Source organism: Pezoporus flaviventris, unplaced genomic scaffold (assembly GCF_033815535.1).
Source record: "Pezoporus flaviventris isolate CSIRO_AGI_PZ_B2104156 unplaced genomic scaffold, CSIRO_AGI_Pfla_v1 ptg000057l, whole genome shotgun sequence".
In the NCBI taxonomy this organism is placed as follows: domain Eukaryota; kingdom Metazoa; phylum Chordata; class Aves; order Psittaciformes; family Psittacidae; genus Pezoporus; species Pezoporus flaviventris.
Genome location: NW_026892605.1, coordinates 72,025 through 216,203, shown reverse-complemented (window position 1 = coordinate 216,203; position 144,179 = coordinate 72,025). Strand labels below are relative to the sequence as shown.

At 38.3% G+C, this 144,179-nt stretch overlaps 1 protein-coding gene across 2 annotated transcripts; it reads right to left on the bottom strand.

The window, feature by feature from the left end:
- Positions 1-26,289: 26,289 nt before the first annotated feature.
- On the bottom strand, positions 26,290-122,536 carry LOC133277506 (cAMP-specific 3',5'-cyclic phosphodiesterase 4D-like). Of its 2 annotated transcripts, none has more exons than XM_061469375.1 (4): positions 121,341-122,536; positions 109,479-109,602; positions 46,603-46,838; positions 26,290-26,759 (listed from the first exon to the last, which is right to left on the bottom strand). In XM_061469375.1, exons 2-4 carry the CDS (start codon positions 109,518-109,520, stop codon positions 26,744-26,746), a joined length of 294 nt encoding a protein of 97 aa, XP_061325359.1. In that variant the 5' UTR covers positions 109,521-109,602; positions 121,341-122,536; the 3' UTR covers positions 26,290-26,743. The 2 variants fall into 2 exon arrangements, with proteins under 2 accessions (XP_061325359.1, XP_061325360.1); XM_061469376.1 differs by lacking the exon at positions 121,341-122,536 and adding an exon at positions 121,158-121,317.
- Positions 122,537-144,179: the final 21,643 nt, after the last annotated feature.

The window sequence follows — 144,179 nt, the reverse complement described above, 5'->3', positions numbered from 1 at the left end:
ACTGGATCAAAACCCCCACTGCTTATATCTATAAATAATTGAACATATTGGATGCAGGGAAGACTTCTGAGTGTAATATGTGACACATGCCGACAAAGCAACAGTGTCAACAATGACACCAAAACTATAAACAGAAGCCTGTGGGTCGAAACCTGGACGCATCGGGCATTGATGGGCAGTGCTTTCTGCACTGAGGATAGGTTAAAAACTTTCATTATCCATATACTTGGGATAAAAATTAATACACTGGTTTAGTCAGTTGAAATGTAAAACTTATTTTAGTTCTGCTGATTTGTAGTTTCAGCCTAGCCACAATGTTTGTTTGAATAGTGATGTAAATGCCCTGGTTTGACAGACAGGATGCAGTCTGATACTGCCTTAAACTGTTCTGTGAAACTCTGATCTCTATAGGAAAGTGGCATATAGGTGTGCAGACACATTAAAAAAGCTATGGTAAATAAGCTGAAGTGATTAAAACATCCTCTCTATTCAGCACAGCTATCCAAGTGTTGAAGAGCTAAACATGAAATAGATTCATCCTCGATAAAATTTCCTGTAAAGGCAATAAAATTTCCTGTGATGGCACAGTGTATAGGGATACAATTAGCACAAAACAGCTGAAATTCAGCCTGCTTGTACCCATTACTTCCACGTAACTTTCTTTAGGGTTTATACTCCTCACTAAACAGGGCAATCAACAGCAGCAGCTGTGAGTTAAGTAGCAGATGGGGTCAGTACCTCTGAAAACACTATATAGACCTATATTTATACTTACACTTCATATATTTAGATAAATACTTAGGTATTTCTGGAGAAACTAAGTTTCATTCTTAATCATCTATCTTGCTTATTGCTGCTCTTTAACTAAACTCTCTGTGCTAAAGTAACATACATTTCCATTGTAACCTATTTGGCCTGTTTTGAAACCTGTTTGGTTTCAAAAGCTTGCTGTTGCTTAGTTTTCACTAGCTTCCTAGAAAAATCACAGCCCTAACAGTAAGTGAACATACACACTTGGGCATACAAATAAGACATTTCTGTTTACCCACCCATGACTAGCTGATTCCTTTTTATCAACTTTCTACCACATAATTTTATCATATTTCCATCTTCCTATTAGAACAGACTTCTAGCAAGTAGTACAAAATTTTATTAGACTACATGTAAATCATATTTACTTCTCAGTTATGTTTTGCCTCCTTTGATTTTTTTATATATATATACTTATTTTCATATCTGACTGCCTGAAGTGGATTTTGAATTATAAGTACCTACAGTTTCAGACAGAACCTACTTCCTTTTAATGTATACAACTTATTTCTTAATCTCTTATTAAATGTTTTTATTATAGCAGATGTGCCTAGAAAATTTCTGGGATTGAGTAACTTTTAAAAAAAGCATGCAAATATATTTTTTTTTATAAAATAGAAAATTGAAAATAGTGTGTGTAGAGAGCAAAATCCATCCTTGCAATCTTGTCAGAAAATATTTGAAAATGGATACATTGCAATTTGCATTCAATTTGTTATGTTATCATAATCCAAAATACTTTAGATATTCTGTAGGATCAAATTACATCCATGTGAATAGTTACTTAATTGTCTTATTTCAAGTATGGTGATTTACGCTTTTCAGTCATCTTTATATATATGCTCTGTTAAGAAAGAATGGGAAAATATCACTGAGAGCAGGAAACAGTGCAAAGCAAAAAAAATAAAAGGAAGCACAGAAATAAAACTTTTTATCACAGTTCACAAATTACTCTCAAGGTATCCCTTTGATAAGTCCAGTTTATTAATTTCCTCTGAGTATTAGGACATCAATTTTAGCAAAGAAGGCATGGCCTAGAAGACATAGTTTTGATGAAATAATAAGAGGATTGGCCATAATGCAATAAAATGTATTAACGTAGGAGGCTCATTCTCAACCAGTTGTGTGAGATAGTGGAGCACAACTATCACCCACATGCTGCTGAAAGAACAGACCTTCCTGGCAAAATGAACACAGAGTTTCACTGAGCTACTGCACATGCTATGATAAAATCTGGAGCTACGTTTTTCTGTTACCAATAGGCACAATCCAGACATGCTGGAAGACATCCCTTAAGACTTGTTTTCATCTTTCATTTACAAATGGATAACAGGTAAATTACCATTTCATATTTATGTAAAATCATGTTATAACATTCCCACTGAAATACATCAGAAAACTCAAATATTTAGACAAATATATGCGAAATTAAAGGCATCAGGTATGAGAGTAACACACGTACATCCTTGTACCTATAGAATTCCCAAAATAAAGTCAGATGACGCACAACTCCTTGTTGAGGAGTTACCTCAACAACATGTTGAGGTTAGGTGGAGCAAGGAACTGAACAGATATTACTAGCTGCCTATGAGTACCCGTAACTGATACTTGTTCAGGAGTGTCCTATGCAATTTTAGATGCTCACTGAAAAGCAAAACCCATTTTCCAGATTTTAGACACAATTTTCCCTATCCATCTGCAAATACAGCGCTAACATCCAGGGTCTTATTATTTTATAACTCAACTATTAATCTAGAATGCTGCTGCAAAGAAAATTATCTAATCAATTTCTTCAACATCTCTGTTTCCCTTGGTGCATTCTGTTGCTGTCTTTTTCCCCTTTCTATAGCATCCTTTCACCTTCAAGTTTGTTCAGTAGTTATCCCCACTTTATTTATATTTTATTTCCTGTATGACAATTCCCACTTCCAAATCAGCTCTCATACCAATCCTCAATTAACACTTGTCAAATGTTCAAACAAGTTGAAAATGTTCTTTTCTTACTGCAAGAGAGAAATCCACTAGAAAGTAATTTGCAAGATTAAGCCGTAAGTCTCTTAAATTCCACTGGAGTGACTGCTGTCTTGTGATATTGCAAAAATATTAATAATATTCTACATGAACATGAAAAAGTTATTAAGCCTGACCAATCACAAATTTCATTCTGGGATCAAGTACTGTAGATATAATTGCAAACCATACATCCTGTCATACATTAGGCCTATTCAGATGACAGGTAATATCCGGTGTCAGCATCTCACATAAAATAATCATTCCACATCAAAAGTAAGGGCTGACATCTCCTGATGAAAAAAAAATGGAAGCAGAAAAAATATTAGTCTTTTACAATAAAAAACACTTAAAATTAGCATCTGCACCACTTGTGTAGCACACAGAGGTTTCACTGGTGTTAAGTGTTAATATTTTTCCAAAGGTCCATTAAGTTCCTTCTAAGTAATGGAAAAAAAAGGTGATTTTATCTGACTTCCTGCCACTTAGATGCCCTTCTGCTCATTCTCAAGAGAGCAAAATGCTGACAGACCACACAAAAATAAATAAAATTCAGAAACATTTACAAAATCTGTGAAAGTAGAAATGGAAGTTTGTATAATTTAAAAGCTGTACAGTACATGTACAGTGTTTATGGAGTGACTTGGAAATACGCTTCACTTCTGAGAATGAACGTAGTCAGAAGGTGCTGCTTTTTCATCAACATCACTTGGAATTTTACAACTGCACTGCCTTATGTAAATACTAAATCAATGTATTTTTTTGTGATGATCCAATATTCCAAGGTACTCCAGCGGAGATGCTTGTATCCACAGTTTTAAATGAGCAAGAAGCTTCATATATGGAAGGAAGTCTTTTTAGGGCACTTTGGAATTCCACTCTAGGTTAAGCTGCCTTAAGCTCTGTCTTTTTTATTTGCCCCTGCAACCTCCTTTCACATAAAATTTAGGATCTTTTGAATTATTACTGCATGGCTTGAGCTTTGGAATGAATCATCATTATGTCTGAGGTTTCGACACTTCCAAAACCAAGGCAATGATAACATGATAACAATGACAGATATACACAACAGATAAAAATAATCACTTTGTGTCTGAGTCAGTTCGAAAGTAATAGATATTTCCTGGCTTTTATAACTTAATATTGTACCTCAATAAAAGAATGCTTTATATCACCTTGAATAAACAGGTATATACTATTAATGTAAAATGAATTTTATTTAATATCCACAAGGCGCCATGCATATGAGAAATCAGGATTTTTTCCCAGGAAAAGGGAGAAAAGTTTGTGCTAGTTTCAAAACTTAATAATTAATAATATAAAAGGTAAAAATAATGTTGTTAAGTGTTTTTAATTCCCATCTATGTCGCATTTTTATTGAGCGACATTCATTATGTCATTCACAAAAAACATTACATGGTTTTCATCAGCCATGTATTCATTATACTAGATGTTCTATATAGTAAATAAGTTACACGATTCGAATACATAAACATAATTAAATCATGAATTATGTAGGATAAGCATAGTTTCTCCTAGTTCCTCTGGCTGGAAGTCAAGAAAACAAAGGCGAGTTTATGATCTTTGGAAGAAAAGGCAGCTCAGGGCCACTGCAAGGATTGTTGTGAGATCATGCAAAGAGAAAATTAAAAGGGCCAAAGCTCAGCTAGAATTTAATATGGTTACTGTCAAAAAAGACAATAAAAAATGTTTCTATAGATACATTAACAACAAAAGAAGGGCTGAGGAGAATCTCCATCCTTTATTGGATGCAGAGGATAAACATAGTTACAGTGGATGAGGACATGGCTGAAAATGCCTTCTTTGCTTCAGTCTTTAATAGCAAGACCAGTTGCTCTCCAGCCACCTGAGATGGAAGACAGAGACAGGGAACAGAAAGAAGCTCCCATAATCCAAGGGGAAGTAGTCAGCAGCCTGCTGCACGTAGACACTTAGACATACATGTCTATGGCCATGGACAGGATCCATACAAAGAGGACTAAGGGAGCTGGCAGAAGTGCTCATCAAGCCACTTTCCACCATATATCAGCAGTCCCGGCTAAACAGGGAGGTCACAGTTGAATGGAGGTTATGAAATGTGATGTCCACCTACAAAAAGAGCTGGAAGGAGGATCCAGGGAACTATGAGCCCTTCAGCCTGACTTTGGTTATGGAGCAGGCAACCTTGAGTCATATGCCATCATGCAGAACATATAGGACAGCCCAGTCAGAATGGGTTTAGGTCCTGCTTGAATAACTCAATCTCTCTCCATGACAAGGTGACCTGTTTAGTGGATGAGGGAAAGGCTGTGGATGTTGTCTATCTAAATTTTAGTAAAGCTTTTAACACCATTTCCTGGAGAAACTGGCTGCTCATGTCTTGGACTTGTATACTCTTTGCTGGGAAAAAAAGAACTGGCTGGATGGCCAGACCCAAAGAGTGATGGCGACTGTTAGCAGCTGGTCACAAGTTGTTTTCCCCAGGGCTCAGAATTGGCATTAGCTCTGTTTAGTATCTATCAATGATCTGGACAACAGGATTGAGTGAATACCTCAGTAAGTTTGCAGATGATACCAAGTAGGGTGTGAGTGTTGATCTGCTTGAGGGTTGAAAGGCTCTGCAGAGGGATCTGGACAAGCTGGATCAGTGGTACGAGTTTCAACAAGGATGCATACCAAGTCCTGCACCTGGGCCACAACAACCCCATGCAATGCTACTGGGTTGGGGAAGAGTGGGTGGAAAGCTGCCTGGAGGAAAAGGACCTGAGGGTGCTGGTCAAGAGCCAGCTGAACATTAGCCAGGTGCTCATATTCACACACACCTGGGCACACTCACATTAAAATGCGCCCAGGCACCCAAGAAAGCCAAAAGCATCCTGGCCTGTATCAGGATTAGTGTAGGCAGCAGGACCAGGGAAATCTAGGGAAATGATCATCCCCTTGTACTTGGCACTGGTGAAGCCAGACATCAAATATTGTGTTTAGTTTTGGGCACTGCACTATAAGACAGACATTGAGGTGCTGGAGCCGGTCCAGAAAAAGGTAACACAGGTGGCCTAGAGCACAAGTCTCATGAGAAATGGCTTAGAAAACTGAGATTGTTTAGTCTGCAGAAAATGAGACTCATGAGAGACCTTATCACTCTCTATAACAACCTAAAATTGAAAAAAGGTTCTGTCGAGGTGGGTGTCGATCTCTTCTCCCAAGGCATAATTCATAGTAAAAGAGGAAATGGCCTCACATTGTGTCAGGGGAGGTTTAGATTAGATATTAAGAAGTTTTTTTTCACCAAAATTGTTGTCAAGCACTGGGCCAGGCTGCCCAGGGAAGTGGTTGAGTCACCATCCCTGGAGGTATCTAAAAGATATGTAGATGTAGCACCCAGGGACACAGTTTAGTGGTGGATTTGGCAGTGTTAACAGTTGGACTTGATGATCTTAACATCTTTTTCCAACCTAAACAATGATTCTATGACAAAAAAAACCACTAAATTCTCTGATTTTGATCAAGCTCCTTCAAATCCACCCAAAGAACTTTATCACTTCAATTTTATTAATGTGGACTTCAGCAGTTACTCAGAAAGCAGTTATTTTACCTACAGTTTTCAGAAAACCTTTTTTTCTAAGTTTAGAACAGTGTTATAATTATGGAATTAACTTCTTTAAAACAAATAACAAAATAAAATTTAGGAAACAATGTTGAAGAATAAGTTAATTTAATAATATATAAATGAGAATAAGATACACCAAGTATGATGATACAATCACAAGTGAAATTAAAGCTCAAAGATCCAGCTGGGAAATTAAGTATTGTGAAAGTTACATATTCTTTTCTCTGCTAACATCCCTAATGTTAATATGATCCATGTCATAAACTAAAATAGCTAAGTCCCAGAATAAAGTCATTTCTCAGAAATGAAGCAAGGAAACTGGTGTATGTTTAATACACAACCGGTTAATCATCATTATTACCTAGAATAGTAGATTGGAAGGCAGAATTGAACACTTGCAAACTATTCAAGATCATTCAGCTGTGTTTTGTTTGTTTTAAAGTCTGCTCAAATGGTGTATTTTTACATGTATATCTGATAAGAACTTTTAAATTGGAACAGTAACACTACCTTATCTGCCTTTGAACATCTTTTTTCATGCTGGGGAATACATATTCACATACATATTTGATAGTCTGATTGGATTTTCACATACAGGGTAAGTATGTTCACATACAGCTGGACATATCCCCCCTTATTGTTAAGAGACCATGACAGTGGAGATCAAACACTGAGGAATTTAGCTCCATTCTACTGAAAACTTTGTACTTAGGAAATCAACACAAAACACAGGATGCCATGGCATCTTTGGGTTTTTTTCTGCTGAAAATGGAATTGCAGGAAGGTAGTCGACCCTTATCGATGCTGTGCACTTTAAGCTTATTTTGACAAATGACAGAATCCAGGGTTTATGACACAAGCACTTGCCAAGCTGTGTGATACTTCTAACTCTCAGGAACATGAGGAAGTTCATCTTCAGATATTGTGGGTGGGTTTTTCCATGTAAAATAATAATAATGGTTTTGGGGTGGGTTTTTTGTGGTTTTTTTTTTTTCTTTTTTAATACTGCATGTTAGAATAAAACTGGAGCATCAAAAATTAGAAACTCAGATTTGAGTACATTTGAGATCTACCAAGAATTGAGGTAAATTGGTATTAGAATTTTATATCCTACATATAAAGCATGTGCTCAGTCCATCATACCACCTTGCTAATGACTGTAATCACTGCTGTCACAAAGTAGCACGTAAAAACATTCACCTTCTTATTTTACACAGTTGAAAAATGTTAAGACCATTTGAATTGTATATTGCATACCTCTGTGTTGTTTCTTTTGATGAGAAGGGCCGACAAGTAATGAAGTTGAATTTGAGCAATGTAAAGCCTCGTATTAAGCCAACGATCTTTTTAGTAGCAACAAAAGTTTTTCTCCTAATAATAATCTTTTAAAGACAGCAATGCTCTGGGATCTCTCAGCCTCATCACTTTCCTGTTGCGAACTCTAAGACAAAGTTCAATGAAGTTCAGACTTCCATTAGATAATTCATACTGCTCCTGGAAGGGGAGGCAGAAGCTGAAGCAGAAGCATTCCTCTTTCACTATCTGGTGCACAGTAATGGGACATAAACAAAAGGTGCATGTAGCTAAAACAAGAATCAAAGTCATTAAGCTCTGTGAACTGAAACTGACTGAAATTTACTTACATGTATCTCCTCAGCTAATTTCCTACTTATGCACCAGTGAAAAATATTATATGGTTGGAAGGGCAGAAAGTGTACCTGTGAGTATCAATCTGCTGATTTCTCTACATTTCTGTACAGCTTTAATTTCCTTATTTTGTTAGTTAGCAGTTTTGTTACTGCCAACTCAAATCATTTTTTTTTCTCTGACCTGTGTTCCAAATTAGATTTTAAGATTCCTTGACCCTACTAAATGCAGACATACTTCAGTAAAAGGGGAGGTCTTTTAAGTAGGGGCAGAATCAAATACTAGAATTCAGTTATTAATTTTTCAACCACACTTATAGCTATTAAAAGTTAAATAGGTCAGTAAAGATTTAATATACATTCTGGACAAATGTATAGAAAAGGTTTACAATAGACTTTGCTGATATAGTTTTGCTCTGAGTGGGATCCAAGTAAGGATTAGTCAGTTGTTTCCAGTCATGTGGATTTTGCTGTACTCCTGCATCATTTAATAAGACATAAGAATTTCACAATGAATAATTTAATTATTTGCTGCATACTTCATCCCAAGAAAAGAGGCACTTTAAGTTACTTCCTTACCTTGTTTTCTTCGAGTATGCCTCTGTCACTGAAAAAAAAATCTACCCTGTATTTTATATTACACTAGTGCTTTTATTACTAAACTACCAGTGTTTGCCTGTTATTTTAATGGGACTATCAAGTCAAAAGCTTTTTTTTCTAGCTTTTATAGAATACTGAATGTTGCATCAAAAATTTTAGCAGGGTTTCCCTATACCCTATACTGCAAGTCACATTATAAAAATGGTTTGGTTATAGTAATTTCTCTTGCTTCATGAGCTCAAGGAAGTACTTGATCTCTATTTATTAACATGGGATTTGCAGAAACCTACTACTGCGGGAAATTGCACAACTGCAAGATAAAAATTACATAGCAGTTCTGTTTAAAAAGCATGTGGGGTTACTGAGCATTAGAAGCCTATTATGTTACAACACTGCCATGCTGTTGGAAAAATGACAATCATCATCAAACGAGGATAAATAAACAGATGCACACCTCTCAGAACACTTAAATATGCTTCTGCACTCTCTACTCTTGGGATTTCCTTAGCTGAAGGTTTGACCAGTTTTGGACTTCCTATATAATAAAATGTATGGATAAAAACTGGAAAGAGTGTAGAAGAAAGGAGAAACTAGATTAGAACTCTAAAATATGGACTAAAAAGGAAAGAAAATAAAAGGTATGACACAGATGTAGCTGATTCTGCTAAGAGATTTCTCCCACGTTTATGATTCTAATACAATAAATAAAACAAGACATCTTTAGTCTTAAAATGTGCATGTTGAAGGTCCACTGCGACTTTCACAGAAAGTAACTTGTAGGTTTTGAAATATTGTAAAATTCTTCCGGAAGAAAAATACACTGTGAGTATGAGATCCTCCTTAATCTTAGGAACTCTGCTCGTCTTCAAAAGATCAATACGGGAAACTAGCTTATTTGTATTTTCATGATGACACATGAAGTTTCTGGCAGTATGAGGTGGGAGGAAAACTACTGCCGTACACCTAAGCTACTCTGTTGGCTACCCTATTCAAATATACATTTTCCAGGTAACCATCTTTTCTGTTACCAGTTTATAGTCAGTACACATGAGTGTAAATTTGTTTAGTTCCTAAAGAAAGTTAATGAATCACTGTGGAGATGGAAGCTAAAAGTCAAAAGATGGTGAGACTTGTCAGACAATTTTAGTGAAGCCTCAATGGTAAGCTTTGTCTGCTCAAATCAATTTCTATCTTTCTTATCCAATATCTTTCTTTGTGTCCTCACATTGTTATTATTTGTTAAAATTATCTTTTGTATTTTTCTAAGTCACACCAATGAAAAAGAGAAATTCAGGTGACCACTTCAAATTTTTTTATGGTATCCAGTATCTACTCCTTGTTAATTGATAAAAATAAGATGGATGTCTACTGAAATTTCTGTAATATTAAATATCACAGAAGCATTCTTCTGTCCATTTATGGGAAACCCTGTAAATAATATAAACATTTAAAAACAACTATCTTAAGTGCAAACTGGTTTTATTCTCACAGCCAAGCACATTATGCCTAAAAATCCCTAGAATATTTATGCATAGAGATACATGAGTTGGTGATAATCTAAGATTATAAGTGGACAGAGGGAAATGAAATTAACATTGGTTCCTGAAGCATGCTTATACATATAACAGTCCTTCATATCACTATCCTATCATTAGATGGGAAGTTACAATTGTTTCATTTAATGTTGTCCCAAGCATCTGAGAGAGAGCACCAACACAAGTGCATCTGCAAAAAGGCATCTCAGTCTTAAATTTGAGGGGTTTTTAAATTTGATATAAAAGTGAGTACAGTTCAGTAGAATATTTATCCTCTTTCCATTTACTGCCATACTTTCTAACTAGTAGCACTTCTATTCACTTCTATAGAAAGTCATTCCACTGTTTCTTGAGAACCAAACTGTTGCCTTGAAAATTTGGTGCTCCTTCACTTTCAAAGTGGAGAAAAGAAAAAGTAAATAAATTATGGAAGTTGATGAGTTTAACCTAAAATTAATAGTTTAAAACTAATAATTGAAAATGATGATGAACATGTCCAAAATAGGAAGCAATTTTAATACCGACTGCTCTCAATCTCATTTTTTTGTGTGTGTGTCAGCTGCTGCAAACATGTGAACATGACCACATCCCAAAACGTAGGTGTGATAAACTATGGTGATAACTGAGTGGTGTGCATCCAGTGATTTCTCAGTTTCAAAAACTGACAAAACCTGAAAAATTTCATCCCTCTACTATAACATATTGTAGGGGGTGGAAAATGCTCTTTTTCTCGTGAACTTGCACAGATTTTCAGCACTTTCTAGTCTCCTGAATCTTGTCTCTTTAATATAAACTTACATTGTTAATTGACCTGCCTAACTCTAAGCTCAACAGCTGGACTTACTTTCCTATGACTGAATGTGTTTTGGCTTTCTTTGTGTATGTGTGTTTAAGTACACATCCAAATGTTACTATTACCTATAAATATGCAATCTACACAAGTACCACTAAATGTAGTTTCTTTAGATCACCAGAATAGCTTTGATCCATTATATTACCAAAAAATGAACCCTCGTTCTCAGAAAAAAGCAGCATTTTTGTTTACAAGCATAAACTCTACTAGAAATGCTCTTATTTTTTTCAAGCTGTAATATACCTCATACTAATTAAACTGGCAAAGGAAAGTTGACATTCCTCATGTCAGCATGTACCAACCTATTCTGAACCCATTCTATCAAGTTATATGGAATGGGATTTGTCCAACACCCTTTCTTCAGGAAACTCTTATTATCCACTAGCAAAAAATCCAGTCTTGCAACTTGTCCATCAAGACAACCTGTTAGCAAATGGTTCTGCCTTGCTTTTGGACCTATACATTCCCAGCTTCCTCTCACAGTTCTAACACATCAACATAATCTCACAGGTTTTCCAATCACCTGCTAGGTCCAAAGTCTTTTCTAACAGAAGGAGCACAATGTAGTTAAAATTATTTAGCTCAAGATAACTTTTTAAGAATTGCACTAAGGTTCTTTCAGTGTTTTACATAAAATTCCCATCTAAATTACGCCTCAGCCGTGCATCTGGTGTCCCTGTGTTAGAACTTCAGCTACATGCCACAGAGCTGACACCATGAATCTAGGAGTTACTTTACGTATGACTTCTTAGATAGACATCTCTACTAATACTTAAATATTGTTATCTTAAAACCTACTTTAAAAATACTAAAAGAAAAACTGCATTACATGGCTCCCCATTGGGAAATACATTAAACTGTTATGTCAACAATTTTAAGGTAGAACTTTACGTGGCTATGTCTTCAACAAAAAGTATTTAAGTACTGTTTAATCTGTATTTGATTATGATGGACTTTTTCTGATAAATTACCAGGCTTCTACACTCACTAGTTAACGAAATTGGCAACAGTAATTTGCAGCAACAATTCATATCAAACGTATTTGAATATATGAGTTTTGAAAGCTAGTAGTTTTACAAATTCTAACAGCATGAAAATTAATGCTATTTCTATTGTTAATGTCACACAACCCTAACAATTCAAAATGTATGCCTTTTGAAACAAACATGAAAATAATGCCCTTACAGTGACTTATTTAAAACATTTGACAAGATGTGTTTTTAATTTATCTTTATGGACAATTCATAAAGAATATTAATCCAACAGTGTTTACTAAGTTGCAAAAATTATTTGTATCTTTGAGAGAGAGCTAGCATATGCCAATTATTGTAACATCTTGGAAGCCAGTATCACTTAGTAGTAAACAAAGCAATAAAACACTCCCAGACAAGTAAACAACAAAATTCTCAATTAGAGACTGCTACTAAATTCTGAAAGCATTTTCTATTGCCCTGTAAGCTGGAAAACACTCATCTTCCTTTTCCTTAGCTTGTGTGGAAGCAGCTAGGACACAACAGATCAAGAGCAGCTTTTCAAACCAAGCAAAAGAACACAAAAGGGTAGATTTTACTGTAGTACAAGGCAGATATTTGGCAAGATTTGCGAAAGCACCATTATTTTTCCAGGTGCTCTATCTGTAGCTACAGAAACCAAAGGCTCATCTAGCTAAATATTACAGTGTCATTTAGGGTCCTAGGCTTCAGAAAGTCAAGAAACTAACACAAAAAATTCTGTTCTTCTGCTAACAGAGAACAAAGCCCCTGGGCCACTGAAAAATTATACTGCACTCAATCTTGGATGTAATTTTGGTATCTTAACCATTTATTAAGTGGTATAATGACAAGATTGATACTTCAAGAAAAAAAAATGATACTTGGAGCAATCTCCATATGTACGCAACTCATTAGTAGATGCTACCTGGTTAGACCTAGTCACATACAAAGAACGGAAAAGGAGAGGAAGTATATTTTTTTGACAGCGACTAATTTTAATAGCCACTTATCAAGTGCAGTTTCAAGTAGACAGCATTAGGGAACAAACACCAGGATTACTGGACAGCAAAAAGCTTGAAGTTGCCTCACCTTTGTGCAGTTGCTTATGTATGACTATAGATGAAACGCTGGTTTCATGAAGAAGCCTAGACATGTAAGTCACTTGAGATAAAATTTAAAGGAGATCTATTGCAAAAAAAAAAAAAAAATCATCTGGGAAACCTGATTAAAGAAAGCCTAAGGACAAAGAGATTATGATCTATCTTAAGGACACAGCATTTTAGGAAATTACATGGCTAGTGGAATTAGGATCAATAGTATTTCTTCTTTATTTTTTTCCAATCTGAAATATCTGAATTTCTGAATTAGTGAAAAATAGAACATAGAAAGATGATATGACAAGATGATGTAGCTGACATATGTCTAATGGCCTTCAAAAATACTTATTTTTTTAAAAACAACCAAACTGAGTACAGACCATGCAATAAGGATAGCTATGTGAGAAGCAAATACAGGTACCTTAAATTTTTGAAGATGACCAGATCAGCTCCACTTATTGCACTAAATGTTTTTGCACTATTGACTGGAAAACTATTTGAGTTGAAGTATTTATTTCCCAATTCCACTAATACTATTCATTATAACATAGTAGTACCTTTTATTCTGTAATGACCTACTTCTGGATTTATTTTACACAAGAAAATAGTGCCAGGGAGAGATTAATTGATTTGCTCAAGACTACACAGTAATCAAGAGGCATACAGAAAAAACACAGCTAATCCCAGCCACCTTCTTGACTCCTCTGGCTTTTGTGTAGCTCTTGCAAATATTAATTCAAGGCACTCACCTTCTTGCTTGTAAACATAGAAATAATCTTGGCTTTTAAGAAACAGACATCAGTCAATGATTCTGATACATTGTTCTATGCAATCGAATGCTATTGTATTTTTTGAAGAAAATATAGTCCTGTAGTAAATAAATTGTGTATGAAGTTACTGATGATCAAATGGGGCCAGAGTAAGCATTACAAAGGTTACAAACAATATTTCATTTTCCAAACTGCAAGCACATCCTGGTTTTCAGCTAACTCAGTTTAGATTTTTTTCTGGTTGATTTTGCCTTTTAAATGCTCAGTCTCTTTAGTCTGGATCATAATGATGTACTAGACTGTTCTAACTCAAATTTTAAGATATGTAATCCCTTCTCCTTGTTTCTTTTGAAAAATATAACTGTTACTATTTTTAAGTTTTCTACCAAACTTCAAATAGAAGAAACAACAAAGTTTTATATTTAGCTTCTTAAGTGTTTCTTTCTGGTTTTCGTTGAGGTTTGGGGGGATATCTTCAAAGCAAAAAAAAAACAAATTCTGGAAAAACAAACGCTACAGATATAATTTTTGTACATTTGAGCCATTCACATAATTCTATCTCCAACACATGATGTGTACTCTGTACAGTTGTAGACACAATTTTTCCCACCCTCTCATAATCAGAGTAATTTGGGGTTTTCTGAAAGACAAGCTTATCACTCTAAACCATAATAAATCCATGGAATATATTAAGAAATGTTCTTCTGATGAGCAGGTTAAATGAGGGAGAAATACAAAAAAGTCTTAATATGAATAGGGAAAAAAATACTTCAAAAGGGACTGGTGTCTTTTTTGAAGGTAATGCGTTCTTTTTGCAGGTTGTTGGGTTTACTAGAATCCTAAGTAGACATTTTGTTTTGGTTTCAAGGAAAAAAATAAAAGCATTTGACCCAGAATTTGAAATGAAAGTCCTTGAAAGACCAGCCTTTTCTGATATTTCTTGAACATACTTGTAAAGCAATTATTTGTTACAATGCATTTTGTGTTTCCACACAATAGCTGTTTGTTTCATTCAGAATGACTAACTGTGAGAATTTACTTTTCCTAAGAAAGTTATGGAATGATCAATTTTATTGAGCTGCTTTACTCCACTTTGCTTTAGCACTTCTAAAAAGGAGGCAGATCTGAACCATTTTTACAAATCTCAGAAAATGAAAATAAAATGCACTGACACCACCTGCCCAATTTTAAAGCAGCATGTCTTCTCAAAACAATATTATTGCACTTATAAAAAGAATGCAACATAAAAAAAAACACAAAAATAAAACACAAAATACTATTCATAGATAATTTTAAATTCCTATTTAAACTCGCAACATAAGAATTGCAATATAAAACTTCAAAATGGCCCAAAAATCCTAACAAAAAAAAAATAGTAAGTGTACTTTCCCTTCCCGCCTTGACTTGTTATCCCCTCAATAACTGATCACTTATGACATAAGGCTGAATATACTCAAATCAACCATTACAATGTACAAAAATTAAACTTCTTTGCATTCAGAAAACAGAAATGCATTCAGTCTTAAAGATAAAAACCCCCAGACGCCTAGAGTTTTTTTCTATAAAAGATACAGGAATGTATTGAAAAGAGCATTAAATTGAGCATTTGTTCATTTTGAAGCATATGATTTGTTCTTTCAAGTCTTACATAGTGAAAAATTTAACATCATTAAGTTCAGACAAGCATAAGTTCACACAAGTGATACAAAGGTGTAGCTGTGTGAAAACCAAAGATATTAAAAGCCAGATTTAAAAGATTACAGATCTGAAAGTGTAGTTCTAATTTAGAATTGCTGGACATCTCTCTATTTCTCAGTTATATACAAAGTGGAAATGAAGCCAACATTAGGTAGGAATAGAGCAAACACTGCTATAGAGTACAAGTATGCCTTGCTCAGATTTATGGCCAAGGCTCCATAATAAGGAATACAGTGTGTACCACAGAAACACACAAAGCAATCTTCCTTCAGAAAGGAATCTATTATTTATTCATTGTGCATATCATGCTATAAAAATCTGATTATCCTGCAAATCAAAAATCTACAGAGTGCCTGAGTATTTAGTATTGTCCTTCTGCCCACCATTCTCTCCATAAATCCTTTATTCACAATGTCCGCTTAGTATTCAGATACGAGTGTGTGGCTTTCCACTAAGAGGAAGTGGTTCCAGCTACTAAAAATGAAGACTGAATAATAAATTGATCAATCAAATACAATATCCTGCTGATCTTGACAGAGAATTTTATTTTACAACAGATGCCTGTGATAGCCATCAAGGGCAAAATAGGCATTAGTGAGCTATACACTGCAAAATAAATCTACAGCTCATTTAACAGGGAACAATAGACTACTTGATGACGGACTCCTCCCTCTGGCTAAGAAACCATTAGCCTATTTCCCCATATAGGGCCATTCAAGCTAGCAGGACCCTAACCCTGGATTTGCCAGACTGTCTCCCACCTCCCAGAGCTCTCATTATTTTAACTTTGTGCAAACACCACACGAATTGCGTCCTTCCCATTCGGCACCAGCGCTGGAGGTTCCTGGGGAGCGCAGGCACCAAGGGCAGCTCCGGCGAGCAGAGGCGGCCGGGGTACGGAGCAGGGCGGCGGAGGGAAGCGGAGCCGGGCTGGAAGCGGGTCCCGGCCGCCCCGCACTATCCGCCCCACTCACGGCTCCGTGCTGGCACAGACGTGGTCCCGCTCCCACCCACGTGTTTTGCGATCGCTTTTCCACCTACAGAACGGCGTGCACGGGACGACGCGCCGCCGCCCGAGCCCCAGTCACGCCTGCTCCCGGCGAGCACTGCCCGGGGGCCGCGGGGAGGCGAGCTGCCCCTCTCCCCGCACCCTCCCACCCCGGGCTCCCCAGCACGAAAGCCCAGCCCAGCCCCACCTCTCCTCCGGAGACTCTGCAGCCGCAAGGAGTCCCTCCCTTTCTTCTCCTGCCCGCCGCGGGAAGCAGAGTCGGTGCGACATGGGGGAGGGGGGGGGGCCCGCTGTGCCCTCACCTCAGCGACCCCACCGACTCCCCTCCCCGCGGCCAGGAGCAACCACATGGCGGGAGGGAGAGCGGCACCCCGCACGCACACGGCCGGAGCGGTGGGCCAAGCCGTCTCCTACCGTCTGAGGCCCTGGAAAGAGGAGGGCCAGGACATCCGCGATTTCTTCAAGCCGGGCCGGTGGCTGGTCTCTACGGCATAAGAGGCGCGGTCCATGGCTCGGCAATAGAGGTACCGCTCCGTGTCGGAGTAGCCGCGGTGCCTGACGCGAGCGCTGGCCAGGCAGCGGCCACGCGAGGCGGGCGGCGGCGGCGGTCCGGGGGTCTGCTGGTGCTGGAGAAACTGGTGCTGCCGCAGCTGCGAAGGGTAGTGCTGCTCATGCCGCCAAAGATGTTTAGGGGCTTTCAGACCCCCGTCGCCGTCGCTACTGCCGCCGCCGTCGCTGCTGCCGGGCTGCACGGACACGCCGCTGCCGCCGCTCTGTTCTGCCTCCATGGTGCCGCTGGGCCAGGCCGGGCCGGGCCGGGCAGCCGCTGCCTTTCTCTGAGCAGCGGCAGGGAAACTGTGCTGAAAAGTTGGACAGCTCCTTCCGCACCGCCCCTCCGCCGGCTGTGGGAGCGGCTGTAGCCGGCGCGCCGCCGGGTCCTTGAGGCCACTCGGGAGGGGAGGCGGGGACAGGGGCGGGGGCCGCGGAGAGGGGCCGGCACCCGCTCGAAGCTATTTAAAGCCTCGCTGGAGCCATCGCGGGGGAGCGCAGAGGCTGTGGTGGGCTGCAGTTGGTGAGCCGGGGGTGCGGGGGTATGCGGGAAACAGGGGAGGGCACAGACCAGGGAGGAGCAGGATGAGAAGTGAGAGCCGAAAGGCTCTCCCTTCCGCGGCTCCGGCCCGCTGAGGGGCTCTGCCCTATCCCCAATCCCTGCCGCGGCTCCGGTCCTCTTGCTCCCCGGACGCGCCACTGCCGTCCTGGAGCCGCACGGGCGCGGCGTGTGGCCACTGGCCGGACGTGACTCCCTCCCAGGGCATTCGCCGAGCAAAGCCACTACAGGTGGCAAAGTTTCACATGCCCCAGTTAACTCAGAACTTCGCGGTCAGCTAAAAATGGGTTCTTAGTCCCTAAACTCCTCCTTCAGCCACCCCTTATTCCCTACATCATACTTTCAGTCTTTGCTACATCAGGTTTAGAAATCGTCTGTTTCCCAACTTGAAACCTTCCTCTGGTCTGTCATCTTCACCGATGAGTAAGCTCTTTCCCCCCAGGGAGTAAAACTGGCTGTAAATCAATGTGAGGAAGGTTTAATTATAGCGATGCTGAGCCTACTGCTACAGGGAAGCCTTTATACTATAAATCACTAGTTTCAGGAGTTTGTAACTGTCACAGGAAAAAAAAAAAATCATTTTAAGTTAGAATGTACAGAACGGGAACTTCATCCTAAAAAGATTTTTTTTTTTAAATCAGTTTCATATTTCAGTTTCTTCTGTGCTCATATGCAATAAGAAATCCAGAACAGAAGCAAATTGAATGTTTGTTGTTTTTTCCTTTAAGTTGCCTTTTTTTTTTTGGGGGGGGGGGTGCCTTTTTCCCCCCCCTTTTTTTTTTTTTTTTGTTGTTGATGCCGGTTTTGGTTTTCCTGGTTCATGACAATTGCTACCTTCTGACAAAACATGAAAAGAAGACATGTAGGTGTTCATTTGAAAACTTTTAGTACATATTTCTCTAGTCCTTCTGTTTGCCAGGGTATCAGTACTAACCACGAATGCATTGCAAAAATGTCTCGCCTACAGTACCTTCAAAAAAACATGCACTCTTTTCCAATCAGTGTTCACTTACTCATTAGACTGTTCTGATTAGCTTCATGCACAACTTTTACTTCCTCAATCACAAAATTGGTCTTGCCATCTTTCTTTCCTTTCCATCATAGATCTGCAATCATTTTAAAATCCATAAATTTCTTTCTGAATGTTTGAGTTTCTTATTGATGAAAATGTGCACCTATTTCAGTTCTTTAACATATTGATGCATTTTTTTTCCATTCATCATCCTGATAGTCGGCCTTCCTTCCCAGACATACAGCTCTCCTAAAATCAAGATTCACCCTCTAATAATATGCATCCAAGGTCTTTGTTTTTCAAAGTTAACAGCACTTTCCTAGATAATTTTGATAATCACCCCTCATCCCTTCATTTCTTTTTTTCCCGTCCTAATAAGTTTCTTTTTCACCAACCAATTTCAGACAAGACACTGAGTTGTGATGCATAATGTAAACACTGGGAAAGAGCTGAAGTAGTACTTCCATTGAAGGAAACTTAAGCTTGAACTGGTATGTTTATCAAGTTTTGATTCTCCTGCTGTTTATGCAGACATACAAGACATTTTTCCAAACCAGACTTCTTAGATGCTACCACTTGCCCAGCTGTGGCAGACTGTGACAGTTTTGGCAGCATGTGTGGGACGCAGGGGAAAGACCGAAGTGAGACAAGAGGAGAGAGTAATATCCAAAATAAAATACATAATGGGATAATTCCAGTGTGGGATATAGGCATATGGAATGCACCTGCAGTACTGCACTCAGCTCTTGAGCCCCCAAAACAAGAGGAACATGGACATGTTGGAATGAGTCCAGAATGAGAGCCATGAAGATGATCAGAGAGTTGGAGCACCTCTCCTATGAAGACAGGCTGAGAGAGCTGAGGCTGTGCAACCTGGAGAAGAGAAGACTCTGGGGAGACCTTAGAGCAGCTTCCAGTGCCTATAGGGGAGGCCTACAAGGGACTTTTTACAAGGGCATGTAGCGATAGGACAAGGAGGAGTGTCTTTAAACTCAAAGAGGATAGATTTAGATTAGATATTAGGAAGAAGTTTCTTACTGTGAGGGTGGTAAGGCACTGGCACAGGTTTGCCCAGAGGAGCTGTGGCTGCCCCACCCCAGGCAGTGATCAAGGCCAGGTTGGACAGGACTTTGAGCAATCTGGTCTCGTGGAAGGTGTCCCTGCCATGGCAGGAACAAGATGATTTTTAACGGCCCTTTCAACCCAAACCATTCTATGATTCTATGAAATTTAGTGTCCTTTGCAATTACCCTCCAAGAAGCTGCAGGCTGCCTTTGAATCACCTTTCACCTCCTCCACAGCAGACCAAGTAAGCTCAGCCCTGAGGGCTCATCACTGATCCTGTGCTCTAGGCCCAGGACACCCTGGTAGCCCCTTTCCAGCCTCCCAGCATTCCCCTCAAACCAGTAGCTATGGTCACTTTGGCACAAGGTTTATTTTCTTTATGATAAAGAGTGCTTGGCTGCTGCCCGCCATGAAGTCCTTTGAAGCCCCCAGGCCCTTCACAGCAGGGTTGTGACCCTGTCAGTCACTTGCTGACCTGTGCAGGTGCTTCAGGTTAATCTTGTCTGGACTTCAACATGAGCTCTGGTAGTGATGTGCTCATTACCAGATGACAGCTAGATGCTGAGACACCATTCTCTGCACTTTTGATCCCACCTAACAGTCTGTTCATCCAGTCCAGACTTCCGGAGTTTCCAAATAAGAATGTTTCGTGGGGTTGTTTCAAAAGCCTTACTAAACTGAAAGTATGTTACAACCACTGTTACCTCTTCTGCACAGTCTTTTAATCATAGAAGATAGTCAGGTCAATTAAACATGAGGTGCTCTTGGTAAATCCTTCAGGAACAGACTGCTCCAGCATGGGTCCCCCTGGGGTCACAAGTCCTGCAGCAAACTTGCTCCAGCGTCTGGAGATAGATTCAGAGATGGGCTTGGAACTTTCCATCAACTGTGATTAGTCTGTAATACTTTTATCCTCCCTATGGCCTTTCTTAAGGATGAGTGTAACGTTAACCTTTTCCAATCTGTCAGAGATTTCCCTTAACTATCATGGCTTTTCAGAAATGAAAAATAGCAGCCTCACAGTCACACCGGTACTGCCCTTTGCATATTAGATAAACTTTCACTATGCTATCTTGTCTGAATTCAGGTCAGTAGTGTAAACTTCATTAGAGTATACACTAATGTAAGCTAAAATAGATTTGCTTGATTTTTGAAATTTATTTTGTTTGTATCCTCTTTAGGATAGGAATATTTATTGCCTAACATAAAAGATCTTTGAATTTATGGTACAATACAAGCAATAAAAATAAAACTACACCTGCGTCCTATGGCTCCAAACCCTTTCTTTTACATGAACTATCCTACCAAAACCTAGATGAGAACAGAAGTTATTTTAGATTTGTATTGGAGTGAGACTATATAGAAGGCAACTATGTTGTTGGCATTTTCTCCAGTTTTTGAAGGTTAAAATAAAATTCAATATTTTGAGCAAGTAGTACTGGTTACTGCAGTGGCTTTTGGAGGATGGGGAATAAATTCTAGCATATGTAAGATGGCAAAACCAGACAGATACTTGTCTGGTTTTGGAGCCTTAGCCCTATGCTGGAAATTGGCTCATAGTTTGACACCTACTTTCTCTGGAGACCATGGGCTTAAATTGTTTGGTTTTTTTTTAAATTTTACTGGAGTGTCAGTTCAGAATGAACCTAATAATACATGAACATGTTTGTTCCTGCTTTGTAAGCTCTTTGTGGCAAAATTGTTAGGTTTTCAGTTTGGTTTGGGGTTTTGGTTGGTTGTTTTTTTAAAGCTAACATACAGGAAGCATTACTACAAGTAAAACCATAATAAAAATATTAATGTCTTTTGCAAACATTTTTAGGTTTGAAGGTCAGCATAAATTGAAATTTTTGCAGTGAAAGGGTGAAAGAATAGTGTCTGAAATTCACTGTCCTTTGCAAAACCTCTCAAATACCAGCCTATGCAAAAAGATGCTTACAAGCACATGTTTTGCTTTCTAATCAGCTGTTAAGAAACACAGTTTCTGCATAACTATATTTGGGAGATTCATGTTGGCTCCCAGAGGCTGAAAGGAGAACATTATGGAGAAAGCAGGTTAGATCTGGTTAAAAGGTGCGTAAGCTTAGCTCAGGAACTCTGGAGGAGCAATTTTTTTCTTTTTAGAATTCTTAGCTGCTTCTCTCCTTGGAAGCTTCAAAAACTTCTCTGAGCCTCCAGCTACCATAACAGGGTTCCTATAGAGTAAGGAGATTAATTTTTCTGGATGCAGTACATCCACATTAACTGACCTAGACCATTCTTCTCTCCTCACAAACTGCAGATCATCTCTTCGTTGCTTTTGCTGGTTAAATGGTTCTTCTGACCACACATTCTATTTTGTGAAATGATACACCCTAAAAAATTCCATACCAAGTTACAGACCAGTCAAGCCTGTAGTTAAGCAGACTATAGAGATCATAACCATCAAATAAAAGGTAAGACTTGGATCTCACAAAGCCATATCAGTCTCTGTGACCATGCCCCTATTAAGTAGATGTGATGGTGGGTTGCCCTGGCTGGCTGGCAGGTACCCACCAAAGCTGCTGCACCACTCCTCAAGTGGTGGAGAGGAAGAGAAAATACAATGGAAGGCTTGTGGGTTGAGATAAGGATGGGGAGAGATCACTCACCAACTGCTACTAGCAAAATGGACTTGACTTGGGTGAAATTAATTTGATTTATTACCAATCAAGTCATAGAATCATAGAATAGTTAGGGTTGGAAAGGACCTTAAGATCATCTAGCTCCAACCCCCCTGCCATGGGCAGGGACACCTCACACTAAACCATCTCACCCAAGGCTCTGTCCAACCTGGCCTTGAACACCGCCAGGGATGGAGCATTCACAACTTCCCTGGGTGACCCATTCCAGTGCCTCACCACCCTTACATTAAAGGACGTCTTCCTTATATCCAATCTAAACATCCCCTGTTTAAGTTTTAACCCGTTACCCCTTGTCCTGACACTACAATCCCTAATGAATAGTTCCTCGCCAGTATCCCTGTAGGTCCCCTCGAGATACTGGAAGGCTGCTATGGGGTCTCCACGCAGCCTTCTCCAGGCTGAACAACCCCAACTTTCTCAGCCTGTCTTCATAAGGGAAGTGCTCCAGTCCCTGATCATCCTCGTGGCCCTTCTCTGGACTTGTTCCAACAGTTCCATGTCCTGTACACAATACTCCAAGTGAGGTCTCACGAGAGAAAGAGTAGAGGGGCAGGATCACCTCCTTCGACCTGCTGATCGCGCTCCTTTTGATGCAGCCTAGGATACGGTTGGCTTTCTGGGCTGCGAGTGCACACTGAAGCCAGTTAATGTTTATTTTCTCATCAACCAACACCCCCAAGTCCTTCTCCACAGGGCTGCTCTCAATCTCTTCTCTGCCCAACCTGTAGCTGTGCCTGGGATTGCTCTGACCCAGGTGTAGGACCTAGCACTTGGCATGGTTAAACTTCATGAGGTTGGCATCAGCCCATCTCACAAGCGTGTCAAGGTCCCTCTGGATGGCATTCCTTCCCTCCAGCATATCAACCGAACCACACAGCTTGGTGTCATGGGCAAACTTGCTGAGGGCACACTCAATCCCGCTGTCCATGTCAGCAACAAAGACATTGAACAAGACCGGTCCCAACACCAATCCCTGAGGGACACTACTCATTACTGGTCTCCAGCTGGACATTGAGCCATTGACCATAACTCTTTGCATGTGGCCATCCAGCCAGTTCTTTATCCACCGAGTGGTCCACCTATCAAATTGAAGTCTCCCCAATTTAGAGACAAGGATGTCATGTGGGACAGTGTTGAACGCTTTACGTAAGTCCAGGTAGATGACATCAACTGCTCTACCTCTGTCCATCGGTTCCACAGCCCCATCATAGAAGGCCATCAAATTGGTCAGGCAGGATTACCCCTTAGTGAAGCCATGCTGGCTGTCACCAAGCACCTTGTTGTTTTTCATGTGCCTTAGCATGCCTTCCAGGTGAATCTGTTCCAAGATTTTGCCAGGCACAGAGGTGAGACTGACTGGTCTGTAATTCCCTGGGCCATACATTTTCCCCTTCTTGAAATTGGGGGTTATATTTTCCTTTTTTTAGTGATTGGGAACTTAGAGGAGGGTGGCAAGAAATAAAACCTAAATCTTTAAATACCTTTCTTACAACCCTCCCTTCTTTCTGGGCTCAAATTTGCTCCTGAATTCTCTACCTCCTCTCCTTAGTTGCTCAGAGAGATGGGGCATGTGGGCTGTTCATCACATGCTGTTTCTGCTGGTTGCTTTTTCCTCCTCAGGGGAGGACTCCACACTCTTCCCCTGCTCCAGCATAGAGTCCCTCCCACAGCAGACTGTTCTCCATGAACTTCTCCAATATGAGTCTCTCCCACAGACTGCAGTTCTTCAAACTCTGCTCCAGTGTGGGTCTCTTCTAGGAGTGCAGCCCTTCCGGAACAGACTGCTCCAGTGTGGGTCCCTTCCATGGGTGCAGCCCTGCAGGAGCAGACTGCTCCAGTGTGGGGCCCTTCCATGGGGTCACAATTCCTGCAGCAAACCTGCTCCAGTGTGGGCTCCTCTCTCCATGGGGCCACAGCTCCTGCCAGGAGCCTGCTCCAGCACAGGCTTCCCACAGGGTCACAGCCTCCTTCTGGCATCCACCTGCTCCAGCATGAGGTTCTTCATAGGCTGCAAGTGGAGATCTGCTCCTCCATGTATCTCCATGGGCTGCAGATGGAGATCTGCTCTTCCATAGACCTCCATGGGCTGCAGGTGGAGATCTGCTCCTGCATGGACCTCCTTGGGCTGTAGGGGCCCAGCTGCCTTACCATGGGCTACACCATAGGTTACAGGGAATCCCTGCTCTGGCACTGGAGCACCTCCTCCCCTCCTCCTGCACTGGCCTTGGTGGCTGCAGAGCTCTTTCTCACACATATTGTCACTCCCCTCACGGGCTGCAGTTGCTCCTGCACTGGAACTTTTTCCACTTCTTATCTATGTTATCCCAGAGGTGCTACCATGGTCACTGATGGGTTCAGGCTCTGGCCAGGGTGAGTCCATCCTGGTGCCATCTGGTATTGCTTCTTGCAGCTTCTCACAGAAGCCACCCTTGTAGCCTCCCAACTACCAAAACCTTGCCATGGAAACCCCATACACAGGCTTACCCATGTTTCATTTTAAAATGTATTATAGTAAGAAACAGTAATGCACGTATATTGTAATAGCTATATGTTAATTTTTGCATTGGTGTGTTCCATATCTGTACCAATTTTTTATTAGTAGTAACAATATTATGTTATTAAGTGTTTTGCATTTACTTAGTGGTTTGTGTGCATTTCACCCAAAAAAATACGTATGGCATGTTACTACCTATATTTTACGCAAGTGGAAACTGAAGCACAGGGCACAGTGTTAAGGCAGATGTTCAATTACAGTTAAATATCTGACTCTTCACTTACAGTTAAATATCTGACTTTCATGTCAGTCACCTTCAAATCTTTAAATTTAAACTCCCACGTATTTGATTAAGTGTTTATTACACCAGTGTGTTAAGATAGTGACAGAACATATTGTTCCCAAAGAACAGGATATTTACACTTTATTGAAAAATATGCTATAAATAGAACCTAGAAGCTTTACCTAGAAACAAACAAACAAATAGCATATGATAATTTTTCATCAATATTTTTTATATGAAATCAAGGTTATTTTTTTTTTTTTCTTCCTAGTTTGGCTTATTTCACCACAGAATCCTCAAAAGTACCAGGTCTGCTGAAGGCTCAATAGCAACAGAACATTCTATGTTTGAGAGTTGTAACTGAAATTATTTAGAAAAATATATTTCATTTTCTTGGATCTTGCCTGAGCCTCCTCACACAAGACTGGAATCTCCCTAGTGAGTTGAGGCTTGAATATGAGAACTATTGCTCCAGGCATACCCATCTATTAGCCTTGTATTAACATCTTGGAGCTCCCTGTGTATATCACACCAAAATGCACAGAGATCCATAAAATAAAATGTAACATTTTACCTTATAAAAAAATACCATTTTAAGTAAGGTAGGTTTCTTAACCTTTCATATCTGTCTTTAAAAACACGTGCTTGTGTTTCGTAAGAAATACTTAGCGAAGGAGAAAGAATAGTGTTCAAACCTAATAAATTTGTTTGCTTTTGTATCTTTCCTGACAAAGGTTTTCACAGTATTTTCAAGGCTCTGTTTAGCTGATGGCAGTAGCATTAACAGTGTACCATTATATCTCTTAGTCCTTCAGAATGGCAGTTCTTAACAGATACCTGTGATACTGCAGTGAAGATAATTCTGACATACAAAAAATAACGTGGAGCATCTTATATTGTCACTTCATTTTTTTTTACTAACCATTGACAAGCAGTCATTAGAAACCACTGCATTTATTTTTTGGCCTCAATATAAGGGAATTGTAATGTTGAGGTGCAATACAAACCATAAATAATGTAACACCGAAGGTCAATGTATTAAGATAACAAATATAACTGGATTAGAAAACACACAGCAGTTTAATTAGGAAACTAATAATGTCCACCTACTTCATGTGAGAGAACATCCTTCTGTAATAGTTTACATACCTTGTAAACAACAGTAGAGTGAGAGAAAATCATTTACATTGTCTATACACAAAATGAACAAATGCTAAAACACACGTTAGGTAATGATAAATTTTGCTCAGTAGTATTCACCACTGACTACAGTGCTGATAGTAATCATGTTATAATTCAGCAGAATAGCAATTAAAAAACTGTACTGTATTTTAAATATAACCATGAATTTTCACTGACTTATTTTAAGTCCACTAAGATTGAATTTCTGATACAGCGGACAGTCACTAGCTCTTCATATGATTTTTTTTATCACATCTGACTCATGAAGCAGAAGCATATTCCTAATGCTGGCAATGGAAAAGTAATTCAGCAGATCATCATTCTATAAATCAATTGAAAATATGATTAAAGAGGAAAAAATTGAGTGCTTTAAAAAGTAAAGGTCTGATTAAATGTAGAATATGTGGTTAGATGTAGAACTACAAAGTGTAGAAAAAGAAAATATAACAAGACCGTACCCATATAAGTCTCACATAATCTACTTGTAGAATGTATTCTCATTAATCATTAACTTCTTTACCACTGCAAACAAAGGACAGTTATGGTAAGAGCATCGTATCTGTTTCAACATATATTCTGAAATCCTATTGCAGAGACAAGTTAACAGTCAGTAGCCCCCTTTTCTTTTCTCCACATGCCTTTTTGAAATTATGGAATTTGTCCATAATTTAATTCTACTAAAATTACTATTAACATGGTAAATGCTTATTGCCTATTTCGAAGGCTCCTTTTCCAGTTTGCAGAAAGATATTCCTGTAGACAGCTCCATGGGGACCTATTTTTGATACATTTTTTTAGTGAGGAATAACACTTCCAAGTTGGGGGGGGGGGGGGGGGGGGAACACACACGAGACAAAAAAAAAAACAAAGAAAAACAAAGAAAAACAAGCAAAAAAACAAAACAAAGAAATCCAACAAAAACCAAAACCAACAAAACAAATAAAACCCCCAACAGTCCAACAAAAACAAAAAAAAAACCACACAAAACCCCCAAACAAAAAAAAAACTCTGTAAACTTATTAGCTATCTAATCTACTGCCTTCTATATATAAGCATAATCAAATTACTTAATTTGTTACCTGACAGATGATATTTTTGAGTGTTCTTTAACTTTCCCTGCGTCCCATCACAACTGATTCAAAGATCTACTTTTCTTAGAATAGGTGTGGCATAAATGCCAAATTAATTTATAGTATAAAGTGAAATAGAAATCATATTCATTTAAGTATTTACTATAATACAGACTACTACATGGCTTTCAAAATCTGAATACAAGCACAAAGCTAACAGTTCCTTGTGCTCACAGTTTCTGCTTCTTACAGAGAGTATTTATGCTCGAAGGATGTTTCTTTGAATCAAAATTCCGATTGCAAGAGCATAGTCCCTCTGTATAAATTGTGTTCTTGTTCTGTATATTAAAGCACTGAGTTCAGTCCTGTGGAATACATTCATCACAACTCCGCCAAAAAGAAGAGAAATACCCTGACACACAAAAACCAACCCTCTCCTTTTACCCATGTAATTTAAAATCTGTCAAGTGTGTAGGAACCATGTGTTTGATACTGCAGGTACATGGAAAGACACAGCTAAGGCCTGGGCTTTGACACCCCTAGGGCTGATGCAGAGCTGTATTTATGAAAAGCTGAGCTGATTGAGATGAAAGGCATTTTGCCCCCATTAAGATCACAATTTCATGTATCCTCCCACTTGGAACACTGAGCAAAGGCTCAGTCTATTTCAGAAGCACACTAAAAATCACAAGTTATATTCCTGCTAGTTCTATGTAATTACTGAATGTAGAAGGGGGCAGATCTTAAAAACAGTTCCTTGACTGCCTTGATTTGCAGCTGGAGAAGGAAACAACAGCAACACTTATTACTTTCCCAGTTGGATAGTACAGGAGCAAGAGAGGAGAGATTTAGCACAGTCAGTGTTCTTCCCACTACCTCCTCTTCCCCACTGTACCACAGCAGCAGATTTAATGAAGCATAAGCCCCAGGAGAGCCTCTGTGGAGTTTCTTCCTTTTGTAGCAATAGGGGACAGTGATACCTTGATTGAAACTTGGTTTCCAAAGTAGTTCCTGAATAATAAAACTGCATATCACCCATTGATCTGGAAAAATCACAGAGTGAGAATCTAGCTCATTTTGGACAAGGTCTGAAGGATAAAGGTACTTCTCCAGTTTCCTTTCCACTTTATCAGTTAAATTATTGATCTACTCACTTCAAGCAGAGGAACGTGGATGGCATCCAAGGTATTTTATTAAGGGTACACTTGTATGAAGTATAATGACTTCAGTTTGCAGGGGTTTAGGAGAATTTAATTCCTTAAGACTTGTGCAGCATTAAAGCCTCTTAATTTTACTCTGATTTCCACAAACAAGAAAGCTTACAAGTTAAAGGCAAACCTCATTCAAACCTAGTTTCACTCAGTTCTCAGTGAAAAATCATAAACCCTCACTGAACTAACAAACACTAAGAAAAAAATCCAAAACAAATGAACAGAAAGAGCTGGAGTGCCTAATCAAACTCCAAGTCAGGTGAGTTTTGCATAAAGCTGGTAAGGTGTTTACTCAGAACTAGGCAGTATAATTCTTTGGCTCCTTTATATTACTCAAACCATATCTGAAGCTCGCTACTCATTGTCTTAATTAGTTTCATAATTTTTAATGATGGTTTGGATTCATCACACACACACACACACTGAAATACTCTGCTATTTAAGTTCATTTAAAGAACAAAAGGAAGGCTACTAGGTATTCCATGAATGAAACTGAACCAGTATCTTTTGTAGGGCCAACCTTTAAATAACTCTTTTTTTAGGTAGGGTTTTCTTTTTTTGCTTCTACATCCCCCTCATTCCTTCAAGGTCTCATATAAGCTTTAATAATTTTCTCCAACTTTATAAAGCAAGATGCAGAGAATAAAAATAAAAATGCTTTAAAAATAAACTTTAAAATAGTTACTTTTCTGGAAGAGCAACACAGGTATTTCAGTTGACTCTTGCCAAGTATTAAGAAGGCAAAAGAATATAAAAGGCTCGTGTTAACAGATTTCAGATAATTGCTCCCCAAAATGTTTCTGGATTTATTTATTTATTTAATGAAGCAGTAGATCTATCCACTACCATTAGAATGAATAATAGAATTTATTTCCTTTTTGGAAAGAGCATTCAAAAGAAAATTACATTCTCCTGTAGAATATATTTCAACTACTGGACAGCTTAATTAACACATAGCTAACCTTAACTTTGACAGATACAGACCAAAATTCAAAAATATAGTGCATTGAAGCTAATTAAAGTGTCAAAATTTCTAACATGTATGAAACTACTTTTTTTTTATTAGAAAGCTAGGAATTGGTATCAGTCAGTTTTTCAATAAATTATTTTTAAACAAATAAAGGATAAACAAATTGTATTTAATATTTTTTAATATTAAACATTTTTTAATATTTAAAATAATAAAGGATATATATGTAAATTATCTTATATTTCTGGTAAAAGGTTTGTTAATTACTTGCTTTTGGGGAACTAGAAATATTAACAGTTTGAATAGTAAAATGTAATTTTGCAAGTCAGTGGATTACTTATTATTTAAATGAAGGATAGAGGGGAAAGTAGCATTCATTAGTGTGGGTAAGTGAGTGTGAATATTGCCAATTTAATTTCTCATCTGTAACTCTCCAAAGTAAAGGCCTTTATAGAAAGATATTAACTTGAGATTTAAAAAAAGTTTTAAAGTGTTATTTATCAAAATTGTAATGTTACTCGTGCATCTCATACTCGCTGAAAATATTAATGGCTTTATTTCCTAAACTTGGCTCATTTTGGTTTGATGGCCCTCCAGCTAGAACCACTAGGAGGGTTTTCGGCTGTCTTCATTGAAAGTTGGATTGTTCAGCTCATATTTGAGCTACAAGTGAACATTATTTGAATTGCAACATTTGCCTGAAGCCAGTATAATATATCAGTTTCAGTTATGCTCCAAAAATATGAAATTTGTTGGCTGAAAATTCTTTCACATTTGTCAAATGAATCACTTGCATAAGAGCACTGCCCTCCAGAGACAAATGTGAAAGATCTCATAGACAATGGTTTGCACAATAAAATGCCATGTTTTTCAAGTTAATTGTTTTACAAAAATGGTGGAATGCTTTGATCCTATCTTATCACTCTAGCTAGCACCCACATAGTTCCCTTCAACCCTCTCTGTTCTCTCACCACTTTTTTCAAGCAGAGAGAAATAGAGAAAGATTAAATAATTAAAAACTGTTTTTCAGTTCTTAAAAAACCCAAGCAAACCAAAAAAAAAAAAAAAGTGAAAAAAAAAGCCAAACTAAACCACCAAAAACCAAATCAACAACAAAAAAACAGATCGACAAAAAAGCAAACCACAACAAACAAAACAAAACAAAACAAACAAACAAAAAAAAACCAGAAACCAAGCTTCTCCCTGATGTTTGCAGGGTTTATAAATCCTATCGGAATGCTAGCCAGATCGTGACTATTCAAGGCAGCAGTCACAAACAGCAGAAGCTCTGAAACTGTTCCCAGCTCTGTCTCTCTTGGGTCAGCATTCACTGAGTGCTTTAGTGAAGGCTGACCCTCTAACCCATCAACAGACCTTTACAGGGGCAGAATAGTAGACTTAGACATTATTACTCTTTTAGAGCAGTGTGACTACATGCTTGAGTGAACATGGTCAAGTACAATCGGGGCATGTTAAATTTGTACTCAAAAACGGATTAAGATAGGGTCAGAGATGCTGAAATCTACCAGTGCCTAGAAGCTATTGTTAGCATGTGATTAACATTTCAGGATTAATGGGGAATGCTTGTAAGATTTTAAGTTTGCATCTTTGTTACTGCTGGATTGAAGGTATGGGTCTTGACTTTTGTGTTTTGTTTTTTTTTTAAACAGTGAATCCTTCAAACAAAGAATTGTTTGTATTTTCAGTATCATGAGGGTGTTCATGATCAAGATAGCAGCTTTCCATACACATATGTTTGCAAATATTTTACCAAAAACTTGTGTAATCTGACATCCTTGCAAGAAGCAACAAATCTTGAAATGTCTACCTACAGAATAAGTACAGGTTTATTTTCTTACTATCTGTTAGGTATCATAAAATACGGAGCACTAAATTTTGTCCTCAGGTTCTGCAAACAGCTCATGCTTCAGGGAATCAGGACTTTGAGTGCCACTGATCACTCAGACAGTGAAATCATCTGGCTTGGATCTAATTCATGATGGAAAGCTAATATTCATTTAATGCTGAAGAAAAAAATCTAAACACCAGTAGCTCAATACTTATGATTTCTCTGAGTGAGATATAACAGTGGGTAAGAAATCATAATCCACTTACTGCTTTAATTACTGAAATAATTGCTGACAGTAAATGCTGTCATAAATAGAAACTGTTAGGTTGTTTCAGGTGAAATCATTGAGAGAAAAACCCCACAACTATATTCTTAAAGTGAAGCTTATGTTCTTAGTTCATACTCTTACACCACTCTGTTGGTAACAACAATATTCCAGCTTTGTTTTCCTTTATCCATACTACCTTTTCCAAAGCTTTTTGCATTCTTCAATAGGTTGTCCCCTTAATTCTCTAGTTAAGTGCATTATATATTGATGTTTACGTTTAAGTAACTATGTAGCTATTAAGCATCTTACAGATCTTGATCTTCCCTGTGGAAAATGCTATACAGGAGAGGAATGAGGGTAATTTAAACAGCTTCAACAGCATTATTTAATTATTCTCATCACAGTTCCTTAGCACTCTGTGTTAGTTCAGTAATACTTTATTCACATTTTATAAGCCTTGACATAATGTGGAAAACTGGTGCCATAGTTGTCCATGAGATTTCTTTGCTTGTCTTCACCGTGCTTCTTGGCAAAACCCTTACCACAATTAATCTTGGCTTATAAATTTAATTTTCTTTGTTTTGCAGAGTGACAACATTTCTCAAAATATCTTCAAATTACTTCTAATCTATCTGTATTTTTAAAAGTATTTTAATTTATTATTAAACAAGCCAGATAAGACTTACTTAATTCCCTTGTATTAAAGGTTCCAGTCCTACATCCTGGAATCACACTGATGCTCAGCAAAAACTTTATTTTATTTGATTTCTAAATAGGATTTAAAGCCAAAAGAGATCACCTAAAGCAATTCCTCTCATTGTAATGCTAATAGCATCTCATTAATTGGTGCAAAAGAGAGTAGCAATTGCTACTGCTGTATTACAGGACTAGCATGAATATGACTTGTGTTATCTCACACTGTCATCAGGCTTCATTAGAAAGCAAACTTGAAAGGCATTGCAAAACTTTTACTGACTATGCCAACACTCTGAGACTGAAAAAAATTGTTGTATTGCCAATGGCACCATTTTTTAAAGGTCTAAATTCAAATGAAAAAGTTTTATGCTTGGATTTATCTGACTTAAATCGCGCTTAGCTACCTAGCTGCCAGTGGAACATGTTCAAGCAAACAAACAAAACCTGAAATATTCTTAGAAAACTGCAACATCAACAAGTGTATTTCAATTATCTTTGAATTATGTGTTCTCTGACTTTACTATCGAGATTATCAAGGGATACTCTTACTCAGTCCTCTTAAAAGTCTTTACTTTTCTGGATTTTTTAATCACATGTCTGTTGCTCATCTCTACTTGTTCTTTGGTAGATTGCTCTCACTAATATTTTTAGCAGTTGTTTGGTTTTTTTTCCAAATTCAAGGTGTATCAAAGATAGACAAAATAACACAATACAGAAGTTACTGTCCTCAAATATAGGGAAAACTCCTACATCTAGCAACTGCTATCAATTCTCGCCTTTCTCAGAAATTACAGATTGACATCAGCAAGTTTTGTGCAAGGGCAAGCACGTATTTGCAGGAGCATCAAAGAAATAATGGATCTTCAACTCAGTCCACAATTAAAATGCCATTTACAATTTAACTGGAATTCAGGATGCTTTGGTTCTATAGAGATCACAGAAAGTACAATGGCTATGATTCTATTACTCACTAAGGCATTTGGCAAGAAAAATCTTAAGAGGTGAGGACGTTAGAACCACAGGATAGCTTCTAATACAAAGTCAGTACTAACCAGTGTTGAAAGAAATCTTAACTGTAGAGTATATTCATCCACATTGATGCAGCTGCTTCTTAGGGTAGCAACTTCTACTTTATTTTGTGCAATTCTTCTCTAAAAAACTATGACAGAATACATCTAGCCTCTGCTTTACCAAGGAAATCAATGATAATCATCTGAAATACAAGCATGTTAATGAAGAGCTTAAAGATTTTTAAGCTACCAGAGAAGTCAGCGCTGCTTATTTTATTATCTTATTGCTGGGATTTTAAAGGCTTTTCCTATCCCTCCTTCATTTTTTGTTTCCTCCCCTACTACAATAAAAATATCATATTTTATATGTTTTTAAATAATTGTTATTTATGTTAAGCAAGCATGCCATTTATACTTAACAGAGAAAATCTTATGATTTTTTTTCTCTGTTTTCAATTGAGGCTAAATTTACAGAACAGTCTCCAGAGGAAACCCCAGACTACTGGTGACTTTACATTAATCTCCCACACAGCTTTTAGTACCTCTGTGTAGGCCGCATCCTGTCACCATTTAATTAAACAGGATTTTGTCACCATGTCTACATGAAGAGCAATCAGGGTTTGAAAATATCACGATATTTTAGCATCATAAAGATGCATCATATTTTATCATTAACATAAAGATGACAAAAGCATAGTTATTGTCCAGATTTATACCAATTAATCTGTGAATTAAAAAAAGTAAAATTATATATTTACATTTGATGAAGAAGAGCAATTGTTATTAATTCATGCATATATAAGAAATGAAGAATCTCAAAAGGAATATTTAGGGCTAAGGATTATTTCATACATTTTACTTTTGTGATTATAAAATCAAATTAGATTTTTGAGGAAAATTACTAGGATGACATCAAGTTTTACCACTGATTATTAAATATCTTGATGCAGATCTCTCTGTATGTACAAAAAAAAAAAAAAAAGTGCTATTCACGTCTGTATTTACATTACCCAAAAAGTAGATGACAATTCTTTTTTCAAGAATTGCATAGAAGTTTTTAGAATTTCATTGCCATAAAACAGTTTGGAAACCGTGGTGCTGAATATCATGTAAGTTACTTGGTACACTGTGTAAGATACTCCAGATACAGACTACTCCATGTTCTCCATCGATCATGCACTTTTCCAGTGGTGATAATTTCAAAAAAAATTGAATGCAGGGCTTCTGCCCAAGTTGAAGAACAGTTACAAAAATTATGCAGAACATGAAAGAGAGCTATCTTGCATTTTTGCAGACCAAGAATGCAGAATATGTGTGATTAATATATGCTTTAGACACTGATAGAGATTATAATATACACCTATAAGCATCAAAAGATTTAAATCTGGAGGAGAAAGGAGATATGAGCCAAAACAAGGCAACAGAAGGGAAATAAGGAAAGAAATGTTGCAGCAAGGTTGCAGTCAGAGAAATAAAAATCTCCTTCAAACTTTTCAGACAAAGTTGTCATAAAAATCCAATTGCTCGAAAATCCACAGTACTGATTTGTCTCCATTGAAAAGTCTCCATTTCTACCTGTTAAATTAAGATCATACATAGCTATAAAAAATTATCACTATACATTTATTTTTTACTAGGGACATCCAGACATATCTAATGCTGGATCTGAAAAGAGCTTTTACTGTAGAGTCTATGTGGTTCTGCAGCCACTTATTCACACCTTTCTCATTGTCAAACTGTTCCATTTAATCACCCTATCACCTCTACCAGAAAAAAAGATCAGAGTTACATTTGAATTAAAGAAAATTATAGTTAAGAAGAGATGTGTCAAGACAGAACAGAATGAGACCATTGCATAGCCATTACTTGAGATTGCCCAGAAACTTATTTTGTTGTAAGTAATAGCAGTCAACCAAATCTTACTCTATCACATGGAGCAGATCCTCTGATAAAGCTCACATTTTTACTCTGTACTCAGAAGTTCAAGCAAGGAACCTATGAAAAACATCTCATAAAATTGGTTCACTGCTGGGAAAGAGGTGAAACCAGAGTTACAGCCTTTCATGGCTTCTCTCTTCTATATTCTTTGCTGTTACAAGAACTACAAATTATCTGCCCTTATATTTTTGCAAGATAATTTTGAAGTTCTTTCTTTTTATCTCCATTTTATAACATTATCCCTTTTAAAGACCATTTTAAGTAAAGCAAAAATTATGGTACATTCAAGTCTCAAGAGAATCTGATCCATTTACTTTCCAGAGAACTTAAGTCGAGCCTTTGTCTGAAGTGAAAAGGGAAACTGTAACTAGGATGTTTAAAAGAATCAGAAGAAAGTCTGAAGCTTTAGACTAGAAACAGAAAGTCAGCAGATGAGTAAATGTACTTAACAGGCCGTTTTCAGGGAGTACCCCTAATGTAAAATTTGTATGTGGAAATCACTTTCTATGCTAGATCATTTCAAAGTATCATTTTGATTACAGCTGTGAAGAAATCAACTTCCTCCTGTTTCCAGAATATCCCATTTATTCCCTCGTGTTCCAAACTGGAATATTATTCATTGTCTGCTCTATGAATTTTCTTTAAACTTTTCAGTGTGAATCAAGGCATCATCTCAATAAATTCAAATCTCGCTTTCTTCGTTTGAGCTGCCTACTTAATAAGAGACTATATTTTCCAGATAATGAAAAATGGCTCCAGAGTGAAGAGAAAAATTTTCATCTGCAAGAATACAAAATATATTTTTCCTAAATAAAGTTTCAACAAAAAGTGAAGTCATATAATGAAATAACATTTTGATAAAAGTATTGAATTATAAAATGTTCTTTTTATTCCAACAGTGTAATCCTGCAAGTGAAATGCCTTATCACAATTATCTGAAATATTCTATATATATTTGGATGTCATATTGTACAGTATTTAAACATCAAGTCTTAAAAGTGTTAAATGTTCAAATTCCAAAATGAGATTTGTAATCTGCATTAACTACATCATTTGCTAGTAATGCGAAATGTTACCGTAAATACATTCAAACGATCTAACTTAAATTTGTAACTCTAAATCTGCACTTATCCAGTCATAAAATAGATGAAGGCCTTAGTAAGCATATGCTTATGTACAAATACAACTTTTGAAGTATATTTATGGTTACTAATGGTCTGAACATGGATGAAAATTCTGCTGAAGGAAGTCGAAGGAATGCAAACGTGACAAACAGATGACAATGGTCTAGAAAAGAAAACCTGTTACAACCCTTTTTATGTGAGAATGGCCATACTTAGCCAGACCAAGAGTCTTTCTAGCTAGCATTCTGTAACCCCTACTGGCCGTAAGCAGGTACCTGACAAAAGAAAAAACAGGACAGGCATAGCTGATATGCTTATCAAAGCAGACCTTCTCAAGTAACCTCGTAAACCGATCAGATTTCTTCTCAGAGGATTTCCAGGTATGTTTTAAGTTATAAATAGAATTCGGCTATAAAGTAGCATACTTTATGTGTTGCTATATATATAAAGTACTACAGAATAGTACTATAAAATAGTTATTATGAATTGTGTGTACTAATTAGGTTATGCAATCAGATGCTTGCCTCTGTGCAGTATTATACTGAAGGAGGAAAGGTAAGAAATGGTGACAGCTTCATCCACTACATAGCCCAGATCCTTTCCTGTGCACCACCTTTTCACTTCCACTGATTTAGGAAAAGGAACACATGAGAAAAAATATAGTTAATAATCAGCCTCAATAGGGTTAATACAGCAGTAACTGCACACACAGACCTGCAGAAATATTAGGTGATGTAAATGCTCAGAATTAATATTCTTCTACTTTGATTCTCATTCCCAGGTGTGCATTGATTGCTCAGATTCTAGGCACCATTCTGCACACTATCATACAAAGGGCCTTTAGGCTGCTCTGTGCTTTCCTACTACCATTCACTATGTCCTTCCACGCCAAGGCAGCTTGGATGGAATTACCCTAAAGTCTGGTTTCAACCCCAGCTGCTGGCTGGATCACCCTCTTGAAGTGATCCCTATCTTTCTCTCAGCTTTATGTGCTTATAAGAGTCCAGCAGGTTTCTTGTATTTGTAAGCTGCCTCTGTAGGGTTGATTGAAATGCAAATCAGAAAGAGCTCAAGACATCATGTCCTGGGTTCAGCAGTAGCAGTCATTTTTCTCCTTCTTAGTAGCTGGTGCAGAGCTGTGTTCTTGACTTTCGGCCTGGGACCAGCGCTGATAACAGCGATGTTTTTAGTTACTGCTCAAATGTTTGGTCTGGCCAAGGACCTTCTGAGTCTCATGCTCTGCCAGGGAGGAGGGGAAGCCAGGAGGAAGCAGAGACAGGACACCTGACCCAAACTAGCCAAAGAGGTATTCCATAACACAGCACATCATGCCCAGGAGGTAACTGGGAGTTACCCAGAAGGGCACTCACTGCTTGGCCAGGCTTGTTTCAGCGGGTGGTATCATATTCTCTTCCCTCGTTATTTCTCTTATCATTATTATCATTGGTGGTAGCAGTAGTGATTTGTGTTATACCTTAGTCACTGGGCTGTTCTTATCTCAGCCTGTGGGAGTTACATTCTTTCGATTCTCCTCCCCATCCCTCTGGGAGCGGATGGGGGGTGGGAAGGGTAGAAAAGGATGGGAGTGAGAGAGCAACTGTGTGATTTATGGCTGAGCTTAAACCACGACACATCAATAGTGGTGAAACCAATTCAATAGTGAAACCAATGTAAAGTGGCAATTTCCAACATAAAAAGTCCTTGTAAGGAAGACACTCTGTATTCCTCTAATTGGATAAGCCTTCTGATCTCTCTTGTCATATCGAAATTGACATTAATGTGACATAGTGAAAAAGTATATTTTAAGAGATTGTTATGCATTTTTTCACGCTTCATTTTAACAGTAAATCACTATTTTTAATTTCACACAATCTTCAGTAGTGTGTGATCTTGTGTTTGGCTCATTGCCCAAGGAAACATTTTAATATAATGGGTACTTTACTAGTTAACTGCTCAAAAAAAAGGCAATACCTGAAAGTATAAATCTTTTTAAAATAATTAACGTAATACCTTCTCCATTTTTGATACAGAAAGAAAAGCTGATCTTAATGAATTTCCAGCCTTCCCTTGCATCACTGCAACTCTAACCAGTTATATAGGAGCAGTCTTTTACTTTTTGAGCTTTCCTTTGCAAGATGAGCCATTATAGTGGTAGGCCTTGGCACCTATAATCATCTAAGTGGAAATATGGGCTACACACTAGGAAGAATCATCAAGAGAAATCATTTAAAGAGATCACCTAGCAAATGACCAGTCTTTATATATCTACAGTCAAATCCGCTATGAAACAAGAAAACAGTTTCTCCTATTCTGTTTAACATAACAGCACCAAATTGTATGAACACAAAAGCAGAGTACAGAGCACAGTCACATTAAGAAATCCCTGATTTTTTTGAATGCATACCGGAATGTAATTTTAATTGAAAATTAAAATAATATTTCAGCATAAAAATCCTACATAATCAGCCAGTGACTCACTTTCTTGTAGCATGCTGGATAAAATGTGATTGAAGGCTTAGAAACAATAGTAGGACACCAAATTGTCTGAACAAGGAACTTCTGATAGAGATGTAATTCAACAAAGTGTTAAGTATAGGAGGTGGAAGAAGAAACACATTTCCCAGGAGGAATATGGAGGCATCACCTGGCTTTTCAGCAATGGCATCAATAAAGTCAAAGCTCAGCTGGAAATGAATCTGGCAGTGAGATGAAAGGCAACAGAAAGGTACATCAGAGGCAAAGAGAAGAACAAGGATAATATGGGCCTGCCAGTGAATGTAGTTGGCAACCAAGTGATGAAGGACATAGAAAAGGATTAAATGTGCAAAACCTTCTTTGCCCTATTTTACTGGCAAGGTCTGCTCTCAGGCCTCCCAGGTCACCTTGTCCAGATGGAAAGTTTGGGGGAATTTAAGGTACCACCCATTGTAAGGATAGGTCAAGTTAGGTTCTGCTCAAGTAAATCAGTCACATTCAAGTTCCTGATACCACATAGGATACATTCAACAGTGCTGACAAAAATGGTCAATGTCATTGTGAGGACACATTCTATTTATCATTACTGAAAAGCTGTGGTGGTCAGAAGAGGTCCTCAGTGATCTGAAAATGTTTGATGGTAAGAACATCTTTAAAAGAGAGAGGAAGAGGGCTTGGGAAACTACAAGCTGCTCTAACCTCATCTTAAATGCTGGGAAGGTTATTGAGCAAGTTCCTTTGGAAGTAAGTTTTAAGCACATAGGAACACATAGCATAATTTTACCAAGGGCAAATCATATGTGATGAACCTGATTCCCTTTCATGAATAAAGTCCTGGCTTTGTGACAGACAAGAGCAGCAGCAGCAAGGTTTCTGACAGACTTGCACTGAAACCTTATAGCTGAGCAGGAAAGATATAGACTAGATGAGGGGTCTAAAAGGCAGACAGGAAACTGGTTGGACTATCTAGCTCAAAAGGTTTTGGCCAAGTGATTCCAAACTTCAGCATCAGTTAGGGAAGAACAGACATCCTTAGGAGTTAATACTGGAGCCAACACCTTCAACAACTATCTGGACAGTAAGGTGTAATGCACACTCAATGAGTTTGTAGATGACACCAGAATGGTGGGAGCACTTGATACGCTGGAGGACTGCCATTCACAAAGCCTTGGCAATCTGGAGGAATGGTGGGACAGGAATCACATAAAGTTCAGCAAAAGTAAAAAATAACCTCAGCTCACTCTATTATCTGCTGCTACCTCACTTTTAAAAGTTTATCTCAAATTTTATCTGATAATTATATAACCCTGCAGTCAAAGAGGACTATACCATGTTTTAGATTTTTTTCAGATGTATCTATTGATTAAAAATAACTATTTTTAAATGCCTATTTTAAGTAGTACTTATACATTTTTTCCTTAAATTAGAAAATACATGCATGCGTACACTTACTCATCCACAGTTTACAATAATGTCTGTTTCCCTTCTATGATATAGAAATAATGGTTTCAAAGGCCAAACAGGTCATTTTTTATCATTGAAAAGACTGAAGTTTTACCATTACTGAATAAAATGTTAACATTTGACAAAAATTCTGATTTTTTTAAAAAGGATTTCAGAATTGCTAATGCTGGACTAGACACAGTACCTGCTGTCCTCCACAGCATACCTGTACATCAGATCTAGGCATGAATTAAAATAATCCTTTTCTTTGGAGAGGCTGGAGATAAGTGTCAGATATGAAGTATTCTATAATATTAAGAATTACTATTATGTGAGTATTCTGGTATGGGCCCTGACACCTTCACAGCTTCCTTACATCTCTAAAGCACCCAATTGATAAAAGTCTTGACCAACAGAATTATTTTTAAGTTATTCTCCAAAATTACTCTAGCATACATATCGCAACATATATATGGTTGATGCTAAAAAAAAAGAACAGAAGACTCGCTTAAAAGCCCAGGCTTGGATGCCACAAAACTTTAAAACTTCTAACACCCGTTTAACTTTACAAATCTCCACCGATTTTCCCACTGATAGATCTAAGCTTACATACTGACACAATTTTGGTTTTCATGACAATTAAATACGCTTTTCTTTCTAACAGATACTGTAGTCAGATAGAGTTCGATGAGACTGAGTCAATATGATGGAAACAAAGGTTCTGTGTGAGTCTGGATACATACAACAGTTACATGTGTAACTCCTAATAATAATAATTAAAAACCTTCTCAGACCTGGTCAATAACATTCTCTTTGACATACTGAAATAAACTTTCGGTTTTTTTTTCTTTTTTCCCAAGTTCCACCCTCAGCTTTCTAACATGTAGTGTAGGCTAGACCCAAAGCCAGGAGCCAGAAACTCTTGAATTATATTCATAGTTTGATTACTTGTTTGTTCTGTAGACTTGGCCAGTTCTACTACCCCATTGCGTGCAAGTTTTCTAATGCATAAAATTAAAATAAAACTACTTACTCACTAACTGATCTCCCAAAGGCAACGTGTGGGTTTGCTCATGTTTATACTGCTTTTAAAATAACGAAGTCTGCAATAAAAATGCTAAGAGTTGTTGCACTATTCTTCATTATTCTTAACTGGCAGGTGAGTCAGGGAACACAGCTGTAGTTGAAAACAGCCTAGACCCATGAGAAGCTGCCTAAGAAGAGTTACAGCCTGGCAGGTCCAAGATCATAATTCTCGGTTAAAAAATAAATGAAATACCAATTTTTATTTTTTATCTTTTATTATTTTTTATCTTTCAGCACTATGTAAACCATAGTTCCCACTTATTTTCACTACATATACTACCCTACAGAGTTGCAAATTAATAAATCTAAAGGGCAGCTTTATCCTAGCTTTTATATTTACTACACGTTATTCTGCTAAGGTCCAGTCTCCTTATCTTCATCATCTCTCTCTAACACTCTGTTCCTTAAAACAACAACCCAGATTCAGAACTCTAACTGTTGTTTTAAAAATACTTTGCTGATATAGTAAATGAATAACTGCATTATTGTGGCTCAGGATTCACGCATTTCAGTCATTTAACATTTGAAAAAGCTCTTCTGGCCCTAACTACAAAAGGCAAAATCTAGTCTTTGAGGTATTACTCTGACAGGGGAAAGACAATGAGTGAGCAAGTGGCAGACATTAAGAAACATTTAGTTTGCAACTAGGACTCTCAGTCTGTAGTATCAAACTTACATTGATGATACTAACAATTTTCTAATATTTCCTTTAAAAAGCAGATATTAAAATTTTAAGTGCATCTTTAAAGGGCAGAAGGAAAAACTGGGGATAATTTTAAATCAAGTTTTTATTTGATTTCCAATAGAGAGTTTTGATTGCTTCTTTAATGGATAATAAAACACAAATGTTTTTAAGCAGTACAGTGCCTATCTCATCCACAGAATTTAACTTAAGGAAAAAAACTAATAAATTAGGATAGAAGGAACATTGCAAAAAAGGTACTTCAGAAATTAACTATCATGTAAGTCATTCTTATAGCTCCCTAAATTTTCATAAACATGCTGAAATACACACTTTCAGTTGAACATAAGCAATACAAAAGCAATTTAAAATAGATCTTACGTTATACAATGGTAATAATCTCTCCCAAATGATGTTTGAGCAAAGAATATGATTAGTAGTAGGAAGAGACAATATATATACTGAATTACAGATAACTAAATGAAACACACAAAAAAAAAGTGTGTTCCTATATTTTTATATTGAAAGACTTCTAACCGCATCTCAACTCCAAAATACATTTTGCTTTCAAACAACCCTTTCAATGAAGTCTTCAGAAACATGATATACTCTTAACATTTCTGGAATTTACATCCAATGAACATTGCATTATCCTTCATATTATGTCAGTCATATGTATTAGGAGGACAGAAGAATCTCAGCAGCAACTGAAAAAGCCATACTTTCAAGGGGAAATAAAAGCCTGCATCAGACTCTTGATACCTTGAATCTGTACCACTGAGAGTGTCATTGCACTTCATAGTGTCCAACAAATGCTGGTCCAGCCAGCTCAAAAATATGAAATCTGTCTACTGTTCCACCCCTTCTTCTGAGTTAAACAATGAAAAGAGGTAGTTTCCATCACAATGGTGACTGAAGAGACTTTTATCATATTTCATGAAGCTTTGGAGAAATCAATATAACCATTATATATAAATATGACCAATTGTCCTAAATCACATCCAAGTGTTTGAAGGAAGAAATTAAATTTACAGTATCTCATTTGCTATCACAATATAAATATTAGCTTGAGTATTGAATCAGGGTGGGATCTGTGGCTATTGGGCAAAACAAATGTAGAGGAAAGTAAACCTTCTTTGAAATAGTTACTATAAAAGAGTTAAGATCAAATATCTTAAATCTCCTCAAACAAATAAGTTCTCATGTAGAACAGTCCCCTGCCCTTTTAATACCAGATGTTTTGGCAAAAGCAAAAGTATTCTTCTGTCAGTACTTTCTTGTCTGCACATCCCATCGTAAATGGCATCATAACTGTTACCTACATCAAAACCTTTGATAAACTTAGTTACAGTTACTTGAGGAAAACTGGCAAAATCTAAAACACATGGTCACAAGCACACTGCAAATACCCTAGCTAACCTAGCTTACAGCAAAATACGACATTTAATATGCTATATACGCAAGGTAAATATAATGCTTATTAAAATAAAATAAAATAAAACAAAATAAGAACTAAAACATCAAAAGCAATTGCCTGCCTGTTTCAAATCCTCCCCATAGAAGGTCTGGCAATTGTTACATTTCATAAATATAACTGTTGCTACCAGCTGCAGGCTGAGTCTATCAAATTGTAAGCACTAGTTTTTATAACTCCTGTTAGCAAATGTAAGATATAAACCTTCATCTTAATGATGATCTTTATTATTGTCTCAGTTTAGCCTGGGTTAGAAAAACTTGGAATCTGTATCTCTTCATGCATAGAAAGAAATTAGAAGAGTGAAAGGAATGACAAGACACTTTGCTGTCTCCTTAGAGTCAGAAGACTAAGAGTTTAAAAGAGGATGAAAGATTTAGAAAAACATTACGGAATAGTTTATTTCTAATTTTTCATATACTCTGCTGTGTTGTTTGGGAATTTTTAAGAGCTTTTTTTGAATTAGTGTAGCTTGGTCATACAAAGCTAACATAAAACCAGAAATGATCTGGAGACATCCTAACAATAAAAAGAGAGAAAAAGTGAAAAGGGGAGTGTGTGTATGTAAGTGCATGTCAGGAACGAAATGCATACTTTATTTTAAAAACTACATACATTTTCACTGGTTTTAGCTTTGAATCACAGTGTAAGATACTTTATATTATGTTTGGTTTTTTTAGCATATTCCTTAAAAAACATACATTTATAATTTGTAGTGTTTTCAGTGGTGAAATTTTTCCACATCAGACTGAATTTCTGTAGCAGAATTGTTCTTCTGCCTTCACCTACCTACTGAAGACAGAGGTTTCCTTTTCTCAGCAGCACATTTCCATACATTCAAAGGCAAAGGAGTTAAGCATTTCCACAGACATAATAGGTCCCTTACGTTTGTGTACTTTTACGGGGACAAGATGCCAAATAAAACGATAGCTTCCTCCAGCTTTTCTGCTGGCATTACAAGCACGTAAACGGGGAATGCATAGCTGCTTGAGAGAGCTAATAACTGAAAAATGGCACAAAACAGCTAGAGAAATTTAATTTCCTGAACAATATTCTTCCTGTAGCAGCGTAATTGCTCTTTAGCTAAGAAGGAATCATAAAAGCTGAAGATTTTATGCAAAGAAGCACCGAAATTGTAATTGCTTCTGCTGCTCTGTTCAGTTTTGGTTCGTTTGTTTGCTTTAACAGCCTGGCAGTTCCATTCAACAATCTGTAGATCTGCTGTTTCCCAGCCTCTCTCAGAAATATAATTACTTGAAGATAAACCATTTTTTGTCCAGTTCCAAAACACATTATACCAACTGTAGGATGAATATCATAGGCAGGATACAAACTTATCTCTTAATGCCTATGACAGATTCTTAGCCTAGAGAAGCCTCTCACAGAAGCAATCATTCTCCAAGTACAGCAAGTAGCTACCCATAATAACCAGTACATATTATGTTTGTTAGTTATCCAAATACCATTCAAACTGTTTTGCTTGCTCTTGCAAATTTCAATCCAGCCTAGAAAAAAATGCAGTTTCCAAAAATCTGTAATCACTTAGACATTTTCATAGGACAGAAGTAATATTTTTTATTCTGCTTTCTGATCTTCTATCACATCAGGAGCATAAATGTTTTCTTCACTTAGTGTTATGAAAGCTAAAAAAAACAGAGGACCCTCAGTGTGTTACACAGTTTTCACAGGGCATCTAAAATCCCATTGAAGCTTCAAAGCCAAATACTCTAAAATCTGGAAAAGCCAGGAATCTGAAATATAATCATTCCACCTATACTTCTTTTCCTTCCATATCTCAGACCAATCTTCTCTCCAGCCTCCATGGATAGAAAACAAAAAACTCATGATAATTTATCTTCAAAACTTTACTAATTGACATTTTTTTTATCTCTCCAAACAATATTTACATTTGTAAACAATCTGTCTATATGCTTCTATGGATGTAGTCACTGTTTCTATAAGCATGTTTCAAGAATTGATCTCTATTATTCAAAAAAAAAAAAAATCTATATGGAAATAAGATTCAGAGGTGATATTAAAGTTAGTATTAGATGGTTTTGGACATAGCACCCTCATAAATACTTATATTTTTTTTAATGCACTGCAAGTCCTACATTCTCTTTGCAGTTGCATTATTCAGAATACAATATTGTCTCTGAAGATATATCCAAAAGTTCCTAAGTCAAGTCCTGCATTTCAGCTCTCAGCGTGTTTGCCTTTCCTTTTCCTTATATATTCTCAGGTTACCAAACAGCTGCATTGCCACTGCCACCCTTCTAAGGAACAATTTCACACTAAACAATTCACATTTTGGAAAATAAACAGAGCAAATAAGATGGTGTTAGAAACATTTAAGAACAGGAAAGTTTACTCTAAAAAATGTGCATAATGCAAGAAGCCACATATGTAATATGAAGCAACTATAATACAAATCAACTATAACCAAATATGTTCAACTATTTACATTTAAAATAATGTAGTTATACAGGAGTATGGAAAAGCCTCTCGTGAATCCTTGGAACTTGTTTTGAAACTGTATCGTGAAAATTTGTCTGTGTATAAAAAGGCTCCTATATTTATTATATTTAAAAAAAATGGTTATTCAAGACTCCAGAAGTCTACTTTCTGAATATATAGTATTAGTAATGTCCAGAGAAAATACTTTCTAGTGTTTGTATTTGGACATGACCAAAAGGTTTACAAACAGTATAATCAAGTGGCAGGCACAAATTTGCATATTCATATTTTATTCTTCTTTTTCATTTATTTAGGGGATTTAGGAAAGAAATAAATTTCTGTTCTAGAAGCAGCATCTGCTGTCCTCCACCTGCCACTGAAAATATCAAATCAAGAAATTGCTAGACCTTACCTGCTGGACTCAGGAGACGTAATAGCAATGAGAGGAAGAATCCTCAGTGGAAGGGTCGTGGGCCTTGCGATAACATCAGTATCATTCTTTTTATCCCAGTCTGCCTGTTCTAACTGTCTAAAAGCCAGTGGAGGAAGCTGGATGTTACGGGATGATAATCTGCGCACAAGATAGGGCTCCATTCCCTGGGAAGACTCTTCATCCTCAGTGCTGTGATGCAGAGCTTCTTCTGAAACCTATGGTCAATGTAAAAGAAATTATCCATCATGTAAGAAAATACCTATAATGTTAATTTGATAACTCTTTTAATTCCTTTTCATAAGCTACTTTCTTACAAATATCATTTATACCGTCATTATTGAGAAAATGAAAATGAAAAAATGCAGTAAAAGGTTTCTAGGGTCTAGACAATTTGGTGTTTTAAAAGGAAAGACAAAGGTATTTTATTATGAGATTAACACGTTACTATCTAAAATGTGTACTCATACCCGTAGAGGGGACAACTGTCACCTGCATTGAGCAAGTTTCTTTCCCACAATATGCTTGCTTTGCTACAGGTTATCATCTACCTTTTGGAAGAAATGAAAGTCCAAATACCAATAATAAAATAAAAGTAGTAGTCAGAGATTTGCAACTGTACAACTCTCAATGTGAAAAGAGTAGAAAATCCATGTTAAATTCTCTCAGCTTTTCCAATTCCCATCTTTCTCTCTTGCTCAAGGCAATTTCATGTTAAGTAGTAAGTGACAAATACCTAAAGCAAGCACCATAGTGCTTAGAAACAGTGAATATCAGAACCTCCTAAGATCAGGGTGAAATCTAAGCATTAATAAACATTATTGTTTATTTAATCATCTACACCACTGGTAATATTTCCTGTGTCATGGAATAATGGAAGAAATCAGAGAAATCCAATCCGAGAAAAAAAATCTCCAAATATATTGAATTAAAGGAGAGAAGATGTCTTCAGAGAGTTTTCAGAACTTTTAACAAAGTGCTCACAGTTGTGAGAGAAAATTGTCAAAGAATTACATTTCTGAGAACACTGATATTCTGAGAAGCCTGTTGTAATAATAAGAAGAAATTGGCTTTTTTTCTCCATGTCTTACACAGTCTTTTACCATTACCTGATAAATTCCCTAGCACAGATATTAGAGTCTGCACCTATTGACTTGATTACTTTCCTTTGAAGAAACCCAAGTTTTGAGCAAGTCAAGAGATTTCTTATATCTAAATGAAGAATCAGGAATACAGCAAATACAGGTATGTATTATTCCACATAAGTCATGCATTAGTAGTTTCACAGTCCCAGTACAATATTTAAGATAGTTACACTGAGTATTTGCCTCTGCCAAACTAGAGTTCACATGTGTATTACAGCACACATGGTATACCAAATAAAGCAAGCTATACAGTGCCCATAATTTACAATCAAACCTCCAGTTACAGCACAGCCATGGCTTCAATTTGACCTCTCTCATGAGGGTTGATACAAACCTGCAAGAAAAGCTTGCACAGCAATGTATTTAGGTGTCCCTGCCCATGGGAGGGTCTTAGGCTCCTTTCCAACCCTAACCACTGTATGATTCTATGATTCAGTACACTCAGGGAGAACCATTAATGAAACACCTTTCCTGATAAGTAATTATATGGGGTTTGCATGGCAAAGTTGGTGTTTTTTTTTGGAGGGGTGGGGTGAAGCTACAATGATGGCTTCTATAAGCAGCTGCCAAAAGCTTCTGCCATGCCCAATAGAGCCAATGTCAGCCAGCTCCAAGATGGACCCACCACTGGCCGGAGGTCAAAACAGTGACAGGGGTAGCACCTCTGGGGCAACATAGGAAACGGAAAAAGTTCCTGTGCAGGAGCAACTGCAGCCAGAGAGAAGAGTGACAATAAGCGTGAGTATCACGGTTTTAACCCTAGCTGGTAACTCAAAACCACACAGCCACTCGCTCACTCCTCCCTGTTCATTCCCCCGGCTTCCAGAGGGATGGGGAGGAGAATCGAAAGAATGTAACTCCCACAGGTTCATATAAGAACAGTCCAGTAACTAAGGTATAACACAAGCCACTACTGCTACTACCAATAAAGACAAGGGAAATAACAAGGGAGGAGAATACAATCACTCACCACCCAATGACCGATACCCAGCCTGACCCGAGCAGTGATCTAGCCCTTACAAGTAACTGCCCCCAGTTTATATACTGGGCATGACGTGCTGTGGTATGTAATACCCCTTTGACTAGTTTGGGTCAGGTGTCCTGTCTGCTTCCTTCCGGCTTCCCCTCCTCCCTGGCAGAGCATGAGGCTCACAAAGTCCTTACTGAGCAGCAACTAAAACCATCGCTGTTATCAGTGCTGTTCCAAGACTGAAAGTCAAAAACACAGCACTGCACCAGCTACTAAGAAGGAGAAAAATGACTGCTACTGCTGAACCCAGGACAGTAAGAAAGAGCTCTGCAGCCACCAGGGCCAGTGCGGAAGGAGGGGAGGAGGTGCTCCAGTGCTGGAGCAGGGATTCCCCTGCAACCCATGGTGCAGCCCATGCTGAGGCTGTTGTGCCCCAGCAGCCCATGGACATCCATGGAGGAGCAGATCTCCACTTGCAGCCCATGGAGAGCCCCACACTGGAGCAGATTTATACCCGAAGGAGGCTGTGACCCTGTGGGAAGCCTGTGCTGGAGCAGGCTTCTGGCAGGAGCTGTGGCCCTGTGGAGAGAGGAGCCCACACTGGAGCAGGTTTGCTGCAAGAATTGTGACCACATGGAAGGGACCCATACTGGAGCAGCCTGTTCCTAAAAGACTGCATCCATGGAAGAGACCCATGCTGGAGCAGTTAATGAAGAACTGCAGCCCATGGGAAGAACGTGGGTTATAGAATCATAGAATTATTAGGGTTGGAAAGGACCTTAAGATCATATAGTTCAAACCCCCCTGCCATGGGCAGGGACACCTCACACTAAATCATATCACCCAAGGCCTCGTCCAACCTGGCCTTGAACACTGCCAGGGATGGCGCATTCATAGCCTCCCTGGGCAACCCATTCCAGTGCCTCAACACCCTAACAGGAAAGAATTTCCTCCTTATATCCAATCTAAACTTCCCCTGTTTAAGTTTTAACCCATCACTCCTTGTCCTTCCACTACAGCCTCTAATGAAGAGTCCCTCTCCAGCATCCCTATAGGCCCATAGGCCCCCTTCAGATACTGGAAGGCTGCCATGAGGTCTCCATGCAGCCTTCTCTTCTCCAGGCTGAACAGCCCCAACTTCCTCAGCCTGTCTTCATACAGGAGGTGCTCCAGTCCCCTGATCATCCTCACCACCCTTCTCTGGACCTGTTCCAACAGTTCCATGTCCTTTTTATGTTGAGGACACCAGAACTGCACACAATACTCCAGGTGAGGTCTCACAAGAGCAGAGTAGAGGGGCAGGATCACCTCCTTCGACCTGCTGGTCACACTCTTTTTGATGCAGCCCAGGATACGATTGGCTTTCTGGGCTGCAAGCACACACTGCCGGCTCATGTTCATTTTTTCATCAACCAGCAGCCCCAAGTCCTTCTCTGCAGGGCTGCTCTCAATCTCTTCTCTGCCCAACCTGTAGCTGTGCCTGGGATTGCTCCGACCCAGGTGTAGGACCTTGCACTTGTCATGGTTAAACTTCATAAGGTTGGCATCAGCCCACCTCACAAGCATGTCAAGGTCCCTCTGGATGGTATTCCTTCCCTCCAGCATATCAACCGAACCACACAGCTTGGTGTCATGGGCAAACTTGCTGAGGGCGCACTCAATCCCACTGTCCATGTCACTGACAAAGATGTTGAACAAGACCAGTCCCAACACCAATCCCTGAGGGACACCACTCGTTACTGGTCTCCAGCTGGACATTGAGCCATTGACCACAACTCTTTGCATGCGGCCATCCAGCCAGTTCTTTATCCACCGAGTGGTCCATCCATCAAATTGAAGTCTCTCCAATTTAGAGACAAGGATGTCATGTGGGACAGTGTCGAACGCTTTGCACAAGTCCAGGTAGATGACATCAACTGCTCTACCCCTGTCCATCAGTTCTGTAGCCCCATCATAGAAGGCCACCAAGTTGGTCAGGCAGGATTTCCCCTTAGTGAAGCCATGCTGGCTGTCACCAAGCACCTTGTTGATTTTCATGTGCCTTAGCATGCCTTCCAGGAGAATCTGCTCCAAGATTTTGCCAGGCACAGAGGTGAGACTGACTGCTCTGTAATTCCCTGAGTCATCTGTTTTCCCCTTCTTGAAATTGGGGGTTATATTTCCCTTTTTCCAGTCATTGGGAACTTCACCTGACTGCCATGATTTCTCAAATATGATGGCCAGTGGCTTTGCAACTTCATTTGCCAGCTCCTTCAGGACTCGTGGATGGATTTCATCAGGTCCCATGGACTTGTGCACGTTCAGGTTCTTAAGATGGTCTCAAACCAGTTCCTCTCCTACAGTGGGCGCAAGGTCTTCATTCTCACAGTCCCTGCATCTGCCTTCCAAGACTTGGATGGTTTGGTCAGAGCATTTGCCAGTGAAGATTGAGGCAAAGAAGTCATTCAGAACCTCAGCCTTCTCCAAATCCTGTGTAGCCAGTTCTCCCAAGAGCTTCCTGAGGGGGCCTACATTCTCCCTTGTCTGTTTTTTATTTGCTATGTACCTGTAGAATCCCTTCCTGTTATCCTTAATACCCCTGGCTAAGTTTAATTCTGACTGGGCCTTAGCTTTCCTAGCCTGGTCCCTAGCTTCCCGGACAACATCCCTATACTCTTCCCATGCTTCCTGTCCTTGCTTCCACATATTATAAGCCTCTTTTTTCATTTGAATTTTCCTCAGCAGCTCCTTATCCATCCAAGGAGGTCTCCTGGCCCTCCTGCTGCACTTCCTTCTAGTTGGGATGCAACACTCCTGAGCTTGTAGCAGGTGATCCTTGAATATCAACCAACAGTCTTGCCCCCCCCTGCCCTCTAGGGCTGTATCCCAAGGAATCTTCCTAAGTAGGTTCCTGAAGAGGCCAAAGTCTTCTCTTTTGAAGTCCAGGGCAGTGAGCTTGCTGCACGCTCTTCTCACTGTCCTGAGGATCTCAAACTCGACCATCTCATGATCACTGCATCCAAGGCTGCCCTGGAGCGTCACATTTCCAACGAGCCCTTCCCTGTTGGTGAGCACGAGGTCAGGCATGGCACCTCTCCTTGTCGGCTCCTCTATTACTTGCAGAAGGAAGTTGTCTTCTACACAATCGAGGAACCTCCTGGATTGGTTGTGCCGGGCCCTACCGTCCTTCCAACAGATGTCAGGGTGGTTGAAGTCACCCATGAGAACAAGGGCCTGCGAGCGTGAGGCTTTTCCTATATGTCTATGGAGTTCTTCATCTGCAGGTTCTCCTTGATCAGGCAGTCTGTAACAGATCCCCACAGCAGCTGAAGAAATTCATGGAGGACTGTCTCCTGTGGAGGGACCGTATGCTGGAGCAGTGGAAGAGTGTGAGGAGCTCTCCCCTGAGGAGGAAGAAGCAGCAGAGACAGCATGTGACGAAGTTACCACTGAATCCCCCTGTGCTGCTAAAGTAGAGAAGGTAGAGAAATAGGGAGCAAATTTGAATCCAGGAAGAAGGGAGGGGTGGAGGGAAGGTATTTTAAGATTTAGCTTTTATTTCTCCTTATGTTATTCCTGATTTCATTACTAATAAGTTAATTTTCCCCAAGTCAAACCTATTTTGCCCATGACAGTAACTGGTGAGTGATCTCTCCACCTCTCCCTGACTTTATCTTGAACCATAAGCCTCTAATTATGTCTTTTTCCCTGCCCAGCTGAGGAGGGGGAGTGATAGAGCAGCTTTGGTGGGCACCTGCCAGAGTGAACCCACCACATTAATGTTAATAAGCTCAGTTTATACTCAGAGCTTCAGCAATTGCTGTAGGCAAACACCTTCTAATTAGATTTTTAATCACAAAATTTATATTCATAATTTAGCTGTCTTTCTTAATCTAGCTGTGATGTAGTTTAAGAAAACAAAGATTATAAAATGGTAGGCATTAATATACGTACTCTGAAGCAAATTAACAACAAAATCAATTGCTGTGAAAATTCTACGAGAATTATTGTGTTACAGTCATCCAAGGAGAAGTTTAAATTCAGGCTTGCATTTTCAGTGTGTGCATAGTGGATATTCAAGACATCTGAATAAATTAAAAATAATAATGAAATTAATTATAGCCCTGCAAGAAATGAAAAATGCTGATATCAGAGCTAAAAATAATCTGCTACATGAGGCTATTTAAGTCACTTTATCATTTCATTTTTTGGGATGCTATGAAAATCATAAAAATACTTGAATTGCAGCCATAGACAATCCGAATGTGACAGTTGAACAGAGAAAGTGAGCTCACAGGACAAAATCATATGCAAAAATTAAAGAAAACCATAAGGGAAAGGAAAGACTTCCAACCCAAACATTAAAGTCAAACTTCAGAGAAATCAAGCAATAGACACCTGATGTATATTTGGAGGACAATGGAAGATTAAATCCATTTATGGAAAAAGATTGAAGTACAAATCTGATTCAAGTACAAATACTTAGGCATCTAAATCAGGAAATATATAGATGCTGAGACACCACTCTCTACACTTTTGATCCCTGCAGTGGAACTGGTTTTCTACTGTAGGAAAGACCTAGCAGCCTTTACACGCTGCTCAGGTTTCCTGACTGAAATCCAAACTAGTGTTTTTTAAGAGTGTAGTCCGCTAAGACAGATTTTACACAATAAAGGGGCAGGGGGGGAGATTCTTGTTTTATCTGACATTTATAGCTCTTCTTCTTTCTTTACCATGGATAAGTAAATAATAATTTCAAAATTCCTAGCAATCAGTGAATTTATATATTTTATATGTTCATAAAATTCTGGTTTCTACTGAAAAATCATGGTTCTGAACTAAAGACAGAAAGAAATATAAAACAATGATGGTGGGTGTACAGATGCAGGACAGGGCTTGCTAAGTGTTTCTTGTAAAGTCCTTTAACTGTATGTGATCTTCTGACAAAAAAGGAAAAATATAGACTCATAAGACTGGGCAAGATCTAAGACTCTCCATGCCAATAACCCATAAGAAGCCTGCCTTTCAAAAAGGAAACTCATGAAAACAGTATGACTGTAACCACTTATCAACCTTAGGAAATAAAAATTTTATGATAAAAGATTAGTTAAACCCATCGGTTAAAGTTTGTATATAGTCCTTGGCTGCTAGTTGCTCATAGAATGCAATTTTAAAGTCAGGTTTTAATGCACACCTCACATTCATTACATGATAACCTGGGAAGTTGTTGATGGGAAGCCATAGACAAAAGCATAAGAGTTTTCATAGAATCATAGAATAGTTAGGGTTGTAAAGGACCTTAAGATCATATAGTTCCAACCCGCCTGCCATGGGCAAGGACACCTCCCACTAAACCATGCCACCCAAGGCTCTGTCCAACCCAGACTTGAACACTGCCAGGGATGGAGCATTCACAACTTCCTTTGGCAATCCATTCCACTGCCTCACCACCCTCACAGTAAAGAATTTCTTCCTTATATCCAATCTAAGCTTCCCCTGTTTAAGTTTTAACCCATTACCCCTTGTCCTATCACTACAGTCCCTGATGAAAAGTCCATCCCCAGCATCCATGTGGCCCTCCTCTGGACTTGTTCCAACAGTTCCATGTCCTTTTTATGTTGAGGACACCAGAACTGCACACAATACTCCAAGTGGGGTCTCACGAGAGCAGAGTAGAGGGGCAGGATCACCTCCTTCTACCTGCTGGTCACACTCCTTTTGATGCAGCCCAGGATACGGTTGGCTTTCTGGGCTGCAAGCACACACTGCCGGCTCATGTTCATTTTTTCATCAACCAACACCCCCAAGTCCTTCTCCACAGGGCTGCTCTGAATCTCTTCTCTAAAGAGATAAAACACGGCAAAATCTATTTTGTTAAAAAGAATTTGCCACAACTTGAGATGCTACCATGGAATTACTTCACTAGCATGTTTCAACTTTTCTAAACTGTAGGCATAATGTTCTAGTTCATTCAAATGACATACATGATGCTGTCTGCACATGAGTTCACAGAAGCAACAGGTGATAACTCATATTTGCTTGAATGAACTTGCACTGCACACTTTTTTTTTTTCTTTTTCTTCTTGTCTTTCCAACTGTTTTAATCTTGACCTTAGTTTAGGATTATATCCTCTAAAATGTTTACTTTGAACTGCGTTTTAATACATATCTAATAGAAATTTCTTTCAATATTAGGAAAGTAGCCTTTTTACTTGCTTTCAAGAACTATAATGTGATCATTAGGGAATTATTTGCATCAAATTTTTCATACTAACCATGTTAGACTCTGCTTTTTCACTCTGTGAAGTGACAGGTTTTATGCTACTTACAAATAAATCATTGCCCTTTAACCTTAGAGTCCTCAAAGCCTAAACTTTTGATATCTTTTTTATTAGGACCATAAGGTAACATTATAATTTACCCCCCCCCCCCAAAAAAAATAACCCAGATACTGACATAATCCATTTCCTCTTAGCTCAGTAATTTTCTTCTTCCTTTTAACATATATTTTTCTTTTCATTTATTTTTGTATATAATAAAGACCTCTTCCTTTGCTTTGTTACAGACTTACACTGAAGGTGCTTACCTGGTTGCTTCTGCCTGTTTCTAGTTGTTTTTGTTACTTTCCATTATCTTGTAACATAGATTTTGCCATTCCTCCTGAAATGTTCTTACTTTCACCATGTTAGTACTTTTATAGGTTGTCCAGCAATGTCAGTACTACTATTAGATTCTCCTTATATTTGTTGGTAGATGCTCTATGAAGGACTTTTAACTGCTTCATTGAGTAAAAGATAGCTATGATATCCAGTTAGCTCTGCACTTACTGACCAACAGATCAAAAGTAAAACTGTTGGCAACTACCACCTCTGTACACTTTTTCTTACAAGTTTTTTTTAAGGAAGGCTTTTCCAATTACTTAAGACATAGCACAAGAACGACTCAGATTTGGACAAAACTGAATGTTATATATCAAAAGAGAGAAAAATATGTCTGCACCATAAATAAAACTGTATTACTATAATAACTATTTCCTCATTTAAGAAGAGGACACAATTACTTTGATTTGTAAAAATATCTTAAACTACAGTCAAAGTTTAATTTTAATACCAAAAAAATCTGTGTAAGGGCACAAATAAGCCCATCTGAACATTGTTTTAGACAAAGAAAATCAAAGTTAAAATTAAGTTACCTACTGGCATGGTTATACAACGTAAACCAAAACTTATAAAAAACAGCACTAAGAAGTTTTGCAGAATCATATACCTAAATATTAGAAAATGGAAGCTTAACAACCACAAGTGTTACCTCAATTCAATGTTCTTATGTTTACACATTACAAAACAGTGGTTAATAGCATGATCAATATGGCTATATTCCAAGAAGATGACTGCCTTATTTATTGCACAAAATTGATGCATCTCAACTAATGAGTAGCTCTTTAATATTTTATTTACCTTCATTGTTGACTGTGACTGCATGTTTTATTTACTGCACATTACACAAGTCCTGGCTTGCACTACAATTGCACGCACAATTATAATTAAAAAGAAACAATGGAAGTGAAAGTCAACTCATTTAGTAAGGGATGAAGAAGCTTCTCCTAAGAGGGAGCAGGAGAAAGAATGAAGAAGAGACAGCCGGTGCCGCAGCAGAACATTCACAGGAACAGGAGGAGAAAGGGGCTGAAATCATAAATGAGACAGAAACCACATAATCCCTACCCCTAGGTGAGATGCAACATATGCAAAAAGGTTTCAGCCACCAACTTGGCAAGAAAATTCTTAGCTGGCTACTCTGATGCTGGAATATTTGGGCCAGTAGTCAGGAACTAGTAAGGTAGCCCAGCAGCTGGGATTCCTTGCTAGCAATAAGGCCATTAACAAAGGGACTGTAAAATGGGTGAGAGTGTTCTCTTTAGAGATGATTCCTGTCAAGTGTGAAGAACAGGTATGCCCTTAAGAAAAATCTTACAAATTCCCAAAGAAAATGGACCACTGAGAGAGGTATCCAGTATCTTTGTTGGAGGTGGCTAATAGCAACCTAGATGACAACCAGGTATGCAGAAACCTGGATAGAATCTAGTCTACCCAGTCGATGTGGGTAGAAGTTCATACAAAGTACACCAATGTTGTATGCAAACATCCTGGAGATAATGAGTTGGACAGACTCAGAGGTACCAGCTGTGGATGGATTAGCCAGCCAAATCCAAGAATTCAAACAGAATCTCACTTCTTCCCTACAGTCTTGGCTATAGAGAAACTGATTCACTGTTCCAGAAATTCCATAATGGTGGATCTTCCTTACCCACATTGACCAATGCTTCAGCTATTAAGAATCAGCCTTTTTCTGTTCAAGTACTAGTGATGCACACGTTACCTTGTGGTTCTACATGCATAACCAGGGAGGAGGACATGAGGAAGTGAGATGGTGAACCTACCTGAAGACTAGAAGTTTTATAGGAACTGCAAGAAAAAACAACAGCAAAAAGGTATCTATCTAGGAAAATTACCACTCCAGTGCCTGCTGGGAAGAGCAGAGGGGCTGATCATACTTTTGACCCCAGTGAAGAGACTTCTGGTTTGTAGTTACAAATTAAGTAATGAAGACTCCAACGAGGACCAGAAAGGCTCTGCCTTGAGGCAGGCAGAGGAAAGGGACAACCAAGCTTAGTGTTTTGAGTGGGTTTTATGACCTGGCACATCAGCCCCATGGTAGCATAAATCTCTGGTGGACACTAGTGCACAGTATATTCTAACACCATCAGATTACAAAAGGGCAGTATATCTGTACTTCTAGAATGGGATGAGGATACCAAGACCTGTCTGTGTCAGAGGCTCATGTAAACCTAACTGAAATGAATGACAGAAGCAACCTATTGTGCCTGATCTGGAGGCTCCAAATATCCTTGGCACAGACTAATATATGAAAGGGTACTTCAAGGGCCCGAAAGGGTATCAATGGGCTTTTTGGCCTTGAGTATAGAGAAAATCAAGCAGCTGCCTAGCTTGCCTGGACTCTCAGAGGATCCTTTTGTTATGGGATTGCTATCAGTTAAAGAGCAGCAGGTGCCAATTACTACCATGACAGTGCGCTGGTGACAATACAACACCAATCAAGACTTGCTGGCTCCATCCATAAGCTGATTCACTAACTGGAGAGTGAAGGACTGATGAGTAAGACTCATTCAACCTTTAATAGTCACATATGGCCAGTGAAAAATTCTAAAGGATAGTGGAAGCTAATATTGGAGTATCTTAATGAAATCATGCCACCACTGAGTGCTGCCATACTGGCTCTGCTGTAATTCCAATGCGAATTGAGGCAAAGGAAGCCAGATGACATGCAACAATTGATACCGCCAACACATTCTTCCCAATCCTTTTGGCAACAGAGTGCAGGTCACAGTTTGGTTTAACCTGGAGGGGTACCCAGTATACACGGAATCCACTGTGCCAGGGGTGGAAACACAGCCCTACCATCTGCCATGGACTGAATCAGACTGCACTGGAACAAGGTATCCACCTCAATGAGCTGGAGGACAGGGACAGTGGGCAGAATGAAGTCCCCATAATCCATGGGGAAGTGGTCAGCAACCTGCTACACTTAGACATTTAGACACACACACACATCTATGGGCCTGGATGGGATCCGTACAAGAGGACTAAGGGGGCAGGTAGAAGTGCTCATCAAGCCACTTTCCATCATCTATCAGCAGTCCCAGCTAACCAGGGAGGCCACAGATTAATGGAGGTTAAGTGTGGAGAGTGAAGGAGATAAGATTCGCATGAAGAACAGTTTGGGAATGAGCTCTGAGGCCTTGGTGCTTTGACAAGCACTGGGGTGATGAGCTGGGGTGTTGAAGGCCAGAGGATGTGGGGATTGTGATAGGGTCTGTAACATTGTGTAGCATTTACCTAGAGAGTTTTACAGGGGCCAATGAGATTGAACGGTGTATGTATGTGCAGGTTGGGAAAGTACTGACCACGGGGATAAAAAGGGCTTGGTGGTAATAAACGAGGATTTGAGTCTCTGCAGCAACTTGAGTCTGTGTCGTGAAATGCCACAGTTAAGAAATGCGATGTCCATCTACAAGAACGGCTGGAAGAAGGATCCAGGGAGCTATGGTCCTGTCAGCCTGACTTTGGTTATGGAGCAGACCATTTTGAGTTATGTGCCATCATGCAGAACATATAGGACAGCCCAGTCAGCATGGGTTTAGGTCCTGCTTGAACAACCTGATCTCCCTTACCATGGTAAGGTGACCTGTTTAGTGGATGAGGGAAAGGCTGTGGATGTTGTCTATCTAAACTTTAGTAAAGCTTTTAACACCATTTCCTGGAGAAACTGGCTGCTCATGTCTTGGACTTGCGTACTCTTTGCTGGGAAAAAAAGAACTGGCTGGATGGCCAGGCCAAAGAGTAGTGATGAATGAAGTTGACTCAGTTGACAGCTGGTCACAAGTTGTTTTCCCCAGGGCTCAGAATTAGGGCCAGCTCTGTTTAATATTTTTATCAATGATCTAGACAAGGGGATTGAGTGAACCCTCTGAAAGTTTGCAGATGACATCAAATTGAGCGGGAGTGCTGATGTGCTGGAGGATGGGAAAGCTCTGCCTAGGGATCTGCACAGGTTGGATCAATGGGCTGAAGCCAATTGCATGGGGTTCAACAAGACAAAGTACTGGATCCTACGCTTGGGTCACAACAACCCCATGCAGCACTGCGGGCTTGTGGAAGAGTGGCTGGAAAGCTGCTCAGCAAAAGAGACCTGGGGGCTGTGCTGATTGGCGGAGCTGGACATGAGCCAGCTTGTGCCCAGACAGCCAAGAAGACCAATAGCATCCTGTCATGTATCAGCAGTAGTGTGGCTAGCAGGGCCAGGGCAGTGATCAGTCCCCTCCACTGGGCACTGGTGAGGCTGCACCTCATATCCTGTGTTCAGTTCTGGGCCCTTCACTACAAGAAAGACATTGAGGTGCTGGAGTGGGTCCAGAGAAGAGAAACAAAGCTGGTGAAGTGTCTGGAGCACAAACTTTATGAGGAGCATCTGAAGGAATTGGGGTTATATAGCCTGGAGATAAGAAGGCTGTTTTGGGTTTGGTTTTGTTGGTTTGTTGGGGTGTTTTTTTTTTCTTTTTCCTGACAATTATTTTCTAAACTTCTTCTTAATTATGAAATTAATTATGAAATTTAATTATTTTTATCCCATCCATGAGTTTCTTTCTCACTTTTCCCCTCTGATTATTCCTCCTGTCTGAAAGATTGGTGGCCAGGGGTCATGGGGGAGCGATGAACATCAGGTGCTTAGTTGCTGTCTGGCATTCCTCATAATTTATTTCTGAGGTGCTTATCATCTCTTTGATATCATGTCAATAACTATGAGATTCACAGGCATTAATTTAACTTTGAAAAACCTACTGAAGATACAAGGATGGCATTATCCCAGTTTTCTAGTCAAGAGTCAGAGACATAATGAGATAAACTGGACAACAACCTCTAATTAGACCAGTTTAGGAAATACAAGTTTCAGAATGCTTCATGCTATCTTCTCTTAACATTGTCAAGCATATTTTCCTCTGACTTAAATTTGCAAGAGTTTAGCTCAACACGTTTGCAGGTAACGCTACTGGCTCATAGTGGATATTTAGAAAATAATGGAAAAAAAAAACAACTGGACAAAAAGGTTTCTTTAAGCAATTTATTTAGTGTTACATAGTAATTCTATGTTCAATGATCACGTTTTATAGAAATAAGTTATCTCTAAAGTAATACTGTATTATCTTAACTTTCAGACTATTGTTTTCAGTCCAGATTTCCCAAAGCATTTGTTAAATATCTTTCATGTTCTGCAAGAAACGGGAAGAAGACTATGATAACCATTGCTACACTGGCCTTATTGATCCTACGAGCAGCTTTACCCTACAGGGTCGCATCTAAGAAAATATGTGACCGTCTCATTAAAGTTTATCCTATTATACGTTGTATGTCGTAGCATAAGCATAAGGACACAAAAAAGGTAATTCTGGCACTGTCTGGTTTTTGGGTGCTTGACTTCCTACCTTAGTGATTTTATGACAAATTTGGCATGTAATATTTAATTTTATTTCAGAAAATAAATAGCATATTTCCATCATGGGGAGTGACATTAACACACATTTCATTCCTCAACTAAGCTGAAACTAGATTGACTACAAAAAGCAATGACACTCAAACAACTATTTAGATAAAAGCAGTAAATTGTTAACTAGTCATCTATTTAGACCTGTAGTCAATACAAAATAAACACTTTTCCGGTGAATTCTCCAGTTACTGAGTATATAGGAAAACATAAGATTTAGGATTATTGGTTTTGTTTTCTGTCAGTCATGGATTCTCCTTCAGTATAAATATTTCAGGGAACACAGGTTATTCTTTTTCCCTTACTCCAAGATTGTTCGTTTTCCCCAGACCTTGTAATATGTTGCCATGCATGGTTAATGTTATGCTTTGCATTAACACCCATTATAAAGGTTGCAGAGAATATACAGAATCTAGTTTCTTCTTGGTGAGAAAGTACACACACCGTGTTCTGTTTATCCCACTCCTGAGCAAAAGGCAGCCAGAGAGGCTCAGAAGTACCTTTCTGGAGTAGTGCTGCTGATCACATCTACAGTAATAAAGAAGGTAACGTGTTTGTGCCTTCCACATGAACACATTATTTTCCAAACCTAAACTATTCTTTTTTTCTTCTACTTCCTCAAAATCTATTAAAATTCTCTTTCCCTTTCATTTTTCTTTTCTTGCCCTACCATTTGCTCCTGTCCATTTCTTGAATTGGATAATTATTTTCTTTTATTTTCTTGACATCAGCAGAAGGCTTCCAAGAGCCCAGGAAGGGCAGAAAAAGAAGGCAGACAACTGCACAACTGATTTCTGTAATTTGCTTTGGCATCTGTAGTGGGTCTAGCTGCGCTGGAGTTAATTTCTTTCATAGCAGCCCATATGGTGCTATATTTTGGATTTGTGACCAAAACAGTGTTGACAACACGGCGATGTTTCAGCTGTTGCTGAACATTGCTTACACGGCATCTAGGCCTTCGCTGTTTCTCATGCTGCACCCCTACACAGTAGGGTGGGGTTGCAAAGTTGGAAGGGGATAAAACCAGAGCAGCTGACCCCAACTGACCAAATGAGTATTCAGTGCCATATGACATTGAGCTCAGCAATAAAAGCTCAAGAAAAAGAGGAGGTAGATTGAAGGCTTTCGCGGTTATGGCGCATTTCTTCCCAAGTAACAATGACACACTCTGAGGCCCTGCGTTCCAGGACAAAGCACAACTGAAGAATATACCTTTTTCTTTTTTGTCTCCCCAGAAAAATGTTTATATTGTGACTGGCCCTGCACAAATATTCAGAAGGATGGCAACAGATGCATTTGCAGTCTAAAGTGTGAGACTGCTAAGTTATTTAAAAGAAAGTTTACCATCATATTTTAAGCAGTGAAAAATCATTCTTCTTAACAGTTGGCATATGTTAAAAGTTGTGAAAATAATTATCCTAAGAAAGACAACTGATAATGTTATCCTAGGTCATAGTTTAGGTTTTCCTCCACTGTAAGCAATTTATACCAGTATTCCACTATGAAACTACCAGGCAAGCATAACAAAAGCCATTTCTATCATTACCACAAAACCATCAAGAATAACTACCAAGAGTTGGAATCGCAGGTATCTGACTTGCTACAGAAAGTGATTCAAGATCAGAATTGCTAATAAAAACTAAACTTCTGTTCCTGACATTTGGTTTCTAAGAATGTACACAAGAGAAAGGAAGTTTCTATAAGGTGTATGTTAGTTAAATCAGTTAAATAAATAATTTTCGACTTTCTTTTTTTTACACTAGGCGTCTGAAAGATTCTCAGTTAATCCCTGCCCTGAAACCAATTAATTGAACTCTAGAACATAACATCCTTTTAGATACCAATTAACCTACTTCATCTGTTTTTGTCTAGAACAGACTCCAGGCTGGGTCATTTGAAGTGTCTGCCTCCTTACTCCATTTCTTCCTTATGATGAAATATATGATGAATCATTTGCTGGCTAACTTAATGCTCATGAGATCGTTAACTAGCCTTCTGATTAACAGGTATGTTTCTTAGTTCTTATCAGTAATTGCTCATTAGCAGGCATAGATTTTTGTGCAACAATAGATGATTGTAATCTAAGGAACAAAAGTCAGCCACATATCACAAGCTTGCTGGAAAATAAAAACAGCCTAAGGGAAGTAAAATAATGAAGAGACCTCACAGGGAAAGGGTTGTTTTTTGTTGCCATTTCTTTGCAGGCCTTTTGACAGACTTAACAAAATTATCTTTCTCAACTTCCTTAGCCTTTCTTTGAAAAATATAATTTAGAAGAATCACAGTATGCATCTCTAACAACGTAGCTGTATAGTGCCAGTTCTTGAATCATCCTTAACGAACCCACCCAGACACACCCTCCCTTCCTTTCCATCTGCTGCTTAGTCTTGTGACGTGCTCAAATGACTAGTGACACCCTAAAGTTTATCCATTCTCTTCTAAGGACAAATAAAGAGACTTCCAAGTGCTTAAAAGATCACCCAACACTGCAGTCATTCTTCTAACATCTTTGAGGTGCTAGCAGTGCTGTTTAAACCAATATTAATTGGGAAAAATGGTACAGCTTCTTGACCTCTATGACAGTTCTTGCATTACCATGTCACGATATACATCATGCCCACATAACAGTAGAATTAAATTTGAGGGTAGCTGGCAAATAGGTAAAAATAAACACTACGGTTTGTTTATTTGTAGCCCAGAGGCATTCTGAGTACCAAAGAGCCAGAGGCTACAATGACAATTTATTTTGGAAGTTTGACACAAGGCAAACAATTTCTCCTAATGAATAATGTGGTTGTTTCTCGCCCACCTACAGAACAGCTTCTTGGCTCAGCTCTATGGTTGGCTTGAGTCAGAAATTTATAATCTCTAATAATTCTACCTACTTCTGCACAAAATAATTCTCTTGTTTGTACCAAAATATTTTGAGTTAAAATGACCAAATATTTGTTTTATACTTTTACTTAGAATAAGAAGTTTTTGGTTTATGTTGTTGTGGTTAATCTCAGATGGCAACTAAGTACCATACAGCCGCTCACTCACTTCTCCCGCCTCCTCCCTCCGTAGGATGAGGAAAAGAATCAGAAAAAAAAAAAGAAAAAATAGTATATTTATGACATAGCAGTATTTATAATAACTTAAATTGTTCAAACAGGTAATCTAGACAGATAATCGGTGGGTACTTCACTATTTTAAATGCTAGTAACACATTTACAGGACTCAAATTGGTTAATTCCATTAATTTATGCACCTTTTCTTGAACCTATTTATATTATATGCCTTTATTTTTTTTAATGTTTAGTTCTACAATTTAATTCTATTTTCTGTTAAGAAGTACTCCCTTTTACTTTTTAAGAGCTGCCTGGTAATTGCATTGTTCTCTATGCCTTCCCGAATAATCCCTAATATTCTATTTGACTTTGTGACCACTGCTGATTATTGAGTTGATTTTTGCAAAGAATTACCCACAGTTACTGGCTAGTACTTTCTCGAATTTTAAATATAAAACAGAACAGATCAGTGCATATGGAGAGGACAAAAGAGCAGGGAATTGAGTTCTTTTAACCAGAAATCCATTTCTGTACCCAGGGTAATCCTCAGTGAAGGACTCACCAAATCTCTCCATTTCCATGAGAAGTCTCAGTCTTCACAAACTGTTTTCTTTTCTAATGATAAAAACCCCCTAAAAATCTCACTTACATACATGTTACAGGACCTTGAACACACAAACTGACACAGCCAGTTTCTACAATAATGAAAAGGAAGTGTAATAACACAGGACATGTTCGACTGCAGAGGAAGTTAACCAGTTTTAAACTTCTATGCAAAAGACCCAGGAAGGGAGGGGTAGTCTCTGATTGTCTACAAAATGTTGTATACAGAAATTACAGTAAGACTCACTAGAGATGATGATTTGGCAATTACTCCCAGAAGTAGTAAATTCTAGAAAAAAAAAAACAAAACCAGAAAAACACCCAACAAACCAACAACTATCTTTTTTTTTTGTTCGTATACCATAAGGAAGAATGATTTATATTGCTCATAACAATCAATTTTGTAACAGAGGCAAGCAACTCTGATCATGGTCCACACAGCATACTACTTTGTATTTCTGACATGCAGACTTTAGCAGTAAAAACCACAAAGATTTTTTCATATTAGAATGCAACATAGGAGCTGATCATTCAGTATGTCTGTAAGTGGGAATGGTGCAATGGAACAGTGAGTGCTGGTCATCAGTGTGGTGGGTAAATCCAGCCACTTCTATGATGGCAGCAGGAAGAATTATGGTCACAGAAAAACTGCAACCTTCATCACTGTCCAGACAAAAGACTTGATGGAAGATTTGGACCGCCATACAAATTTGCAAGCACCAGTAAACCCTGTCTCTACCTTGATATGCTGCAGTTGTTAGAGGCAAAAACAGGTTAGGGAAAGAAAGAAAAAGTAGTAAATATTATACATCACTGCTTGAATTTTGTACAGCATGGGGATGGCGGCATTTTATCAGTGCAGTCTGACTAGTGGTTGGGAATCCTGACCTTCCAGTGTCCCTTCAGTGTTTTTGAACTCTGCTAAATTACTCAGGCCTGTCAAAGGCATGGTATACAAAAGAAGAAAGGGTTTTCCTCCCATGTGTAATACAGGGGTAACCTGTGAAGAAACTGTTATGCTACTGACCCATAAGCATGTAGCCAAAAAAGGAGAATATCAGAGCAAATTTCCATGAAATCTCTAATGAAAAACAGGTTCAGCTTTTACACATTAGACCTAGTGTCTCAGCTCAATATGACTCCAAATAATACCACTGCTCCAAAATATCAAGGTAATCAAATTTATCATAATTTTAGGTTATAATACTTTAGTATTTTACATGAGACTGCAAAAACACTTAGCATCCACTGGCAAAAGTACTGTATTTTTAAAGATAATTTATAGTTATTTTCTGAATAATCTCATTCAGTTCCTTGGGGTTGCATAAAAATTCTAATAACCAATCTTAGGCACCTATGGCTATGTCACACTTTTTCTTTCTAATTTGTATTTTGCTTCTGAAGTCCCCTTAACTTACAATGAATCAACCTACCCCTGCTGGAAATCTGTACAATTCCTCTCTACCACAAACCTCTTTCTTCACATTATTCACTGGGCTGATATTCTGAACTCCAAAGCAACATAACAGGTGACTCACCTCCAGTTATCAGTCATTCACATCTACTCATATTTTGAATTTTGAGGTTTTTTATTAGAGATTTACACTTGATCTTAAGTTTAATCTTCATAAGTTTACATTTTTTCTAACTTCTTTTTGCCCATTTCATGATTAAACTAACAATGCTTTATCAGAGTATTTCACTGGCCTCTGAAACTTGAGTTATTACTGAAAAACACTAAGAGTTATTACTGTTGATTTGTGAAAGCCAAGTAAGTCGCCTGCATTCATATTTTGAAAGCATTTAGGATTTAGCAGTACTCACAAGATACTCCTTCCAATAGGTGAAATTTTTTCTTCTGTATGCACATTCATCTTTCGACTTTTTCATGGAGAACAGCCTGTTCTGTTCTAAAACAACTACAGTGTGCAAGCACCTTTCATTCCAATTTTGTTTACCTGTTGAACACTGCTCTTCATATGAAAAAAAAAAAAAAAAGAACTTTCATTTCCTGAGCCTGATTGGAATAGCATATGAGAGAATATACACATGAATTCCATTTTTGTGCCCTGTGCCCTCTCTCTTGTAAAAATCAATGGCATTCCTTCTCTCTCTGCATAGTTTTGGAGAAATGCTACAATTATTCTCACCAGTTCTCATAGTCAATATTCTTGTGGGAGTAAGTCTTATATACCCAAAATTACTTTGTCACATAACTGTGAATGCATAAAATTAGCAAAATTGCAGTTTACTGACACTGTTTGAAATTTCTGACATTCCAGACAATATTTTCTTTTTACTCTTATCTTTGTGAACAGTTTCTCCCTTCTCCATTTCACTCTTTCAGGGTTATGACTTTATTTATAATTTTACCCAATTTTTTCATGCTTGTTCTTTTTTTTTCATTTCAAACTGATTCGTGCAGTACTGTTTCTAATAAGATTATGAGACATCAGAATCTTCTTTTCTTTCCTGAACAGCATTGTTAATTCATTATTATCTGGTCTTTCCTCCACATTTTCTATGTATGGAAAATATTTTTAAATTAAAATTTAATTTGTTTAGGATGATCTTCTTATTCACTTTGTTTAACTATTTCATTTTATTTTTCAGGTCTTCATTTGTTCTACAACCTCTTAGTCTCATAATGCTTCCATCTAAATTGTAACAACGCAGAACTCCCAAAAGCATCTCTAAATGCTATATTGATAACTTCACATTACAGTAAACATTCATTGGTTTAGATACATCAGCATATTTATGTTATTGGGAGCATTTTCATGAGGAAGAGATTAAAATAGAATTACTTTTCATTTTTAGACCTTCCCAAGAAAAAAAAACCAAAACAGTAATGGTTACTGATATTTAAGTTAAAACAATTATTTTCCATAAATATTAAACAAAAGTTGATTGTCCCATTCTGAGTATGAGCCTACATCTAAGTTTTTTTCTTTATGTGCAACTTTTTTCCACTTGAAAATATAAATTTGGCACATCATTATGCAATCTGAATTCTTTAATTTCACACCCCATTAATCTTTTTTGAACCCTGCTATTTCTTAGCATTTGTCTAACTGTATGTATTTTCATCACTTATGATGTACTCTATAACTCTATAAGCAATAACTTACTATAGGAAAAATCTTTCAAACCAAATTGGAGTTATTCCTGCAACTGTTACTGCTGGCTTTTCTATAATGCCTGTGGCTGACAGGATTAAAAAAAGTGAAGTTTTAAATATAGTAGGAAAAGAGCGTCTACCTTTGACAATGCTCAGTGCCGGTTCCTGCATTCATGTCACATGCAACACTACAGGCTAGGAGAAGAATGACTGGAAAGTTGCTTAGTGGAAAAGGACCTGGGGGTGCTGACTGACAGCCACTAAACATGGGCCAGCTTGTGCACAGGCAGACAAGAAAGCCAGCAGCATCCTGGCCTGTATCAGCAATAATGTAGCCAGCAGGGCCAGGGCAGTGGTCATCCCCCTGTACTGGGCACTGGTGAGGCTGCATCTCGAATCCTGTGCTCAGTTCTGAGCCCCTCGTTACAAGAGAGACATCGAGGTGTTAAAGCAAGTCCAGAGATGGGCAATAAAGCTGGTGAAGTGTCTGGAGTACAAACATTACAAGGAGCATCTGAGGGAACCAGGTTCTATAGCCTGGAAAAAAAGGAGGCTGAGGCGAGACCTTATCAATCTCTACAGCTACCTGAAATGAGGCTGTTAGTGAGGGGGGTGTTGGTCTCTTCTCCCAAGGAACAAGAGATAGTAGAAGAGGGAATGGCCTCAAGCTGTCCCAGAGGAAGTTTACATTGAGTATTAGGAAAATTTTCTTCACCAAAAGGGTTGTTGAGCATTGGAACAGGTTGCCCAGAGATGTGGTGGAGTCATCATCCCTGTGAGTATTTAAAAGATGTGTAGATGCAGCACAGAGGGACATGGTTTAATAGCAGACTGGCAGACTTAGGTTTACAGTTGGACTTCATCATCATCAGGGTCTGTTCCAACCTAAGGGATTCTGTGATTCTATCTTCTTTAAACATAGTTTAAGCATAGGTCGTGTAGCTGTATCATAGCTTAGCTCTTCATGGTAGCAGCAGTACAGCAAAAGCCGTTTCAGTAAAAATTAAACCAACAAAAGGTATGTGTTCAAATGATAGCAAGTTATTCTCTCTAGGCTCATCTGAGAGTTAAAGATGAAAGAATTATTTAAAGATTCACTGAAAAATGCTGAGAAATCAACATATAATTTTCCCATTGCATAGCCTTAAGAGTTTGACTGCAGCTGCTGATAGATTTGTAAAGTCCCAGTCACTGGAGATTCTGAATTGTCTATCATTTGTACATTTACATACACAGAGAGAGGAGAAATGGCAAACAAAAGCAAAAGAAAGCATATGTGGCAAAGGTCATCTTCTTCAAAAATTCTAGACTCCATTTGTCAAAGAAATGACTGTGTAATTTGCATACAAGATCAAACTATTGCAGCCTCAGGCACTGGGTGGCAAAAAAAGGTATCAGAAGCAGAGAAAAACCCCTGTATAATAATCAGATCAGAGGAAACCTGATTGCTATCAAGTCAATCCTAATTAAAAATCTTAAACACAGAAACATGAAGATTCTTATCCTTCTCAGTATTTCTTCCATGCTGTTTCATCAGCATGAACTGTTATAATTCTGGGTATTCTTCTATATCTATATAAACTTGTAATTTGTTGATGAAAGTCCAAAAATTTCTTGGTATCAACACTATGCTGTGACAATTAATTACACATATTTTTATGTACTTAATGCCAAATCCCTTTTTTTTTTTTTTCCTGACCCAGGCTGTGTTCATTACCTTTTTGTAATCCATCCCCATGTCTCTGAAGCCCTTTAGGAGATGAGGTAATCAGTATTTCATATGATTACGCATACTCAAAATCACTGATTTACATAATCTTAATCTCAACATTTTTAAGAGTGTCTGTGCAGCCACAAGGACTACCAGACAATGCTAAATTCTGTGTTTCTAATTCCTTCTAAATTTACAATTATTTTTTTTAAAGCTAAGAATTTCCATACAACTTAAATTTTTAAACAATTCTATATTCACAGGAATCATAAACAGTGTTAAAATTGTAGACTGCCTTACAGTATTATACTGCCATGGAACTGAAGCAAAGAACAGTCCTGGAGAGACTGGTGGCCTGCCAAATTTCCAGCAGTTTTGGCAGAGTTATCATGACCTTTGCATGATTTTACTAACTCTTACTATCTTTTGCCAAACTATTTGATTAGAAATTTTTTACCTCACTCCACTCTGAGCATTCATTTCCTAGTTTTGGCCACAATAAGAAAAGAACAAAATGTTAATTGAGTTTTTCTCAGCAATGCCCCAATCCATTTTCTTAGATGATCATGTTATTACTCAGAGCCCTCTAAGCTCTCTACTTCAGTAAACTTAAACTAACAAAATACTGGATGAAAATGGACTTTAATAGTAAGCATCTCTTCTAATGAATTAAAGAGCCTTAGGAAAATATCAGATACTTCTATCTAAGGAGTCTCCTGTTGTGAAGATTGGTCCACAGGAGTTCACAACTGTAGATGGAATCCCTTACGTCATTTAATAAGTATTCCGACATTAATGAACTGGAACAAAACGGCATTTTATAGAGTAATTGTGTCAGACTACTGATTTATCACAGGTTTCCTATAAATTCCCTGAAGCTCACAAAGAAACAATACAAATTCACACAGAAAATAATAGACCTGTTAAAGCAATAATAACAAACTGGATCAAAAACAAAAGCCTCAGTGTGCTGAGCTTTGTATCTGAGCATTGAAGTTTATTGTGTTTTGAGGCTCCTCATACAGAACTGTATTATTAGCAAAGCTAGCACTGCAAGAAGTATGTTAGAGTCTATGTTTCCACTTTCATTCTCAAGACCTTGAAGTTTAAGATTTAGGATGGATACACAATATTTGACTAACAGTGTTTGTTTCTCAAGCCTCTGTGCAACCTGTTTTTCCTCCAGTCATGCACAAGATGACAAGGTTCCCGTACATTCTCAGTCTTAAGCTATTCCTAAACAAATAACCAGTAAATGTATTATTTGTTACATTTTTGATCAAAAAATAACAAGCTTTACAGTGATAATTTACAATTTACAGCGATTGCTAGAAGCTAATCTCTGCAAATAAAAGAGATTTGCTTAGTCCAAAAACACCATGATGCATACAGCATATATTCCTTAGCTCCAGAAGACAATGTCTTCATTACAGGCAACTTACTATTCAGTTGAATAAATATATATGCATATGCTACAGTGCTTCATTTCTCTCCTCTAGATGTTTTCCTTACTTTCCAGTTCCCTTGTGCAAAGATCTTTACAGCACAGAGAAGGAAACAGAATTTCCCCCAGTTTTTGCATGCAGATTGCTATGTAACTTTCCATGTATCATAATAAGTATTGGATTTGTGTTACAGGATAGGCATGGGTCACAATACACGGATGTTTTACACAGCGATTTCTTTTTTCCTCCATTCATGCACAGGACAATGAGATTCCCATACACAATCAGTCACCCAATCACCCAGGAAGATGTTCAAACCAGCACTGGGTTATCCTAATCTTTAGTGTAAAACCTGTCTTTGTATGGTAATGTTCAATGACTCTGATCCAAGAAAAAAATGTATTAAAAAGTGGTTAAGGCCAGACAAATTATCTATGGTCATGTACCAACATTTGTACTGTTAAAGGGAAATTGGTGCTGCAAGACTCTTTGATTCTAGTGAATTGGAGGTGGTGAAAGGGCTGGAGGGCGAGTCCTGTGAGGAGCAGCTAAATACTTCGGGCTTGTCTAGTTTGGAGACAAGGAGGTTCAGGGGCGAACTCATTGCTCTCTACAGCTTCCTGAGGAGGGGAAGGGCAGAGGGAGGTGCTGGGCTCTTCTTGCTGGTATCCAGTGACAGGACACATAGGAATAATTCAAAGCTGAACGAGAGCAGCTTAGTCCGGTTCAGACTGGACATTAGAAAGCATTTCTCTACTAAAAACAAGATTTCATACAGGCTTGGCAGGGATGAAATAGGCTAAGGATACAATTTCAGCATTTGTCAATATATAGCCTGGCACAAAGGTTACACGCATCTTAAGACTGGAGCAGTCAAAATACATTAAATAACCTCTGACACTCAGTAATTCCTGTCAACCAATCTTTAAGGCTCTTTGCATGCATCTTTTATGGTTCCTACTTTCACCTCCCTTTTTCTGCTTCCTGAGCTTTTACTAATTAACACTTTAATAATATTGGCTTTCTATCCTGAACTGTCAACCTGTGCAGCACATATGTACGTGCATGTTACGTGCAAAAAGTAAAACCCCTATTTGCACTTATCTACTCCAAATGTTTATTCTGTAATAAAAGAAAAGGCAAGGCATTGCAAGGCATTCATTAAAGCTGAAAATAGAACTCAAGTGTGGTATTTTTGGTGCAACTTTTATAACATAGGCTTCTTTAAAATGTTATTTTCAAGATCATTAATAAAATGGTACTGAACTTAAGTTTCTTAATATAACCCATCTGAGCAGGTGCAGTAACAGATCAATTCAATTTTTGTTTAGTATATCCAGCACAATTGCTGATAAACACAGCAAAAAAAAAAACACTGCACTTACAATTTTAATTATTCATTCATTAAAGAATTGTGATCAGATTTTCAATTAAGAATACAACTATGCTGACTGAAATATTACAACTAGTCACTTCTTGAGGAATTAGAAAGGTAAAGGCCACAATTATTTTTCTAACCCAAGCAATGGCATAAATTAAAATAATCTATCACTCAGCAGGATATGTATCTTTCAAAACTAATAATCTAGCAAATGCAGCAGTAAAAGGAAAAATCTCAACACTATTTTTATTAAACGGTAAATAGAGACAAGTTTACTGCTTTCAGTCTTCAGTGTTTCTCCTCCTAGAAAAAGAATACTTGTAGAATTAGCATGTCAAGCAACCTACTAAACAGCAATTCATGAATGCCTTGGTCAAGAACTGTTCTCATTTCTTCATTTTAACAAGACCTTCACCTTTCAGTTCAAAACCAGAAGGCCAAGGGAAGTCAGCCTTGAGTACCTGAAATGAGTGCAAAGGTCACCCATCCCAGCACCCACCCACCAGTTTAAGCAAAACTGTTGCTCAAGTTTATATCACACTCTGAGTGATGTATTAAAAAGAAACAGCAAACAGTTGTCACAAGGCACTGAAACTTTTACTTTCCTCTAATGTGAAAAGATTGCCTTTTTTTGTTTCATAGAATCATAGAATAGTTAGGGTTGGAAAGGACCTTAAGATCATTTAGTTCCCACCAGCCTGCCACGGGCAGGGACATCTCACACTAAATGATGTCACCTAAGGCTCTGTCCAACCCAGACTTGAACACTGCCAGGGATGGAGCATTCACAGCCTCCCTGGGCAACCCATTCCAGTGCCTCACCACCCTCACAGTAAATAACTTCCTCCTTATATCAAATCTAAACTTCCCGTTTTAAGTTTTAACCTGTTACCCCTTATCCTGTCACTACAGTTCCTAACAGTCTCTCCCCAGCATCCTTATAGGCCCCTTCAGATACTGGAAGGCTGCTAGGATGTCTCCATGCAGCCTTCTCTTCTCCAGGCTGAACAGCCCCAACTTCCTCAGCCTGTCTTCATACAGAAGGTGCTCCAGCCCCTGATCATCTTCGCCACCTTTCTCTGGACTTGTTCCAACAGTTACATGTCCTTTTTATGTTGAGGACACCAGAACTGCACACAATACTCCAAGTGAGGTCTCATGAGAGCAGAGCAGAGGAGCTGCATCACCTCCTTTGACCTGCTGGTCACGCTCCTTTTGATGCAGCCCAGGATATGGTTGGCCTTCTGGGCTGTGAGCGCACACTGAAGCTGGCTCATGCTCATTTTCTCATCAGCCAACACCCCCAAGTCCTTCTCCACAGGGCTGCTCTGAATCTCTTCTTTGCCCAACTTGTAGCTGTGCCTGGGATTGCTCTGACCCAGGTGTAGGACCTTGCACTTGGCATGGTTAAACTTCATAAGGTTGGCATCAGCCCACCTCACAAGCATGTCAAGGTCCCTCTGGATGGCATTCCTTCCCTCCAGCATATCAACCAAACCACACAGTTTGGTGTGTGGTTTCTGCTGAATACAGATTTTCTTTGCCAGATGCTAGTAGAATACAAAGCTAGGTGCAATTTTTTGGCTTCTAGACACCATAAACTGAAAAGAACTGTTGTATGTCTTCACAGTAAATGACTTCATTTTTTGCTGTTCTGCCAAGATAGTAGATATTTCTTCCAGTTAATTTTCTAAGTATGTGTTTTCCTGAACACTTGTATCTTTGCAACTGTACAACTTCAAGACTGGAAAATACTTGCAGTAAGGTCCATTGTCCTTTATGCAGGCAATCCAAGGGAAATAAACCAGTGTGAATGGAATGCTTATCATGATGCCCTTAGACTCCACTGTCAGGGATAAATGTTTTTCCTCTCTATACAAAGATTGTGTACTCTGCCCCTCCCACAAAATATTATCACCCACAAAATAGTATATATGAGCATACAAACGTCCTTCACACTCAAGGCTGAATTCACTCTGTTTTGACGATTTCTTTTTTTTTAATTGCTTCTCCTGTTATGGCTTGATGTTACAAAATTGTATTTACAATCCTTATCTTCCTATGCTTCCTAAGCATCAGAGGAGAACACACTGGAATTTCCTTCTCTTAACTTCTGGAAGCTACAGAGAAAATGGCTTTGAAATAAGCAATTGTCTAAAAAACTGATTTTTTTAAAAAAGTTGGTGCTCTTACAATAGGAAAATTGCATAGTTGTACAAACAAAGATTATATTTGTCTATCTCAAAAACTTCAAAAACAACATTTGCAGAACTTTAGCCTCTGTTCTAGACAGTCTTTTAGACCAGTATGTTTAGGATTGTGGTTATAATCAAAGGTAGCCCAGAATACTAAATACAGTACTGTGAAGAAACGCATCTAAGGCAGTCGTAAAATGGACTTCTGCCACATGGCACCAAATCCTAAAAGAACTGAGTGCAGTCCATGTCAGCTGGACTCTCAGTGGAACAAAGTCAAGTGTATATTAGAAATAAAATTGCTATAATGGATAAATCATGTCCAAGGTAGCCCTGAGATTTTAGGTAGGCCCAATAAAGTATTAATTCAGGTGGAGCACAAATTTCAGAGGGTGAAGTAATGAAATCAGAAAGCCAAATTAATCTCTAGAGTTATTCTGCTGAAGTCAACTGAGGTAGGCAAAACCTTATATATTATTTCAAAAAGAATCAGTACCACCTGAAGCTGCACAACACACTTGATAAAATCAACAAACGTATGCTTGCCTTTCTAAAGCACATCCATGGAGGAAGACCTCTCTCTAAACTGGTAGATTAGGGAACACCCATCCATTCACAATTCCTATTTGATGGGAAAAGCAGAAAGATTTCACATTCTCCAGTATTCACATTGATTTTGCAGCCTTGGGGGCTCTACTTTTTTTTTTAATTCTTTCCCCTCTAACTCCCTTCCTCCCACCCCCTACCTCTCCCCCAGTTAAAACAGCTCCAAAGAAGCCATACTTTTTGTTTCTTCAGAAAACACCTTCTACTCCAGCAGAAGGGTCCAGAATATACTTGGACACATTTCCATGACTATGACAACAATTGAATTAGCTTCTGTTACTCTCTTCAAATGAGCAAGTGTTAGCAACTGATAAAATTTAGATTCTGATCCATGTAGTATAGTTTGGTTATACAAATTTGCTTTAATTTTACTTACAGTAGAAAGCTCGGGGGGGGGGGGGGGGGGGAAGGGTTGTTCATCTGATTTTTAGAATTATTTATTTATTTCTCAGAGGCAAATAAATATAATTCTGTCACACCAATTACTATATCATTTGAGCAGATGGATTGAGTACAGGATTTATCCTACAATTTCAGGTAGAGAAAAGAGTCAGAATTGTGCTAATCATTGATCTAATGCAATTATCAACACACTAATGCTCTTGCTCCTATTTTTTCTTTTTTTCACATATATCTGACAAAAGGCTTCAACTCTGAACATAGCCTCAAACAAGAAAGTACTCTGATGCAACCCACACAAATTAGGGAGATAAAAATACTTCAATCAGTAAGTGATATAAATATTTTAATGAGTAAGTAATGCTATGCATTTAATATACTGGGTGCACTAAAAATACCACTTATGGCAAAAATTGTTTTTTTTGTACATGTAAAAACTATACTTAGATGATGGTTTTCAGCTGGTTTTAAAGATACTTTATACATTAACCCTAATTACTGCTGAAAGATCTTCTCATGTTTTGGCAAAAACAGACAAAATTTGGTCACTTACTATCAAAGAGCATGGTAAACCAAAGAATATTATCAAAAATATTTAATACCATGTTTGGAAGACAAACACAAAACACAACATACAGGTTCATTCCACTGGTATATTTCATGAGCCCCATCATAATTTTCACCATTAACTACTGCAAATGTATTAATTAAAAACCATGTCCAGACAAACAGTCTTTCAAAAAACTTGACACCACAAAAGCTTTAGCATCATTGGCTAGGATCATTGGGATTCCCGAGAAGTTCCTCTTTTCGAAACACAATATTTGCATCTATCTGAAGCAGAAAGGGGAAAAAAGGGCATCCAAAATATTTGAATACTAAACCTAACTTCTTCCCAGGGAAATGTTACGGATACTTGATATGAAACAAGTTTTACATTTGTTTAGCCTTCCTTCAGTTGCTGGGAAAGTATCATGGTGAGTGTAGGCAATCCAAGAGACTCCTGATAATTTCTTAATCCGGGTAATAGGCAGTCATACCAAAGGGTATGTGATAGTGGACCTTATGGTCACCAATGCAAGTGTGTTAATATATTCCCTTGAAGTCAGCTGAGCCAGGCAACCTGGGCTGCAGTGATCATGCACTCGTGGAGCTTACAATCCTGAGGGATATGGGTGAGGTGAAGAGTTAAGTCAGGACCGTGAATTTTAGGAAGGCAAATTCAAGCTGTTTGACGAGTTGGTCAGTAGAAGTCCCTGCGAAATTGCCCTGAGGGACAAGGGAACAGAACAGAACTGGTAGATCTTTAAGGATGCTTTCCACAGAGCAGAAGAGCTCTCAATCTCCAGGTGTAAGAAATCAGGAAAGGAAAGCGAGAGATAGACATAGATGAGTTGACACCTGGTGGTCAAACTAGAAGGCAAGAATTCACAGGAAGAGGAAGAAGAGACAGATGTCCCGGGAAGAGTATAGAGACACTGTCTGGATGTGTAGGGATGAAGTCAAGAAGAACAAAGTGAAACTGGAGTTGAACTTGGCAAGTGAAAGAATAAGAAGGGCTTCTTTAGGAAGATCAGCCAGAAAAGACAGATCAAAGTTTATCCTCAGTGATGAACATGACCGTTAAACCCGTAACAATGAATGAGGAGAAGGCTGAGGTACTCAGCAATTTTGCCTCAGTCCCTCCATCAACCTCTCTTCCTACACCTCTTGAGTGTATGGACTGCAAGCCTGTGACTGGGGAAGCAAAGTTCCTCCCCTTATAAGAGAAGATCAGGTTCATGACCACCTGAGAAACCTTAACACACTTAAGTCTATGGAACCTGACAAGATGCATCCTAACATCCTGAGGAAATTGGCTGATGTAGTTACCAAGCCACTCCATGATATTTGCAAGGTCATGGCAGTACAGTGAAGTCCCTCGTGACTGGAAAAAGGGAAACATTGCACCTTTTTTTTAAAGGGTATAAAGGAGGATCCTGGGAACTACCAACCTGTCAGCCTTACTTCTGTGCCTGGGAAGACCGCGGAACAGATCCTCCTAGAAGTGATGTTAAAACACATGGAGGATGGGAAAGTGATTTGTGAAGCCAGCACGGCTTCACTAAGGGCAAGTCTTGCTGGACCAACCTAGTGGCCTCCTATGATGGAGTGACTACATCAGTAGAAAAGAGCTATGGATGCCTCTCTGTGGATTTCTGTAAGGCCTCTGACACAGTGCCTATGGCATCCTTTTCTAAATTGGAGAGATATGGATTTGATGGAGGGACTGTTCAGTGATAGAGGAATTGGTTGCATAGTCACATCTAGAAGGTAGGAGACAACGGCTCAATGTTCAGATGGAGATCAGTGGTGAGTGATCCCTAATGCAACCAGTACTGTTTCATATCTTAGTCAATGACATAGCCAGTGGGATCAAGTGCACCCTCAGTAAGTCTGCAGATGACACCAAGCTGAGTGGTGCGGTTGACACGCCTGATGGAAAAGATGCTATCTAGAAGGACCTGGATAAGCTTGAGAAGTGGGTCCATGTGAACCTCATGAAGTTCAACAAGGCCAAGTGTAAATTCCTGCACCTAGGTCAGGGCACTCCCTGGTATCAATACCAGTTGTGAAAGGATTCAAAGTGGAAGAAAAACTTAGTATGACTTCACATTGTGCACTTGCAACCCAGAAAGCCAACCATATGCTGGGCTGCACCAAAAGAAATATGACCAGTAGGTCAAGGGAGGTGATTCTCCCTTTCTACTTCACTCTGATGAGACCCCACCTGGAGTACTGAGTCCAACTCTGGAGTCCTCAGCACAGGATGTGGCTTTGATCAACCTGATATAGTTGAAGATGTTCCTGCTTATTGCAGGGGTTTGGATGAGGTAGTCTTGGGAGGCTCCTTCTAACTCAAAGTATTCTATGATTCCATGATTAGCTTTCATAAAAAATATTTAATCGATTAGGTCTTTATAACAGTGACATGAAAATTATTTTTAAGTTATTTTTCCTCTCCAAAGGTGGCTGAAATGCAGCTAGAATAACATAGAGCTTTGCAAGGGCAAGTTGAGAGATTATGGGTTGAAGTTAGTGGGCAGACCAACATCAGCAATGTTGTGGTATGGGCCTCCTTTGGATATCTGAAGCACCCTGATATCTGCTGAAAGGACACCATAGCAAGGCACATGAAACCTAGCAGTTGCATGCTGTTTCTGGAGTGCTTTGGTGACAACTTGTGACACAAGTGATCATGACACCAACAAGGAGAGTGTCTCAACTGGACCTGGTACTCAAAAAACAAGGAAGACCTGTAGGGGAATTGAATGTTGGTGACAGTCTTAGCTGAAAAGGCTATATAATATAGGTGGAGTTCAGGATCATGAGAGGAGGGAAAAGACAAATAGCAGGACTGTGGCCCTGGATTTCCAGAGAGAAGACTTTGGCCTGTTATGGGATCTGCTAGGAATGGGATACAGGCCTGGCAAGAAGAAGAATCGAGGAGAGCTGGTTGATTCCCAAGGATCACCTTCTCCAAGCTCAAGAACAGTGCGCACCAGCAAAGGGGAAATCACATAGCTGTAGCAGGAGGGCTTCATGGATGAAGAAAGCTCAAATATTAAAAGGAAGCATTCAAGAAGTGGAGGCAGGGGAAAGTAAAACATTGAGATACTATCTGAGCATGCAGGGATAGGGTTAGAAAAGCAAAGTCTAGTTGAATCTGGTGAGGGATGTGCAGGGCAACAGGAATAGCTTCTATAGGTACATCAGCAGTGAAACGAAGACTAGCAAAAATGTGGGTGTCCTGCTGAATGGTTCAGGAGACCTAATGACAAACAGGGAAACTGCCAAACTACTCCTTTTTTTTTCTTTGCCTTGCTTTTTACTGGTACGATTGCTTTTCAGGAAACCCGGGAGCCTCAGACCAGAGCGGAAGTCTGGAATGAATAGGATGTAGCCTCATCAGAGTACAGACAGGCTAAGAAAACGCTGTGCAGTATTAAGTGTGCTATCATTTTGTCAAGGAAAGTGATCCTTTCTATCGACTTGGCTGTAGCAAAAGCACATCTGGTGTGCTGTGTCATGTTCTGGGCCCCCCACTACAAGAAAGATACAGCCATCCCTGAATGAGTGTAGTAAAATCCTACCACTGGGAGTATGTTGGCAACTGGCCTAACATAAATAATTTGGGAAAACAGAATGGAAAAAAGAGCAGTAACAAGAGCTTAATGAAATTTCATGTTTATTCATCTTACAAATTTGCTTAAAATAGTATTTTTTTCATGTTATTTAGTATACTAAATCACATACTGAGTCATATTTCTGAAGAAACACTGAACGGGTGTTCAATTCAGGAGCAGTTCATAGCATTTGCATTTGTAACTTGAAGTGTGGGAATGGTGACTATACAGCATGGGAAATCCTAAAACTTTAATATCTTTTCATTTGTTACTTTTGCTGGAAATGTGTTCTAAGTATATGTTTGCTACTAACACAGACATGGAGATCTGTCTCATTTTGTCCTGGGTTCAGCAGTAGCAGTCATTTTTTCTCCTTCTTGGTAGCTGGTGCAGTGCAGTGTTTTGACTTTCAGCTCGGGAACAGAGCTGATAACAAGGATGTTTTGGTTTGGCCAAGGACTTTGTGAGCCTCATGCTCTGCCAGGGAGGAGGGGAAGACAGGAGGAAGCAGAGACAGGACACCTGACCTAAACTGACCAAAGAGCTATTCCATACCACAGCACGTCATGCCCAGGAGGTAACTGGGAGTTAGCCGGAAGGGCTGGGGGACTGCAGGGTTGGAGGAGGTATCGGTCGGTGCTTGGTCGGGCTTGAGGGGCGAGTTATCGGTCAGCTGGTGCTGAGGTGTTGTATTCTCTTCCCTTGTTATTTCCTTTATCATTATTATCACTGGTGGTAGCAGTAGTGATTTGTGTTATACCTTAGTTACTAAACTGTTCTTATCTCAACCCGTGGGAGTTGCATTCTTTTCGATTCTCCTCTCCGTCCCTCCGGGAGTAGGGGGAGGGAAAGAAGGCGGGGGGTGAGTGAACGAATTACCTGACTGGGTTTAAACCACGACACATTTCTGCATAGGCATGAAAGTAACTATATTCTTTAAGAAAACAGAATGACACTTTTGTAATTCAGGGTAAGCTGTTTCAGTGTCTGCTGAAACAAGGCTTCTGAAATAGATGGCAAGCTTTCTTTTTTCTTATTATTTTAATTTTCTCCAGGAAGGAATTGAAAGAAATGAAAAATTAATTTGTGCAGCATGATAAGGCAATTCAAATGTAAGAATTCCAGTCAGGCCTTGCAGACCAGATGGCTTTTAATTTTCTGGCAATACTGTTAATTGGAACTCAGGATGTAAACTTCTTTTTTAATCAGCTTTAGGCAACTGAGGTTTTTTCTAATCATATAAACAGCTGCACACTGGAAGCATCTCAGCATCACTATTGCATTACACAGTTCGCATTAGCCAGGACATGTAAGATACAAAAAAAATAATCCCAAGCAAAGTTACAGACCACTGATAATTACTTTAATGACGTTAAAAATGAAAGTTGGGGGTTTTATAAATATCTCACTTTCTCTCTTCATTTCTGAAATAAAATCTCTAGAAATCACAAAAAAAAAAATCTTGACATTTATTTAGTCACTAAGAAGTTATGCTCCTGATTCAGCATAAAAAAATTACAAGCACATAGCTTGGTGTCATCAGCAAACTTGCTCAGGGTACACTCAATACCACTATCCATGTTGCCAACCAAGATGTAAATAGTAGTGATCGCAGTACCAGCCCCTGATGGACCCCACTCATCACTGGTCTCTACCTGGACATAGAGCCATTGACAGAAACTCTTCCAGTGTGACCAACCAGCCAACTCCTTATTCACTTATTCCCTATTCACACCTGTCAAATCCATGCCTCTCCAATTTAGAGATAAGGGTGCTATGTGGGACAGTATCAGATGCTCTGCACAAGGAAGATGTCAGTTGCTTTTCCTTTATCTGCCAACACTGTAACTCCATTATAGAAGGTCAGCACATTTGTCAGGCACAATTTTGCTTATAGTGAAGTCATGTTGGCTGTCACCAGTCACCTCTCTGTTCTCCACATGCTTTAACATAGTTTCCAAAAGGATATGCTCCATGATCTTGTAGGGCACAGATGTGAGACTGACTGGCCTTTTTAAAAATGGGGGGGTATATTTCCCTTTCCAATATGATGGAGAATGTCTTGGTAACTTTGTCAGTTCCCTCAGGAGGTGCAGATGTATCTCCTCAGGTCCCATGGATCTGTGCACATTCGGGTTCCTTAGATGATCTTGAACCTGATCTTCTCATATGATTCTTCCATTCTTCAAGTCCTTGTCATTGGATTCTGTGAATTTGGCTGTGTGCTCCAGTGTGGCTAGAGCACTTGCTGGGGAAGACTGAGTCAAAAAATTTGTGGAGTTCTTCAGCCTTCTCCATGTCGGCTATAGCCAGGTCTCTCATTTTGCACATGAGGGGAGGTACAGTTTCTTTCATCTTCCTTTGCTGTCCTATGTACCTGAAGGTTATTTCTCACATCCATATCTGAGTTCAGCTCCAGTTGTTTCTTGGCTTTCCTGATCCCTTCTCTGTTTTTTCAAGCCATACCCCTATAACCAACCCAGAATGTGTGTCCTTGCCTGCACTGCCTATGCATTTTAGTTTTGTGTTCTATTATGGCTAAGGGGTTTTGAATTTGCCAAGCTGACCTCCTGCCTCCCCTGCCCAGCTTCTTGCACATTGGGATTGAGAGCATTTACACCCTAAGAAAACTGACTTTAAGTATCTTCCAGCCCTTGTTTGCTCGTTTGCCTCTGAGGGAAGTTTCCCCAGGGATCTCAGTCATTAGGACCCTACACAGTAAATTAGATGTTTCTGAGGTTTAGGGTACTGACTACTTTTTTCCATCCTGTACCCCTGAAGATTGAGAATTCCACCAGGACATGATCACTGCAGCCCAGGCTACCTCCAGTCATGATCTCGCCAATAAATTCTTCCACATTAGTAAGCAACAGGTCCAGCAGTGCCTCTCTGGTCAGGGTCTCCATCACCTGTATGAGGAAATTTGTCTTCAACGAGCTCCAACAGTTTCCTGGACTGCTAGTAGTTTGCTGTGCCGTTTTTTCCAGGAGATGTGCAGGTTAATGAAGTCCCCTATCAGGATCAGGCCTGTCAGTGTGGTGCTTCCTGCAGATGAAGAAAGAGCTCTTTGTCAATCTCTTCTTCGAAGGGCCTGCAACAGACACCAACCACAAAGATGGCTTGGTCTGTTATTTTCACCCATAAACTCTCAACCTACGCGTTGTTGTTCTTCAAAGGTAGCTTTGAGAAATCAATCCCATTTTTAGCACAGAGGGGAACTCCACAACCTCCCCTTCTGTACCTTTAAACTTTATATAGTACTTATAGGTGCCAATTACAGCACTCCAGTTGCGTGACTCATCCCAGTAAGTTTCTGTAACAGCAATCAGGTCATAATTTTCCATCTGGGAAATGACCACCAGCTCCTCCTGTTTGCTTCCCATGCTGCATGCATTGATACAGCGGCACTTCAGTTGAGCTGCCCACCACATCCCCTTTCTAGAAGAGCTCACCCTAATTCCCTTAAGGCAGTTCACAGGGGTTTCCTTGTTGCTTCCTAAGGCCTCAGCAACTCCTAGCCATTCTCGAATGCTTAGAACACCATCTCTTTCCCCCACTAAATCTAGTTTAAATCTCTGTTGATAAGTCCAGCCAGCTTATTGCCCAGAGCTCTCTTGCTCACACTTGGTCAGTTGAGCCCTGCCAGTTGTCAACAGACCCAGTTTCTTAACAGTATGCCCAAGGTCATATAAGCCCAGACTTTAAGCATGGCACCAGCTATGCAGCCAGCCAGCCATCTGTTCAATTCATCTCTTTTTTCTCTAACTCCCTTCTCTGACTGGGAGGGTAGAGCAGAACAACACCCATACTCCGAATTCCTTTATTATGTTCCAAGGGACATAAAGATTCTTGATATTTCTGTTGACTCAATGTAGAATCATTCAATCATTCTTGGAATAGTGGGAACGGGTGATAGTCCCACGTTTTACCAGTTCCACGTGCTTTTTCTCCTTGGCAGCGTCTCCATGACATCATGGATGCAAACTAGCAGCAAACAGCAAATTTCTCTAGAGATATTGTCTGGATGACAAATGGGTGCTTCAGTGCCCTTCAGCAAGGAGTCCCCAGTTACTAATACCCTACATACATTTCTGGTGGGATAAGTTCTAATGCGAGTGGGTGGCTGGACCAACTTTGCATGGTTGGCCTTTCCCAGGTCTTGTCCAGGAAGATCAGTCTCACTCTCTCTTCATTCTCCACTCATAGAGCATCAAAATTATTATGCAGGGACACTTCAGGGGGAAAGGTAAGATTCCTCCTTCTTTAGTCAGAGAAAGGCTTCATGCTTACATTAATTTATTTTTAGATAAATTCTGGTGATATTCACCACACCAGGGGTAACTCACATCTCCAAAACTGAGCTGTAGGACCTGAGAAATTAGTTAGCAATTTGCAAAGAATAACTGAAGAATAAGCCCAGTAAACTAATTAATTATTTCCCAAATCTCTACACTGGAGAAAAAATCTAAGACACGGAACCCCAACATGTATTACGTAACTGTATGGAATGATATACATCATTTAATCCCCTCCTATTGAAGCCAAAGGCTACAGATCCATCTTCTTTCAATCTAGTCAGAATTTTAACTAAATACTAATCCTAAATTAATTGTTTTCAGAAAACAAACACTTGGTGTTTTGAAGGCAGAAGGCCAAAGGTATGAGAAACAAATTTCCATTTAGAAATTTCTCAGTCCCTCCATCTATTTCCCAGGAAGAACAGTATATGTGAGAGATTAGAATAGCAAAGCCTTTTAAAATCTTCCTGCAATTATTTATCTACAGGAAGAAAATGCCAGCATACAGTCAGTGTTCATGAACACTTCAGGAATATTTTTAACAAAAGTTTGGTTTACAGTCATACACTGCAGTATAAACAACATAGGTATAAGACACTTGGAATCATTTAGGGGATTTCCTGCTAATATTTAGAAGGGGCCATAGATTCTTTGCATATGACATATCACATTCACAAGAAAGAGGACTTCCCAGCCAAAAAGGTATGATAAACTATCTATGCACACTTATGATTTGATATTCTGAATTAATTCTGCTTGTTCATGGCTACACTGATTTACTGGGATAATTTTAAAAAATCAGGGTATTTTCACTGTGATAGTCCACACTATGAGCATTTATATTATATATATATCTATATATATCTATATATATAACAGATTCCACGCACAGGCTTCAGACTGCTGCAAACCTTTCAGCAAGGAGTTTAATTTGTTTTTTTATTTCATAAGGCTTAAGACAGTTTTGCTCCATGAGGAAAGAATCAGTTTTCCATGAGCACACATTTTTTAAATAGTTTAGAACTTGATTTTTTTACTTGATACTGGAGATAAATCCCTTATTCAAAGGAAAAGTTCTATGTCTTTAGCACAGTGTGGATGATACATATTGTGCTAACAATTCTAACTTATTTCAGCACCTCAATTCTCTACAGACACATTCTGTTTTCATATTTTGTATAAAAGCATTATTTTAGGAATTCATGCTTACAGTAAACAAAGGTGTTTATTCCTACTACCAGAAGACTGCCAGGTGCTTGGAATCTAGTTTTGCATTATTCTCTACATAGGCAAAGTACTACACTTATAATAAGAAAATAAAAATCAGAAATTTATTGTTTAAAGAAAAGATAAATTAGCTTCTGTTAATGCAGATTATGCTGTTGTTATTATTTCCATATACTGCTGTTTTTCCGTGACTATATTCACAGAAAATCATTCTTGGTGAAAAGTTCCAAATCCAGTCACAATCAACTGTAAGAATAATAAAAATAAAATGAAGACTTTGAAGACCAGTGTTGAAGTACTTTCTCTCCAACATATACAGAAATATGCAGTGAAAAGTGTCTGAAAAAGTTTTAAATCTGAATTGGAGTTTTGATTAAAAAAAAATAAACAGGAATGAAATGAAAAGGATGCTCTCCCATGGTGCTATTATCACACTAATATGTGTACAGGTTTCACTGTCAAGGTTTTACTAGCACTGAGCAAGGAATATATTTTTTTGACTTCTTACAGCATAGTCCTACAGAGTTTCATACATGTATGTGCTCTGCGCACAGAGCCCTGAAGTGGACTCTTTGTAGACTGAAGTCCTAATGTCCTAATTTTGAATTATTAATCTTCTTTTATTCCTTTTTTTTTTTTTTTTTCAGATTGAAGAAATACAAGGAAATGTAAAACAATGGAAAAAGTAACATACGTCAGTCAAAAGTGAAAGCCCCTGTTAAATAAGTCTACATATACAATATAAAGTGAAATTAGTATAAAAATTGTTACCTAAAGAAATTTATTATTGAAACCAGCTACTTAAGTTTTTCTAAAGGCAAATCATACCACACAAACCTAATTAAATTCTATAAAGGAGATCACACATTTCCCATTTAGCTAATAACCTGCTTGGACTTGGTGAAAATTTTCTGTCAAAGCTTTTGAGAAAGCTAGGAAAATGTTAAAATAAGAAAGTCTTTGCATAAGTAAGTAATTAGAGGAAAAGAAAGAGAAGATAGGAGTCAGGTCAGATCAGGCTCTGCATTGGAAAAATATTATTACTGGAGTTCCATTAGAATGTGCACTGATGTCCTCGCTACTCAATGAAGTCCTAAACAATCTATAAAAAACGACTGGACAATAAGATGACAAAGTTTGATGATGATACTAGGTCATAGTAGTAAAAATAACAGCTAACTGTGAAGAGCAGAAAACAAGCACGGGACTGAGTGACCAGACAATAAAACAGCAGCTGAAATTTCATGTAGAAAAAGGCAAAGTAATGCACATGGAAAAAATAATTTTTAACTTTACATGTAAATTGAGATCTCTGCACTTATCATTTTCACTCAGGAGACTGTGGAGTCACTACTGCATGGAAACCTAACCTCACTGCTCAGCAATGGTTTAAAAAAGAAGAAAAGAAAAAAGCAGATGTCTGACATTATTAGGAAACAAATAGGAAACAAAATTGAGTACACCATGGTACTGTATAAATAATTGTTTAGGCACATCTGGAAACACTGCATGTTTTTCTGGTCTATCCACATTTCAAAAAGAAATTTATAGGCTTCAGAGAGGTTCAGAGTTTGTTGACAAGGGTGATCAAATGTACAAAAAGTCTTTGCAAAGAGTTGCTAAATAAAATAATAATAATCATATTCAGAACCGGCATAAAGAGATAGATTAGACTGATCCAAGAATCATTCAAGCTTGGGAGGAGCCTCTGGTTTTGTCTATTCCAGCCTCCTGTTCAGAGATCAGTACTGAGTTCACAGTAACATGATTACAGCTTTATCCAGTTAAGTGTTGTTGGGTCATCCTCCAGAGATGGAGACTGAACTGCCTCTTCGTGCAACTTTCCAATGCTAAGTGGTCTTCAATATAAATTTTTTTCTCTGTACCCAGTAAAAACCTCTACTGTTTCCATTAAAAGCCACTTGAACTGCCTTATCTTTATCAGTATCGTTAGTCTTCAAACTAAATTTTAAAATTGCACAGAATAGACCTTGAATAAGGTGCAGGACTAAGGTCTGAAACAGACAAAGGAGCAAGAGTCTGAATTGTGGGAATCTTCCTGACTTGCAGATTGTGGAATTTCATGCGTATTCAAGGAAAGACTTGGCATACCATTCACAGAAGAGTAATTCACTGATGCTTACTAAGGGATGCTTGGGAGACATGACATTTGATTAAATGGACTCTTGTTCTCACCTGCCACAGCTATTCTTACATCAATGCTCTTTTAACAGTTTCTGGTTAACATACATGCTAACACACACTGCCACTGATGGGAGCTATAGATTCCAATTTTTCAGGTCAGTTTCTCTCCTTATTAATTCTATGTAATGGTAGCCCATCTCTCTACCCAGAGCTGTTCACATAATGTATATCAACCACAGTTCTTCACAGATTTCAATATCACAATTCTACAGTCTACTTCTGATAAATTCAGCTATGCTGGCCATAGTCCCAAAGCTTCAGCTCTGCAGGTAAGTGAGGATTTACCAAAATGCTATCGAGGGTCATGAGACAATACAGGTAATGGTTCTGATGGGCAAGAAACCTCCTTCATGAGCGCTAGCCCCCATGTTGTTATGAAAGCTGAATTTAGTACTCTTGAACACTAGGGATTAATATTACTTGATACATTCCATGCTTCTAAAATCACTAAGTACCTCCACCAGTGCTCTTCCTGACTATATGCAGCAGTTCATCACTCATTTGGTATTAAATTTCTCCTGAGTATATTTTGCTGACTATTAAAAATTGTTGCAAATATTCTGTCTCATACTTTGCATCAGCTGACTCCAGTCTAGACATGAGTGTAAACTTTTGTATTTAAGCCATGTGAATTGGAAGGGAGAGGACACAAAGATAAATCAAAAGAGAGCAAAACCCCAAAATAGGAGACCATAAATCTCTATCTCAGAGAAATTATGAGTTTGCATGACTTGCTAACAAGAAACAGACCTTGAAGTTGAGCTGCAAATTAAAATATTCTAATACCAAATGTCAAGACCCAAACTATGAATGTACCATAACCATGTTATGGCACATTGTCTGCTTTTATGATGAATGCCATTAATACTGTTTTTATTTCTGAAGACTTAATCAAATGTGAAAAATGAAGGAAGAAAATAGTACAGACACAAGGAAAGGCAAATCTGGAGGAACATTTGTAGCTAGGGAGAAACCTGAAGGTCCATGAATGATATGTAATTCCCATGGTGTTATATTTACTGAGTTGGCCATTGACATTTTGAATTTTAGGAACATAAAAAGCTACCTGAATTAATATCAAATTAAGAGGTGATTATCCTCCCAGTAATGTCTTACTTTTATCAACTGAAAACAATTCTAAAAGTTGCTGACCTAAGATTTAGTTCAAAGATGGGAATATTGTGTGGAAAAGAGATTGTCAAAGATGACAAGGAAAGAAAGGAATAAAATTACTCAGGACAGAACTAAAAGCTATAAAGTGTTTGCATAACCTGTTTGGGTTTTTTTTTGGTCGGTTCTTTTGGGGCGGGGGGTTATTTTTATTTTTATCCTGAATGGTGGAAAAAAGTTGAGTAACTCAGAAACATGAGAAATCTGCCAGAGGTAAAAGCACACTAGAAAATAAATCTCTTTCCCTGAAGAGAAAGATTTTATTACATTCCCCTGTTTTTACTTGATTGAAAGGTATGTCAAAAATTTTTCTTCTGAAATAAGGAAGAACCACATCTTCTAATTTTACCAAAGATGTTGCTCAAATTACCTTGAAGTACTAGAGACAATACAGTCTCAAAGCTCCACAGAATCTTCCATTGCATCAGTCATTGCATCATTTCAAACCAAACACTACTGAAAGGAGTTGCCATGTATAACAAAATACAATTCCCAGCAAAGGAAGTAAATAATGTATTAGAATTAAAGTCCAGATTTACAAAGGTGGGTCACCAAATTTCATGATAAGCAGAACTGAATACCCTAAAAACAAGAAGCACACACATGTTTACTCCCCTCATAAACTGTATCCTTAATTTAAATTTATCAGATTAATAAGATTTTTTTTTTTTTTTTTAGAATGAAGACAATCTCACATTGTTTTTCTAGTTTGAAGATATTCCCTCTCTAAGCAGCTAAAGACCTGATAGTATTAGAAGAGCTGGACAGAATGATATAAAACCAAACACACTTAGCCGATACAGTTTTTTCAACAGCATTTAAAATTTGCTGGAAAAATTTAGTGTTCAAGTAAGCAAAAATATAACCCAATACCTTAACATCATGTATTTTCCTCTTTTTCCCCCTCCCAGTAGCTTCCTAAATGTGGGAAGAATCTATATCAGAAAGTAGACAGGAAAGAGAACACAGTTTTCTAGCAGAGAAGTGAGGAGCAGCTCATGAATATTCATTATCTGAATGCAGGAATGTGACTTAAGTCAGGAATCTAGATTCTTCACCTGTTCAGCAGAGAAAAAGGCATAATCACATCTTAGATACTCTGAATTGCCCTGGAGATTCCCTAGTCAGGAAATAAAACCAGCTCCCAAACTGGGTTTCTGAAGAGAGTTCTCTGGTATGACTGTCAATGACCCCTTTCCCATCCCAAAAATGGCTGTATCCCAAGCAACTCTGCTTTCATATCTGAGAATTCCACCTTCAATATTTCTTTATCTGTTCATGGGAGCCAAAAGCAATACTCCATCATTTAGATAAATTATTTCAACAGAAATAGCAGCTAGCTTGTCAGGTTGTCAAACAAAACTATATTAAGACTTTATATGGACTTCATATCCTTTGTGTCTGGAAGGCCTAACTGTCAATCCAGTAACATAGCTACAAACTAGAAAAGACTTCTGAATTTTATCTTACTGTTTAGGATTCATTAATCTTGCTCCTTGATCAAATTAAGCCGTCTACTACCACTACAGCCATAGAATTCCTCTTGCAAAGTAATCAAAATCAGTTGTTCCAGCTCACCTATTTGGAAGTCAGCCCTGAAACCTCAGTTCTCTGACAGTCATCTTATAATCCACCTAGATGTCTTGCTGGCTACTCCATTCTTTTTATTTTTGTACAAATACTTCCTTCAGTTTAAGCAAGATCCTAGTCCTTTCTGGTTCCCAGACTTTATTTCTCCATTGCTATCATTTCTAATCTCCTGTTTTTAAGAGGATTCAGCAGCATGACATCATATTAGGGGTCGACATCATACTTCTCCAAATATGGATAAACCTTTCTCAAACTTAAGTAATTAAAAATGTGTACTATATTCCAGCTGGATGGCTTTCTATTATACAAGGCAAAAAGTACTTATTTCACTAGTGGAAAAAGTTTGCTTTATGCATTCTAGAATCCTATTCTTCTTTTTCAAAGCAACCTCACATTGTGAAGTATAAGTCAATCTGTGATCTACTAAGAGGCTGAAGTCTGTATTGTCTTCTGTACTTTGAAGTTGATAAGCCTTCAATTTGTGGCAGAAATACTTCTTATAAAGTCCCCTACGTGCATGACTTTTTATTTCAAGTTTTTATGTTTCTTCCTATTTCAGCTAGTCCACAAGGCCACTAACATCTTCACAAGAGACAATTGTAGTCTCATTTATTGATGACGCTTCATGACTTGAGACAAATCAAGTTAGCCAAACCACAAAGGAAATCTTCATGTAACCCCCCAACCAGCCTTACAGGTAACACTCCAATAGAATTTGCTGGCTGTCCTTTGGATAATTCTTTGTCCAACTTGTAATTCTTAAACTGAGCATTGCCTTCTCCACACTGACTAATCCACACATAGCGTGTCTGACCAGATTAAATCTCTAACATTTTCTCATCTAGGAAATGAATTAAGAAAGAATAATAGCATCTTAGAGCACTCTATTGCAAAGGATTGATAAATTTTAGTATTATTTTCTTTTTAAATCAGTTTTTTCTTCTCCTTTAAAGCAATGTTCTGTGAATTGTCAGACACCATACTGCCCCCACCATAAACCACAGGAAGCCAGTAATAAACTTTCAAAAAGAACAATATTTCCTAAAGGACAAACTTTCAGTCACAACAAGCAAAACAATATTTAGAAGAAAAAGTATATACTGGGCAGATCTATTCGGCAGACATGGCAAGGAAGTAGAATATGATAGGAAAGTATGTGTATAACTCTGCCTTTTCACAACACTTCAACATTTCTTAATATATTCTGTAGGAATTTTTTTCTAAAACAACGTGTTTATTCACTATTTAAATTATAGTTTTATGTTTTTTTTTCTGCTCAACAGTAAAAAATGTGCATCTATGTCTTTTACGTTTTTTACATGGATGCCAGTACACTATAGCACTCTATAGTAACATGCTAGTACTATGTACTTCCTTATTTCAACATGTTTAGATGCAAGGTTAACTTGAAAATTTCTAGGCTTATCTCAAAGCCAAGAATTTGTAATTACAGCTCCTTAGGAATTCAGTTTACCTTAAATAAGTAATATATGCATTCCACATGAACTCAGTTTCAGTACTACTTTGTAGGGAGTTTTATGTTATCTGTATATTTTTACAATTGTGCATGTCAACAAGAGCCAACTTCAACTCTGATATGAACAGAATGTGTCTGGAATATAATTTGCTTTCAAGTTGCAGAGTAAATTTACCAATGGCAATATGTATAATAAAGATATAGGCTGGCTGGAGAATTGATTAAGAGTAGTCCTGAGGAGAAGGACTTGGGTGTTCTTTGTTGACAAGAAGCTGACATGAACAGGGAGTGTGCGCTCGCAGCCCAGAAAGCCAACCGTATCCTGGGGTGCATCAAAAGGAGTGTGACCAGCAGGTTGAAGGTGGTGTTCCTGCCCCTCTACTCTGCTCCCGTGAGACCCCAACTGGAGTACTGTGTCCATCTCTGGAGCACCCAAGACAAGAGGGACATGTACCTGTTGAAGTGAGTCCAGAGGAGGTCACAAAGATAGTCAGAGGAGCATCAGATCCTCAGACCTGGAGCACCTCTCTTATGAAGACAAGCAGAGGGAGATGGGCTTGTTCATCCTGGAGTAAAGAAGGCTCAGGGGACACCTTATAGCAGCTTCCAGTACCTAAAGGGGGGCTACAAGAAATCTGGAGAGGGACTTTTTACAAAAGTATGTAGGCATAGGACAAAAGGGAATGGTTTTAAACCAATTGCCCTCAGAAAGTTTGCCAATGACACCAAGCTGTGTGGTTCAGTTGATATGCTGGAGAGAAGGAATGCCATCCAGAGGGACCTTGACATGCTTGTGAGGTGGGCTGATGCCAACCTTATGAAATTTAACCATGCCAAGTTCAAGGTCCTACACCTGGGTCAGAGCAATCCCAGGCACAGCTACAGGTTGCGCAGAGAAGAGATTGAGAGCAGCCCTGCAGAGAAGGACTTGGGGCTGCTGGTTGATGAGAAAATGAACATGAGCCAGCTTCAGTGTGTGCTTGCAGCCCAGAAAGCCAACCATGAAAGCCAACCTGGGCTGCATCAAAAGGAGCGTGACCAGCAGGTCAAAGCAGGTGATGCAGCTCCTCTACTCTGCTCTTGTGAGACCTCACCTGGAGTATTGTGTGCACTTCTGGTGTTCTCAACATAAAAAGGACACAGAACTGTTGGAACAAGTTCAGAGGAGGGCAACGAGGATGATCAGGGGACTGGAGCACCTCCCGTAGGAAGATAGGCTGAGGAAGCTGGGGCTGTTCAGCCTGGAGAAGGCTGCATGGAGACCCCATAGCAGCCTTCCTGGATCTGAAGGGTGCCTACAGGGATGCTAGGGAGGGACTGTTCATTGCAGAGTGTAGTGACAGGACAAGGGGTAACAGGTTAAAACTTAAACAGGGGAAGTTTAGATTGGATATAAATAAGAAGTTCTTTACTGTGAGGGTAGTGAGGCCCTGGAAAGGGTTGCCCAAGGAAGCTGTGAATGCTCCATCCCTGGCAGTGTTCAAGTGCAGGTTGGACAGAGCCTTAGGTGACATGGTCTAGTGTGAAGTGCTCCTGCCCACGGCGGAGGGGTTGGAGCTAGATAAACATAAGGTCCTTTCTAACCCTAACTATTCTATGATTCTATGATTCTAAACCAAAAGGGAGAAGATCTAGATTAGACTTTAGGAAGAAGCTCTTTATGTTGAAGTTGGTGAGGCACTGGAACAGGGTACCCAGAGAAGTTGTGGCTGCCCCATCCCTGGAAGTGTTCAAAGCCTGGCTGGATGGGGTTTTGAGCAACCTCGTCTAGTGGAAGGTGTCCCTTCCACAGCAGGGGGGTTTGAATTAGCTGATCTTTATGGTCCTTTCAAACACTAACTATTCTATGATTCTGATGTGGATTCCTTGGTTTTGTCACTCACTGTCATTCCTAATCCCTTATAATTTCTTGACAGGAGAAGGCAATCCAAGAGAACAAATTATTTTAGCTCACAATATTGTATTACCTTACAAGAGGTCAGGTTTTAAAACAAGACTTTCTCAGATTTTGTATGGACAAAAAGGCCTCAGCTATCTAAAATTTGTAAGTGAAACATTTAACTGAATAGCACCAGGCAGTCTAAGCCTTATACAGCATTAAAGATTAATACTCAGTTTTAATTGAAGAATGGCCACTTCTCCAATGTGATCTTTTGATGAAAAGTATATCTGTGAAGTTTTAAATCCAATATGTAAGCCACATTAATAGCTTTCCTAGGGAGGCCTTCTTTAGACCTATATAGATTCATATTTATAAGGCAAAAGAGTAAGATATAAGAGTTAACTAAAGCATATTTATATTAGATTAAGCTGCCTCATAATGTAATTTCTATAATTATTCTAGAAAAGTATATAACCAATTGCAGCTCATGAAGTGCATGTAGCAGGCTTGAATCCATGCTTTTTGATGCATGATTTAACATCAGAGAAGAAATTGTCAGAATCAAACTAGTCAATCTTGTCTCGTTAGTAAGATTTTGCAAGCCATGTGAGGTTTAAAAGTTACATACTGTCCATTTCTTACACAAGAAATAACATGCTTATGCTTTTCATTCCAGCAGTGAAATGAGAGAGATTGGTAGTCCCATCTATTCAGCCTAGCACAGGCATCCAACAATTGCTGCAGTTTCTCACAGACAACTATAATTGCATCACTCAACTGATGAGAATTACTTTCTATAATTTTTAAGACTTCTACAAAGAAGTATATATACTAGTTTTCAATTTCATGTCTTCTTTTCTAAAAGTATCTTAGCATTTCCAGATTATTTCACATTTATTTTATATATTTGAGTCTTAATGAAAAGAAGAAGGAAGAAAGCTGGAATGTGTATTTCGCCACATCACAGTGAAAATAGGAAAGTTTTTCTCTACTTCCAATGTTCGCATGAATGAAATAATGAAACAAAAAGAAAACACAGCTAAATATCAACAATTTTCATTTGCATGACAGTTGAAGTGGCCTCCTGTGTCAGCATAAGAACTAGATTATTTTCAGACTGTGTTACCTGTCACCTTTAATAAAAGCTGGTCAGGCAGGGACAGTTGCAGCATGTGCTGAGTTTGGCAATGGCATATCAGCAATTTATCCTGCAAAAGTGAATGACACAAAACCAAAATTCCAAATATCTTCCACAATAGATTCCTGCAAATACTCCAAAGAAACCCCAACAAATCAAAAAATCGCTCTGAAGAAGACAGATTTGGGGTCATACTGTTGCTACTATCATCCTAGATTCTCCTTGTTTTTAAAAAAGAAAATAGTATAAGACCTGAATTATGGGATCATAAATGCCCATTTTGTACATGTTTAAATTCAGGATCCTTTTGTTTCAAAGCACCAGAGTTTACTCTCAGCAAAACCTCCACAAGGCATTTCCTTTCAAAAAATATCAAAATGATTGATACAATTTGTCTTCCCCTAAAATAATCCATATAAAAAATGGTGTTATGATGCCGAAAGATAAGCCTCTCATTTAAATTGTGGGATCACTTCAAATCCTAGACATTCCCCTCTCTCCTTTCAATTCTATTATGCTACATATCTCACTGGTCACACACAGATCTTTGAACACAGAAGTAATACATTTAAAAAATATAGGCGTCTATGCCTACTATCTTGAAATTGCAACAGCATAAATATTAGACTGTGACTGTAGCCATATGTGCAGAGGTGCTTGCTGTTAAACTTTCGCAGAATCTGCACACCTTGTGTCCACTTACAAAGCATTCTTCAGCAATTAAAACACAAATTGGGTGCTTGAGATCAGAGTTTCCTTGAGCAGAGAATGAGCAGAGAGGAACATATTTCTGGCACTACAGGGAGTGCTGTATAGGCATAAGTGGATACAACTCATCATGTGGGCAGGAATATCTCTTAATCATGCTGTGTTCTCCTGAGAATCAGGCAATCAGAGAGTTATAGAAAGGTTTCGGTTAGAAAGGACCTTAAAGATTATCTAGTTCAAATCCCCCTGTCAAGGGCGGGGACACCTTCCACAAAACCAGGTTGCTCAAGGGTCTCTCCAGCATAGCCTTGAACTACCAGGGATGGAGCATTCACACACAGCTTCCTTGGGCAACCCGTTGCAGTGCCTCACTACCCTCACAGTAAAGAACTTCTTACTTATATCCAACATAAACTTCCCCTGTTTAAGCTTTAACCCATTACCCCTTGTCCTGTCACTACTGTCCCTAATGAACAGTCCACCCCCAGCATCCCTATAGCCCCCCTTCAGATCCAGGAAGGCTGCTATGAGGTCTCTGCACAGCTTCTCTTCTCCAGGCTGAACAGCCCCAGCTTCCTCAGCCTATCTTCCTACGGGAGGTGCTCCAGTCCCCTGATCATCCTCGTCGCCCTCCTCTGAACAGTTCTACGTCATTTTTATGTTGAGGACACCAGAACTGCACACAATACTCCAAGGGAGGTCTCACGAGAGCAGAGGGGCAGGATCACCTGCTTTGACCTGCTGGTCATGCTCTTTTTGATGCAGCCCAGGATACGATTGACTTTCTGGGCTGCGAGCGCACACTGAAGCCGCCTCATGTTCATTTCTCATCAACCAACACCCCCAAGTCCTTCTCCGCAGGGCTGCTCTGAATCTCTTCTCTGCCCAACCTGTAGCTGTGCCTGGAATTGCCCTGACCCAGGTGTAGGACCTTGCACTTTGCATTTTTGAACTTCATGAAGTTTGCATTGTCCAGCTTTCAAGTGTGTTGAGGCCCCTTTGTGGTGGTATCCCTTTCCTCCAGCATGTCAACCACACCAATTAACTGCTAACATGACAGTAAATAAAAGGATTTACAAGTGTAATCCATTTTATATCCGTTGAAACCATACCATACAAAACCATCACAAATTTATATTTTTTAGAGATTTTTTACTTGAAAACACATTTAAAAAAACTTCAAGATGTTGTGGAGAGGGGATGGGAGGGGGAGCTGGATTGTTAGCCATTTGCATAGATTTGAGAGATAAAAATGTACAAGATCTGGACACAAATTTGTAGCACCTTACTGTAGAGCTCAAGAGAAATTGCATCTTTCTCCGTACAAGCATTTCCTATATTGACAGAATTTTTACCTATGGTGAAACTGGCACTCTACAAACTCAATCCCATAACTAGAAATATTGTTGTTTTCCAAATTTTAGGGCTTCTTTAGCAAAAGTATGGTGGCTTCCAGAAATTAAACTCTTAGAAAATCTCATGCATCCATTTATGCACAATTAAAAATGTTGAGGCAAGTTTCCCCGAAAACATTACACATCAAGAGGAAAAACACCGTTTTACTCCAGCAAACTAATGTTAACAAAGAACTTCAACTCCAGATGTCCCAAGCTTATAAATTATTTTTTTATTATTTAGTTATTTTCATATAATCATCTTTTTTAGTAGCTTATTTTATATTAATATTCCAACAAGAAACACCAACTTTAAAAACATTTTCCCTAATTTTCCGCTTATCAAATGCTATATTAAGGCATGTACCTTACCTTTACCGGCTCTGCTGAAGACACAGTTTCCTAGTTTCTGTTCTGGTAATTTGAAAAACTTTCTCATTTTAGTATTTCATGAATGAGAGAAATGGTTAGAAATACAGTTTGTTGAGTCTTTATTCTTCCATGCTTCTGCTTACTAACTCAGGCAACAAATGTGTCTTTCCTACACAATCCCATATGTCAGAATTGTAACCTCTGACCACCAACTAAACATGCATCTTCAAACATTTCAACACTGCTACTGTCCAGTCTGTAATTTCAGAGTTTCACAAACCCCTAATGAAGGGATGCTTACATTGTTATTTTTGTGTTGCCTTGGTGATGTCATGAATGCGCTCTTGTTTCTATAGCACCCAGAAAGGAATTCTTACATCAGAAGTAGATCTTGCTTTTTAATAATGCTGGATATTTGTGATAAACTGCTGTATGGGGAAAAACACAAAAACAGTGTTTGGCTGAGATGTATGCAAGCAAGTTTTTATTAGCTATTCGTCTGAGTTGTGACACCCAACCTTTTCGCCTTCATCCTAGCAAAGGCAAAAAGCACACTTCCTTCCCTTGATTGTTTCCTTTCTGAAAACACTTTTAATATGGCTGTATATTTTAAAACCCCAGAAAGACTGGGCAAAGGGGGTAGGGTGGTAGGAGTGAGTCATGGGCAGAAAAAGGCAGAAAGGAGTGCTAATGCTTTAAGTAGTTGCTAGTATCCTTGATGTACAGCCTTGGGTACCCACCAACGTCTTGGAATGAAGAGTGTGTTAGCAAATTATTGTTCACCCTAGGATATTCAAGAATTGCTATACCAACATTCTTTCCTTTCCCCTGCTCTAATCCTGTTCTTGAAAGGAGAGAATATTGAGCACATTAAAACAACCCTAGCAACATCTGCAGCTTTCAGGTCTACTTTAGGCTTTTCAGACTGAACAAGATTCAAAGAGTACCCGTGAGTAATCTCTGCTCATGAGTAATCTTTGCTCATTCTCCTTGTAATGCAACTGTTTTCTTTTTGGTCAATTCAATTGTACATCTTCTGTTTAATACAAGCATTATTAGCTTGTAGCAACAATTAGAAAAATGGTATTTTTGCTCTTTTAGAATGAAAAATCTGGGTTTCTAAAACTTCACCAGTCCCATCAATGACACCTGTGCAAAGCTGCATAGAGGTTTTCAAGGTCACATAAAATCTACCTTCTTCTGTCACAGATTTCTCCCTGTAAAATGCCAACAGAGGTACCTCACCAGACCCTTGACAAAAGCAATGAATCAATTTTAAACATATTTTAACCTGCAGTTTTCCTAAGCCTGAGGACTTTCTATTGCCAGACCTTAAGGCATATTTTAAAGTCAATAGATACTTTCCCTGAGGGAGTTTTGGTTTTTTTCTGAAGAAAGAATATCATTCACCTCTGAGAAAGTAGTATTTCAGCACTCTCTACCATATGATATCTATCTTACTGCACTATTAATTTGTTTTGTTTGTTTTCCTTAGTGATACTGCGATGGATAAATTGTACCATATTTATTCTTTCCGTTTATACATCCCACCTAGTTTTCAACACTCTTGGAGCCAAAATAATGGTCTCTCTCCCAGACTCACTACATTTACTGCAGCTTCTCTATTACAGCTTTATTCATTGATTCAGGCTTAGAATAATAAAGTGGAGTGTTTGTTTTTGTTGGGGCTTTTTTTTTTATTACTTTACATTTAACATTTAGAGGAACATGGAGAAACACAATCAGAGGAGGTGTTAAAGCTAGAATAGAGCCACAAACAGAAACTGGAACAGTAAAAGGAATTGTTATGCGCTAAAAAATGAGTAAGAACATATGGCTAACTGAAGGAAAAATGAACAGAAGACTAGTACTTCTGAACACTGAAGGAAGAGAGGGAAGGGAAGGTACGATTAGGCTGGAAATATCCCATAAATGCATTCCTTAATTTGCATCCTTTATCTTGACTGTTCTGCTGACTGATAAAGCCCATTAAGAAGCAACTCAGCAAATGACATGGTCAGCACAAGCTAAATAATTAGCATATATTTAATTCTAACTAGATTTTCTAGGGGGAAAAATAATCCTCAGTTTCTCTTTCCCTTTTCCACAGGCACACACTTTTCTACAAACATAAAATTCTATAGTTGAAGAAAAGAGGTGAAGATTTAAGACATACTCAGCCATAGTTAGTTTCTTGTAATTGCAACAATCAAAACATGGCAGTTTGAATTCCCAGGGAATTATGCAAGTCACATTTCATTCACTATGCAACACATTGATGAGTTTGTCATGACAATATATAAGCTTTAGAGGTTCCAGTGTCTACCTCTGCTTCTGACAACTCATCTAATAGCATAGAATTTTGAATTATTTAATGTACCAAAACAGAAATGAAAAATGGTAGAGAACATTTGCAGCAGGATATTAGAAAAAGGCAAGGATTTCACATCTCCTAGATACCTTTTGAAAAAGGTGTAGGCAACTGTTGAGAATTCCCATGTCATTAGCTATTAAAAAGGTGCAAGACAACAGTGATTGATTACTTAAACTTGGTACACAAAGTAATTGAAATAAATTACAGAAAAATGATTTTTTAATTTCTGTTCATCCACAGAAAAATCTCAAATTGCTGACTTGTAACTGGGTAGATCACCTCTGCACTCTGTTATTTCAACTATTTTAATTAAATCTTTTTACCAAAGCATAGAGGAAAAATACTAAGCAATCATGAAAATAGCAGATGTTCGTAAAATAACAACAGCTCTGATCAGGTGCCCAATTAGGGAAATATAAATGGTTAGCTGGGACTACATCACTACATAAGCTACTGCACAACCAATGAGGCCAGAGGGCAGTTTGGAAAATATGAAACAGCACTTTCAATACCAGTATATATGACATCTGTCATAACCATGTTCAGAAGTTGTCAAAGTGTTCCAATTATTTTTATATGCTCCTATTACCCAGAAAACTAGATAGTATTTTTTTATAAAAATACTTGCAATTGAGATAGTAACATAGTAACTTTTGATTCTATCAAGAGACCACGCAAAAAAGGAAATTCAGGACAGTTATTTTTAAATAATTTTATGACTTGAGATTTTACGTCTAAAGTGATCCCAAAAGGCACAAGATGGAAAAGCACTATAAGAGTAATTAAATGGATTAGTAATAGGTATCACTGTTATGTCTCCTTTACACCAGTTTAATTTTGCTTAAAGGTAGGTAAGATGCAGTACCATTTGAAGATATGAGAGAAAAATCAGAAATTTACATCAGATAACAGGTTTCTGATGTTTACAGCTCAATGTTTTATGGCAGACAATAGTACCTCTAGTAAGTGAGGACCCTCCTAACCCTCATCACAGTACTGGTACTCATTTGATATAAAAGTAATTTTCACCTTGCTACTCTGAATTTAAAGTATTAAAAATATTATCTTTTGCCTGGACGAGAATGTAATTTGAACAAAAATAAGCAAACATTCAGAGTGTGGAAGGAAAGTGGTACAGCGTAGACACTAGAAGAAAACTGTAGCTGTCTTCACACCCCCGTTTTGGGTGGTATTGGTGTTTTAAATTGATTCCTTTGGCAAATAGAGAGAATTGCTAGGTAACAAGAGATGCCAGAAGAGCCTGCAAAGATACTTAGAGAATGGTCCAAATACAGCTACAAATAACATCATGCTGGTTTTGTGAAGGTCACCTCCACAGCCCCTCACTCAAGTCTTACCAGAAAACAACACATTCTTTACATTCACTTCATCGCATGTATTTTCCAATGGAGTGCCCCTTTTTTGGGTTGTTTTTGTTTTTGTTTTTTTTTTTGTAAAACAGCACCTTCCTGGGACAAAGGATCTGCCATTTCAAGAGATAAACACAGAAAACCTAATTTTCTCTATCAAGAGAGAATCATTAAGTATATTTGAACAGAGATGATTGCTTTATTTTGAAAACTGCATGGCAAAACCCTTGAGACTTGAGCCTTTACTGTCTAGATGGTGCCATTCAGCTGGTTTCTTATGAAAAGACTAACAGCTGAAAATTTTTTTTAGAAGGAAATTTTTATAGGTAATGAGAAAACTTCTAGCATTTTATTTCCTGAAGCAAAGCAACCAGAGTGGCCAGAGACGTTGATGCATGTAGATAGAAAACAATTGAATTTTTTTCCTCACTGTCCATGTATGAAGTCTTCCCCTCCCACCACAGTTCATTTGCTCTTACATTATCATTCAGAAACTATTTTTACTAAGCAATATCTGGGTCTCAGCATGTGTCATGTAAGGTAGATATAGATCCCTGCTGGGAAATCAATTATATGCAATGTTCTGCCCCAGAAAGAGTTAGAAGTTGTCTATTAAGTGACATTATTTATAAAGCATATACAGTGAGAAGAATGTAGACAAGACTGTGATAGCCTTTGCCTGCATTTCAAACTTCATTAGTAGAAAACTCAATAATTTATTTACCTAATGGGAATATTGGGCAGTATTGCCTCCAAGTATTTTCAAAAGTACACTTATGTTTTGAAGTCAGTTTTCTCAAGACTGTAATCCAAAATCTATCAGAAGAAACACAGCATATACACTTGTCCTGGGTTCAGCTGTTGCAGTCATTTTTCTCCTTCCTAGTAGCTGGTACAGTCCTATGGTTTTACTTTAGTCTGAGAACAACACTGATAACACCAATGTTTTTATTTGTTGCTAAGTAATATTTACTCCAATCAAGGACATTTCAGTCTCATACTCTGCCAGTGAGGAGGGGCACAGGAAGCCGGGATGATGCAGAGACAGGACATCTGACCCAAACTAGCCAAAGTGGTATTCCATACCATGGCACATCATGCTCAATATATAAACTGGGGGCAGTCACACAGAAGGGCAGGTCACTGCTCTGGTCGGGCTGGGTATTGATCGGTGGGTAGTGAGCAGTTGTATTCTCTCCCCTTGTTATTTCCCTTATCATTATTATTATTGGTGGTAGCAACAGTTTTGTGTTATGTCTTAGTTACTGGACTGTTCTTATTTCAACCTGTGGGAGTCAACATTCTTTTGAATCTCCTCCCAGTCCCTCTGGGAGCAGGGGAAAGAAGGAGAGAGTGAGTGAAAAACTGCATGGTTCTGAGTTACTGGCTGGGCTTAAACCATGACAGCACTGAAAAAAAAAATCCCTGCCTCATTCAACATTTGATGAGTTCCTCAATCCCTTAGCCAAAAATGCTGGGTATTTTAGTTCATTTTTAAAAATCGTGGTGCAATCGTGTTGCAGTTTGCACTTATTTAAGAGCATGCGAATTACCTAGGTGTCACTTTGATATTGCTTCATGGACTTTTTCAGATGAGCCTTATATTATTATTGTTTTTGTTGTTGTTATTAATATTATTATTATCATTACTATATTTTATCTCAAAATGTCCTGATTAGGATGATGTTATACAGAAATTGGTTCAGTTTACACATAACAGATTAATTAATTTGGACATTATATAATTGCTTTCGTTACCTTTCTGGATCTTACATAGGAAAAGAAATACAAGTAATGGAAGTGCAGTATGGAAGGGGAAACTGCAAAATTTTCTCCCCTCTGAGCTCTCTCTGTAGAGGTACATGGAACGAACACATCATAGGGTCTCATTTGGTCTTTTGGGAATCTTATTCAAGATCTATCTCCAAGCAACAGCTGTTAACCAATCCAAAACTTTCATCAAAACATTTGGAAACAGGTTTTCCTCCAAGATTGACTTTGAATATTAAAACATTTACATGAACCAGACCCAGGTCTGAAGGAAGATACCAGCTTTTTACAGCATCTTTTGCTGCACATGCTTAGCTAACTCTGCTGCTGCTCGTCTCTTTCTGTTAACTGTGTGCTCAAATTATATTGAAGAGCTAGCAAAAGACATGTTCTTTGAAACCTGACAAAGACTCTTTTTCATTGAGATCAAAAATGAGAGAATGATATTGACAAGTGCTTTAAAATACACAGGTAGATAGATTTAACTCTACAGAGTTGTTACTGAGTAAATTAGTATTAATTCAATGCAGATAAGATGCAAATATTCCAGAAACCAATTTGGTAAACATAATCATTAAAGGAATTTAATAAAAAGCAGAACTTCCGACTTTCTCAGCCTCTTAAACCAGGTAGGCTGGGAAAGACCTTTAAAGTCATCAAGTCCAACCATTAACCCAAAACTGCCAAGACCACAACTAAACCATATCACTAAAGGCTTCAGCTACATAATTTTTTAACACTTCCAGGGATGGCGATTCCACCACTGCCCTGGGCAGCCTGTTCCAATGCCTGACCACCCTCTCTGGGAAGGAATTTTTTTCCTAATATCCAGTCTAAACCTACCCTGGTGCAGCTTGAGGCTGTTACTTCTTGTCCTATCACCTGCTACTTGGGAGAAGAGACTGAACCTCACCTTGCTACATTCACCACAGTAGTAAATGATTACCAAGGTGATAGCAAACAACGAAAACAAGAGGGCTGGAGCTGGTTTCAGAGAACAGGAGCTGGTTTGCAGCAATTAGTAAGCAGTAAAACACAGAAATAGGTGCAATTCTGATACAAAAAGCTGAGACCTCTCAGTGCTACCCATGAAACAGGGCCTGAACAATCCATTGTGCATCTTCAAAGACAGCCTAAATTCCAGCATTAGGTGGATTCAGAAGAATAAAAATAATCTGTATTGCTTGAAAGATAGATACAGCCTTTCAGGCAGACAGTTATCCCTGGAGCTAGGAAGAACTGGGACAGAGGCTACCAGTGACACAAATGTGCAAGAACTCCAAAGAGTCAGCTACATTGCAAGGGTTTGCCAGTATAGCTGAGCTCTAAAATTCTCTGACAGTCACATTCAAATCATTAACAGATTTTTTTCTGCTGATGTAAACTAAACAAATGTTATGGGTCCACAGATTATTTTTTAAATCTACATAGTTGTGGATGGCATTTGAGTTACAGTTTAGGCTTATTATGTCTGTTAGCATATAGATGTGTCTTCATGTTCCAAAATGGTGAAGTTATAGGTCAAAACTTTAAAGTATTGCCAAGCCTGAGATGAGGAGGTAAGACTTGTTTAAAAAAGGCTGGAACTTTGTTAAGAAAGTAGGTAGGAGCTGAACCATGAGATGAGTCATAAAAAAAAGAGAGAATGATGATAAAAGCATGTGCATTTATGTCAGAAATATCAGAGGCAGAAGGAATAAAAGCATGGAGAAGAGATTTTGAAATCTGATCAGAATAGTCTTGTAGCAAATAACAGTTGGAACATCCATGAGAGACTGGAGAGGGTGGAAGACAGAAAAGAAGAAATTCAGAATGAGTGGGAGTAAAGAAACACATCTGTAATTGCACTGTCAGGAATACACAAGTGTCTTCCTGCTATAGAACCTTTTATTTCTCTCCAAATGATAAACCCACAATTAAAAGTGGATTGACAAATGTACTCATGTGAATACAGTAAATTAACCCAAAATAACTGAATAAATAGTAATTGGCTGTTAAAAATATTTACTGGGGGTCAAATACCGCAATTCTTTCTCAGACTGGACTCTCCCCATAGATATAAATTACTAAATGCATGTAGAGGGAATGTTAGAAAACATGCAGAAAGGGTTAAAGTTGATCCAGGCATTACTTACTCTCTTCAGGCACCTCCTGTGCATCAGCTGCTGCTTTGCTGAAGAGAACTTGCTGCTTAAAATGTCTGCCAAGCAACCGCAGTTACTGACATTAAGGGAAATGCAGCACCACTGAATGGTTTTCAATTTGACTGTTAGCAGCGTCTCACCTTCTCCTTTTTTATTCCTTGTTTCATTTATAAAAGCAGTATTACATATGGAGGGGTGGAATAAGGCAAAGAATACATAATGTAATTGTTTCCCATTAACAAAGAATGGTTAGTCCAATCCGTCTCCCTCTAAGTATCCTTCTATCAGCTAACAAATGGACATAGCCATTGGCAATGCAAGAAAAATCGATTTATTTGGAAGTAATATAAACTTATTATGAAAAATGCTCCTGGAACACTGTGAGTTTCCCCTGTTTATGTTGACAAAGTGACAAATTCTAATTACTTAGAATTATTGACCTAAAGCAAGGATTGCTGTCTGGCAGAACTGCACTGTGACAGAAAACGGCCTAGAACTGAACTTATTTGCAATTCCTTCACACTCTCTGTGGAGACTTACATCACTGTACTTTTTGGTGTAGAGTATCTTATACTGTTGCTGAGCAGCTATTCTAGCTGGTGAGCAGAGAGGTGTGCTAGATTTGGCTGGTTTAGGCAGGATGACATTTCCTCTCTCTGACCATTTGCTTACAGGAGGAGAGGCACAGAAAGAACCCCTGGCTCTTGTTATCTCTGTAAGTCATAATCTAAGCAGCAATAAGCATAGGAATAAAGGAAGTCTTTAACTTCTTCACACCCTGACATCATAAGTAAAGGTTATGACAATCTAACTGTAAGTACTTTGGATGAAAACAGCTCGGTGAGTACGCTATCTGCAAACAGCTCTCTGCATTTCTTTGATCTTCATCTCTGTAGGTGCTCTCTGCATTGCCATTTGCATGAGTTCCACCCCACCTCCCCACCCCCCCCCCCCCGCAACTTCTGCATGCAGCTAAGCTCTCAGAAGCTTTGCTGCAGTCTGAGTATTCCCTTTTGAGGTCCTGATTCATTTGATCCCATCAGTAGTCACAACCTTGCTTTTAAAGTTTTGATCAGAGAATGAGACAGCCATTTTGTCTCCTACAAGGGATCTGTAGTTTATCCAGAAGTTACAGCTGCTGGAAATACACATTATATATAATGTGTTTATGATTCAAAACAGTCTCACACTTCTAGACTTTTACAGATATTCTTAAGTTAAAAGGCTGACTAAACACTGTTAAAGCTCTAATTTTATTTTCTGTCCCCAGCTCTGTTTTTTGTTGTTGTTGTTGAAGCTGTTGAAATTCCACAGTTCAAGCAGGCCCAGTTGCTAAGCATATCCTCTTGGTTGTTTCATTTTCTTCCAGTATAGCTACTTTCTGATTTCACAAGAGTTGACTCACTTCTGACACAATGTTCCAAGATGAACACCCACACAGTGTAGCATTCAGACTTCTTTTCTCCACATATACTAGCACCCTCATCACCCGAAAGTAGAATCTCACTTCCTCTAGCTGACCAAATACGCGTCCAGTATATTGCTACAGAAAGCAATTATTACAATAGTCTATTGAAAAATTTACTATTTATAGTGTATTAATCATCAGTAAAGCTGTGTTAGTTTAACTGAAGATAGGGCGAAAGTTTGGTTTTAAAAATACCAGTTAATAATGTATTCCATCATGCTTTTTGATTAAGAACAGATTATGTTGAAATTTGTGAAGCTGTGTGTAGAAATACATTAGCTTGTTAGTCCAGTTACAAAGATAATATAAAGCCCTTTTAAAACACAAAAAAAAATCAGTTCAGTGTTTTATTTTGAAAATATTCATAAAGTCTTCTTCCATAGCTGATCAGCACTAACTAAAATCCCTGTCCTATACTAGAAGTAATTTTGTAAGGGGAGGGGAAGTACCAAATTAGATAGAGGGAAAGTGGGAAAGAACAACATTTAGCTGTATTTTCAGAAGTACCAGATGGTAAGTCATGGAAGTTGAAGCAATAAAATACCTAGAATATTCTAAGCAGTTCAAGACACCCAAAAAAAACCACAGACATTTCAGGAAAGGAGGAATTTATTTATGAGGAAACTGTAAAAGAAAGAAAAAGCTACCTAAGAAAAGGAACAAGACAAATAGTACACATAGACTGAAAGGACATAAATACAGGCACCTTCACTGATGTCTTGCTGTGAGCCAGAGTGAAAGAAAGACCTGACTACTATGCAAACTCTGATTACAAAACACAGTTAAATGCAACTCCATGGATTATCAACAGAAGAATGTATAGCAATACTGTGCAAACCAGCTAGGGAGAAGGCAAAGCACTAGCAGGATTATATATATTGTACTGTCTGAGGACATAAGTTTATTATACATATTGCATTGTCAGAAAAAAAAATTGGAAATTTTAACGTCTTTTCTATGTGCAGTTTCTATTATTCTACACAGCAAAACTAAGCTTCAGTTAGGTCACGATGCACAATTAGTTCTGCATTTGGTGAGAAAACCAAAATGTTCACATGCATCTGCAGATTCAATTTCTGTATTAGATAAATTACACTCAGTAGCATGTGAAAACACTCAACCAAGACTTTGGTTGCCATACTTCCTAGAAACTTAAAAACGTCCTTGAAAGCTATGTGAGAGCACAAAATAAACATAAAAGCCATATTCCATTTTTATTTTTAAGATTATTCAGTTCACTGATGTCTTTTACTCTATCATTAGGAAGTCTTTTGATTAAATAACTGGTCTGGCAGATCATGGATAATTTTGGCAATCCAAATTCAAATTAACAGACATGTAGGAAGATAGAAGATTTGATGTGATATGAAATCTTTGGTTGTACTCAAAATATGTAATGAGACATTTCTCCAAAGTCACTTTTGTTTATATGGTGCCACTATTCCACTATGAACAGTAGTCATGAACTTATTTAAACAGCATACTACCTCATGGCTTAAAATAATTTCTTAAATATTGCGTATTTTTCAATTTAAAGATAAGAAGCACACAATAGTACCTTGTTTAAACAAAAATAGCTGCAGGTGGTTATGATTAAGTTCAGACAGAAATTTGTACAACAATTTAACACTAAAAATAATGACTTTTATTTGTAGGTTAAAAATTCTCATTCTGGCCTGAAACGTTCAGTATGTTCATTGAACTTTTAATTTCACAAAACATATACTAGGACATTTGTACGAAAATATGAAGATCCTTTGAATTAATAAAGATTAACATAAAAAAGCATTCAGTTAACTTAAATTGAAAAAACGTTTCCCCTTAATTTGACCAAATCTCATTATATCAGCTAACCTTGATATCTTATGCTTTTCTGTCTTTTAAAAATGTTATGGAGAGTCTCACACTTTACCTAGTGCTCAGGAGGTCAGACAACATCAACAGTGAAGATTTATTAAGCACTCTGAATATCTATCTTCATTTTGTTGAGACATATCAGGCTGTTTATTTGATCCACATGTCGAACCATGGCATCATGATGAATTTAGCTTACTTCTGTCACTTTTCCCCTATGGCTGTACATACATATTCTGATATCATGTACAGTAAAATAACAGGATAGAAAAACTTCTCTACATAGAGATTAATATATTTTTTTTTTAAGAAATCTTTAAGAATAAGCCAAGAAGAGCAATGCCAATAGCCAGGAGCTCAAGCAGCTAGAGCCTGCCAGATTCAGAAAGCTCGTCATCAGGGCTGACCAGAGATGTCTCCCTTCCCACACCTGAGAGAAACTTGAGTAATTCTGGATGAAGTTGACTAAGCTCATCTTCTTGGTCCAACAACCAACACCACTGGATTGAAAGATGTAGGCAGCAGAGGCAAGAAGGAAGCAGGACACACCAAGGCATTAACAGCAACGACACAGAGACAGCCTTTCTGATTTCATTACAGGACAAGGTGGAAGATGCTCATGGAAGTTTAAAAAGTCTGAATCCAGAGTGATGTGGAACATTTCTGAAGTGAATTCTGCTTACATATAAGGTAGGATTCCTTCAGAAAACAAATAATGTAACTGTATTCTTTGTCTTTGTAGATTCAGTGTCCCTGTACATGCACACTAGAACTTTCCTATTACCACTTTTCAAAGCACTTAAATAAAGTGTCCTTGTCCATTAGGAGAAAGGGGAGATTCAACAGCTTAAATATAGTAGTAGCATAATAGAAAGGAGCATTTAGTGTTGTCTGTGCCTGAAAGGCAGTCGTTGTCATATAATACCACACATTCAGCACCTGAAACCTCTCTTTCAATAGTACTCTTGGATACTGGGAGACATGCATACACATATGGGACAAAAGAACACCACAAAAGCCAGAAACTAAACAAAATTAGGTCTTATTCAAATCTATGAATATATGATTAGCATATTTTCTCACTGATCTCATGGAAAATTGCACAGTCAACAATGCATTGTCAAATTGAGTGAAGTGCAATTTGTGATACTAATATCAGTGCAGGGGCATATATTTATGACTGAGTACGTTACAGATAATATGTATATCACATTGCAATGAATGTTAAAGAAAAAGAAATCACTTTTAATAATGCTGTATAAAATACACTCTGAAAAAAATCTCAATTACAAAAAAATTACCCCAAAACATGCTCCTATTAAATAATGTTATCTTTGTATGTGTAAGTCACCCATACATGTTTACTTAGGCTGCAGGTACAAGAATGGGGTATAACTAACAAAGATTTTAACACAACTACTGTTATACTCAGAAAGTGGTATTTGGAAGACTAACACAACACATAAGTAGAATGGAAGAATACTGATAATGAAATAGACACAAGAAAAAGAAAGTTTTCTACTCACATTTTTGCTCTTCCCACGTGCACTACAGGCATTCTTGCTCATGGTGACTGACTAAATCAGAAGTGTTTTGTAAGTTTCAAAGGAGAGGTTTTATTCCTTGACCATCTGAATGCCAGATGTAATGCTGAAAGAAAATTAATCTTGTTAGCATCAAGGTCTTTGCAAGTTGTACAACATCTAGGAATAAGCCACTGCTTCAAAGCATAAAAGTTGCAAATATTCTTAAGATCCATTAGAGCAGATGTTTTACGTACCAGTAACTCATAACACATACAGTTACCCTGAACCATACAACAAGTATGTCCATGAACAGTGCATGCTTTCCCATCAGTAACAATTACATGCCAACCCAAACAATTACAGAAGGTTACAGACTTCTGAGGCAGGGCTTTTTGCCACAGTTATTTAACTAGATATTGGCAGTATTGTTTGTAATAATGAAATAGGGCTTACTGGGTATTTTTATTTTCTCAGTTTCTCAGTCTGAAATGACCTGTTAAATTGCATACTATTCAGACTGGCAGACTGTATGCTGAATTTAAGGGAAGAAGGTAAACTAGAATAATTTTAAAATCCAGGTGCCGAAGGATGTTTAAACCAGCACTTGGGAATTTTTATATAGTTGTCAGAATCTCACAAATTGGTCTTTGTATTATAGCAATACAAAGCAAATAATACTAAACAAAATACTAATAAAATAATACTAAGCAAAAGCTTTAGCAATTGATGATGGCGTGGCATAGCAACTTTGAAAATCAGCATTCATCAGCCTCTGGGTAAGTGCACAGCAGTAATCACGGAAGAGTAGAGTTAAAGGGAAATTCATATTCTACAGGATCAAACAGCTGAAAGATTTAAGTTCTCATTTGAGCCAGTTACATCTCTGCACACATTTTTTTCCTTAGCTCTATCAGCCAAAGATGAGGTGAAGTGCAATTTCTGACCAACAGAGCTGCTCTGGTAAGATTTCCTAATACAGTATCAATCATACCATCAAGATTAAAGGTAAGGTGTATTTCCCTCATGGGCAGACACATCACTGATGCAGCTTGTATGGGTACAAGAAATATTTTCCACAGTTAGGTATCACCCACACTAGTATTGTTTTGGTAGCATAACATACTGTTTTAAAATGATAAAGTTTTTGAGAATCTCCAAAGCCCACCTCTGCCAAACAGAAAATGAACTCTTAGATCTCACACAGTTTCACAGTATGCTAGAGGTTGGAAGGGACCTCAAAAGATCATCTAGTTCAATCCCACTGCCGGAGCAGGAACACCTAGATAATGTTACACAGGAATGTGTCCAGGCGGGTTTTGAATGTCTCCAGGGAAGGAGACTCCACAACCTCCCTGGGCAGCCTGTTCCAGTGCTCTGTCACCCTCACTGCACTGAGAAGAAGTTTCTTCTCAAGTTTAAGTGGAACCTCTTGTGTTCCAGTTTGTACCCATTACCCCTTGTCCTATCATTGTTTGCCACTGAGTAGAGCCAGGCTCCATCCTCGTGACACTCCCCCTTTATATATTTATATACACTAATAAGGTCACCCCTCAGTCTCCTCTCTCTAAACTATAGAGACACAGCTCCCTCAGTCTTTCCTCATAAGGGAGATGCTCCATTCCCTTAATCATCTTCGTTGCCCTGCGCTGGACTCTCTCCAGAAGGTCCCTGTCCTTCTTGAACTGAGGGGCCCAGAACTGGACACAATATTCCAGATGCGGTCTCACCAGGGCAGAGTAGAGGGGAAGGAGGACCTCTCTCGACCTACTAACCACCCCCATTCTAATACACCCCAGGATGCCATTGGCCTTCTTGGCCACAAGTGCACAGTGTTGGCTCATGGTCATCCTGTCGTCCACTAGGACCCCCAGGTCCCTCTCCCCTACACTGCTCTCTAACAGGTTGCTCCCCAGCCTACACTGGAACCTGGGGTTGTTCCTGCCCAGATGCAGGACTCTACACTTTCCCTTGTTATATTTCATCAAGTTATTCCCTGCCCAACTCTCCAGCCTGTCCAGGTCTCGCTGGATGGCAGCACAGCCTTCTGGCGTGTCAGCCACTCCTCCCAGCTTCGTGTCATCAGCAAACTTGCTGATAGTACACTCAATTCCCTCATCTAAATCATTGATGAATATATTAAATAATACTGGTCCCAGTACCGACCCTTGAGGCACTCCACTAGTTACAGGCCTCCAACTAGACTCTGCCCCATAGACTACAACTCTCTGGCTTCTCTCCTTCAGCCAGTTCGCAGTCCACCTCACTACCTGATCATCCAGCCCACACTTCCTCAATTTAGCTGTGAGGATGCTGTGGGAGACCGTGTCAAATGCTTTGCTGAAGTCAAGGTAGACCACATCCACCGCTCTGCCATCATCCATCCACTGTGTTATTTCCTCATAAAAGGCTAAGAGATTGGTCAAGCATGATTTCCCTTTGGTGAAGCCATGTTGACTGCCCCTCATAACCCTCTTATCCTTGATATGCCTTAAGATGGCACCAAGGATAAGGTGTTCCATCACTTTCCCAGGGATGGAGGTGAGGCTGACTGGTTTATAGTTACCCGGGTCCTCCTTCTTGCCCTTTTTGAAGACTGGAGTGACATTTGCTTTCCTCCAGTCCTCAGGCACCTCTCCCGTTTCCCAAGACTTGGTAAAGATGATGGAGAGTGGTCTAGCAATGACTTCTGCCAGTTCCCTCAGCACCCGCGGGTGCATCCCATCAGGACCCATGGATTTATGGATGTCCGGATTGCTCAACTGGTCTCTAACCCATTCCTCATCAACTAAGGCAAACCGCTCCGTTGACCTGACTTCATCTAAGGTCTCAGGGGTACAGGGCTCTTCAGGACTGCCTGCAGCAGAGTAGACAGAGACAAAGAAGGCATTCAGTAACTCTGCCATCTCTGTATCTTCTGTCACCAGGGCACCCATCCCGTTCATCAGTGGGCCTACATTGCCTCTGGCGTTAGTTTTGTCTGCCATGTATTTGAAAAAGCTCTTTTTGCAGTCCTTGACCCTTCTCGCCAGGTTTAATTCTAAGGAGGCCTTAGTCATCCTAGGTGCCTTCCTACATCCTCTAGCAGCAGCCTTATATTCCTCCCAAGTGGCCAGCCCCTCCTTCCATGACCTGTAAACTCTCCTCTTCCACTTGTGCATACCCAGCAATTCCCTATTTAGCCATGTAGGTCTCCTGGCCCTCTTCCTTGACTTCCTACGTGTCGGGATGCTCCGATCTTGAGCTCGGAAAAAGCAATCCTTGAATGCCAACCAACTATCTTGGGCCCCTTTACCTTCAAACAGCCTTGCCCATGGGATTTCCCCTAGCAATTGCTTGAAAAGGACAAAGTTTGCCCTGCTATAGTCCAGGGTTGCAATTCTACTTGGTATTCTACTAGTCCTACCACACAAGATCCTGAACTCCACCATCTCGTGGTCGCTGCAACCAAGGCAGCCCTCAACCCTTACTGCTTCGACCAGATCCTCCTTGTTAGTGAGGATGAGATCCAGCAGCGCTCCTCTCCTGGTCGGCTCATCCACCATTTGCAGGAGGAAGTTATCATCCATACACTGGAGGAACCTCCTGGACTGTGGCTGGGTTGCCGAGTGGTCCTTCCAGCAAACATCAGGGAAGTTAAAATCCCCCACGACGACCACAGCCTGTGACTGTGAGGCCGCTCTCAGGTGCCTGTAGAAGGCCTCGTCAACTTCCTCACCCTGATCTGGTGGCCTGTAACAGACACCCACGACAGTATCACCCCTGCCAGCCTGCCCGTAATTCTCACCCACAGACTCTCAACTCGCTTGTCATCTGTCCCTGGACAGAACTCGGTGCATTGTAGTTGCTCCCGCACATAAAGAGCAACCCCACCACCCCTCCTGGCTGGCCTGCCTGTCCTGAAAAGGACATAGCCCTCCATGACTATATTCCAGTCATGTGAGCTGTCCCACCACATCTCTGTAACTGCCACCAGATCATAGTCTCCTGACTTAACACAGGTTTCTAACTCCTCCTGCTTATTTCCCATGCTGCGTGCATCGGTGTACAGACATTCCAGGGAGCGAGCTGAGCACACCAATTTCGCCCTAGGATTACAGGAGGCCTCCCAGTCTTCATCAGTTCTGGAGTGCTGCCCCACTGGGGCAAGCCCAGCTACAACCCCATCCCCCTTCGAATCTAGTTTAAAGCTCTCCAAATGAGCCCTGCTAATTCGTGCCCCAGCATCCTTTTGCCTCTGTGAGATAAACCTTTCCCACTTGTCATTGTCCAGATTGGTGTCCTATAAAACCAGTTGTTATCAAAGAATCCAAAGCCCTGCCTGTAGCACCAGTCTCGAAGCCAATTGTTTATGAACTGAATCTTCCCATTCCTTCCCACATCATCAGTGGAAGATGGAAGGAGTGAGGAGAAGATCACTTGAGCCCCAGACTCTTTCACCATCTGCCCCAAGGCCCTGTAGTCTTTCTTCATCCCCCTCAGACTGCGGGAAGCAGCTTCCCCCTCACCTGTCTGGAAGATCAGCAGCGGGTAGTAGTCTGTCGGGTGCACCAGGTTGGGGAGCTCCCTAGTGATATCCCTGATCCGGGCTCCAGGCAGACTACACACTTCCCTATGATGAGGGTCAACTCTGCATATCAGGCCCTCTGTTCCTCTCAGAAGGGAATCGCCTACTACAATGACCCTTCCTTCTTTCTTATCAGAGGCAGTCTTGAGGTGCAAAGTCGACCGCCTTTTCTTATGTGGCCTTGCAGGCTGGCCTTGCAGGCTGGCCTTGCACCACATTCTCACCTACCTCTCCTTCAAGATCCAGGGCCTCGAACCTATTACGGAGGGACACCTGGGGAAGCAGGGCAGGAAGGGAGGAGGGTTTCCCACGATGCCAAACTGGAACTCGCTTCCAGCCCTCGTCGTCTTTTTGGTCCCCTACCTCTGTGTAACAGCTACAAGGCAGGGGCTGTCTCGGGCCATCCCCCTCTGTCTGAGAGGGCAGGGGATCCTTCCCCTTTTGGGGGGTATCTCCCTGGAACTGTTATCTCAGTATGATACTAAGAGCAAATTATATTCAAAGATAGAGAAATGTGTATATGTAGTTTCCTGCCTCCACTGGACAATATCATGACCTGGGACAGATCTAAAAATCTAGTTTTCCTTCCTAAGAAATGCACTCATCTTCATGCATGAGCAAGTCTTCAGCATGCTACTTAATCTTTTGATCTGTTTTCTAAAACTCTGCCACTTTCTTCATGTAAATAAATGTGTTGATTATTTATGTATTTAATTATTTAAAAGGAGCATCTAGTAACAGAGAGGCAAAGCCAACTGTTGAGGAAACAGCTAATTTTTTGCATGTTTAGATATCATATATACAAGGATTGTTGTTGGCAGTTTTACAGCAATGAAATAGAGGATGTAATTTGCAATTAGAGCTGCAGAGGCAACACATCCTCATGGTCCTGCTGGATGCCTTTCAGGGTAACCAAGTTAGCCTCTGCCTCAGTGTGATGGAGTTACAGCTTGCTTCCTCTCTATTGATTGGCTTCACCAACCATTCCGTAGTTATTTAGCAAGGCGAAACAAGGTCTGGTATTGATTTCATACTATTGCCCATCAGTATATAGTTGGGCCTAGTCTGTCAGTTCTTGAGAATAGTGCTGGCTGGCTTATGTATACCCTTACATTTTAATTGACAATATGGGTCAGCCTTTGCAGATGACACTTGTATCAGTAGACACTCAAGTCTATTTGACTTGTGAAATGAAGTGGTCATCAGAAACATCAGAGACCACAAGAGGCTGCTGGAAGAGGAAACTGATTTAAGTTGACTGGAGTTTATTCACTCAGAGACTGATGAACTGGAGTGGTGCCATCCTTCCACCCAGAATGATAGTCTGGTTAGGCTGCTGGAGTTGTATGAGGTGCCCGCCTCTCAAAGTCTCAGGGGCATTACCATCAGTCCATGCTCAATGGAGACAGTGAGGCAAGGAAGGAATCCTCACTCCCAGGAGCAATGGCTCAATTTTTCTCCATGACCATCAAAACCTCTCCTAGCTACCAGTGGAGATTTGCCAAAAAAAGGTACACCAATTGTGAAGGTCTCAGACAGAAATCCAGTAAGTCCATGCTGCGGGAACAGGACAGGACAAATGTTGGGACTCGTGGAATATCTAAAGAGAATGCATGGGAAGATAAAGATCTTATTCCAGCATGCCCTAGAATACAGTGAAAGAAGCAAAAGCAATATGTATGGATTTTTTGGTGATAGAGTTTTATATGAAAAACCTAAGTATAGCATCAGTAGATCTGGGAGCACATAGGAGGTGTGTAGTGGAGAGTGGATTGAAAAAAACTGTCAAGATCTGAAACAATTTCTGGGATACTGTTGTAGGCTTTCTTTAAGAGGTATTGTGTTCCTAGAAAACCACCTTATTACAGATTATTCATATATTACTCATATACTATATCTAATATATTTGAATATATAGGTATATGTAAAAGCCATATCTAAGTTTTGTGGAAAGAAAAGAATTTTCAATGACAAATTTTTTACTTGTCATCTCTACATAGAAATCAGCATCCACAGAAGAATATCTTCACATTATTTTTCCTGTTTAAAATAGCTACATGATAAAACGGAAACAAAAGTAAATAAATAATTGCTTAGTCTGTTCCAGCAATGCTCAAAATACACACAAGAGAAAAATATCTAATTAAACTAGTTAATGCATTTAGAGAATATTCACAGAAGACACATAAAATACCTGGGACTAAGGATGAAACCGAGGTGCAAGTTTATGGGTTTAACTCAGAAAACCAGCAGTAGCATATTAAACAGGCATCAATTATTTCTTTCATATTAAGGAAGATGTCTTATATTGAGAGACTTAAATGCCTTAAACAATTCCAGTTGTTTGTACTAATGTCTGTAATGTACAAGTCCATACCACAGCCAGAAAGCAGGATAGCAGAGCTCATAAATCAAAAAAGTATAACAGCAAACCAAAGGTTATTCATTGCTAGGATGAAGTTTTGAAGAGATTCCTTCTTGCCTAGTGTACGTTTGATCTAAGAGACTGAAGAAAGTTTCCTGATCACTATTTTTCTGTGGATGTAATGCCTAGAATTGTCACATGACATCTCAGAAAAAGACCTTATTGAACTAGCCCAGAGGTGCCTTCAGCAGCCAGAGGGACATGAGTCATATAGACAGATGTCCCACTTTCAAACCTTTAAAGTTTCCCAAGTTTTCATTTAAAGCAGTGTGAACCTCATTCCTGTTGAACATGACAGATATGTACAAAATATTAGCCAAAGAAATAGTTAAAACAGAAGGTAGTCAGAGTGGAAGTCAAGCAGAAAGAACCTTACACATACACTTTTATTTCACCACTTTAGTCCTTCAGCCTTAATAATTATTATTCATATAGAAACTGTGAAACACAACAGACTAAAAAGCTAGTGACATAAAATTGAAGATTTTTCTGATATTGCTTAACTTTTAAACAATAGAGAGTCATTAAAACATAAATGCTTGTACTTGGTTATTTTACTGAACAGAAGATTAAGAGATGACAAAATGCATAAAACCACTTTGTATTCTGTTTCTAGATGTATGTTTTCATTGGTCTTTCAAGATATTTGATGGAATGGAAGTCTATTGAGTAGAATAGCATATTCACACAAAGCAAAACAATATCATTCACATCAGAAAATCCTAAGAAGTTTAGGAAAAAAAACCTGACAGAGCAATATTCAAAGAGGAGAAATGAAAAACAACAAAAAAACTGCTCAAGCAGATTCTACGGTGAATCAGAAGATTTTAAAAATAAGAGAAGTAATTGTAATGTCTAAGATATCACTGTTCTTTGTATGGGTTTTTTGTTGTTTTCTTTTTTTTTTGCATGTATGTGTGTCTCTTCAGAGAAGCAAAATGTTTTATTTAAAAAGAACTATAGAAATCTGCAAAATAATCCTTGCTGCACAATTTGATGGACTTGCACTCTTTCTGCCTGCCAGATAGCCTTACATTCCTTTAATTTTATTTATTTTTCTAAAACATTCACTAAAATTTGCACAGGCATACATTGAACTAGCTGGGAAGTTCTTATGTTCTTTTAATATTTATTACTTGATCATGACAACATGGAGAGTTTAATGCTTGTGTACAACAGCTACCGATCCCTTCGCTACCAGTCATTTAACAAGTTAAACCTTAGTTACTTATCTAAAACCCAAGGAAAGTGTTTTCAATATGTGAATTCGGAATGAAGCAATTTGGGGGATCAGACTGCTGGCAGCTAGCAAGATAATGATACTACTTATTATTTTTACTAAATCTGACTCTCAAGGCACCTGTGACTGCCTCAGAGCTGTGTTTAATAAAATACAGGTCTAGGCTTAAGGTTTTTTTCCTTTCTGATTGACAAGAATACAAATGTTACGCTTTATCATTTGGAAACATTCATGATCTAGAAAGATTTTAAACAGTAATTTAGGTTGCCAATCACTGCCTAAAATCTTTCTATAAAAGGTATTTCAAGGACTTAAGATATGTCTTACTTTCTTATTTCCCCCTCAACATCCATATGCGTGAGTGAAATGAGGAACTCATACTGTTTATCTCTGACAAGTCTCTTATTTCTGAGCAGTTCATGGCTGCTAAGTTAGCCAAAATTTTTTCAACTAAAAGACAGGGAAAAATAACATCATGCAGCATTAGAAATCTCTTGAATTATTTGCTGCTTCTCTGCTTTGCTGTAAGAAACTTGGTACTGCTCTGAAAAGTTGTTTACAGATTTTAATCTCTGGAACAAGCAAAGCATGTTCTCTTTACAGCAATTGAGGATAAAAATCTAAATGGCCTGAGCTTCTCCCTGCAATGTATGACTCATTCAGTGGCTAGGACCAATTCTGGAATACTTTAATGTTGACTTGTTTAATTTCAGTCGGAGTTGCTGCTTAGGGACATCCTTCTTCCCCAGCACAAGAGTATACAAAAGAAAAAAAAGCCGAAAAAAAGGAGCACAGACACTCCAAACAAACTGGTACATCATATTGATGAAATTTTCAAAAGGAACTGGCTGTGAAAGACTTAGACTACTGGAACAGATATGAAAAAAAGGCAGGAGCATTATAAGGAATGAGGTCCCAAAATAAGAATGCATTTAGATCCATCTTCTTCCAGACTACGGGCTGAATTTTTATTCATCTTTCTTATGCTAAGCAAGGCACTGTATTTCTCTCATTATGACTGAGTAGGAAAACCAGGCTTATACAGATAGACTATGACTGAAATATGAGAAATGTATAATTAAGAGAGAGATGTGCAAATAAATACTTGCATACTCAAGACTAAAAGTATTCTTATCATGTTACTAGCCACTTACTTCCTTAATCATCTGGTAAAGCATAACCTAGAAATCAGTTGAACCTGCCTATCTAGACTAGCTTTTACCTTCTTTCATTCAATATGACATATTTTCTATATAGTTTCCTTCACATTGTAGGCATTTTTCAAAACCATAGATTTCTTCAGAACAGAGAGAAAACAACCTGAATAATACAGTGTAAGATAATTTTTAAAGCCAATTAGTTCCATCATTCTACAGAAAAAAAATGTCTAGAAACTAATTCTAAAAAATGAAAGACCCTGCTAAAATCTCAGGTAATCTATTTTAAAACAGTGGAACTTAAATGGAATGTCATAATATCAAACAGAATACATCATCTCTCTTTATATACATATACACTGCTTCTAAAAAGGCATCATTAGCATAAGTATGAACATTCCACATTTTTACATATGACTAAATGCAGAGGAAGCAACAACATTAATGTTTTGCCAAAAAAATTCAATGAGAGAGAGATCTTACTTGTGTTATTAAACTGAAAAGGTAATAGTTTCTACTTTCCTTATATCCTCCAAAGCTTAAAAACACACCTATAAAACCCAGACTTTCAGAAGAATTGTAAGGGAGCTCCCTTGAGAAATGTACTGTATACAGTATTAGCACCTCTGAGGAGTGCATAAAAATAGCATTTAAAAATGGCAAATAGACCAAATTCATTCACAAGTGGTTTGTATTTTAGTGCTTCTTTGGAGTTTCCTGTTTCTATGATAACCCCATCTCTTAGCATGAATGATATGTAAATAAGCTCTGTAGTAGAGAAAATCGGAATTTGACACTGATCCAGGAAACATCAAAATTTAATTTCAGGAGAATAGACATGAACTTGTCACACTTGCAGAAAACTCTGGTTTTAGCTGGTTTTCTTTATTTTTTCAGAGGGAAATAGTTTTAGCCATTATTCACTTTAACAATAAGGTCTCTGCAAGTATTTATCACAAATCCAGCAATCAAATAACAAGAATATTTTTACTATCAGCCCTTTATTTTTAAGTAACGTACCCTTGTTTTAGGGGGTGGAGGGAGAGGTGTGTGTTCAAATTCCCAAGATACTATCAAACAAAATTAAGCAATTTTGCAGTAATTGGAGAATTACTTTCCTATATACTTTCTTCAACAATTGGAATGCATAAAATGCAGGTCATAAAAACAACTTTTCAGGGTTTTTTGCAGCCTATGCAAGAAGGAGAAGTCTTCCATTTCCAGAAATTCTTTAAGAAGACATCTTACTGTATTGATGTCAGACAATTCTGAGGACTTACTACTAGAAATGTCATTATTCCCAGCTCTTTACTGGATAATGAAGACTGGCCAGCAGGATGCTGAGTTTTTAACAAAATATAGGATTAAAATCACTGTAGTAGGTTATGAAGCATAGAGGAATTCAACAATGTTCCTGTTGCTAGATTATCTGTTTATTTCTTCAGATAAAGTTATAAAACTTGGTTTTCTGGAGACAGGGAATGTGATTCTAGCAGAGTGCAGCATGACCTGTAGAGGGACGCTAAAGTCCACTTAATGCTTTTTTTTCTTTTAAAATAACTGCCATCCATCCAGAAGAGTCCAACGCTTACCCCAGAAAATGCTTTAGAACAGGACAGAGATGTGAAAACTGGGGAACCCCGCCAGGCACTGAGGCTGGGGAGGGGCATGAAAAGGCAATTTGGATAAGAATATTTCTGCTAAATATATTTTCCTCATGACCGTATTTGATAACTGTGTTTATAAACACTTTCATGTGTTAGCCCAGGGGACTCGCAGCCAGGGTCTTGGGCTGACTCAGTCCTAGTGATTGTATCAAGACAGAACGAAAAAAGATAGGCCTTCCTCAAAGTAGTAGGTGCAGTGCTGTTCATATACAAGGCTGACTACCAAGCTTGACCACAAGAAGTCCGTGCTCACCTTTAAAATACTGAGCAAAATCTTGTTTTATTTTACAATGAAGTAACAAGTAACACTTTTCTAAAAAAACAAAACCAGTAAAAACATTTTTTCTTCTGTGTTTTTCTCATGCTAAAAACAGATCAAGGGAAGATAGAGAATATTGGAGAGAGTAAATCACTAAGTATATTTTCTCTGGTATTTAGTTGAGAGGAAACAACAGTAGCAATAAATATCAATACTTTTGATAATGTAATGTGAACTCCTCTTAAATAGAGTTTGAACTAAAAGTACATAATCTTTCATTGTCAGGGAAGGCCTTTTCATACTGAATGTAAATACATGTTTGAGTGGATTGCACCAGCCTATGTCTAGACTGATAAATGAGATGTACCTGGGAGCATTGTCTGGCACCAAGGCCAGCTAGCCTCCATCCAAAACATTGAACTTAGTCTCAAAATCCACTAACCACTGTGTGGGAGCTGAATCAGGCTGGGAACTGCCCTATGAACTGAACAGCAGAAGCCATTGTACCTCCTTTACCACTCACTCCCCCACCCCATCACCACTCACTGACCTTCTTTTTTGTAGGATGTTGCGTGTAAAAGCAGGGTTAAGGAGCTGAAGCAGCAGCCATGCCTTGCATGGGAGGCAGCTGTACACTTTGCTGAAGCAGTCATGGAAGGCTGTCACTCCAGCTGGTTCCATAATGGCTGCCAGCACCTCTGCAGGCCCCAGAGGTGGTTGCAGCACCAGCTTGGGTATGGCTGGAGGGGCTGCAGGAGATGTGAGTGGGGAGAAGAAGCACTTCACCCTGGTGGGTGTCCGTCTGGGGGTACAGTGGCCCATGGGAAATCTGCATTGGGGTGGGGACACCTTTCTGAGGGGACTGCACCCAGGACATACTGGAAACACCCCTGAGGGAATGCCATCATTCTCCTTCAAAATTAGCCGAGGTTGTCCTGATTAATCTAATAATTTCTCATTGTAAATCACCCCTGGCACCCTTCCAAATCTGCTCCATCCCACTGTACCTGGAGAGGCTTCCTTCTTTCATTAACACTTTGAATATTTACACATAAACACTGTGTCTGTCCTGATTTTATGCATGACATGGTCAATAGTGCTGATGTCAAGCACCTCTAGCCCTACGTTTTTGCCTGTTGGGTTACAACTGTTCTAAGGATGCATTTTTTTTAATGGAGAAATATACTTAAAATTGCTGTATATGCTGCAAGTTCTCAAACATGCACATCCTCCTGGCACTGAATGGATATTACATTTATTAACAAAAATAGGTACACTTAAATATGTCTGACCAGAACCTCCCACATTGCTCAACATGCAGGTGGGCCTGGCATGTACTCACCAGCATGACAGTCCCTGCTTTGTTTTCTGCTGTTTCCCACACACTTCCTAACTTTTCAGCTTCCTCTTTGACCTCTGAGCATCAAGCTAACGTATTCATACAACTGTTCACTTTTGCCCAGCGACCTCCTTTCTACACAGCAGTATTCAGTGAGAGCCCATAATGCAAGTTTCAGCTTGCCCCCTTCCCAATGTGTGCATCACTTTGCATTTCATTTTAGATTTCATCTGCTATTTTATCACATTCTGGAGTTTTGCAATTTTACATAGTTGTCTTTAATGCCATGAATAGCTTAGTATCACCATTTTTTTTTTCCAAATCATTTTTAGTATATAGAACAGTACAAATCTCTGCTTCCTGGCAAGCTCTAATCTCTGAGTTAGTAATTCGTCTGTTTAATTCCGGTGCTCCTTTAGAACTATTCTGTCAATTGTCCTTGTCCACTTTACCTCTTTATTTAATAAGGTCGTCTACTATTACCTAAGTCTGTAGCTGACCATTTGATGTCTCTCACAAGGAAAAAATCTATCACAGGAGGCTTTGCAAAATCTGCTGTACTAAGCCTTTGCTAAATGCTCCTTTAAACCTAGTAATGTCCTTCTGATCTCCCTAGGTGACTTCAAGATCTGGAGGAGATTTCTTAGCAGATTTTTATACCTTCACACCTTTTTCTTATTGCTTTTTTTTTGGTCTTCCTCGTTGCATTTTTATGTGTAACTTCTCAGATTTCCCAATTGGGCAAAACTTCAACTTTCTGAAGGACGTCTTTTTTTTTTTTTCTTTTTTTTTTCAAGGACGGTCTTTATCCTACTGTTTCACTGTGTCAGTTTTCTTTCACTTTCTGAAAACCTGCAAACTATATATTCATATTCTCTGTTTGTTTTTCTTGGACTTCTACTGTTGTACAAAAAAGCCCCACATATTTTTATAGAAGCATGTCCTTTTTCTTCTTTACTGTGTCTTCTAATGGCATTGTTTGTTCAAACCTTTCAAATTTCCCATTCAATAAAAAATTTCTAACTTTTCTTCAGAGATACAAAAATTACCTAGGGGAATGCATCATTTTGAAACATATTCTTTCAAATCTGCCTTCACTCACTGTTGAATTTAAAACCTCAGATATAACTTAGCCTCAAAGGGTTTAAAACCTTAGTACAACCTCTTGGTTTGTTACCTGCTTCCTTTGAGATTCAAATAAAGTCTATCCCTCTAAAAAGAATTCTTCTATTCTAGAAGCACATTCTTGCACAATTTTCTCATCTACATGATGAAACTTTGGCCCTCTGCTTATTCTTGCAGTTCTGCATGGAACATGGGAAGCACTTGAGAGAATACCACAGCAGAGATAGAATATTACTTACACAAATTTTGAAATCTTTTTCTGGAAGTGTTCACGCTTTCCCCATCTCATCATATACTCATTTGAATAAAGGATAGCAATAACACCATTTCAGAATAACACAGACACCTTTTCTTTTCTTTCTATAACTACATCTGTTAGAATCTACTGATGCTTTTCTAACATACAAAATTCATATTTTGTACTTTAATTTAAAAAACAGAGATACATAAAAGTCATCATATCCCATCCCCTCTAAAAATGTGTTAACTATGATAAAGCATCAGTAATTGTTTGCTTTCTACTTCTACGCATGCCATGCATTCACATTATGGCTTTACAGAGCAACATGGTGTCCCCTTTTATATGCTGCTTTTCATTTCTTTTACAGGCAGGACTAAAATTCACCTGTGCCTCATAGTACTATAATTTCTATACACTATATCCTTTTTGAAAATCCACTACAATTTCTGTCCTTCTGTTCACATTATCTACAGAATATATTTACTTTTTTAAAAAGTTCAAGTCTATTAAAAATTAATCCCTTCACTCCAAGCTATTCAAATTTGTGCTATTATCATTTCAGGGCATTTCCAGGGGAACAGGTCCAGACTGAAGTGGTAGCGAGGCACTCGAACTCAGGATTTGGCTCTGTGTCAAAACACATAGCGCACACTGCATACAAATGACTGTTTAGACAGAGTTGTGTGATCTAAGGGACAAACACTTGCAACTTGCTATGCAAGACTAATAGTTGTATCATTTAAGGCAGATGTTTGCAAGTATGAACTTTTCATGCAGGTGAGAGCTCGGAACGGATGAAGAGATTTATAAAAAGCTAGGTATAAAACCTTTAATTTTCTACCTCACATTTGGACAGAATTTTGCACAAAAGCAGTGGAGTAAAAAATCAAAGCTGGCAAATGTAAAAGTAAATTGAGAGAACAACCTTGTAGGCTATGATTTTAATAGTATTTTTCTTATAGTGAAATACATAGTTAGGAGACCTTTTACACTAGACAGACTCTTGGACGTGTTTCCTCCAGGGAAATCTTCTGCTTAATATTCCTGTCATATGCCAATGACTGTCAAGGTCAAATTGCTAATCCTTAGTTTGTAAACTCTAAATATAAAAATACTAGTGACAAAGATCTTGGCTTTCATAAAATAAGATACACATGTATTCTCTGATGATCTTAACATCACGTATCTGAATTATACCAAAAACATGCTACTCTGAAATTAATTGAGGTGGCTGAAAATGAGCTGTTCTCAGGCTTCACAAACATGTATTTGGAAGGTTATTATTCTACGATATCAGACTGAGCAGGTGTAAGAAATACAAGTTTACGTCATTCTTCCTTTGGCTGAATTTAATTGAAGGAGATTGGAGCTAAAAAACAATTTGCTTAAACTGCTATTCAGTATCTCAAACATACACTTTTTTTTTTTTTTTTTACAGGGATACTTGACGTTTACTTAAAAAAAAAATTACTTGTGTTGTTTTTATAGTCTGTAAGTGGATGACAACTTCGTCATGGAATAAGAGTTAATGTAATTCAAAAGAGGAGCAGAAAAATCTTCACAGTGTAGCTAAAATACAGTTTTCTGAATAAACAAGTAATCCATTTGCTACAGCAAAACAAGTATTTGGATTAAATGTTTTTGAATAAGGTTCAAAAGGAAATGGTAAAAATACCCCCAAAACCCGCAAATGAAAAATCCAAGAAGAAATTTATGTCTATGTACACAATGTTTTAGATTTTCCCACTTTTTTATATCTAACTGGACAGCAGCTTTCATAGATACAGCTAGCACTGGCTTCATGATATCTTAACTTTTATCATCTCCACCACTGCAGATAAGATTTCTCTTAGCTCAAGATAAACTCCAGAACAGCATTTGATTTTGGATACAGGAAAGATACATCTAAAGCTTTATCTCTGTAAGCCCAGGAAATGCTAAAACACCTTTTATTTGATTGGATATTTCCCCCTCTTCTGGCAGAAGAAAGGGAGCAATTGAGAAACATACACAAGAGTTTTAATGTGGTTCTTTGTTAAAAAATACTGACTGCTTCTTTTGGAGTTCTGACTCTGGGAAGAAAGCAAAAACTATTCCATAAGGCATATCAAAATTATCTCAGTAGCCACAAGAAATGAAAACATCCCAGAAATTGAAGGAAAAAAAAAAAAGAGGCCCTACAAGTTATTATTTGCTATTGAAGAAGGAAAGAGTACAAAAAAATTCTTGATGTGTTAATTTGCAAGAGAACTTCAAGGTAGAATCATGGAGTCATAGAATCACAGAATAGTTAGGGTTGCAAAGGACCTTAAGATTATCACGTTCCAATCCCCCTGCCATAGGCAGGGACACCTCACACTAAACCATATCACCCGGCCTCGTCCAACCTGGTCTTGAACACTGCCAGGGATGGAGCATTCACAACCTCCCTGGTCAACCTATTGCAGTGCCGCACCATCCTAACAGGAAAGAATTTTCTCCTTATATCCAATCTAAACTTCCCCTGTTTAAGTTTTAACCCGTTACCCCTTGTCCTTAATTTCAGCATTGAAAAATCCTTAACCACAAATTACATTGCCAGACTTCCTATAAAATACACATTAAGAAAATTAAAAATATGATCTGTAACTAAGTAGCCAACCAAATTAACCACGGAAAACAAACAAACAAACAAACAAAAAAGACAAGCTAGAGCTAATTTGAAAATCAATGCATCTCCGTGACAGAAAAACCTTTCCTGAAGTTTGTATTAACACGGTAATACAAACTTCCTCTCATATGGAAAAACCTGTGTTTTTTCCTGATTATCCTCATTATTTAAGTGATTTAAGTGCTCCCAAAGTTCTGGGAAATGCACTGTGCTGAGCTTCACCACCTGCACCCTTTGGAAGATGGCCTTAAATACAGGCCTTCCAGTTCACAAGGGAGTGTTCCTTATTACATGTGGTGTATGTTTCATAGATTCTGAGGTTGATCTCTTTTCTTAATTACTATAATATACTGTCAGAAGTAGAAAATTTATGATGTCTTAAGTCACCCCTTACTTTCTGCTTATGTTTTAGACTAAACAAAATTCAGTTACAGTACCATTGGAGGACACCAAAGAATAGCAATTACATAAGATCATGTTTCAAATAGCAGGATATTATCTACCACAGATTAATTCTGAGCCTGGAGTAATTTAGCCTTATACTGTTGAACTTTCAATGAGAAACAACAATTTCCCTTAACTCTTCTGCAACATAAGAATATGCATTGTAATTTTTAGAATGAAACTGCTATTTAGCAGGTGTACACACATCGGCTTACTGCACCAGCCCATAATCATAGAAAGATACTTAAATTAATTTCCATGAACAAGATACGAGAGAAATATTTTACATGAAAATCTAGGCATTAAGAGCATTAATGGCCCAAGTCTTCAGTGGTATCTGTTTATGGTACAGTGAACCAGTAGCAGTTTTATAGACAATAACACTTACAAAATTTAGATACCTCATAGATACCAGCAAGGAACAATTTGAGCTCCTGCAAAATAGAGTAGACAGTTATATGCAGACTGTACAAGAGTAACGAGACCTGGCATTTACATACTGAGGGCTTGAATTGCTTCCACAGACTTGACAGTAGGGGTATTGCTAAATTGTTTCTGTACGAAGTTGAAAATATTGTTAGAAAAATGAAACAAGTCAGGAAACTTGAGATAAATGCAAATAGCAGAATGCAGTCACAACAAACTCAGTACAATTACTATTAAGTATATATATATGACGATGGTGATATTTTTGTAAGTTTCTACTTTGAACTGGTGATGTTCCCGTCTGAGCTGTGACTACAGCAATAACCAGGATGATCACGCACAGACTGCATGTCCTGGCCCACTGAGCCATGACTTTACCAGCTTGTTAAACCTGCTATGCTCTATGGCTGGCAAGTAAAGGACGTGCCATTCAGTGTGTCCTTGACATTTCAGAAATATGTGTTTTCCCCAGATGAGAGAAATGTCATGGGTTTATCTTAGTCAGTTCTTTAGGATAATGATGAATCTGAAATATCACAGAAATGTACATAAGAAATGCAAACATATTTATGGTTCAAGTTTCAAAACTATGTCATTTGTTTCTGGATAATAAAATAATATTATGACAGTAAACCTACATCGCACAGACCTACATATATTTTCTAGTTCTAGTAACCTATGTACGTATAATGACAATATGTAGATCTTTAGAAAGTAAACAAGCTTAATTACACATTTTTAACATTAATTAGAAGTCTGTTGCTCAGTACTGGATGAAATAGTCCTGGTACAATTGCAAAACTGAATTTTAAATATTTAAGTCTAGGTTTTCAAATTAATTTCTAGATTACTTTTTTTGCAGTCAAGGAGTATGGGGTTTTTTTCTGGTTCTTTCAATATTCACAATAATATTTTTTTATATCTTCAAATTTCTCCTTAAACATGTCTCAAAGACTATGTTGCAAACCACTGTTACAGTAATCATCATATGAGCAGTACACTAAAATTCTGTTTCCCTGAACAGGCTTTATGTCAGGCAAAAAAGCAGCAGCATCTTAGAAAACCGATTCTGCATGTCTTTTTCCACTATTTGGCATTAAATTGTTAACCCTTTCAGTGTAACAAAGACATATTTTATTTTGTGGGGTTTTTTTTAAATTGAATTGCTAACTTAACCACTAGAACCATTAGTTTTAACCAAAAAAAAGTTTTGAATCCTACTGCTTTCTTTTTTGAGAGCTCAGTCTGGAAACACATCTGTGAGGCATGTCATATTTTTACATGTTTTCATATATAGGCATACACACATACATTTGCCTATGCAAAAATACACACATTTTGCTATGTTTATGATGAGTGGGAGACAGAATTCTGAAATGCAAACATAGATCTCATGCTATTTAATTAGAATGTGACTAAGATAATTTGTGTGACTATGACTTCATGAAGCACTTATAAAGAGGCCATAAAAATCAGGAATACTTACATCCAGAAGGGATTTGATTCACAGCTCAAGCAAAACATATGAAGGTGAGAAAGCATCTGATACCATGTAATCCAAAAGAAAATCTTTTCCCAACTAGAACTTCTGAATGGATAATTATGTATATTTTGATTTAAAACCCTGGGAACCAAGAATTACTTAAAATTCTTTCAGCATGCTATTTCTGTCACAAAACACATAGTTTATGTGGCATATGCACTTTAACAATCCAGGAAAAAAACCCGTATTACATTTAACAGTTCAGGTGAAAAACCCTATCTCTTACAAAGCCATAAATTCACCATGTTAAAAAGTTACAAGCAAAAGGAATAAAAATTATCTTTTGCAGTGTAAGAAATTTTGAACATGAGCCCTTACAATCTAGCTAAGAAAAAGGTTTTCTTTTTGTCTCTGTCTACTTCTCAAAACTTTCATATACATACTCCAACCAAATATCATAGAGAGATGTATTTTATATTATGGAAGATATTGGAAACCAGAAATTTAATTCTGGCTACTACTACTTAAAATAAAGTTAGAAATTTCAGGCTTTTTTGTGTCCACTTTCTTCACAAATCTTAATAATTTCAGGAAATTACTTAAATGGTAAATTTTAATTCAAATATATGCAGTAAAAGAAAACAAAAATCTATGGTATACAAAAAAGAGATTACAGCTAAAGGGAAACGTTCTCTAACTGCTGCAATATACAGACCCATTTTCAATTACATGCATACTAAAATCCAAGAAATGCATTCCTTAAAACATTATAAATATTTCTGACCTTTAAATTTCAAGTATATGAATATGTATATCTTGGTACAGAAAAACAACCACACAACATAGAAAAGCTCACAGTAAAGTGGCTTCAACATTGTCAAGTAGTTTAAATGCACAGAAGATAATTTTTCCCAAGTGTAAATACGGTATGTCCATCCCTACCTAGTGCTCTGCCTTCCTTTCCTGTGCAATATCAGGTTACAATGCAGCACCCCTATGTGATGTTTGACATTTTGGGGACAACATAAATAGCCTCATTTATTTTCATGTTGCTATTCACTAAACCTACTAATAGTCTGTGTCTTTGCTGCTGTTCCCATTTGTTTGTTAAACTGACATTGCTTATTTTTTCCTAAACTTCCCTTTCAACTAATTTAATAAACCAACTTGCTTGCTGCACTGAGGTCTGGAGTCTGCTTCTTGAAGGTCATTGGTTTGGTTTTGCTGTTTTCCTACTTTTCCATCTTTTCATCAACTTTGTTTCCATCTGAGCTGTATATTACCTTTCTATACCAAGAAGCTGTAACAAATTCATCAGGAATCTGACAGACAACTGACAAGAAAGTTAACATCTTACTGTATTCCTTCCCCAGGTAATTTCTGGGAAATCCTTCCTACTGCAGTTGCCCGTAGTTGCTCACAGAAAGCTCTGTCTACCTGTCCTTTCAAATTTGGTGGTGTGCTGTGCACCATCAACATAATAGTGCCTCTGATTTTTTCTCCTTTAAATATTTTTAAAGACTTTCAGCAGATCCCGTTACTTCTGCATTCTGAATTCCAGACCAAGTTACACATCTTTGATAAGCAACATACATCTTCCCTTTTATCTGTTCCCCTCTTGTAGCAATATTCTAGTCAGATAAATTATTCCACAAATCAGTTGACCATTAGGACTTTCAGCTGCTCTTGCTTGTTCCTCATTCTTCCTTTATTGACATTCATGCTGACTAAAAGGAAAAAAGTAATAGGCAAAGACAGATAAGAATATAACAAATGGACAGTGGCTTTAATTGTAAGGATTTCACAATTTTTCCTCTAAGCACTGGAGATTTTTCTAAGCAGAACCCAAAAATCATTTTTATGCCCAGACTGGTTCAGTTTTCCCTTCTTCCATAGTAAACTTCTGCCTAGAACCTATCAAAGCAACCTTTTCAGACCTGGCTTCCAGCTGTGTAAGAGGATAAGCTCCTAGAACTGCTAAATTTTAATGTCAACTAGGAACTGTCATTCAAAATTAAATTTCTTCAAAGAGTCTGTTCTCATATCTGCACAATTGAATGACACTAGAAACACCTATCCTTGCACCCATGAGTTATGTTCAGCCTGTGCTATGAAGAATGGTATAGATTAATTAAAGATTTTTGAGAAAGTAGAAGTAAATAAAGTTCTTTGTACCTTCCCTTGGATCCACAGGTTGCAGATAACTTTGTCCATTCTCCACTGAGAATAAACAAGCCAAAAGTATATTAGCAAGTCAAAGACATAGCTCTACTATGTACAGAGCATGATTAAGCAAAGAAAACAAAACAAAACCATTTTTATTTCTTTCTCAATATCCTCTCTTAGTGGATCTTTAGGGATTCTGTAGCGTAGGAGTTAGAATTATGATCAGCTACAAAGTACAGCAAGTGCTACTGCAGGTGGAACACAAGGTGGTTGAAAAATTAGAAAAATAGTTTGCGATTTTACACATCAAGGAAAAATGGAAAAATATATTCTTTTCTCCTTCTCCCACAAAAACTATTAAGACTTCTGGATACATACTGAAATACTTATCTAGAATGCCACTTCTCAGAAATGGTGTTAATATATGCTTTGATGTTACATTTATGTTGCAAACTACTTTATAAGTATCCAGTTTTCTATTTTCAAATTTAGATTACCACTGTTGCACAGAGGAGGTAGGCAAAATTTCAGAATTATTGAAGAAAGAAAAACCTTTAATAATAACATCTTTTTTGGTTTTATTTTGATGCAGCCCCAGCTATTCTTGAGGGAGGGAGAGGCAAGAGATCGCCTTCTTTTAGCTCATCAGAAGTAAAACTCAATACCTTAGAGATCTAACTCTGCCTTAAAAAAGAGACCTCAAAACCATTTTCCACCCCTTATTTAGCACTCTGCTTATTCTGGGACCATATTACAACTGCTACTGTAATATGTCCATATCTCTTCCTAGTCCTACTCTGCTGTTTTCTCGTGCCTTTCCTCAAAAGCACAGGCCCCTTTACTTCTTTGGCAGTCAAAATAATTTCTGAGCTTCCATAACCCATATTTTACTTAGTCCATTAGGACAGATCTGGAGGGCAGTGGCCTCTGCTGATTAACTGCCTATAGGACTCCCTGAGTGAAAAGGTAGCTTCTATATCCAGGAAAATAATCACTTACTGCTCAGGACAGAAATCCTACTGAAGATGACTAAGACCCCTTTATTCCACTTGTGTTTTCTGGCATCTTAAGAATATATATTTTTCACACATTCATTTCTGCCCTTCTACAGAATGTGCTCACATGCACTTTGGCCCCAAGGCAGGCATGTTGTGGATGAGAATATATTTCTTTTTTTATAAGTCTCTGTCCTAACCTTTGCATATCAAAGCATGAAAGCACTTCTAAAAAAGTTAAAAAATACATGAATATGCATGATTTGGGGGTAAATATAAACCCAGATGGACAAGAGTGAAAGTGCCTAAAAAAAATCCAAACCAAAATAAAAAACAAAACACCAAACCAGGAAAAATCCCCACCCCACACCCTTCAGATGCTTCTTTAAAAGTAAAATACAACTCAAATCCAATTCTGTATAGACTTTCTGTATTACTCCTTTTTTTTATTTTTTTCCTCTTTTTAGCTATTATATTATACTTCCTTTGTTTTACATTACAAAGATATTTGAGTTTGAATTCAAGGTCTTTGTCACTGTACAGTTTGCCTAATCAGGCCAGCTTCCCCACTGCATACAAAAGACTTCTTATCGTCATCACTAACTGGTCCAGAAAGAGTAATAGCATCACAGTCAAAAGATTATGGCCAGAGTTCAGGCAAGGAGCAGGACCAGAAATTACACACAGATGGATGCTTACAAACGCAAATCCAATTGGAATAAAAAAAATCAAAAGAACTAAAAAACAAACCATGAAAATGCACATTTCCTGCAGTACTTCATAGCTCATTCTGTAACACACCCTTACTATTGTGTCATTATCCTAATTGAGAAAAATGTGGATAATGGCTAATCCACATCCAGCTTTAGATTTACCTAATTTATCAAAAAAAGCTAAGTAGTAGCCGGTTATACGTTCTTAATCCAGAGCAAAGTAAAACAAATTGCTGTGAGTCAGCACTGAAAGTTTAGTCAGTTCTTTACTTTGCCCTGAACGAAGGAGCTATCACTGAGTTATTACTTCCCCCAGCTGGTGGTGCAAGGACCATGAGAAAGGGTCGTAACATGTTATGCTACCTCACTAAAATCCAGTATTGATATTTAGCTGTATCCTGCATCTTAGGGTAATGCATGGAAGAGACAATGAAAGCCCATTACAAATAGGGTTGACATGAAAACTTTTTCCTACCCTTTTTATCCACTTTTTTTTTTTTTGGAAGCGTGCCTGTGACTAAACACAAAGATCATTACATCATCGATTAAAAGTCCATGTAACCCAATTCTTTTGTTGTTGTTTACGGTGTCAAACACAATGCCCATGGAAGATAGAACACAGCAAGACCATAGATGTTTTTTCCCTTGCATAATGTCCAAGACCTCACTAACTTCCAGTTCAGGATCTCCATGAGTCAAAGTAATACCCTTGTACTCAGTTGTCTTTTTGATACATTTTTTTTGGTGTTAAGTCACCTGAAACCTGCATAGACTGCATTAGCTAGAAAACTACTATCAGATATATCCATGATTTTCAAATAAATGCTTTCTAACTTCAAAGAAACACTAAGCACATGTACTAGAACAGATTTCTTTCTACGTTCCAAGTTGTAAGTGTTTATTTTGGTACAATAAGTATCACTTTAGAGTGTGCAAATGAGAATGCATTTTATTTTATAGATTATAACAATAATTGCTAAATTTGAATTGAAAATATTTTGTCTCTGTTAAAGAAAGAAAACAAAATTACTCTCTTTTTATTTTAACAGATCAGTGTGTTGGCTATGCTTATAGTATATTTCCCATTTCTATCAAAAACTGTCCAGAAAAAAACAGAAGAATAAATATTCAAACCCATATCATCATCATCATCATCATGAAAAAGTTATTCCTTGGAGAACAGAAGTAATAATTTTTAATTTTTCCTTAAAGATGGGCAAACATTAGATAGAACAAGAAGAGAAACTGAATATTTTGGTAAAAAGGAAAAAATGTGTGGTAAAATAAATATTGCATGAACATTTTTCTACAGTCAAAGATTTGACTAATTTCTACCTTTTTCTATACAATTTAGACTGACAAGTAAATGTCATGCTATATTGTAGGGTATTGGAATTAAAGATACTAAGCTGTACAAATGCTCTCTGTAAGCCTATTGGTAAGATAGTTTCTGACTAATATAGCAGAAGGTGTAAGAGAGGTAGAAAATACTGCTAATGACTAGTCATTAAATTTATTTGACTAAAAGGCTTTTGGAATACATCATGTGGTTTTCTCCCCAAAAAAAGAGGTATGATTGCTTGATGAAGCGTGAAGGAGAATGAGCTGAGGATTTGGTATTTGCCTTTGAAGAAATCGTTAATATTTCTTATGAGACTGCATTTATCTTTGATTTTCTTCCTTTAAAGAATTTTGTCATGATTGAAATGAAGAAATAAAATCAGGAGTGTGCCATGTTGAGAATGGCAAAAGACACACACTCATATCAAGAAAAGTGTTAATCTGATGGGGTCTATCAAAAGCAAATAGGAAAGCCTATCTGCATCTCTCAATTTGGTAAATTTCAAGAGGCTGTGACAAGAAAAAGCTAACAATTCAGAAATTAATACTGAGGTTGTTTAACATTTCCTTGTAGCTGTAAAAGCAAGGAGATCAAACTGAGAAAATAAAAGAGAACAATACCAAGTTAACCAGTGGAAATAGAACTATTATGCTGACAGAAACAGATGAAACACACCTGTAAGCAACACACATTAAAAAAAAAAAATCTTACAATTTTATGCATTCTTAGAAAATAAATGCCAGAATTGCACTTTTATTTTTAAAAATATTTGTTGAATGACCACATGAACACTCATGTCCCACAACAAAGATCAGCTAATAAGTTATATCTTTTGCTCAGTATGTTTTCAATTAACTTTGAAAATTCACAGCCTTACTAAATGTTAACAAGCAAGCAAAAACTTTTGAAAAAAAATCCTTTTCATTTACCTCAAAAGAGCAGAAACTACTGCGCAATATTAAATCTGTGCACAACAAAACCCCTTGAAAAGATCAGAGGTTCTTTTATTCAAGAATATTTAGTGTAATGTGACAAAAATATCAAAATGGTTTCAGCATCAACCCTATGTATTTAATTTTAAAGTCTATACTTAAAAAAAATTGTTACACACATGAAATCTTCTAATAGAACTAAAATGTATTACCCCTTTCTCTATTTTTAATTTAAAATGGCTTACATCAATTACAAAATTTGAAATAATCAGTGTGAACAGACTTGATTGCCTGCATAATCCAGACTAAATGATTGCCAGATTTAATTGTCATTTGAATGAGAAGATGTATTTTTGAAGCATCCAAGGTTGATTAAAAATGTTGCTATGATGAAAACTTCATGGCAATCTTAACTAGTTCTGTGATTGACTGCACTCAAATTTAAAAAAAAAATAAAAAATGTTCCTTAATCACCTGAATTTGTCTTGCTTCTATGTTCAGCCACGTAATCCTGTCCAACTTTCAGTCCTCTCTATTCAGTTTGATTGAAATCCTTGAGTCCTTTCACGACAAGTCATATTAGCTGAGCATTTTCTAATTTTTCAGCATTCTGGAACTTCAGTCCCCATAACTTAACACAGCACTCCAGTAATAGTTGTACCATTCCCAAATTGAAAGATAGATTGAGCAAGAAGGTTATTCTAGCACTGGTCGTGTAACATATCCATTCTTAAAGGCATTTTTGAAAAAATAAGTTCACGCTGGTTTTCTCTAAGAGCTTACAACTAGTTTAAAAGTGCAGTCATTTTTATAGGCCATTGGCATCTGTGCTAAATGATGGCATAAAAAGGTTATACCTCTCCTCTGTGAAAATTCATTTATATTAAAAAAAAAAAAAAGGATAATATAAATTCTCATTATCTATTTGAATTTCATTCAATAGCACCAAGTTAGTATTCCCTTACAGTTTTTTCCCCATTTTATCTCTGGGACATTACTTTAAAGCTTAAACCATTGACCCTGACTTTTAGGACTGTGTAAGATAGTCAGTCATAGCAAAAGTCAAAATGCTGCAGATAAATAAACAAAGGATCAGCCTTGATTTGTTTTAGTATGAAAATATTACAGAGCTGAGGAATTACTTCATGGGCAGGATTGTCTTATATTTGACTTCTTCAAGAAAAGACATCTCACAGAACATGAGTACATACACGTATACACATATATAAGTGATACATCCTGTATCTAGAGAATTCTCTAAGTAATTGTGTGCAAAGCAGCCATTAGTTACATGAGCGAAGGCCTGAAAAGCAAGTATTTTTCATAGTAAGAGTAGAGACTTAAATGCAAAACACCTAACAGGAAAGCTTATTCTCCTTTCTTCTGAGAACCAGATCATACAATATTAAATCATTCATGCCTTCTAAGCAAAAAAATCTCTCAGATATTTCACAAGAGATAAATCTGAAATAATGGAATATTTGTTACAAATACTTCTGTCAGATATTGGTCTGAACACAGAGTTTAATGTCCTTGTTCAGTTTCAATTGAATGATGAAAAGTGAACAAGACCCCAGCTTCACACTTTTGTAATGCAGAAATAATGCTCTTATTGATACAGTAAAAGCTCTTCATTCTTCTATAACTTCATGTTAGGACAGTACTAAAGGCACTACTTGAAAGGCAGTTAGATTTCCCTACACAAATCAGTAGCTTATTAGAAATGGATAATGTTTATAAATGTGTATCATGGACCTTGGGCTAAGCACAAAATCTTTAGTCTTCTACTTGTGTCTTACCTAACTGCAGAGCCAATTTGTATTATCTGATTGATATTGTAGGTAGTGAAGCCTGCTTGTGCAGGACTTTAAGTACACAGAAAGTCTCCTACTAGCAAAAAAAAGCTGGACAGTGTTTGATGATGAGATCCCTCATCTGCACATGCATCTGGAGAACTCAATAAGCATAAGGAAACAGAAAAGGTTGGAGGGAGATTCTGAGAAATGGGTCACGTCAGGAAAAGAAGAAAGTGGCAGAGATTTCCTTACATCAGTACTCCAGAATAAATGCACTTTGGCTGCAGTTTCCATTACAGACAGAACAAAATGAAGCTTTGAGTCTGTGACCCAGACATGGGAGCATTCTCCTTGCTGCAAGCACTGATTCTTCTTTCATTAGTAGGGCTTTCAATCAAAACACAGACAAGCCAGGCTAACAAATAATAAACAGGAGATCCATAGGAAAAACGTGTTTCAGCAACTCAATTAAATTTAGCTTTCACAATCTCAGACTTGAAGACTCAAATCATACAACAACATGGCCTCCCAAGAAAAAAAAATAAACCAAGCCAAAAATGACTGACTCATCATTAGCATGGTAAGTGTCATTTATCAGAAGGTTTTAAACAGCAAGCTTTTAGATCAGACATAAATAATTCTATTTTTTAAAGGGCAATACTTAGCTTAGGAGTTACATGATTTTTGGAAGTTGCCCTGTTCAAAAGAACATTTTCCTAATTTTCTTCAATATGCTGTCATAATACACAGATAAAAAGCAGCTGATTGATTAAAGAGAAAAGGGTTTAATTCTGTTTGTGTGAAAATGAAGAATTTTGACTTGACATGTAATCATAGAGCAGTTTAAAATATTTTACTAAAAATCAAAAGGACTGTTTAAAATATAATAACGAAGCACAGTATAATTATTATTGCAAGACTGACAGGTTTCTGTTCACTTCAGAAATATGTTCACTCCCCAGAAATATAATACATTTGGCATAAAATAAAGGGAAGGATCACAGGAGGTACCATCCTTCTGCCTTTTTTGTCCCCGTCCCTCTGTGTAGTCCCACACTGAGGGGTTCATTGTACTGCTCCCGACAGCCCTCCCTGACACTTTAAGAGCCACTCTGAGCAATAAAGAACAGGGCACACAACTGTTATATAGAAACAAATCACAGACTATCACTTTGTAAACCAGCAAGACATTTGTCAGGGTATCTCACAAAGAGTCTCACTGGGGATCTCAGAGTACAACAACGTGGTCACAAAATGATTAGTCACAGGTTATTTTTGAAGCTCCAGACCAATGCATGGGTTGCTGTTTCAGCCATTAAACTATGAAATGTTTGCACTCATTTTCATTTCTGTGCTTCATGGAACATTTAATGCCAACTATGAAATTATTTAAAAGGCAACTGCATTTTCAGCTGAGAAAAATGACTCCCAAACACTATCAGTGTATTGACAAAGCGTCAAGTAAAGAACAGCTTAAACTCAAACAGAATAACAATTCTTGAGACATTGACAGATTTTTAAAAGTATTTTTGGAAATAAACATGTAAGAGCAGCTGTGTAGGTGTTCATTCTCTGCCTTCCATGTAAGTATTGCTCCTGAAAGGATGACTCTATAAAGGCATTAAACATTTTCCAGTTTAAGACTGTTCCTAAAATGATAGGATTATTATTTGCCACACAACACTAAAACCTTTGTATGCAGCCAACCAGACACGGCTGAATTGCTTAGTTGCCACCTAGAATGATTGCAAAGCTAGTTGAGATAGCAGAGTTGTTCTTTATACAAGCCACATCTCAGAGTTACGAAATGTTGTGCCTATTATTCTTCCATTCTTAGAATAAATTAAATTGAGAATATTTACTGCACGACTTAAATACATTCCCACATTGTCCAAATAAATTAGAAATTCTGCCTGAAATTGCAGAGATCTCCATAAAAAGGGAAGTCAGCAAGCTAATTATTAATAAAACACCACTGAGTTTTATCACGTATTCTTGAGATTAGGACAATACTTGTATTATTTTCATTAAAATCTGGAAAACAAATATTATTTGAGGAATTCTGAAAAATAAAAAACAACCAAAAAAAAACCCCAAAACACAACCAAAACAGAACGAAACAACAAAAACAGTGGCCTTAATCAGTAGCTTTAGTATACTTGCAGATAAGCACAGATAAAATGTAGTTAGCATAGACTCATAGAATCATAGAATAGTTAGGGTTGGAAAGGACCTTAAGATCATCACATTCCACCCCCCCTGCCATGGGCAGGGACCCCTCAAACTAAACCATATCACCCAAGGCCTCGTCCAACCTGGTCTTGAACACTGCCAGGGATGGAGCATTCACAACCTCCCTGGTCAACCCAATCCAGTGCCTCACCACCCTAACAGGAAAAAATTTCTTCCTTATATCCAATCTAAACTTCCCCTGTTTAAGTTTTAACCCGTTACCCCTTGCCCTATCACTACACTCCCTAATGAACAGTCCATCCCCAGCATCCCTATAGCCCCTCTTCAGATACTGGAAGGCTGCTATGAGGTCTCCATGAAGCCTTCTCTTCTCCAGGCTGAACAGCCGGAGCTTCCTCAGCCTGTCTTCATACGGGAGGTGCTCCAGTCCTCTGATCATCCTCGTGGCCCTCCTCTTGTTCCAACAGTTCCATGTCCTTTTTATGTTGAGGACACCAGAACTGCACACAATACTGCAGGTGAGGTCTCACAAGAGCAGAGTAGAGGGGCAGGATCACCTCCTTCACCCTGCTGGTCAGCTCCTGTTGATGCAGCCCAGGATACGGTTGGCTTTCTGGGCTGAGAGCGCACACTGCAGCCAGCTCATATTCATTTTCTCATCAACCAACACTCTCAAGTATTTCTCCGCAGGGCTGCTCTCAATCTCTTCTCTGCCCAACCTGTAGCTGTGCCTGGGATTGCCCTGACCCAGGTGTAGGACCTTGCACTTGGCATGGTTAAGCTTCATGAGGTTGGCATCAGCCCACCTCACAAGCGTGTCAAGGTCCCTCTGGATGGCATTCCTTCCCTCCAGCATATCAACCGAACCACACAGCTTGATGTCATCGGCAAACTTGCTGAGGGCGCACTCAATCCCGCTGTCCATGTCAGTGACAAAGATGTTGAACAAGACCGGTCCCAACACCAATCCCTGAGGGACACCACTCATTACTGATTTCCAGCTGGACATTGAGCCATTGACCACAACTCTTTGCATGCGGCCATCCAGACAGTTCTTTATCCACTGAGTGGTCCACCCATCAAATTGATGTCGCTCCAATTTAGAGACAAGGATGTCGTGTGGGACAGTGTCAAATGCTTTGCACAAGTCCAGGTAGATGACATCAACTGCTCTAACCCTGTCCATCAGTTCTGCAGCCCCATCATAGAAGGCCACCAAGTTAGTCAGGCAGGATTTCCCCTTAGTGAAGCCACGCTGGCTGTCACCAAGCACCTTGTTGTTTTTCGTGTGCCTTAGCATGCCTTCCAGGAGAATCTGCTCCAAGATTTTGCCAGGCACAGAGGTGAGACTGACTGGTCTGTAGTTCCCTGGGTCATCTATTTTCCCCTTCTTGAAAATGGGGGTTATATTTTCCTTTTTCCACTCATCAGGAACTTAATCTGACTGCCATGATTTCTCAAATATGATGGCCAGCGGCTTAGCACCTTCAGGACCCGCGGATGGATTTCATCAGGTCCCATGGACTTGTGCACGTTCAGGTTCTTAAGATGATCTCAAACCAGTTCCTCTCCTACAGTGGGCGCAAGGTCTTCATTCTCACAGTCCCTGTGTCTGCCTTCCAAGACTTCGGTGATGTGGTCAGAGCCTTTGCCAGTTAATACTAAAGCAAAGAAGTCATTCAGAACCTCAGCCATCTCCAAATCCTGTGTAGCCAGTTCTCCCGAGAGCTTCCTGAGGGGCCCTACATTCTCCCTAGTCTGTTTTTTATTTGCTATGTACCTGTAGAATCCCTTCCTGTTATCCTTAATACCCCTAGCCAAGTTTAATTCTAACTGGGCCTTAGATTTCCTAACCTGGTCCCTAGCTTCCCAGACAACATCCCTGTACTCTTCACAGGCCGCCTGTCCTTGCTTCCACTTATTATAAGCCTCTTTTTTCATTTGAGGTCCATTACCTGGACCTCCTTCTACATTGGACACTACCACCTGTAGGTTGGAAGCATAACCAGCTACAGTTTCATCAATGTTTAGAAATAGAATTTGAGTAAATACTTTGGCCTTCCTAATGCCTATTTTCATATTTTTTTGATATCTAGTCTGTTCTCAGGTCTTTGCCCATTATCATATGTGTTAGTATTGACAGTATGGTTAATCTGCAATGCAATTCTTTGATAAAGAAGCTAACTGGATTGTTCAATATTGCAAAATGAATGATAGTTTCAGCTCAGAGTACTGACTACTACAAAGTATAATCAGAATCCATGTATCATGTTGGATTTAAGCATACAAAATGATCAAATGCTGTACAACTAATGCAGTGAACTCATGCCTTTTCAAGGAAACACTGGAAAAAAATAGCAAATCTGGGGACTATGGGAAATGAGACAGCATCTAGAGCCAAGAAAAAACTGACAAGTTTTTGCTATATAATTTGCCCATGCTGTCTTCACTTCATTTACAGAAATGTCTCATTAAATAAATGGCCTGCATCCCAAAAGAGACAATTAGTCAAATAGCCTAAAAGATATAAAAGACATTTCTTTTTGCAGAACAAATAGCTTTAATGTTTGTTACTCTTAGACTCCTAATGTCTTTCTATTTCAGTAAAACTTTTTCCAACAAAAATAAGTAGTCAAAATAATAGAAAGAAAACCTGGAACAGTGACAGCAGATCAAGAGAGGTGATTCTCCCCCTCCGCTCCTCCCTCATGAGACCCTGCCTGCAGTACTGTGTTCAGCTCTGGGGCACTCAACACAAGAGTGACATGGAACTGTTGGAGCCAGTCCAGAGGAGGACACGAAGATGCTCAGAGGGCTGAAGCACCTCTCCTATGGAGATAGCTGAGAAAGTTGGGCTTGTTCAGCGTGGAGAAGAGAAGGCGCTGGAAAGACCATAGAGCAGCTTCCAGTGCCTAAAGTGAACGGCAAGAAATCCGGAGAGTAACTTTTTACGAGAGCCTGTAGGGATAGAACAAGGGGCAAGGGCTTTGAACTGAAAAATCATGGATTTAGATTAAGTATTTGGAGTCAATTCTTTACTGTGAGGGTGCTGAGGCACTGGCACAGTTTGCCCAGAGAAGCTGTGGCTGCCTCATCCCTGGCAGTGCTCAAAGCCAGGTGGACGGGCCTTGGAGCAACCTGGTCTGGTGGAAGGAGGCCCCTGCCTGGAACTAGATGGTCTTTCAGGTCCTTCCACCCCAAACTGTTCTATAATTCTATGATTCAATTGTATACTCAATATGTCAAACTGAATTTTCATTGTTTTGCTGTATAACTGTTGAGAGACTTAAGTGGTACTCAAAGCAAACCTCTCATATTATGGAGAGCTGGGAAGAAATGACTTCCTAAATTTATTTGATTTTCATCAGCAGGTCAGCACCTTTTTTAAGGCAGATAAAAGTATTTCAATTTAAACACACCACTTAAGTGCAAAGCTTGCTGTGATTCAGTGTGCCTGAGTTAATTACCAATTGCTTCCTTTGTTCCTTACTTATATTTTAACCCTACTGCCATCTTCTCATCACAGTTGCTTATCATAAGGGTGTTGCTACTGAATCTAACTAATTGAAGAATCCAACTGACATTAGTTAAATACAAACCACAAGTAATAACCAGAATAAAGTTAAGTAAGCTTTGAAATATTTACTAAATGACACAGATGAAGTTTTTATTTCAGGCTGGATGATTTTCTATATGTCATGGATCCAGTTCAAGATTAACTGTGAACTACCAGAGTTTGTGCTTTGAGGGTCAGATTATATGTCCCTAATGGTTCTTTCTAGCCTTTAAAAGTATGCTGTTTACCTACGGTCTCTAGCTTTTAGTATTGGTGTATTAGTATTTTAGTAATGGCTACAAACTTCTAGTTACTGCAGAGCTGCAACTCCAGACCAACCTTCACAGTAACTCATTAGCCCACTAAATGTGCTTAAAAATTTAGTAATATTTTTGCTTATTAATGGCTGCTCTTTTGTAAGCAAAACTTACAACTCTAAAACTCTTTTTTTTTAACCAGGAGACCAAGAGCAACAGACTAAAATATTCTTCTAAAAAGCAACACATACTGCCAACAATAGTAACTTAACTTCACAAGTTTTTATATGCAGTAGGGTTAGAGGAACCAGCTTCCACCTAGCAGCTGAGGACTTTATCTTGGCCTAGGCAGAAGTATATGTCTTGCATTGGGTAAAATCCTAACACAAGGTAACTGGGAGAAAAGATGCAGCTTTCAAAACAGATTAAAGAGACACCTCAAACAGAATGTCTTTGTCATTTATAGTACAACCAAGCAGCTCACTAGGATATCAGCACTTCTACTTATCACCCCAGATCCACTTTCTTCACAAAAACATATTTTTCCTTTCAACACAGTTTCTAGAAATTGAATGAGATCTGATTTAGGTCATGTGAACGAATAACATCTATTGTTATTTGCAAGAGAGTTAGCTGAGCTAGGAAGGAACACAGTGAGAGGAAATACTTTTCATAATTTTACTATTCTAATTCAGTTATACTTCTTTAGAAGATTAATGAGTGAGGAAATTACAAAATGCTGATCATGTTGCTGCAGATTTTTCATATGGGTTTCATTACAAGCTGCATCTCCTTAAAACTACAGAACCAGGACTTTAGGATGGTTTAGCAACTACTATAACTCTAAAATTAGAAAGAAGCTTGATTTGGCTTTGTAGCTGCAGTCAAAGCTGAGTATTAGGAAACTGAATTACATCCCTGGCATTTCTCTATCTTAGAGGGAGTGCAGCAGAGACTCAGACTTTTTCTCTGTACTTCAGTTTATAAACATGTAGCACAAGAATAAATGCGGCATCTTGATAAGTTTGTAAACTGCCTCAGCTAAAATACTGGACCTATACTAAAGTAAGCTGCTTTAGTTTTCCACTTCATAATTAGTGGTCCTTCAGTAAAGCATAAAAATACATCATATTTTACAATGATTACTTACATACATTTCTCTGCTTAAAGGCATTCCTAGGACTAATATCATCATATGAGCTTATTTTCTAAAATTACATTAAAAATTAAGGCTTCGCATTTGTTTGGAAGGTATAAACAAAACAGTTCCAGAAATTGCAGAGAAGTTACCAAAGAAGTTACAGGAGAAGTTACAAATACACTTATAAGATAAACATTGCAGAGGTTTAAACTTACAAGAATAAAATAAATCTATAAATAAATCTTTTTCCTACCCCCCTGTCCCCATCCCGTAACATACCACAAGTAGATTACAGGTAAAATTTTTTGTGTTGAATAGGCAAACAAGACTATAACTGATTTCAAAAGGTCTTTGAATTATTCCTGACTTAACTGTCAGTGCTGAAACAATTTTGTTTTCAAATTTAAAAAATCCCAACTCATAAACAGCATGATGATTGAAAAAGATTAGATCACTACTTAAAAGTGTTCAAATAAATGCTGACAAAAGAATGACATTAAAAGAATTCAGTGAAATTATAGCAGCTGTAAAGCATGGGAGAAAGTAGGGCTTATAGTATTTTCTTTCTTTTTTTTTTTAATGATACTTTT

Excerpts from the sequence above, each read along its gene's own strand:
- LOC133277506 (XM_061469375.1), bottom strand. The coding sequence starts at position 109,520 with ATGAGCAAGAATGCCTGTAGTGCACGTGGGAAGAGCAAAAAT. Across the intron at positions 46,839-109,478 it reads CACGTGGGAAGAGCAAAAAT|GTTTCAGAAGAAGCTCTGCA; the intron begins GTGAGTAGAAAA and ends CATTGACCATAG.